The 124,652-nt window shown below is 52.1% G+C and overlaps 1 protein-coding gene and 1 long non-coding RNA gene across 8 annotated transcripts; one reads left to right on the top strand and one right to left on the bottom strand.

Annotated features, from left to right (window-relative positions):
- Nucleotides 1-8,405: 8,405 nt before the first annotated feature.
- On the bottom strand, nt 8,406-31,232 carry LOC128565717 (uncharacterized). Of its 6 annotated transcripts, XR_008374318.1 has the most exons (5): nt 30,839-31,232; nt 10,539-10,702; nt 10,377-10,439; nt 9,080-10,267; nt 8,406-8,667 (listed from the first exon to the last, which is right to left on the bottom strand). It is a non-coding gene; the product is annotated as an uncharacterized LOC128565717 (long non-coding RNA). The 6 variants fall into 6 exon arrangements; XR_008374319.1 differs by having other exon boundaries at nt 9,080-10,439; nt 10,539-10,761; XR_008374320.1 differs by lacking the exon at nt 10,377-10,439 and having other exon boundaries at nt 9,080-9,256; nt 10,496-10,702.
- Nucleotides 31,233-31,859: 627 nt separating this feature from the next.
- LMX1B (LIM homeobox transcription factor 1 beta) lies at nt 31,860-107,158 on the top strand. 2 transcript variants are annotated; one of them, XM_053564471.1, is made up of 8 exons: nt 31,860-31,998; nt 32,826-33,012; nt 101,295-101,527; nt 103,666-103,847; nt 104,041-104,118; nt 104,243-104,309; nt 106,042-106,185; nt 106,484-107,158. In XM_053564471.1, the coding sequence occupies exons 1-8, from the start codon at nt 31,860-31,862 to the stop codon at nt 106,639-106,641; spliced, it is 1,188 nt and encodes a 395-aa protein (XP_053420446.1). In that variant the 3' UTR covers nt 106,642-107,158. The 2 variants fall into 2 exon arrangements, with proteins under 2 accessions (XP_053420446.1, XP_053420437.1); XM_053564462.1 differs by having other exon boundaries at nt 106,042-106,206.
- Nucleotides 107,159-124,652: the final 17,494 nt, after the last annotated feature.

Genomic DNA, 124,652 nt, shown 5'->3' with positions numbered 1-124,652 from the left:
CACACAGCAATGCCTCTGATTTACTACCGTCCTGGGCAGAGGCTGTTCCATTGGCTTCCCCTGGTGTCTCCCACCCCAACAGCCCTCACTCCACAGGTCAGGAAACTGTTGTAAGGATTCCGAGAGCTGCTGAGTATATCTATTCTGGTTGCACACTCTGGAACTGCGGAAGCAACCACAGGATGGGGTCAGGGACCCGCTGCACCCTCTGTACATCAGACCTCAACTAAAGCTCGTCCGTCCCCTGACCCTCACAAGCCCCTGCTCTGACTGGAGGGCTGCAGTGACCTGTGAGGTCTCCTGGTATCAGTGTCATTCAGAGCCAGCGTCTGGTAGTCCCTGAAAGGCCTGGTTAGTTCCTTTCTCCCAGGTACATTTACCCCGGTAGAAAGTTGTAGGTACCTACAGGAAGGATAGGAGAGAGATTAACAGTATAAATTTTTGCTAGTGCACCAGGGTCCCTCCTCAGGGGGACCTGGTCGCACCTTTACTCAAGCTGTTCTGGGGTTATAAGCTGCCTCAAGTCTGGGAATTAACTGGAGAGGGGGTCATGGCCCTCTATTTTTATGATTTGAGTAAGACTTTTGTTCACATGACCTAGAACTTCTCTGCTGATGTAGATCTAGTAAGAATTGGGAAGGCTTCCTATCTACTTCACTCCATGAGCACAGTGTTAATTAGCAAATGCCACAGGCCTCTGCAATCGGGCCATTTTGACTGATGCTTTGACTGCTGCCCACTGTGGGAACCATGCCCACCGTGCCCTTGGCAGTTGAGTGCTGCCACCCAGGATCCAGTTGCTGTCAACTATGAGTGGCTATGGTCCCCACTCTAAGGTCTGCCCAACAGAGAAGACCAATCATGGGGCCCTCCAACAACACTAGGCCTCCCCTCACAAATTTATTTCTTCAATGTTGGTGAAAGGTATTATCTTTGCTCATTTCTGCTACTGTAAGAAAACACCAAAGACTGGGTAGTTTATAGACAATAGAAGTTTATTTCTCAGGGCTCTGGAGGCTGGGAAGTCCAAGGTCAAGGCACCGGCAGGACAGGTGTCCGGAGAGAGCTGCTCTGTGCTTCCAAGTCGTCACCTTGTTACTGTGTCCTCCTCCCACAGGGGGAGGACAAAATGACCTAAGCTAGTTCCTCCAGCCCTTTTCTCTGAGGAACACATCCATTAGGTAGAATGCTGCTTAATCACTTAATAACTTTCACAAAGACCCCACCTCTTAATGCCTCCACAATGGGAATTAAGTTTCAACATGAATTTTGGAAGGGATATAAACATTCAGCCATTGTGGGTATATCTTCTGGGCCTTCCCTGTGTGGACAAGTAGGTCTTAAATGACAAATCCACTCTAACATTCCAACCTCCCTAAGCCTCTGAATCTCTTCCTCTACATTAAACCAAGGGAGGTCAGACTCTCCGATTTGTTCACAGTGGGTCATCTTTTGGTTCGTGATTCAGCCATCTAACCAAATAAACCATTAGAGCCCTTTCTAACTCCCCAAGCTGTGGCATTAAGTGCAGAATCTCTGCTTGGAGGGCCCATATCAATAAATGCTGCCTGATGCAATTTTACGTTCCTTCTGCCACAATCTCACGCCCTTAATGTCCAGTCCCACGCACGCTCCCCAGATTCCTACTTGTGTAAATTAGAAAAATCAAGTAGTTCTTCCGGAATGCAGCCTACTTTTTTATGGGTCACACTTTGTACCTCCCTTTTAGGGACGAGCTGAGATTTGACTCTAGTTACAGGGCTAGAAACAAAGAGTGGTGGGTCTGAGGAGACTCAGCGTTCCGTGACACGGTGACTGCCTGGGGGCCAGGACTGTCTCCTCAGTCAATGCAGGGCTAATCCCCCAAGACGGAGGTGGAAAGGCCAGTACCACTGTGGGTCAGGAGGTTGACATCATGGGGGATGGGGATGTCTCTGCCACTAGAGGCGGGGAGGCCACTTTTGCTAGGAGTGGAAGCCACCTCCACTAGGGGTACAGAGATCTCTTTCACTGGCAAAGAAGACTCATCAGAGTCTTGGGGGGTGCTCAACATCCTGGCTTCATCAGAGTCTTCCCGTACATCCCCATCCCCACAAACAGAACCCCATTCCTTCCCAGGCAATGCCCTCACTTTAATAGCAAATGCCCTCCTTGAGGCTGGGAATTCAATTTGTGCTATAATTCAGCCAGTTACAGAATAAGGTTCTGCATTTGATGTTCAGCAATTTCAGCACTATGGCTATAGGAGATAGGGTTCTCCTTTAGGGCACAGCTACAAGCTCTTAGGTCATTTCGGTAGCTCCTAGAATTCATATCCCTGAGCTTATCCGTTCTTTCATCACTTCGTCCAGTGACATTAGGAGCAAGAAGCCAATGTCATTATATCACTTAGCTTTCCAAAAATATTAGGAAGTATCATCTACTTGCTGCTTGTAAGTTGTTGATTAGAAATATCCAACACAGATATTTTACGTATCTCTATAAACACATCACACCATGGACTATCGGTGTTCTCTTTAGTGCTGGAAACAGAGGCATTAGCATCTTTAAATATAATCATTAGAGTTCCCAATTTCAGAAACATCAGAGCAAATTCAGAAAATCCATCCTCAAAATGTTCCTCTAGCACCAACTCTCACTTCCAAAATGCAACTGCTCTGTGTCTTGGTCCTGATGGTGATGCACAGACTTACACAGGTGATATACACGCACACGTGCGTTCAAGTGAAATAGCAGAATCCGAATATTGGATTGGCATAATCTACGGATTATATCAACATCAATTTTCTAGTGGTGGGTATCATACCATAGTTTTGCAAGACGCAGAGAAACTGAGAAAAAGCAGGGGATCTCTCTGTATTATTTCTTACAACTGCATGTGAATCTTCAGTTATCTAAAGATAAAATGCTCAGATTCCAGTGATTAGCCAATGGGCCCATTGTTCACTAAGACTCTTCTAGTTTGTGACAATAGAAACATGTCATCTGAATACACGAAATAAGATGTACTTCTAATCTTGAGAGCTATGCTGTTCAATACAGTAGGCACTAGCCACATTGTAACTACCAATACCTAACCTATGGCCAGTCCTAATGACAGTGCTGTAGTGTAAAATACATACCAGATTTCAAACACACAGTACAAATGAAAGAACGCAAAATTATGCATTAATTTTTTATATCAACTACATGTTGATATTACTTTTTTTTGGCAGTCTTTGGCCAGGGCTGGGCTTGAACCTGCTACCTCTGGCTTATGGGGCCAGCACCTACTCCTTTGAGTCACAGGCACTGCCTGTTGATGCTACTCTTTTTAAAACTAGGATTTTACCCTTTTAGAGCCACTCAGGAAGGACCTTGCCTTACAGGTAATAAAGGTATTGAAATTCACCAGTCAGAGAACCTTAAAAACAATTCTGGGGACAGATATTCCTTCCCAGCAGTTTTTATTGCCTCAAGCTTTTACAAATTTAAATCAACTGGGTAATCCTAGGAGGGAGGACCAGGCCTCCCCAGAATAGGCTGGGGAAGTTGAGAACATGGGCTTTGTTTTGCAACATGGATGAGTTAAGCATTTTAGGTACCAAGCAGGTGCAGAGCTTCCATGATCTCATTCACCAACCTCATACCCAAGGTTCCTCAGAACTAGGGATTAAATAAGATATTGCATGCAGGGTGCCTGGAACATACATCACCACCATCATCTTCATTATTTTTCTCATCTGTGACCCTGATCCTTCATTGTCAGACCACAGAGGCAAGCCCTGGTCCCCCCCCCCACAGACCACACTCACCCCAAAAGGAGTGAGCAGCAGCTCCCAACCCAGGGCCGTGTCCCCCCAGGGCACATCTGGCAATGTCCAGAGGCATTTTTGGTTGCCTTAACTAAGGGAGGATGCCACAGCCTTCTAATGGGTAGAGGTTCAGGACACTACACAGGACACCATATGCACAGGACAGCCCCTCACAATAAAGAATTAATCAGTCCCAAATGTCAATACAAACTCCAGTTAAGAGAATGCAGAGTGTGCCTGGAACGTGACCTCAACTCCCAAGGATATTGTGCAGGACAGTGTGGTGGGGACCACACAAGGCCCGGGTGTGAATCCTTGACCCCCTTACAATGGCTGTGTATCCTGGGTGAGTGAAGATGCCCCTCTGAGCCTCAGTTGTCTCGACTATAAAATGGGAACCATAACACCCACCTCTTTAGTTTGTAGGAGGCTTAAATGAGATCATGTATGTAAAGGGTTAACTCTATTCTTTGCAGAGTCAGACCTCAAGGAATAGGGGTGCTGGGCTGGTTTGAATGGTGTTCCCCCCCCCCCCGAAAAAACTTCACATCCACCTGGAATCTCATAGTGTGACTTTATTTGGAAATAGGCTCTTTTACAAATGTAATTAATTAAGCTAAGATGAGGTTACACTGGCTTAAAGTGGGCCCGAAATCCAGCGAGGCTCGTCTTCCTAAGAGGAAGGAGGAGGCTGGGACACAAAGGAGCCACACGTGGAGAGCACCCTGTGACGATAGGCAGACACGGGAGTGACCCACATGCCGAGGAGCACCAGGGACTGGTGTGTTTAGAGCCGGCAGCTCCTAGACACCAGGAGAGGGGCATGGAGCAGAGGTCCCCCGCCAGTCTCCCTGCTCAGCCTCTTACTTCAGACTTCCAACCTCCAGAAGCTCGGAGAGTATTTCTAGCATTTTAGCCACCCAGTTTGTGGTGCAGCAGCTCTAACAGACTGAGACGGGGCTGTGGCCACACAGCGATTGTCATTATGATGACCTCTGGCAAACTGAGTGGGCATCTCGAGAGCGCACAGAGGTCGCCATGCCCTGAGACCACAAGTCTGCCCCCAGCTCACTGCTCAGAGCCCTGTCACCCAAACACCCAGGAGAGCCTGGAGCTGGGGCTCTCTCCAGATGCTTGAGGATGTCTACACCCCCAGGTGCCTGGTGTGTGTTTTAGAGCCGCAGTCTATGAAGCGCTGAGGTCCCAGAGGGACATATCTGCGACGCAGTGTCAGCACAACCTCTACCCCTCCTGGGTGTGTCGGGGTGAACAGCACACAGAGCGCACCCCAGCACCGGGATTGAGCCAGCAGCACTGAATGAGGAAAGGTAAGCCTACTTGTGGACTGTGAGAGAATACCGGGTGTGGCCACAGAGAAGGTCCCAGCGGCATCCCTGGGAAGTGGACCATCCGTGCAGCATGGAGCGAATCTGTGGCCGTATCTACAGCACGCTGCGGGGTACCCCCGGCCCAGGCAGGATGACGGCCCCACAGAAATGGCTCCGAGGAACTCCGAGGAGCTATGGCACATGGAAAGCAGAAGAGGAGGAAAATCCATTTGGGGCCAAGAGCTCCGTCTGAACTTTGTCCTTTTCTCAAGCAAAAGAAAATATTATTTCACCCTCTAAAGAGCCACACATAATAACAGGCGAAATGTCAAGACCAATGTTGATATAAACCCCCAAGGAAAACAAACATCTCCGTACCTTCACCGCCGCCTCCCCACCTCACCCTGCTCGGCTAGTTTAAACAGATCCAGCGGTGGGCAGAGGGGAGGCGGGGAAGTGGGAAGGCCTGCCTGGCTCCCAGAGCTGCGAGGGAGGCCAGGCTGCACTCAGGACCCAAACGTGGCCAGGAATGAGTAGGTGAGCCCGGCCTTGGAAGGACACACTGACCAGGCCAGAGGTTAGGAGCCTGGCCTGATTTCAAATCCCAGTGTCACTCACTGGTTGTGTGACCTGAACCCTCTGAACCTGAGTTTCCTTATTGGCAAATGAGGAGGATAGCACAGTGCAGGCAGGGCACCAGGCCCAGTGCCTGGCACTGATGGTTGCCTTCTGCCCAGCCAGGTCTCCAAGCAGGAGGTGGGGAGTCATGAAGGATAGGGGACGGACCTCTCCAGGAAGACTCTGAGTCTGTATGAACCAGCAATTCCTGAGTACCCGCTAGGCACCTCAGTCAATCCACGCAACCCATGCAACTCAACATATCATTGTTATGTTGCAAGAGAGGAAGCAGGTTCATAGAGGTAAAAGGACTTGTCCAAGGGAAGAGGCGCTGGGATTTACAGCCAGTTCTGCCTGGCTCCAAAATCCTCAGGCAAAGATGACCCCAGACTCATCCGGGACACTGGAAGCTGGATTCTCATCCCAGACTTCACAGGACCCTCTGTGGCCCAGGATGTGTATTAGGGAGGGGGCTGAGGGACCCCAAGCTTGGGTCTTGCTTGAAGCTTTAATTGACCAGTTCTGGCTACCCACCTTCTAGCCCTGCTCAGGGGACCCTCCAAATTTAATCCTGTTTTGTTTTTCTTTTCTGAATTGAAGATAATCCCCCACATATTTACTGAGCTCCTCCTCCACGCCAGACCCTGAACTGAGCCAAACACAAAGACCCAGAAAGAAATCCTAACTGCATCCTACCTTCAAGAAGCTTCCACTTCAGTAGGGAGGGTGAGGATGGGAGGATGAGGAGGAGACAGACATGACAAGATTGTTACTCCCTCACCTCGGTGCCTTTGTAAGTGCTAGTAGGAAACACAAAAGGGACTAAGTGTCCTGGCACAATCAAAGGGAGGTGGCGTTTGTGCTTGGGAAGGAATAGCAATCTGCCCACCTGGAAGGCTAGGGAGGAAGGGTGTCAGGGGCAGGAGAGGCCCCTGTGAGGCAGGAGGCGGGAGGGGAGCCACACGCGACTCGCTTTGCCATCAAGCACAGGAGATTGGCAAGAGGGCTTGATGAAATGCTGCAAGATGTCACGAGAAAGGAGGCCCGAGGGGTAGCAGGGACCCACCAGGGTTTTATGGAGGTGGATTTCATTGTGAGAGCACCAGGGAGCCACTGAAGGGGACATAACAAGATTGCATTTGCCCTTGAGAAATATCACTCTGGCCCGGGGCAATAGCTTACACATATAATCCCAGCACTCTGGGAGACTGAGGCAGATAGATTGCTTGAGCTCAGGAGTTCCACACCAGCCTGAGCAAGAGCAAAACCCCATCTCTACTAAAAAATAGAAAAACTAGCTGGGCATTGTAGTGGGCACCTGTAGTCTCAACTACTTAGGAACCTGAGGCATGAGGATTGCTTAAGCCCAAGACTTTGAGGTTGCTGTGAGCTATGATGCCACAGCACTCTACCCATGCTGACGGAGTGCGACTCTGTCTCAAGGGAAAGAAAAAAACAAAAAAAGAATGAAAGACCACTCTATGTCCAGTGGGGAGCAGAGTTTGGAGACAGAGAGGGGACAAGAGGACACAGAGGCCAGGACGAGGGCAGGGGCACGATCCACACAGGGGTGTGGACAGGACATGGTGCCTGACGTGGAAAAGGGTTAGGGTTAGGGTTGGGGTTGGGGTTGGGGTTAGGGGTTGGGGTTGAGGTTGGGGTTAGGGTTGGGGTTTAGGGTTAGGGTTAGGGTTAGGGGGAAGAGGGAGAAGGAGAGGTGGTGCCTCAGAGTGACGGGAAGACTGATGAGCAGCTCCACCGGGGCCTGGTGTTGTCCCGGGGAAGATACCAGGAGGCGGCCGGGCAGGATGGTCCCTTGGACAACCAATATGAGGACAGGAAGCAAAGGAAGAAACACTAAAAATATAGCTGGAGAAGGAGGAGCCAGAGGGCAGGTGGTGACCAGGAGAGGAAAGTGTGAAGGGTGAAAGACGAAGACAGAAGGGTGAAAACCCCCGTGAACGGCCAGGCAGCATGGAGGTTGGGGTGGTGGGACGTTTGCCTTTCAGGAGAGGGGTGGGAGCAAACAACCGAGGGTGGTGGAGGCGAGGGGTGGCCAAGGTAGGGCCAGTCTTTTAAAAGCTTGGCGGGAAATGGAAGGAGATAGAAGATGGTAGCTAGCATGAGGCTTGGGGGCAAAGGAGGTTTGTATTTCAAAATCCCAGCAATTTGGAAGAGCTGCTGGGATTCAGAAGTTCAAGTCTGAATCAGCTTAGTAGGCCTCTCAGTGGACTGAGGCCTGGGGGTGGAAGCAGGAAGGGAAGTCTTCCACATTGAGACTACAGGGGACGGAAGGGATGAGCTGGGAGGTGAACCCTGAGCGGGCCAAGGGAGACGTGTGACGTGAGGCCAGGGGTCCCCACAGGCAGGCCGAGGAATCCGGCTGGGCAGCAGAGGGGTGGAGGTGGCACTGGCTCTGGATTCAGACCGACCTGGGTTTGCATCCCACTTGCCAGCTGTGTGACCCTGAGTGCCCCCACGGTGCTGCTCCCCCATCCCTGACACTGGGACAGCCAGAGTCCCCGCCCGCCGGGAACAAATGCACCAAAGGCATTCGGGACAGGACCCAGCAAGCAGGGGACCTCGATAAATGTTAGTGAATAAGAATAATAAATAACGAGGAGCTATCGAAGGGTTTTTGAAGCCGGGAAGTGACAAGGTCAAATCTGTATTTTAGAAAGCCCCTGCTGCAGGAGGAGGTAGCCTTGGGGAGAAACTAAAAGGTCGTGCACTTGTTGAGGTATTTCTCTGAAGTCTGTGGGAAGTTTGCAGTGTCAGGTTAAAGACTTTATTGGTTCCATGTTTGGTTTGTGATTCGGCTGCTTCCTTGGGTCCTCAGGCATCGGGTGCCGGCCTGCCCTGCGGCCCTCGCTTGGCCTGGTGAGTCACGCTCAGTGTGCTGGGTCCAGCAGGGCTTCAAGTTGTTACTGCGTATTTCAGACATGAAATCAGGGATGGGAAAAGTAAATGCAGAAAAGAAATAAATAACATGGAGGGTGGATTTGGGAGGAGGAAAGGGGCCAGGGCTGAGTGAAGGGTGGTGGGCCCACCAGGAGGGCTGAGGGGGGTTCCTGGTGGAATCCCTGGGCTGTGGCTTGGGGGCAGCCGGCAGCCTCGATTCAGACACAGGCTGCCTTCCTCACAAATCCCTCATGATTTCAGTGGGTAAAGTTTCACTGGGACTGACACAACTTGAAGGAGATTCCTTGGGGCCACGGTGAGCTCAAGGGTTTAATACCAGGTGACATAAAAGAAGAGTAGTAAAAATAATGGCATCAGTGATGGGTATCATTGGGTTCTTATGTGCCAGTCCTGTGAGGACACAAACACCGCTATTACCCCCATTTCACAGACGAGGAGACTGAGGTGCAGAGAATCACTGCCCAAGGCCTTGCCTGGATCAGAGCTTCTGTCCTAGCAGAGACACCATACTCTCTCCTGCTTCAGTGACTCTGGCCTGCGTGGAGCTCTGGGAAGTGCTTCCTCCATGAAGCCTCAGGAGACTGAGTTGTTCTGCTGTTCCCTCAGGTACACAGTAGAAAGAAAACAGGGAGCAGGTGACCTCCCCGGCCAGCTCCCCACTAACCTGCTCTGTGACCTTGGCCAAGCGACTTTCCCTCCCTGAACCTTGGCTGCCTCCTCCCAGTCGCATACGGCTCAGTGACTAACCCCCAGGACTATCTTGTGGATCCCACTGGCTCCTGCCTGCCTCTGGTCTAGCACATAGTAGGCGCTCCACAGAGGCCCAAGCCCTCTTCCCAGGGCTTCCCTGTCAGGGCCGATTATCTCCATGGAGTCCACGCTGTGAAAATAAACATGAACTCAAGTGGCCCCAGTCTCCGTGGCAGCCAAGGGGAAGCTCGGTCCCCAGCCCATGTCTGTTCTAGGCAAGAACAAAAGTTTCCCTGTGAAGTTGCCCCCACCCCCACTTCCCTTCTGGAGCCAGCTGGGATGGGGGTGGGAGGGCAGCAGGGACCAGGCCTGCAGCCTGGAGAGCTCAGCTGCCTGTCAGAAGCCAGCCTCCCCACCCCACCCACCCCAACATCACTGGGGCTGAGGCAGGTGAAGGGCCTGGAAAACTGGGAGCTTCGGACAGAGAGCTGAGGCTGGGAGCAGAGTGTGAGAGAGAGAAGGTACCCAAGACGGGCCTGAGATTAGTCCAGGGTTGCAGATGCAGAGCCTCCCTGACCGCCCAAAGAGCGCCCTGACCATTCACCCATCTCATGCCTCCTGCCCACCGGCCTCTCCATCAGCCTCTAAGATCCTGGGCTTTAGGAGCTGGTGGGAAATGGAGTAGCCCCAGAAGACACAGCCAAACCAGCTTGGAACTTGGCCAAAAAGCAACAAAAAAAGAGCCGGGCGTTGTGGTGGGCACCTGTAGTCCCAGCTACTGGGGAGGCTGAGGCAAGAGAATCGCATAAGCCCAGGAGTTGGAGGTTGTCTTGCCTAAGCCCAGGAGTTGGAGGTTTCTGTGAGCTGTGTGATACCACGGAACTCTACCGAGGGCGATAAAATAAGATTCTGTTTCTACCAAAAAAAAAAAAAAAAAACTGAATTTATGAATGTTCATTGCCAATATATAAATAAAGTTGATTTTTGTATTTCAGTCTAGCATCTTAGACCTTACTAAACTCACCTATTAGTTCTAGTAGCTTTCTTGTAGATTACAGTGGATTTTCTACCTAGATGATTGTGTCACCTGCAAATAAATGCAATACTTTTTCCTTTCAAAATAAAATAGAAACCTGGACTTACCCGTGAGTGCATGTCAGACACTCCTGAGGTCTCCCTGAAACACCTGAAGTACGAGGCTCTGCAAGGAGCTAGGTCTCCTCGGTGGTGAGGCAGGTGTTCAGAACAAGCAAAATCTAGCATGTTGTCATCACAGGCTGGCTATGTCAGCATTCTGGCCATCACTGTTCTTCCACCACTGGGTGATCACAGATTCATGACGTCAGAGCTCTGAAAGTGTTAGAGGTGGAACAGGATTTGGAGCCCCTCAGAACTGGTTTCCCCGCTGTCTGGAAAAGATATGTAAACCCTTAATAATGCATTTTACTAAAGAATTAGACATCTCAATAAAAATTGGGTTTCCAAATTGGGTTTACAATGTGGGTTTTCAATTTTTAAAACTTCCAGATTCTGCAATCCTACCATTAGAAACTAATTGTTAGACAGTTATAAAATCCACAAAGTTATGGCTCAACCAATTGAGAGGTGATGAGCATGCCATTGTAATGGTATCTGTACCAAAATAATTTGGAGATCATCTGAAAAGCCAACAAAATCATGGAATGCTGTGCAGCCACTACAAACTGCTGTGCTGTGCAAATATGTTTTTGATGTGTTTATGTTCAGGTGAAGTAGGTTACAGAACAGTATTCAAGAATAACCCCATTTTGGTTTTTATAAATACGTATATATATAGAGAGAGAAAAGTGAAAGAAAAATACTTCAAAATATTTACCTACCTCTAAGAGGTACAATTAGGCATAATGTGCAACTTTTTTTTTCTGATTGTCTTTTTATCTGCACTTTCTTAATTTTCTACAGTTAAAGTTATAACAATAACCATTTAAACCACTACCATTTATTAACCACTTCCTCTGTGCCAAAGGCTTTATATTTATATATTTTTTCTCTATCTAATTCTTATACCATCTCTGAGAGACAGGTACTATTTCTTTACCAGGCAGGATTATCTCAGGTGAAAGTGATAAGAATACCCAATTGAAAATGGCTTAAGCAAAGAAATCAGAATAATTAGCACATATCAATAGAAAACCCTGATTGGCTTCAAGCAGGAGCTCAAAATTTATTCACATCCTGTGGTTTCTCTTGATTCTACCTGCTCTCGGGCAACCCCATTCCCAGCCAATCAATCCCATTTGGGAGCAAGATGGCTTTATAGGACCTGCCCTCACATCCTCAGAATTGCACGACCCCAGAAAAGAAGTGTTTCGAGCAAAAGGCCTGGAGGTTCACTCTATTGGAGCTGCTGAGCCACATGAACACCCACAGACCAATCTCTATGGTCAGGTGATGGAATGCCCTGACTGGCCTAAGCCTGGGTCCCATGAACTGCTCATAGAGTGGAGAAATTAAATCCTGGGAGAGAATTGGTTCTCCCAAAGCAAAAGCAAAATCATTGTAATAGATATTAAATGAGAAAAAAGAAACCATTCACCACAAACACTATCTCCAACCTAGTGATGAGAAACCAATGAGGAAAGCTCAGAGAAGGGAAAAAGTTTGTCCAAAGTCAAATAGATAGTAAGGGACAGGGAATTGAACCCACAAAAGACCATAAACTTATTTACAACTTGATATTGCCTCCCACGAGTACTTACATAGTGATACCTGTATCAATATTTCCTCTCTAGCACCTAAAGGAAACTTTAGAGGTACCTGAAAGGATCAGAACTGTAGAAAGCAAATGTGTGGATAATGTAACTCTGAGTGTTGAGGGGGACAAGGAAGGCTGATGGTTCTAGCTGAGTTTCCCCCTGCATTTCCCTGGGTATTTGCCAGGAAAGGACCTTGCGGTCCAGACTGAGGTACAGTGTGCAGCTTTAAAGCCTGTTAATATTATTCCTATTTTTATTTTAGCTTTACTCTTGAGTTTATAGTTATTTAATATGCTGAAGGATATCATCACTGCCAAAAAATAAATCCTACCTCTAATTAGACACTTAGGTTTAAAGGGATGTTCAGTTGGAAAAATGTTCATGAAATATTGTTAGGAATCTTTTTAAAAATGCAAACTATAAAGCTTTATATATAGTATGATCTGAAAGTTTTTTTTTTAAAGGATATCCATATGTAAGAAAAGACCAGTTCAGACAAAAGGCTGCATACCGGCTGGAATTGGTGGTTTATGCCTGTAATCCTAGCACTCTGGGAGGCTGAAGTGGGAGGACTGCTTGAGGTCAAGAGTAAGACCAGCCTGAGCAAGAGTGAGATCCTGTCTCTACCAAAAATAGAAAAAATTAGCCAGGTGTGGTGGTGTGCATCTGTAGTCCCGGCTACTCGGGAGGCTGAGGCAGGAGGATCGCTTGAGCCCAGGAGTTTGAGGTTACAGTGAGCGAAGACAATACCACCCACTCTACCCAGGGTGATGGAGCAAGACTGCCTCAAAAAAAAAAAAAAAAAAAAAAAAACCAACAAAAACCCAAAGAAAGAAACAAAAAGCCTAACTCTGAGGTTATTAAAATTACTTTTATTTTCTCATTTGTGCTTTTTATTTTCTAATTTTTCTACATGAAGTATATTATATTCATAATATAAAAGTTATTAAATGTTTTACAAGGATTTCCGAGTCTAAGAGATATGAAACATCTATAACAACCTGAAACTTTGTTTTTCTTTTCACTTTGTTTGTTTGTTTATTCAGTCAACAAACATCCCCTGATTAGGCTCTTATTCAGAATGGATCCCTTGTAGATTCCGTTGAGTTGCTCTCCATGCAGTAGGTAGATGGACAGTCCTACACCACAGTCATCTGCTCAGACGTGAATGACCCCACTAGATGTGAACTCCATGAGGACAGGACCTTCTCCGGGCCATTTCTGTCCCTAGTACCTAGTATGGTACCCAAAATAGTCAAGTGCTGTGGAAATACTTAAAACAAGTATGTGAAATCAGGGAGACATTAGCTCAAATCCCAGCTCACTGAGTCACAGTTTTCACTGCTGCAAAATACAAGGACGATACCTACCCAGTGTGGTTGTCTGAGAGCCCCATTAACAATTCTTGACAATAGTACCAGTAATAGACCCTTGATAAAGAGTAGAAATAATTTGCTTGAAATTAGGTAGCTGAGCCTCTTGCCTCCTTGCCCTGGCAGTGGAGGCCCGTTCGCTGTCTATGGCGAATGTATCCTGCTTTGTAGCCTTTCTTATTCTGCAAGCCTATCTTTCTCTTCCTCAATAAACTTTGCGTCATGCTTGCTTTGAAAACAAGAAAGAAAGAAAGAAAAATTGGGTAGATGATAATAGTGTACAAAGTCTGAGGTCAGGTCTTCCTCTACAAGCATCTGGCGCTTGATTAGAAAGAAATTTGGTTTAGAATTTAGAGAAGGGTATGCAGGTGAAGAAAAGTGGAGTTTTAAATTTAAAAATGGAAGGACCAGACACTTGAGGCAGCAAACGTTCCCTGACGGGAGCGCAAGAGAACGGGATGGAGAGAGACAATTCACACTGCTCTTTGTTTTGTTGACCTGCCTTGAAAACCAGGAAAATATTTAACACAATCATACAATAATATTAAACGCCTGTAAAAGAGATTCCAAATACCAAAAGTATAACAGAAAACATAACTTATGGCAAATTGGCAACATTACCACATGGAAAAGAATTATTCCAAGTCACTAAAACACCGTAATTTTGACAGTCTCTCACTAATAAGATATTCCCTTAAAGGCAAAACAAAAATAAATACATAAACTGCAAAAGGAAAAAATCTTATCATTGTGCTACGGTCTGAATATGTACATCTCCCCCCTCCCCAATTTCTATGTTGAATGTTGAAACCTAATTTCCAATGGGGTATTAAGAGGTGGAGCCTTTGGGGGTTATGAGGTCGTGAGGGCGCCCTCTTCCTGAATGGGATTAGTACCCTTATGAAAGAGGCTCACGGGAGCTGTTCAGAGTTTCAGTGACTTCATCCCTTTGCCCTTCCACCATGTGAGGACACAGCTAAAAAGTGCCATCTGTGAAGTGGTGCAAGCCCCCCTGGACACTGAACCTCTGCTGGCATCTTGATCTTGGACTTCACCCTCCTGAACTGTGAGCAATCAATTTCTGTTGTTCACAAATGATCCTTCTAAGGGATCTTGTTAGAGCAGCCCCAAGTGACTAAGACAGGGTGGCACTGGCATTCTGATCCAAGAGCACGGAGTGAGTGGGGCTCAGCGAATGAGTGTATCTTGCACTGGGAACTGACAAGAAAGGACATTTTCCATGGGGGCAAAATGTGCAGATGTAAGGCAGATGAGGCTAAGAAAAAACACCGTAGTCCTGAATTTGGATTACAAGAGGCAACATCAACTCATGATTTTTAAGCAATATATGAACAGACTTTATTATTATTTTTTGAGTGGTTTTAGATCTGCATAAAAACTGAGCAGAAAGTACAGAGGATTCCCCTACACCCCTTCACCTCCCCTCCTCCTTCCAGTTTCCTCTACTGTTAACATTTCCTTTTTTATTTTTTTATTTTTTGCAGCTTTTGGCCAGGGTTGGGTTCGAACCCGCCACCTCCAGCATATGGGGCCGGCACCCCACTCCTCTGAGCCACAGGCTGGAGGAATCAATGTTGATACGTTATAATGAACTAAAGTCCATAGTTTACATTAGAGTTCACTCCTGATGTACATCCATGTGTTTAGACAAATGTATAATAAATGACACATATCCGGGCAGTGCCTGTGGCTCAGTGAGTAGGGCGCCGGCCCCATATGCCGAGGGTGGCGGGTTCAAACCCAGCCCCGGCCAAACTGCAACAAAAAAAAAAAAATAGCCGGGCGTTGTGGCGGGCGCCTGTAGTTCCAGCTGCTCGGGAGGCTGAGGCAAGAGAATCGCGTAAGCCCAAGAGTTAGAGGTTGCTGTGAGCCGTGTGACGCCACGACACTCTACCGAGGGCGGTACAGTGAGACTCGGTCTCTACAAAAAATAAAAATAAATAAAAAATAAATGACAACATATCCACTATTACAGTATCGTACAGAGTTGTTTTCCCACTCTTTAAAAAATCTGTGCTCCATTCTTATAGGCCTCCCTCTGCCAAACACCTGGCCACCGCTGGTCCTTTTACCGTCTCTGTGGTGCTGCCTTTTTCTAGAATGTCATATAGCTGGAATCATCCATGAATAGCCTTTTCAGACTGGCTTCTTTCAACTGGCAATATGCATTTAAGGCTCCTCTCTGCCTTTTCACAGCTTGCTAGCCTTTTCTTTCTATTGCTGAATAATATTCTATTGTCTGGATTCCCAGTTTGTTTACCTATCGAAGGCATCTTGGTTGTTTCAAGTTTTGGCAGTCGTAACTCATGACATAGTCTACCCTTTCATAAATGTGTTCCCTAGCTTTCTCCACCAAAAATGCCCAGAAACAATAAGCAACATAATAGTAATGAACATTGCTTACACCTAGTTTATGGTCTCTAAATACCATTTCTCACTCAAAGACACCAGGGCTCTTTAGAGAAATGGCTGATTCCAAGTCTGGGGCCAGGGAAGTCTGGAGCACCTTGCTATTCCAGAAAGCAAGGAAGCCGTCAGAGTCCAGTGTGGTCAAAAACCTCAGGACCCAACCCAAAGAGCTTCTCTAGGGAGGAATGGGATCATCTGAGTATCAGTAATAACAAGAATGGCCGGGGATTGAAACATTTCGAATAGCATCAAGTCTCTATATTCATAATGATACTAAACACAACTCCTAGGATGCTAGGAAACCAACTCATTATTTGAGAACTGTTGAAGAATTAAGTCTTTACATCATCCATACCGTATATATTGATCAAGCCTATACTGTACCTCAGGGTAACTAAAGAGTTAATGAGAAAAAGTTGCCCTTTTCCACATATTCTGGCTAATAAATGAAGAACGGAGATAGAATTAGAATAGCATCATTCTGCAATCCCTAATGAAATAATGAATCTAGGCAATGAACATCAACGACTGCTAACTGCACCCAAAAAAGAGATCATAAGATATTATGGGCCTCCTGACGGAAGGACACAACACCTCCTGTGAAGTATTGTTGCCAAAAATTGAACCTGAATCTGATCAAGCCTCTAGATCTAATTACAGGAAATGCTGAGGACAGAAGTGCATGTTACAAACCCCCAGGAATACAAGCAGGAAAATCCAGACTGGGGACATGCCGCCAGACAGACAACTGGGTTTCTGCAACAAACAAGTGGGAAGGGTGGGGAGGTGGAGAAAGAGACAGGGAGAGGGAGAAACTGTAGATTAAAATAGACTTAAGAAACATATATGGGGCGGCGCCTGTGGCTCAAAGGAGTAGGGCACTGGCCCCATATGACGGAGGTGGCGGGTTCGAACCCGGTCCCAGCCAGAAAATGCAAAAAAAATTTAAAAAAAAGAAACATATATGGACATTTTAAATAAGACATGAAAAACATTTGTGAGGCAATCAGGGAAATGTAAACATTGAATAAATGTCTTTGATGATAATTTCTCCAGGAGCAATAATCATATTATGGCTATTTTAAAAAAGCTTTTCTTAACCCAGGCCAGGTGTGATGGCTCACGCCTATAATCTTAGCACTCTGGGAGGCTGAGGCAGGTGGATTGCTTGAGCTCAGGAGTTGGAGACCAGCCTGAGCAAGAGGTAGACCCCATTTCTACTAAAAATTTTAGAAAAATTAGCCAGGTGTTACAGCAGGCGCCTGTAGTCCCAGCTACTCAGGAGGCTGAGGCAGGAGGATGGCTTAAGCCCAGGAGTTTGAGGTTGTCGTGAGGTAGGCTGATGCCAGCACTCTGGCTCAGGTGACGTAGTGAGTCACTGTCTAAAAAATAAAAAATAAAAGGACTTTCTTAACTTTTAGAAATGTACACCAAAATAGAGTTGAAATAGCATAGTGTCTAGGATAGGGCATGGGGTGGGAAATAGATGAAACAGGATCAAGCATAAGTTATTTGCTGAAGCTGGGTGATGGTGCATTACTCCATTGTTAAATATGGTTGAAATTTTCCATAATAAAAAAGTTCATCAAAAATAAACATCTTGGGTGGCACCTGTGGCTCAAGGAGTAGGGCGCCGGCCCCATATGCCGGAAGTAGAGGGTTCAAACCCAGCCCTGGCCAAAAACTGCAATAAAATAAAATAAACATCTTAGAAAGCTCCTTTTCTAAAACAAAGTAACCCAGGATCTCTTGTGCCTCTGATGTTTCTATGTTGTCACCTCTCTGTATAAAATGTGGCTTTGATGGCAACTTTCTTCCCAATACTCCCTCTTCCTTTCAAGTACCTGTTGGAATTTTGGCTGACTCACCTGAACAGGGGTAAGGAGGGGCCACATGTGACGTGCCCTCCCTCTATCAGTCTGACCCTGGGAAGGGCCACCAACCACAGGGTGGAGGGAATGAAGCTGGGTTTGGGCCCCAGCCCTGCAGTCAACTTGGCAGGCATAAGGTGGGAACACCAAAAACCCAACAACCTGGACAGGCTTCTCTCTGGGCACCTGCAGTTGTTAGGGCCATGCCCAGTGAGTCAGGTAGATAGTGATGGAGGACCTGGTTTCAAATCCCAGATCTGCCCATCAGAACCTATGTGATGGGCACGTGTCTTTCCCTACCTGAACGATACCCCCATCTGTAGACTGGGGATAACACAGGTGCCCTCCTCAGAAAGCTCTTGTGTGAATTCACTGTGAGAGGGCATGTGAAACAATGAACTCAGAGCTAGCAGCAAATGCTGGTTATTTTGGGGGCTATTACTGTTATTGTTATTATTGTATAGTCAGACTATAAAGCAGAGCTTTCCCCCAAAATGATTCCTTATATTTGACTCCTTCCAGAGTATGTTGTATTATGGGGCATTTTCTCATTTCGACGTTTGACCAACAGAATGAAGTTTGAGAAAGCTACATTAGCCGGGAATGTCCTGGCCTGATGCTCATTTCGGATGGTAATTGCAGAAACCTGACAAAAAGGGAGATACAGTAAAAGGGACTAAAAGGGAGATACAGTAATTTTGTTGCAACTTTAGAAAGTCTCCTGGGAGTGTGGTCTTACACACACAGGGGTTGGATACAGTTGCAAACAAGCCATTTACAGCCTACTTTATAACACAATATAAAAGCTGTGCAGATCATGGATTTATACCTGCAAGAAGAATAAAAGTAGCCTAGTGGCCTAATGTTCAGCAAATAGGTATCTGGGACAATTATAGCACTGTACAAGAATTCATAAATCAAACAACTTTGAAGTGGAGACAGGTGCTCTAGAAAATGATGCTTACATCTCAAAACGTGGCCTAGTAACAAAGGACACAGATTCAAAAATGCAGGTGAAGTGCAGGCAATAGAAGAAAAAAATAGATAAATTGGGCTTTGTTAAAATTTATTTGGTTTATTGAAGATTAGGTGGTTGTAAGTTGTTGATTTCATTTCCTGGTTTTCTATTTGATTCCAAATGTCTATGTCTCTATTTTTGTGCCAGTACCATGCTGTCTTGACCACTACGACCTTGTAGTACAGCCTAAATTCTGGTACGGTGATACCCCCGGCTTTGTTTTTATTACTAAGAACTGCCTTAGCTATGCGGGTTTTTTTCTGGTTCCATACAAAACACAAAAGAATCATTTTTTCCAAGTCTTGAAAATAGGATGTTGATATTTTAATAGGGATGGTGTTGAATTGGTAGATTGCTCTGGGAAGTATAGACATTTTAACAATGTTGATTCTTCCTAGCCATGAGCATGGTATGTTCTTCCATTTGTCAAAGTCCTCTGCTATTTCCTTTCTTAGGGTTTCATAATTTTCTTTATTTTCTTTATAGAGGTCCTTCATCTCTTTTGTTAGGGCTTTGTTAAAATTTTAAACTTATATGCATCAAAGGACATAATCAACAGAGTGAAAAGGCAACCCATGGGATGGGAGAAAATATTTGCAAACCATATATCTGATAAAGGGTTAATATCTAGAACACATAAAGAACTGCAATGCAACAACAAGACCAGAAAACAACCCAATTCAAACTTGGTTGGATAGATAATCCTCCACAGAAGCTACACAAGTACAGATGGCGATAAATACATAAAAAGATGCTCAACTTCACTCATCATTAGGGAAACGCAAATCAAAACCACAATGAGATACCACTTCATACTCGTTAGGATGGTTTTTGTCAAAAAATAAATAAATGAATAAATAAAAACAGAGAGGCTCTGCAGTGGCTCACACCTGTTATCCTAGGACTCAGGGAGGCCAAGGCAGGAAAATCTTTGAACTCAGGAGTTTGAGACCAGTTTGGCTGGGGCCGGGTTTGAACCCGCCACCCTCAGTATATGGGGCCGGCGCCTTACTGACTAAGCCACAGGCGCCGCCCAAAAAGGAAAGAAATTCTAACACATGCTACAATATGGATGGACCTTGAGGACATCATGTTAAGTGAAATAAGCCAGTCAGAAACAGACAAATATGTTTGATTCCACCTACATGAGGTTCCTACAAGCAGCCACTTCGTAAGAAAATAGAATGATGGTTGCCAGGGACTAGGAGTGGGGTGGGCAGCAGTGGAAATAGTTTGTTTAATTGGTATAGTTTTGGTTTATTTTTACAAGATGAAAAGAGTTCTGGAGCATTTGTACAGTGGTGATGGTTGTTTAATAACATGAATGTACTTAATGTCACTGAAATGTACACATAAAAATGGTTACGATGGTAAATAATAATACCCTGTTTCCCCGAAAATAAGACAGTGTCTTATTTTGAGGTGTGCTCCCAAAGATGCGCTAGGTCTTATTTTCAGGGGACGTCTTATCTTGCCTGTAAGTAGGTCTTATTTTCGGAGGATGTCTTATTTTCGGGAAAAGGGTAACAGGAAAAATGCAGGTGAGGGTTTGAAAATAACTTCCTCCAGAAACTGCAAGAAAAAGCAATATTTATATTTATTATCTTACTTTTAACCTATTTGTTAGGTTATTGCTATAAATATCCAAAATTATAATCAAAATGATGATGATTTTACAGGTATAATACCCAACTCCATAAATTTGATATTTTAAGTAGGCATTTGACAATTTCGTTGTTTTAGGTTTAGATACTTATACTAGCCAAAAAGCAAGGGTGCTTCCTATCTCTTCTAGCATGCTCAGGGCATGGATGGAATCATCTCCAATTGCCACCATCCCCTCCACCAGCTCTCCCTGCACACCCATAGCACCCTTGGGAAGTCCTGTTTTGGAGTCTTCAACCCAAAGCTCGGGGCCCCAAATCTCTCTCCCATAAAGCCTGCCCTCCTCTCCATGGGGTGCTTCCCAAATGTAGAGAGCATTTATGGTCCGAAAACTTTGTGTTTTTTTTACACTTCCTAATAGTCTTTTACTTAAAAAGAAAGAACACTCAAAAAGAAATGGTTGAAAAAAGACTTTTATTTTCTTTTTTAGAGACAGAGTCTCACGCTATTGCCCAGGCTAAAGTGCAGTGGCTTCCCTCATCAGAGCTCACAGCAGCCTCAAACTCCAGGGCTCAAGCAGTCCTCCTGCCTCAGTCTCCTGAGGAGCTGGGACGACAGGCAGGTGCCACCATGCTTGGCTAATTCTTAAATCACTATGTTTTCTACTCCCGGCCCCAAGCAATCCTCCTGCTTTGACCTCTCAATGTGAAAACAGATTTTTAAAATTGCTTCTATACCCCACATGCTGAAAATGCACTGTTCCTTATGCAGGGTGCCCTTCAGGGCTATCACCTTCTAATCATCCCCACAGTGAGCCCCCTCTGTGGGAAGCTGGCCTGCTGGGTTTTGCCTGGAGTCTGCAGCTGGTCTGATGGGAGAGGCATCCCACACCCCTACGTTAGCACAACGTGGACCATATTATACAGCCAGGTTCACGTCCCCTCTCTGTCTCACAGATCCTTCCCACTGCTTTCTCATGGTTCGTGGGACTGCAGGGGACAGATGGAGGCATGGATACAGGCATGGATACATCTCCTCTCACCAAGAAGGAGAAACAGTTTCTTTGATTATATAACAGGTAGACCTGGGGTGGCGCCTATGGCTCAGTGTGTAGGGTGCCAGCCCCATATACCGAGGGTGGTGGGTTCGAGCCCAGCCCTGGCCAAACTGCAACAAAAAAATAGCCGGGCGTTGTGGCGGGCGCCTGTAGTCCCAGCTACTCGGGAGGCTGAGGCAGGAGAATCGCGGAAGCCCAAGAGTTGAGGTTGCTGCGAGCTGTGTGACGCCATGGCACTCTACTGAGGGCGGTAAAGTGAGACTCTGTCTCTACAAAAAACAAAAACAAAACAAGAGGTAGACCTAAGCTAGTCTGAGAAGTGAAGGAAGGCTTCTAGGAGGAGGTGACTTTTACACTGAGACAAGAGTAAGCTAGGAAAGGGGAGTAGAGACTTCTAGGCAAAAGGGATCAGTCACTCAAAGCCCAGAGGGAGGGGAGAGTCTGAGCAGCTCAAAAAGTTGAAGTGAGGCCAGTGTGTTTGGCGTATAACCTAGAGCTTAGGGGTGGGGGGCAGAGATGAGGCTCCTAGGAGGATTCTACACTTGGAGGCTTTCCCTGAGTTGGGGAAAGCGTGAATTACTGAGCTCTTCCAGGGAAAATAACTCTACTGCACAGATCGTGCTGGCTGGAGCAGAAGTGAAGGCCAAGATGCTAAGATGGAATCTTCTGGCTTTTCTGTGCACACACCCCAGGAATAGTTGCAGGGCTGTCTGGATCCCTCCAAGCTCAACAACATGCCCTGTGGCTCCTGAGGCTGCTTAGAACCACAGGTGGCAGAGTAAGGGCACTGCCTAGCCCTGCCACTCAGTGACGCTGGACAAGGCACTCCCTCCACCTCCAGCTTGTCAGTGACAGCTACTTCACAGGCTCATTTTAGGATCCCAGGAGATTGCTGATGTCAGAGGCTTCATTAATAAATGTTAGTTGTATCAGGATGGGTGATTGGTCAGCTAATGGACCCAGTATTTTGTAAGTGAAAGTTTTTTATAGTAGACCATGTAACTGAGGCCAGAATCTTGGAATGACCAGACAGCACGGAGTGGAAGTTTTGCTTTGAAGAAGTGGCTGAGCCGGTGAATAAATGTTAACTATTTCAATGTAACATTTGCATCACAGTTTTACCTATGTAATTCTAACACATAGGTACTGTTGTCGTTAAAGATCCATACTTTATTTATCTTCAGGAATATAAATAAAGCATAAATATTAGAAAAAAATAAAATAAATGTTAGTTATTATTATTACTATTATTGCAGTTATTTCTTGCAGCCCGTCTCACCTCCTGGGCACTGCTTTGCCTGCTGGCTGCTGGACTGTTTCAGGAACAGACACCAGCAAGGCACAGGGCTGGATGTTCTACTTTTTTGCATACATGTGCATCTTGCGTTCAGAAGAGCCCCTCCTTCCACGGAGGGTCCAGCGGGGTTGCTCGGGGGACACATTCCAGAAAGAATAACTCTGTGTAACATGAAACCCTGAATCTGGAAACACAACCTCTATGGGAAACTGGAGGATAAAGTCTGCTCTGAGGACCGCCCAACCTCACTCCATACAAAAGGGATATTGAAACCCATCCCTCATTGTGGCCAGAGAGATCTTCCTAAAAAACAAACCTGAACATGACACTGCCCTGTTTAAACACTCTATGGCTCCCCACTCAAGTTCCTCCTCAGGTTCAGGTCCACACCCCTCATCATGACCTACAACCCTGGGGTCAGGCTCCTGTGCATACCTACAGCCACACGGGAGTCTTGCTCCAAATCAGCCACATGGGCTTCCAATGGCTCAAGGTTATTGCTGCCCCAGGACCTTTGTCCATCCAGTGAACCCCTCCTCCCCATAGGCCACAGCCAATTCTTCTAGACACGAAAGCCCATATACTTTGTTTAACCTCTAAATAGTAATGGAAAGTAGTAATATCATCCCCATTTTCCAGATGAGGAAACTGAGGCCATAAGAACCAAAAAGTGGGGCAGTGCCTGTGGCTCAGTAAGTAGGGTGGCAGCCCCATATACTGAGGGTGGCGGGTTCGAACCTGGCCCTAGCCAAACTGCAACAACAACAACAAAATAGCCAGGCGTTGTGGCGGGCACCTATAGTCCCAGCTACTCAGGAGGCTGAGGCAAGAGAATCACCTAAGCCCAAGAGCTGGAGGTTGCTGTGAGCTGTGATGCCCTGGCACTCTACTGAAGATGACAAAGTGAAATTCTGTCTCTTAAAAAAAAACAAAAAACAAAAAAGTGGTTTCTACAACTAAGCCTCAAGCCAGGCCAGCCAAACTCTAGAATTTCTGAGCACCCAAAAGGAAGACCCTGGCTACACCTCCATGACAACAGGAGAGTAGAGGTGGCTCAGATTAGGGGGCTGAGCCATGAAGAACAGGACCAGGGTAGACAGCAAAGCCACTGAAGACATCATTCACGCATCCAGAACCCAGCTTGGCCACTCAGACACTGTGGTCTAAGGCAGAACCGTTGACCTCTCTAAGCCTCAGTTTTCTCATCTGTATAGTGGAGCTAAATAATAAAAGCTACCCCACAGGTACATGGTTGAATATTCATTAACGACATACAAAGTACCTGGCATGAGGTGGCCACTCAGTGCACAGCATGGTGCCGCCCTTCTTGATACATCTGGGGGTGCTGCTCCAGTCCTGACCAGCCTAGCCCAGGCTAGACTTGCATCACCCAGGGTTAGGCAGCCAGGGCCTGGGAACCATCCCTGCCCTGTTTTCTGTTTGGGGTTTTGCGTTTCCCAGCATTTCCTTTGGAAAATGTCCAGCTTCCTCCCTGCTGGAAGGAGGCAGGAGGGGATTGTTCACGCCTGGGCCTGGATGCCCAGGGGAGCCTCATGCGGAGATGATGAGAGTCCAGGCTTTGGAGTCTGGCCAGTTGGGTTTGAATCCGGAGTCTGACCCTTAAAAATGCGGTGTAACTCGGGGCCAGTGACTTCACCTCTGTGAGGTGCTGACTTCCTCACCTGTGAGAAAGTCTCATGATTTCTCCCTCAGAGGGTGCTGCATGCAGAGTGAGGGACTGGGATGAGAGAAGACTCTGGATATGTTTCCTCGGTGTGCAGACAGTGATTCCTTTAGACTGAAGATGAGAGAGGCCACAGGTTTACAGCAGGAGTTACCAATACAAGTGAAGCGGGTGGGTATCCTGCCTGGGGTGAAAGTGGGAAGAGCAAGTGGTGGGACAATTCATGTCCAGATTGTCAGCACCCTGTGGGAATGAGCATCCTGAATGGTCAGATCTCAGATTACTATGGAGAAAAATCCAGTTTTTCATACAAAATCTTGTGCTTAAAATAGGATAAGGAGTATATATGATTCCACTTATGTAAAATTCAAAACCAGGTAAAACTCATGTATAGTGACAGAAACTAAAATTTTTGGCTTGGTGCTCGTAGCTCAGTGGTTACAGTGCCAGCCACGTGCACACAGGGTGGTGGGTTCGAACCCGGCCCGAGCCAGCTGAACAACAATGACAACTGCAACAAAAAATAGCCAGGCATTGTGGCGGGCACCTATAGTCCCAGCTACTTGGGAGGCTGAGGCAAGAGAATCGCTTAAGACCAGGAGTTTAGGTTGCTGTGAGCTGTGATGCTACAGCACTCTACCGAGGGTGACATAGTGAGACTCTGACTCAAAAAAATAAAATAAAATAAAATAAAATAGTGGTTTCCTTGGAAGAGGGGATAAGGAATGCCTGGGAGGAGGCAAGAGGAAGGATTCTGGGAAGCCAGAAATATTCTTTCTCTAAATTTGGTACTGGGGGCATGGGGGTAACCCCTGCGTAATTTTACACTTTGTTCACTTTTTTATGTGTATGTTATACTTCAATAAAAATGCTAGAATAATTTTAAAACAAATAATTCAAGACAGTAGTGCTGGGAGGAGAAAGACACAGCATGGGTCAAAGAGAATATACCTGAGGCTGACCCTGGGCCACCAGCTGGAGACCTGAGAGAGACCGGGGCACGGGTGCCCTCAGCCACTGACGCCCTGGACTGGCTCTTCACCCTTAGGGAGCAGGTAGTTTCTGAGCTGCCCTGCTCTGCCCTGTGTCCCTGTTGAAGAGGGCTGGACGGCCATGTCTTTGTTCACTTCTACCATTCAGCCAGAGCTGCTGAACTCACTTTTAAGAGAAACAGACATTGCTGCCACTGAAGGGATAAAGCAATCCCCCCCACACACACCCTTATGTATTATTCATTTTACTTCACTAAGAATACTCAGAGGACAGTAAGGAAAAGGTAGGCCAGGTTCTGTTTCCAAAAAAAGCCTTCCTGGAATCTGAATTTTGCCATGCCCACCTGCTGGCCCTAATCACCCCACATGGCAAACCCAGAGGTGCAAACTAGATTGGCAGCACCCCAGGTACCCAGGAGCCCCGACATGAGGGTCATACTGGGCGGTGTGGGATTGCCCCAGCTTCACTCCTTTGCCTACTCCAGAGGTTTTATTTTTATTTTCACTGTGATTCTTTTCGGAGGGCGAACAGAAGACACATGCTCCTCTCACACGAGGTGGCACTAGCCAAAACGCACATCAAATGCATTTATTTGCACAGACACTCATAAAAACTTTACTAGACACCAAATAATTACAGGAAGGGGCGAATCTCCAACTGCACCCAGCCGTGGTGTTTTGAAGTGGATTTAATATAAAGATCAAATAGGATGGGTCCTAGCCCCCCGCCTTGTAGCCAGCCCCTTCCACAGCCATGGACCCTTGAGGTGGAGACCAGTGAGCTTTCTGGCTTTTGTGACTTTGTGCCCAATTCATATAAAATGTCTTTCTGGGAGTCCCTAATGTCTTGTTGGGGCTTTATGGTTACAGATATGGTCCTGGGCCTTCTCTTTGTTCTGGCTCAGGTTCTAAGCCTAGAAGCTCAAGAAATCCAAAGGTTCTTGAGGAAAGTACCTTTTAAAAACTAAATATAGTGACACCTTAAGAGCCTCACATGGTCAGTTTTGATGCAATGGTCTGAAGCCCTGAATTTTGTTGTCTTTCAAGCATCCAACTTTGAGTAGCTACTTTCAACTCCAGTCTGCAGAGCAGGGTGAGTAAGTGGAGAAGGCTGAGCTGTCTGTGCTGGGGGTGTGTGCACTGCCAGGGGTGGGATGTGTCCAGCCCACAGCTGCCTGGATCTGAGCTACACCTCCCTTAAAGGAGGGTACGAGTCTGTTTTCCTTCAGGCCCTGGATAGAGGAAGAGGAAGGAGCTGTGGGTCACCAAGTCCTGGTACCAGGGTCCCCCTTCCATCCAATTATTCACTAAATATTTATAGAGACTTTACTACGTGCTGGGCAATGTGTTTGATGCGTACATTTCATATTCCTAACAGCCCCCGTAGGGGAGAAGCCACCACTGGGACCATTTATACAGGGGGAAGCTGAGGCACACACTTTCCTGAGATGCCAGATCCTAAACAAGATCTGAGGGACCCCACAGGGCATGCTCTTAATCACTCCTAACCACTACTAGGCCACCAGGCCAGGACACTGTCCCCTTCTGAGCTCCAGTCCTCAGGCTGACAACAGTCTTTGGATCTGAGAGAGCCTAATCTCCTGATCCACTGTGGAGGAATCCCATGACTAATGACCCAGACCTTGCGCTGAAAAGTCATGGGTCTGTGGCCAGAGACCCCACCCGCCAGCTGAGGGGGGAGGCTGCAGGGAAGAGGCTGCAGAGAGGAGGCAGGGACTTTGCTGGGCCTTGGTGTCTTCCACATTGCATACCAGTAAACAGCCTCAGAGCCCACCTGCTGCCTAAAATCCTGTCTCCCTGTTGCCCCTCTCCCATCAGTCTAGAAAACCCCAGTCAGAGAGTGAGAAGCAGCTCCTAGCCCTGTATAAGAAGGATCTCAGTCAGGCTCAAGCCCTAGTCACTCCTCTCTGTGGGCCTCACTGGGGCTGAGGGCAGCCGTGAGGCCTCTGACCTGCACAGGAGGACTGCAGGCACTTTCACCCAGCTGCAACAAGGTGACCAGCTTACTCCGTGATTATCACATGCATCCATCTCTGCTAGCTGAGAAAGCGTCTGACCCTTGGCCCATGTGCCCTGTGGTCAAGCCTGGCTGGGGTCCAAGGGAGGGAGCATGGTCACTGCTGGCTGGAAAGTTCCCAGCACTCCATCTCTGGGTGTCCCCACTCCACTTCCGGAGTCTGGGTGGTTCTCCCAGGACCCCTGACCCCAGGTCACCTCCCAGGAACAGCAGCCCCCAACCCGGCCCACAGCTTGGGGTGGCTCTGGCCCAGTCTGGCAGCCTTGAATCTGAGGCTGGCTGGGGCAGCGCAGGATGGGTCGGACACTGGCAGCCCTGGCTCTCGGGGGCAGATGAATCTCAGGGCATCCTGCAGCTGCTAGCTGCTCCTTTCTGCTCCCCTCTACCGGATGGAGCTGAGCCCTGTGCTCCATCCCCTGCCCTGGTCCTTGCCTCCAGCTGGGTCTATAAACTGAGAGGAGACCCTGAGGCTCCTGGTCAGAAACCCAAAATGGTAGGCCACCCCCAACACTACTCCCCACCCCAGAGGAGGGACAGGGCTCCATGGGGCAGGGGAGGGCAGCTCACAGGGCTGCCCTTCCTGGTGGGGGCAGGGGAGGGAGCGCAAGGCCCTAAGAAGAGCAAGGGGCAGGGCTCAGTTAGAGATGGGGCTTCAGAAGGATTGGGAGGAGCGGAGACTCCCACCCTGGAGCTTCCCTTTCTATTCTTACTTCTTCCAAGCCATTCCAAGCCGACAACTCAGTCCTTCCTCAGGTAGAGAAAATCTGAAGCTGTTTCTGCCACTGATATCCAAGCCAGAGAGCATCCATCTGGGACCTGCCAGTGTGCGGTGGAGCGGCCTGAGACACCCAGGAAATCGCCAGTACCACATGGCACCCTGCTGGTCTAGGGAAGCAAAGTCCCCCTGACTGCAAGCAGGCAGGAGCAGGCGCTGGGCTAGGCCCCTGTTCTCCGATCACTCGGCTACTTCTTCAGCAAGGGAAGTGTTCCCGATGGCCTCAGGTCTGTGTGCAAGGACCTGGGACTGGCTAACACAAACGGGGAAAGCAGGCTGGAGGAGTGGGGACAGAGGGCCAGGAACAGGGCCTAGGGAGTGCGAGGGTGCCCGCATGTGTATACAGGGGATGAGGGACAGTGAGTGGGGAAGACAGGGAGAGAAGACAAAAGTGTGTGGACTGAGCAGCTGCACCCCAAACCAGAGAAGACAGCAGGGCCAGCCCCTCAGAGGACTGCCCCATGCCCACTTTTGGCAAGGACACAGCGAGAGATGCCAAGAATCTGCGTGTCCCAGGACAGACCAGCAGCTACACCCACAGGGTGGCGCTGGGGGGAGGCTGCACATCCTCCTGCGCTGAGACCTGGCCTTCCGGCAGCCCCGGGGAACATGCCCCTGGGCATGATCAGCAAGACTTGGCACTGGACGCCAGCCCGAGGTCAGGGAAGCCTCAGAGACTGAGCCGCAGGGGCCCCACTCAGCCCAAGGAGCAGTGGAGTAGAAGAGACGGGGCACAGGTAAGTTGGGGAATGAGAAGTAGGGGTGCGCTGCAGCTGGAGTTGGGGGTCTGGGATGTGTCTGCAGGGCCTGTGAATGGGGAGTATTCCGTGAGCGCCCTGATGGAGAGGGCAAGGTCTGGGCCTGGAACCGAGACTCGCCCACAGGCAGTCGCCCAGCAGTGGTTGCAGGGACACACCGCGGCCAGCAGAGGGCAGGATGCTCCCGGTCCGCCCGCCGACCCCGCGCCCGGCTCAGCGCCTCCAGCTCTGCGCTCCGGAGCCTTGCTCGTCCTGCTTCTCCCGGCAGCAGACGCGCCCCGCCCCACATGCCCGTAGAAAGCCGCCCGGCCCAAGTTTGGGGGTCAAAGCCTGGGGTTTCCAGACTGAGCAAAGAAGGGGGATCAAGGGTGTATGAAAAAACTGCACATTTATGCACCTACCCGCCCCGCGGCCAAACACACAAAGGCGCTGGAAGACCCACTGAGACACAAAGCCATACCCAACTCGGGGAGACACGCGGGCACACAGAACCATTCGAAACTTCGAGCTAGGCACAGACACGCAAAGGTGACACAAGATACACATATTCATAAAAGGATCCCAACACACAACGCAAAGCTGAGTCACACAAAGACGTGTGCCCCGCACAGAGCGACACAGAACAACAGGCAAAAACACAAGGTACAGTAGCAGGAGGGGTCCGCAGATTCACACGCCCGCACCAGGACGCGGAGGCATCAGCCGCAGATTCACACACTCCGAGCCCAGAACGCCGCAGGGTCACAAACTGTGGCGTGTGCACAGAGACACTGGCGAACACGTCCACAAGCGCCTCCCAGGCGGGAGCGCCGTCACAGTCACACGCTGATACCCACCGACACACTCGCAGGTACCGGGGTGGGGCGGGAGCCTCTAATCCTCCACAAAGCCGGGCCCCTCCGCGGGGCCCCGCCACACAGGGGGCCACTTCTGACCAAGCCTCCCGCAGGTTCCAAATCCGATCCGCCCTCTCGCCTCCAGCGGGGTCAGGGGACCCGCCCCCCATGCCCTCCGCCCCCGCCCGGCTCCGCGCCGCTGCTCAGCTCCTGGAGGGGCCAGGGCCGCCCCACAGCGGCTCGCCTGGTCAGCCCGCTCCGGCCCGGGGCCGCCGCCCCCCTGCGCCTCCGCGAGCCGCTAGTCGGTGGGGATCCAGGGGCTGCAGACACAGCCGGTGGCCTCTCGCATCGGGTGCTGGTGCCAGGCCCGGAGTCGGCAGCTCATCCTCGCCGGCCTTTCTCTCTCGATGCCGAGGCCCACTTTGCCCAGCTTAGCCAGGGCACTGTTACTGTCGGGCGCGGCCTACCGAACCCCGACCGGGTACCTCGGCCGCCAAAGGGCGCCTATCCCAGCGGCCAATCCGATGTCTTTTGAGCGGCTGACACTCGTCGACCTGGGACTTTAACTCCCCGACACTGGGGCCACCATCCCCTACCAGCGCCCCTCTCTGCAAACCCTGTAAGGCCCAGCCCTTGTCCATTACCTCCGCCCCTGCCTGCCCAGGGACCCTCTTCCCAGCCCTACTCGTCCTCTAAACTCTCCATCGCCTGCACCCAGGCCTGACCGTCCTCGTCCGCCCAATGTCCCCCATTCTCGATCTCAAGGCCCCATCCCCCTTCAGCTCACTCTTCTGCCCCATCTCTGCCAGGCTCTTAGCTTTCCAGGATCTCTCACCAAGCCCCAGGCTCATCCCCCTTCCCTGGGCCAGGGCCCCCTTTGGTAAGCCCAGGGCCAGCAGTCTTCACCTTTCACTACTCCTGTCCCTCAACCCCGGGGAGCCAGCCCTCTCCGAGGACCAAGTCGCTCTAGGCAGGCGCCGCCGCCCGGGGGACACTAACTCAGTACCAGCAACCTACCTCCGCAGACAGTCGGGGTCCCCGGGCCGCGATCCCGGCCGGCGCCGTCCCCTGGTGGAGCCGCTGCGCTCCCCGCCGTACGCGCAGTCTGGCCTCGCTCGGGGCCACTCCTCTTACCACTGGAGCTTTACAAAATATTAATAATAAAGAAGGCAAGAAAGAAAAAAGAAAAAGCCTTCGTTCCCCAACTCCCAAATCAATTTTTCAAGGGGGTGGGGCAGAGGGATCTGTGTCGAAGGCGACCTAAACTTCTGCGAAGGGCCAGCGAGGCGGCCGGCCCTGCTGGGGCACTGGGGTCCACTCTCCGGGCCAGGCGTGGCTGGGGGCGCGGGCTGGGGGCGCCGGGAGCCCTCCCGCGGAGGGGGGGGGCGACGGCGGCACTATTTGACGTGGAGTCGCCGGCTCATCCCGGCGCAGGGATACGAGGCGCACCAATGAGTTCAAATGTCAGGAAGTTTGAGGAGGGGTGAGGCGGCTCCGGGCCGGAGTATCCCTCCGCCGCCAGCCCCAGCTCTAAACCGAGCCGCTCCTCCGGCGCACCATGGCACTGGAGTAGTGCGGGGAGCGCGCCCGGAGCCCCGCGGCCCGCTGCGCCCCGCCCGGGACCCCGCTGCGTCGTCCGTGCCCCCCCCGCAGCCGGCGGGGCTGCCCCTGCACCCCCGACCCCCTCCCCCGCCCGCCGCGCCGCGCCGCCGCCGCCGCCGCCGCCGCCTCTTCCCCGCGGCTCCGTCTGCCACCGCCGCAGCAGCCGGGCTCCGGGGCTGACAAGCAGGTGACAGAGGAAGCGGCGCGCGTGGCTTCGAGAGCCCCCGAGAGCGCGGCGCGGGCTGCAGCCGCCCCGGCCCGCCCGCAGGACGCCGGGGCCCGGGGCTAGCGCGTCTCAGCTTCACACTCGCCGGGGGAAACCGCAGCCCCAGCCCCGCGAGGGCCGCGCCTCCCCGGCTCGAGGGCCGAGGCGGCGGCGAGCGGGAGGACCGGCAAGCAGCCTGGCCGGCGGTGACCGCAGCGCACCCCGCGTCCCATGGATATAGCAACAGGTCCCGAGTCGCTGGAGAGGTGCTTCCCTCGCGGGCAGACGGACTGCGCCAAGATGTTGGACGGCATCAAGATGGAGGAGCACGCCTTGCGCCCCGGGCCCGCAACCCTGGGGGTGCTGCTGGGTGAGTGCGGGTCAGAGCACCCAAGTGGTCATGGGCAGGGTCAGGGCATTGTACCGCGGTGGACACGGGCGTCCGGGTCAACGGATAAAGGAAATGGGTTTGCAGGACATGGGGGGTGGCAGAGAGTCTGGACTCCTGCGGTGATCTCCAGAGGGGCAAGAAGCTTGCCTCAGTAGGCATCCTGAGGGGACAGAGGTGTGTGAGGACATCACCCAGGAGGAGAGAGGAAAGGACAGCTCCAGTTACCACCACTATCCTCTTTCTGGGGCTAGGTTAGGGAGGTGCCACTCTGGGCGGGTGTAGGAGGCGGGCGGCAGGGGTGATGGAGGACTCAAGTAGTCACCTTGGCTAGCTTGGGAGAGGTGCCAGGTCACCTGGGGAGAGGGAGCTTCTAAGAGAAATATATCCCCTTGGGCCACCCAAACCACAGGTTTTGGGGAGATTGGGGACAGAAGACCACGAACGCCACCGTGGGGCGTGTCAGCCAGCGAGCGCCCCAGCCTCACCTCGCCTGTCTTGGTCCTAGCCGGCCACCCTGGCCTTGCTCGCCCTTATTTGTCTTAACACCGAGTGCCGAATCTCCAGAGAAGGGGAGAGCCCAGCGTCCAGCCAAGGCTCGGAGCCCGCGGCCTCTCTGCGCTAGAGCCCTCGCACCGGGACCAACTAGTTGGGGCTAGCCGGCCCTGGCAGGGCGGCCAGAGGAGCGCAGGCAGCGAGCGGCGATCCCGGGCCGCCCTTGGGGCCGGGGCTGCGGGCACCGCGCGACTGGGACGCCGGGGCTGGCCCAGGAGGCGCTGACGGCCAGGCTCTCGCCCTGTGCGCTGCAGGCTCCGACTGCCCGCATCCTGCCGTCTGCGAGGGCTGCCAGCGGCCCATCTCCGACCGCTTCCTGATGCGAGTCAACGAGTCGTCCTGGCACGAGGAGTGTTTGCAGTGCGCGGCGTGTCAGCAAGCCCTCACCACCAGCTGCTACTTCCGGGATCGGAAACTGTACTGCAAACAAGACTACCAACAGTAAGCGCCTCTCGTCCTCCTCCTTCCCCGCCACCGCCCGGCGCTCGAGCCGAGCCGGGCCGGGCGGCCCGGGCCCGCGCCCGCCTTACCCCGGGCTCTGCGCGCCGCTGGGCCGGGCAGCTCCGAGGGCTCTACCAGCTTTGCGTCTAGGGGTTTGGGGTGGACTTGACCAGTCCAGCCAGCATTGATGGTGTCCTGGGAGCCTCCGGATGACCCCCGGTTGCCATCCGTTGTCTCGGCAACCTGCGCTGGGCCGCTGAGTTGGGGTGCAGGACAAGGCCCTGCCCGAACTGGGGGATTTGATGTCTGGGTCCTGGGACAAGGCCTGGGCCCACTAGGGCCTGAATTGGGAATCAAAGATGGATTTCCAAAGGGAAGCAATGTTTTTAGAGAGCCAGGTCTGGTGGTGTGTTTCCCCAAGGGCCAGTGTGTGAGGGTTTGGGGTTCCTGAATCAGGGACGTCCAGTACTGAGCCCTGAACATCCTGAGCACTGGGAGGCCCTCTTCCAGCCAGGCTCTCTGCTGCACTTTTCATCCCTGATGGAAAGAAAAGGGTGTCCATCTTCCCCAAACCGTTCCAAGCGGGAATTTTGCATTTAAAATTTTCATTGGTCAGAGAAGCTGTCTAGGAAGAGGACCTCAAAAAGTAGCAAGCTATAATGTGGGGCTCCCAGTGAAGGTGGACAGCTGACCCAGTCAGCCCTCCCCAGAAGGCCTTCCTTCCTTGCACTGTGTATTGGGGAGGAGGATGGCCTGTTCTGTGCTGGGGCAATTTGAACCTCACAGCCAGAGATGTAGGCTGAGCCCTACCTGCTGACTTTTGTTTTTAGCTGTGGGTTTGTGTGGTAGGGCCTGGGGACAGATAAGAGTAGATGCAGGCTTTTTCCTTTGACCTGCTGGGTTTTTGTGCCTAGCAATGCAATTGAGAGGGAAGCAATGAGGAGCAACACCCACCTAAAGAGGAGTGTGGGGATCCCTTTAGCCATGCAAAAACGAGTGGGTAGCTATAAGAACTTTTTAGTGATACCCAGAAACCCTTCTTGGATGGGGCTGCAGAGTGGGTAGGCTGCTCGGGTGGTTTGGGGCTCAGTGGGGGCTAGGTGTGCCCACACCTCTGTAGAAAGCCTGGGCTGCTGGTGTTAAGTGGTGAGTGCAGCCTCCCTGCGCTGCTGAAGAATTGTTCCCAAATCCAGGGCCTGGTGGGAAGCAGAGTAGCCCGACTCTTTGGCGGAGGCCTGAAAATAGTGAGATTGATGGTCAGGTCCCTAGAGAGAGCATGGGGTTCTACCATAAAGGGCTCTAGCTGTGCTCCCTGGTTTGGGAGCTGAGCAGGAACTACTTTTTGTGCCTTGCTCTCCTTTCGGCTGAGAGCTCTTAAGGAGGAATTTGGGTTGGTTTGGGGGATCAGCTTCTTTGCTGGTTCCAGGGTGCAGCTCAGGCCTCTCCTCTGTGGAAAGCGCCCATATTTAGGCACCATACTGTTGGTTGGCTTTGCGATGTACCCTGGACTGATATGACTCTAGTTCCGGGAGAGGAAGAAGCCAACAGTCAGTTCAGCCACAGTGTAATTTAGAGCAGCACAAATAGAATAGTCTACTTTGGGGTAGCCGTGGCTGGGGGCTTTGGGTTGGCCCGGGGGAGCACCTCTGCAGAGTGTACCAATCTCCAGCCCCCTCCATCCTGCACGCCTGGCCTTGCTCTTCTTGACTGACCCCAAGCTCAAGCTCAGCTGGCTCTGGCAGTGCCACTTACCAGTGCCACTGGCTTCAACATCTCAACACGTTGGGTAGGAAGCCTGGGACAGTAGAAATGAGTCTCGATCATTTGTAGAGTTTTGCAAAATTTTTAAAATATATTGGACAGATTTTGCAACTTCTTGCATATATTTTCCTTGCTATAATCATTTATGGAGCTTCTATTTAAAGGGGGAAAAGGCTATCCCCTTGTTCTTCAGGCACAGAAGAGTAAAGTCACAAAATTTGAGCTGGATATTGCCTTAAAGAGGAGTGGCTAAACCCCATCATTTTGCAGAACAATTAAACATTTGTGATTGCTTTGCCCGAAGTATATTTGTTTTGAAAAGAAAAGTTACATTAAGAGCCTGCGGCTTTAGTGCAGTCCAGTGTGTTGGGAATGAATTTTGATACAGGGCGAATCTCAGATCCAGAGTCCTCAGTCTGGGTCCTTTGGTGCTAAGGGCTGGTGTAGGGGTTGGGGGGCATTATCCTCTCCCTCCTCCTCTCCCTGTCCTTTATTTCTTCCCATAATGCCAATTAGTTATCTGCACTAGTTGGCCTGCCCGGTGGCGTGCTGGGGGCATGATGTTGGGATGATTGTTACCCAGACAGTCCTGGGGACAGATATCTAGTGAGTCTCACCGAAGCATTTTGCATGAAGTGAAGGAGGCTAGCAGGCAGAAGTTCACTGGAAAGTAATGTACTTTGCACACAATAAAAATATTTTTTATTCACGAGTTCTTTTCCTCTTAGAGAATCACGGATGCATATTTATTTCATCTGTGTGTAAATGCTTTTCAGACAAGAATTCAGGCAAGTGGGCGCAGAAACGTGCCTTCCTGATTTTGTCAAGTCTCTGCATCAGCAATATTGGGAAATTTACAGCCCCCCCCAAAAAAAAGCATGCACAACTTTTGAAAATTGTGTCCTCACCCGTCTATGAGCTACAGGGCTCTGTCCTTAAAAAGACAGAGCCATTTTTAGAGTTTCTCTCTCCTTTCAATTTGTTCTCAAAGATCTTGGGCACCCAGAAGTGCAAAGTTATTTTACGCACCACGGGGGTGATTAATTGATATTCCGGCACATTCAGTAGCATTTGATAAAAATCCACTTATACGTCCAGATGAGCAAAGCGGAACATGGGCCTTAGTTCTGGACATCTTCACTCTTAACTTGAAAAGTCTCCTTTTTCTCCAAACATGTTTGCGGGGATCTTTCAAAAAACAAAAGCAGCTTCAATCCCTTTTCCAACAGAAAACCCTGTCCCAAACTGGGAGAAAACTTGGCCTCCACAAAATTCACAGCTCTCTCCCTCTTCTAGCAGAGAACATATTTTTTAAAAAATAGGGACATTACACACACACACACACCCCGATTTTTTTTTCCTTGGCGGCTTGGCCAAATAGAATTATGTAACTCCCTTCTTGCCGTCTGTCGCTCCTCTGGAAAGGGTTTTTATCCTGAGGAGGTGGCGAATTCCTGGAGGAGGCTCCGGAATGGGGGAGGGTCAGTGGGAGAGTCCAAAAATCTGTCACAAAATGGAGTCTAATCGCTTGTAATACAGCTCCCAGGTCTGGCGACCCGAGACTCGTTGGTGAGCGAGCGGGAGCCTTTGTGCGCGGTGCGCCGCCGAGCTCCTGCCGGGCCGAGCTCCCACCTCGCGGCCGGGTTCCGGCGCCCGTCCGCCCGTCCGCCCGCAGGGCCTGCCGAGCCGCCGCGCCGCGCTCTGGAGGCTCCACCGCCCGGCCGCCCGCCGGGGCCCTCTGGGCTCGCCTGCCCAGGTGGGATGCTCCCACCTTGGCAGAAGGGGAGCCTGCAGGCTTTGATTGAGTTCTACAAATAGCCCTCTGAGTCCTGGGTGATTTTTTTTTTTTTTTAATTTCTCCCAGCTGGCTTCTCCAGTGATCCAGCCACTCACTTCCCAGCACATTCCTTTTCTTGGAAGTGTTTACGCCGGGAAGGGCCTTCCTGGGAAGCTCACCTCTGTCCCCCCAACCCCGGGCCCTGTGGGTGTTCGGGCATGGCCGGGAGAGAGCAAAGTCAGGCTTGGGCTGTTTCTGGCAGCAGTTTCTCCCAGCCTGAAAGGCCTCCCACAGGCTTTCCTGCAGGGCACCCCTTTCCCAGTGGCTACCCCAGTCAGCACAACCCTGAATCACCCTAAGTCAGTGCCACACACACCCCTGTCCACAGCCTGGAGTAAAGAGAGTGCCTGTCCTGAAACAGGTCGTCTTGGCCTGAGGAGGAGCCAGGACTTTGCCTTACAAAAAGGCCACTGTGGTCCTCTCCCTGGGGTACAGAGGGCTGAAGGGCTCACTTGGCCAGCCCAAGTCTAGGAACCCTCTGGCCCTTCTGAGGACACCTCTCCATTTAACCCCCAGCACCTTGGCTTCAGGCAAGAGGGTAAGTGAAGGCCTTCCAGACGCTGCAGTCATCTGCTGCTGAACGGAGGCATTATTCACAGTGACTCCTGGCTCACCCTGTATTCCCCAGGCTCTGGGCTGGTATGGCCTTATTTGTTTGCTGTATTTTTCTCAAGTAGGGGGAGAGGCTGTGAGGATCTCCTCTGGGGTATGTGATTGGTGACGCTCAGCTTCCTCTGCCCTGTCCATGGAAGCCAGGCTTAGAGAACACACAGCCTGGCACCTACATGATCCCCCTCTGTAAAATGAGAACCTACCCAGCTAGGGAAAAGTATTCTTATAAGGACTTGAGATAATGTGCTCCAAAGGACTTGACATCTTGCCTGGCATGTTATTAATACTCTGGAAATTATTGTTGCTACTGTTATCACCATCAGCACGGCAGGGAATACCTTCTCTTCAGGGACACACACCAAACTGCCAGCAGGTTCCATGCCCAAGGTGCAGTTGGCATGCTGGGTTTGCCTTGAGACTCTCTATATGGGGAGGATGTGGAGGCACCCCTGGGAAGACCATTCCTTTGCCTGAGTAGGATACTGTGAGGGTCTGGGCCTCTCTCAGCCATGAAAAGAGCTTTAGACTTTGAGTCAGTCTTGGACTTCCCTCCCAGCCCCAAGACTCAGCAGCTGTGTGACCTTAGCTAAATGATTGCTCATGTCTGAGCCTGGTGGTCTTCATCAGCAAACTAAGGGTGCTGATATGACTTTGCAGGGTGATCATGAGGATTTACAGGTGGCACCTGGTGGAGCTTCAGTAATTATCCCCATTTTCCAAGGGATCCATTATCTTCTGCACCTCAAGAGAAGTGGAAACCCTTCTAGTATATGAGTGTGTATAAATAAATGCCAACTGTGCATTATCAGGATGGGTTTGGTGTGCTGCTCAGTTTCTGCTTGGGGGCAGCGGATGTTGGTCCAGCACAACAGTCTTTCCACCAGGGAGCAGTTGGCATCTCCAGGGCCTGCATGTAGTTTGGAAAAGCTTACTCAATAATATAATTTCAGATTTTAAGAACCGTTTGTTCTTATTGTTTTCGTGATTGAAACGACAGAGAATGAAGCACAACCAACATCTCCAAGAGGAAAGCCAGGGATTTGTATGTTTCTCAGAATGAAGATGCAGTTTTAAAGGTGGAGAAACACCATTGTGGGAGGTCAGAGGAACCCTCCATCATTGAGGTTTCCACCCAGAGCAGTTGGCAGTGTTTCCCCAGGAGCCTATTCTGCCCTATACCTGTGGAATTTCTAAAAAGAAGAAAAAGGGAGGAAAAAAAAAAGTTCTCCTTTGGCATCACTTAGGCTGAAGGATGGAAGATACTCTCAATGACATGAGTTATAACTTCCAATTTGCTGGACACCACAATCAAGCCTGGGAGGGGGGAGAGTCCACCCATCCAAGGAGCCACGTGTGAGCTGTCAGTTGGTAGGGGGTGCCCAAGAACCTAAGGCCCTTGGTTCTCTGGCTGACCCAGCTGGAAGTTCCTCTGGCCCTCGCTAGCCCCAGATTCTGTGCTGATGGCAGCAAAGAGCAAAACCAAAATTATATATATATTTTTGCCACCGCAGTCAGAAGTGGAGAGGTGGCAATAGTGGGGAGGGGGGTTTAAGGCTGAAAACCTTATTTGAAAAAGTTGATTCACGAAGGCAGAGGAAGCAAAGTGGCAGACGTTTGCCATTTCATCAACTGGCTGGTGTTCTCCATTCATGTCATAAATGTCTCCTGTCATTTGATGCCAAAAGCAACATGATTTGGTTCCCCGGTGGCCTATAGGGTTTTTCTCTCTCTCCCCCCCTTTTTTTGCTGTAAATGTTTATTTGTTAATAATATACTTTAAACAGCCTAGCCTTGACCTCAAGTCTCCTGAAGCATCCATCTTCTCTCAGAAAAATGTTTCAAAGTTTGTGTAATTTTGGGGGGAAGGTGTCACTGACGGGGCAGTGAAGGGCCTGTGTTTGCTTTAACTACTGCAGCAGTGTGGAGTGGTGGGGCATAAGGGGCCACTGTGTTCCGATGGCAACTTTCTTGGGTTTCAGGCCTGGCTGACAGCACTTCCTCCCTGCCCTTTACCTTTACTCCTGCTGATCAGTACAAATAAATTTCTGCGTGGGCGCTTCCTTTGTTATTCCCTGGACAATATTGTATCCATTTCTGCTCAGCCCCTTGGACCTGCCCTCCTGACCCGAAGAGGGGCTGGGGATCTGGCGGTGTGTGGGCACATTTGTGGGGGGCTTTGTCTCAACTGGGCCCCTAGCTTGGACAGGCCCTAGACGAGTGTACTGCCTGATGGCAGAGCACCTGGCTGGCCTGGCGCTTGGTGAACTGCAAGGAAGTCTTGATGAAGGAAAAACCCCATTGCTGAAGCTGGTTCCAGAAGAAACAAAGATGTTTGCTTCCTGGCCAGCCTGTGCTGTGAGAGGCTTCCCCAGGAAGTATGGGGAGGTTGCCAGCTGAGGCAGGTTCTGAGGGCTGCCCAGAGCAACAGAGGTGCCCACCAGGTCTAGCAGGAGTGAGAAGACCACCACCAAGCTGCTGGGTAGCTGAAGAAAGATGAGCAGGGTATGCTGAGATGCAGGGAACCGTGCCTCCCCCAGGCGCCTCCCGGTGAGCTTCCACAGTGATGATGGGAGGGGAGTAGCACCGCTGGGTTGGGACAAGTTGGTTGTGACTGCCATTCCCCCTTCTCCAGCCTCCTGCTTTTCCGGGGGACTTGGTGACTCTTGTCATGTGACTCCTGGATTGATGTAGTTACTGGTTTGTAGGGGTTTGGGTACTACCCCTGGACTGAGTTGCTGAGGTCAAGAGGACCAGGGTGCTCAGAGGTGACCTCATCCAAATGGAGGAGTCCTAGGTGGGACACATTTTCTACGAAGGAAGAGCAATACTGTTGGCAATTACAGACTGGGGGGGGGGGATCAACAACATCTCCAACTTCCAGTGACACAAACCAAGGGCCTTTAGGGAAGGACGGATAGCTTTTCCCGAGCCTCAGTTTCCTGTTCTGTGAAATGGGGGTAATAATTCCAATCTCACAGGATTGCTTTGAGAATAAAATGGAACAAAGCCAGAGAAGTCAGTAGACATTGGGCATTCAGTCAAAGTGTTTTCTTCCTTCCTCCAGGAAAGGAAGTGAGCTGGAGGGCAGCCCTGTCTGGCAGGAATGCATTGTCTGTCCTGCGTAGGAGGCCCAGAAGCCTGAGCCTCCTAAACAGGCCTCCTGGAGGGGGTCTTGCCATACCCTTCTGTGCCTCACCCAAGGTCTGGGATGAGCGTTTTTATTTTTTCCCTTGAAAAGGGAACGGAGCAGGTCTGGCTGCCAGAGACTGCTCTTTGGAGGCAAGGGCAGCCTGTGGATAGGCTCCCATTCCTACTGAGCACAGGGTCCCATTTTTTCCAACTGACTCTTAAGCATGGGCATCTTAGATGTGAACCTGCAGGAGCAAAGCCTTACTAACAAGAGGGGCAGGCTCTGGGTACAACTAGAAGGTAATTGTTGAGCATCTGTGAAGTTCACTGATTTTTACCACTCTAGCTTTTTGTATGGGTGAGGAAACTGAGGCTAGGGAAGTTTCCTAAGGCTCCTGCTTCTCCTAGGCAGAGTTACTCTGTAGCAGATTTTCCCCCTGGAGTAGGGGGGCGTCTAACTCCCAAAGCTGGATAGGATCCCTTACCTCAAGTCCTGACTTTCCAGAAGCCCCAGGTGCCTGCTTTGGACTGTTGAGATTCTCCCTAAAACACTCAGCCAGAATAGGTTAGGAATGAAGGTGGGTGGAAGTCACTGCCCTCTAACCGCAGAATGCCCCCTGTAGGGCCAGCCCGGACCAGAGGAGAAACCAGGTTAGAATAATTGCTTTCCCCGGGGGCAGGAGAGCTTTCCTTGCAGCCCTGGCGGGACACACGGGCGCGGGGCGGCTTTCAGTAGCCTCCACCCGCGGGCTCCTCCAGGCCCGCCTCTCAGCGGTTCGTGCTTCATTCACGCTCTCCTTTTCTGGGAGTGGGACAGCACCGTGCACAGGCTCCTGGGCTCCCAGGCTCCTCAGCCGAGCCGCGGGGGCCAGCGGCGGTTGATGAATTTCGGTGTCACCAGGGGTTTAGCCCGGATTTGGGAACCGCGCGCTCTAATACGCGCACACGGTTCTGCCCTTTCTAAAGCGCAGCCCTTTCACCCAGCCGCTGATTTATGAAGGAATCCGATCCCGGGACGGGCTGTGCTGGAGCCGGGAGCCCGGGGCCCCGCAGCAGCCTTCTGTCTCCTTGGAGTTTCGGGGACCCTTGGCGGCTTGGAGGCTCTCCTGGGCTGGGTTTAGGGCGTCCTGCCAGGCGGGGCCTCCCGCGGCCCGGGAGCCGTTCCCCTCGGAGCCGCAGCGGACTCCCGCTGGAAGGGAGCGGGGCTGGCGGGCAGAGTTCGACTTTCGTTCCGCGTTGAGCAAAGCCCCCGCCCCTCTCAACCCAGCCCTCCCGCCAACCCCCTCGGGCAGGCCCCAAAGCAGCACGTTCTGGAGGTTTATTGAGGGAACAGAAAATTGGTGTGTTGAAGGCGAGAGAATCTAAGACCTTTTTTCCCGCCTGAAAAATGTGGAAAGTCCCTCAGCTCCTGGAGGTGGCCAGGCAGCCTGAAAGCCGAGTTCCCGGCGCGGACCCTTCGGACGGACCCCAGGCTCCTCCCTCCTGCGCCCTGGCTGGAGGGCGCGGGCAGCGGGTATTTTCAGATTCGGTTTGCAGGGGGGGAATGTGGTTGTATCAACCCACAAATATTTACTCTTAACAGACTTGTATCTGTGGAGATTTAGAACAAAGACAGTTTAGGGGGATTACAAAAACCCTAAACCCCGTTTTTCTCCCGGACTTGGTGCTTTAAATGCCAATTACAGACGAAACATATCCAACAGCAACGGGGGGAAGGCGGGGTCCGAGGAGGGAGTGGGGGGCGAGTCCGGCCATTAAATGTAACTTTTCATTAGGAAAAGGATTTCGCCGGTTTTATCTTCTAATAAGATTATGTCACGAACACAAGTACCTAGGATGGTGCTGAGTGACAGGGCTCTGTCGTTTAATCAGAGGCTGCGCCGCTCAACCCGCGGGGCCCTTTGTCCCACGGAGTGAAGGACGGAAACTTGCCGTCCTAATCCCCTTATTCATGTCAAGCAGAGAAAAGACGCCAAGCACCTTACAACCGTGTCCCCTCCACCCCTTCCGAGGGCAGCGGGAGGAGGGGGGCTCCGGCCTTGTAGCCCCCTTCTTTCATTTCCAACCGCTCTTGGGCCTCTCCAGCCCACCAAAAGTTGCTGAGGGGAACGGAAAGGGGTTGCTTTGTGGGTGCCTCAATTATCAGCGTCTGGAAAATGGGGACAGACCAGAGGCTAACTTGGGGAGGGGGATTTTTTTTGCCTCCACTCACAGAGAGCGCGGACCCTGCTCTGTCCCCTCTTTCCAGGAAAGGTGGTCTTGGGGTGCGCACCCACCACCCCCTTCAAAGCGGTATTGAAGAGAAGAGAGGTCGAATGGAGACGCCAGACTGGGGCTCTCCACGGGCCAGATTTCGTTGGATCCCTGGGACTAAAGTTTCGGCGCTCACACTCCTGCATGTCTCCGGGATCGGCCATGCCGGGTTGCCCGCTCGGTCTATTTCTTCTTAGGGCGAATTCCTTTGTTCGACCCCCGCGGAAACCCACTTGGCCGCCGCGGAGCAGTGGCGCCTTTATTCTCGTCACTACTGCCGCCATCATCCTCGTCCCACCGTTTGCAGAGTTTTCCTGCAGCTCCCTGGCGGGAGACACCCAACCCGGCCTGCTGACCTGCCTGCCCTTCGACGGGGCTGCCTGCTCAGACTCGAGCACTCCAGTCTGAGCAGCGGGCGTTCGCCTCCGGGCACCGTGGGGAGCTGCGGGCGTCGGAGAAACGGCCACGCAGTTCCGGTTCGCTGCACCGGCTGGAAAAAAACAAAAGCAAAACCAACACCTAGCATGTGAATCCCGCGCGCCCCCGGGCTGTGCTTTGCGCCCTCGGGGACACCGGGCTGGTCGTCCTGTGCCGGCTCCCGGGGTTTCAGCTGGAAGGATTTGTCTCTAATGCACCCGCTCCTTGGCCTCTCCTCTTAGGTTGTGCTTCTTCGGGGTCCGGGTACGGCCTGGCAGCGCTCCGGGGACGCCTGAATGCCCGCAGTCGCCTCCCGCTCCGAGCCCAGGTTCCGGGAGCGGGGAGGATCGGGCTGAGAGCAGGGTGTCACCTCATAAAAGCGACAGGCAAGGACTGTTTTATGGAGAGGGAGAAAGGGCAGGAAGTGGTGCTTCCATTTCTGGCCGCGCGAGACTGGGAGTTCCGATGGAGGGAACCTTTTCGGGCCGGACTAGGGCTATAGCGCAGGGCAGACATTCGGATCCGCTGCCCTTACGCTTGGAACTGAGCAGGCGGGAGCCGGGAGCTCTCCTCCCGCCGGTCCTGTCCCAGAGCCCCTTCCTCAATCCCCGGCTCGGCCAACAACCCTGGCCCTTCCTCCCAGGCCTGGGCGGGGGAGAGACTTTCTCCCTAGAAACACTTGATACCAACTTTGTTTTTTTGGCAAGAAAAATAAGCCTTGTTTGGAAAGGGATGGGGGGGGTCGTCGAGCGAGCGAGGGAAGGAGCAAGCAGGCGGCAGAGCAAACTTTGCGGATTAGGTTTCAGCGCCCCCGCCCCACCCCCAGCCCCGCGGCGGTGATTTGTGTGCGGGGGTCTGTGACCCTGCGAGCATCAAACGGCCCGCGGGAACCGGCCGAGTTCAGAGGGACAGTGGGCAGAGGGGCGGCCTAAGACAACGCAGATGGTTCCTATCAGGCCGGCCGGGCCCGCGCCCTGGGCTCGCAGCGTCCGCCGTTCGGCCCAGGCTCCTCTGCGGGGAAGAAGCCGCGGGTCTTGGGGGCGCCACAGCCTGAGCGCTGCTAGGGGGCCAGAACGCAGCAGTCAACGCTCAGTGGGTCCCAGCTGAAAGGAGGCCAGGAGGCTGGTGACAGGAGGTTCCTTTACCGGGCGGTCCTGACCCCATCCGGTACAGGAGGAGCCTAACGCTCCTTGTCTGCCCAGAGTGGCCTCTGAGCCAGAGTTGGGAAGAGAGACCCTCCAGCCTCTTCCCAGTGGCAGAGTTAGTCTACCCCCACCCTGCGAGCAGCTGGTGCTCATCTAGGTCGTAGTGCCTTCTTTCCAGGGCCCTTTTTGGCCTTTTTACTCAGGAACCTGCCCTGCCCTGTCCTGCCCCGAGCCTGCTTGCCATAATGGATTTGGGAAGCCCACATCTCCCTCTGGCATCATTCATTCTTCACCCTGGTAGAATGCCCCCACTCCTTCCTGCCCACTGCAGCCCTTTTCTGCCTGGCCTGGGCTAACTGTGAGGGACTCTTCTATTTTCTCTTTCCTAGACCTAAGAAAAAGCTGAGGAGGAGGCTCATTCATATGTTGACCCAGAGCCTTGCCTTGGGACTGGGTCCCCTGCTTGGTCAAGGTGGGAGGAGCCCTTTTCCCCACCAGCCTTGGCCTCTGAGCCTGTTGCCCTTCTGTCCCTAGAGCTGAAAGTGGAGCTGGACTGTCAACTTTAGCAGACCCATGTCTCCCTACCCTGAAAAACCAGGGCCTGGCTTGGCACCTGTAGCACAGTGGTTAAGGAGCCAGCCACATACACTGACGCTGGTGGGGTTGAGGCCCAGCCAGGGCCTTCTAAACAACGATGACAACTACAACAACAACAAAAGTAGCCCGTGTTGTGGCGGGCACCTGTAGTCCCAGCTACTTGGGAGGCTGAGGCAAGAGAATCACTTAAGCCCAAGAGTCAGAGATTTCTGTGAGCTGTGATGCCACGATACTCTACCAAGGACTACATAGTGAGACTCTGACTCAAAAAAAAAAAAAAAAAAAAGAGAAAAGCCAGGGCCTGGCTTTTCTCCATTGCCTCCAAAGACCCTGACCACAATGAGGGTACAGCAGGGGACACCCACAGGACCCTTGGGCTACTTTGGAATGTCCCAGCTGAAGGGCTCATCAAGATCCTTATGAAAATGGGAAAAGCAAGGCCCAGGTACAGCCACCACGTGACCTGTTGTAGCCTAGGAGAGGCAGGAACCCCCGTTTGGAGGCTGCCAAGCCAGGGGTCTATGTGGCAACTCCACAGTTCTTTCTAGAACCCTCTCCCAGAGTCTGGCTTAATCACTGGGGAAGAAGCCATGGGTCTTGGGAGGGGCCACAGCCTGAGCGCTGCTAGGGGGTTCTCCTAGACTTAAGTCTCAGGGAGGGGGTGACAGGTGAGCCTCAACGAGGAAAATGATTGTGGGAGTTTTCTCAATAGCATGGGTACACATAGCTTGAGAATTTTATCTTCCAAATTGGGACATTGAGGCGCAAGTGAGCACAGTGACACATCCCACTGTCCCTCCATCCTTCTAGTCTCTGACTTCCAGACACTCTGGGCTTGGCCTTTCCTCTCTACAGTGGGTCATGGGGAGGCCAGAGCTACACAGGGCCAGGGGGCTGCTGGGATCTCTTGAGGCTCTGTCTCCCAGGGTCCCTGCCTCAAGGGAGCAGTGGCGGCTGGGTCATCTGCACAGAAGACACATCTGTCCTCCACATGTTGGAGGCCGAGCAGAAGACATGTGGTTTGGGTCGTGTTATCTTAATCATATTTATTAGCCAATCCTGAAGAAAAAAAAAAAAGAATCTGATATGGTTATGATTCAGAAAAGATCCCCAAATCTATAAGGCAACATATCAGGAGGGGCAACCAGCAACAGCCAGGTTCGGCCTCAGTACGTGGCTTTGGGAGTTTTATGGGTTGTTCTAGTGCAGTGGAATCTCTGTGCTGTGAAATGACACTTACTGCTTTCATTTTCCCAAGCAGAGATCTGAAGCTAAATTAATTACCCCGCCTTGACTGATAGTTGTTCTGTCGGAGTATGGTTCTAATCCTTATTAACATTCTCTAAAGTCAGGCATGAAATATGACTTTTACACCACACTCCTTGGCATATGTTTTTCTTTTCCAGGATATTTTTCAGGCTATCTCTAAGCCTTGCTGCTGTTCATTATTTTTGCCGTAGGTCTAAAGTTGCCAGCCCCAGAGCCAGTCCTATACAGAGCATAGCCACAGGGGCAGAGGAATGACACATCTCTGCTCGCAACGCAAATTGCTTCTGATTATTGAGCTTTGAGTATTTCCCTCCATCGTGTTCTTATTAAAAACTCCAGCATATTTACGCTTGATAGTGTCTTCAATTAGGTTTAAAAAAAAAAAAAAGCAGGGGGGGTTCCCCTTTCTAGAGCAGTATGTAAAGAAAATAGTTGTCATGACCACAAAATTACCATCCAAACCTGGTTCTAGTAAAACCGGCCCTGCTTTGACAAGCCCAGCAGGCTGGTGCTTTTTTCTAAGCGCTCCAGCTGCTAGGGAAACAGAGCAGAGAGGAAGCCCACAGAAGCCTCTGTTCTGCAGGGAACTTGGGGCACCTCTCAGGAGCTAACACTCTCCAAGTCTGGGAGCCTCAGAAGGAAGCCCAGCTGCATGGGGCTTTCTGACAGACGGGGCAGGCACTGGAAGAGTACATGTCTGGCAGTAGCACGACGGCTGATGCTTGTTTAGCACTTGGGGTCCATCAGGCTCAGCTCTAAGCCTTTTACATTCTTTCATGACACTATAACGAGGCACTATTATTATTTTCATTTTCAGATAAGACAACTGAGGCACAGAGAGGTTGAGAAACTTGCCAGAGGTCACACAGCTAGTAAGTGGAAGTAGAATTGGAGTCTAGGCATTGTATCATGAGAAAACTTTCAGTGGTCCATTGGTGGGGGCAGATTCTGGCTGGGTTTGGTGCCCCAGTGGTGGGGGCACCAAACCCAGCCACCTGCAGTTCAGTGTTGTCTGTTGAGTGAATGGCCCACAATGAATATACAGTGTTCAGTGCATGCTGTCTATGGTAAGGCTTTGAGGGAGATGTTTCACTGAACCTTCTTCTTGCTCTGGGAGCAGGTTTTATCAACATTATTTTTCATTTTGCCAACATCAAAGCTTGACCTGAGAGGTGCAGTGATTTCCCCAAGGTCACACAGCTTCAGATGGCAGTGGTAAGCACCACCATCTACTGGGCACATGTTACATCTAGGCAGAGGGCCAAGCCCTTGGCACCCTAGATCTTGGTGAGACTTCCTAACAGCACTATTGTTTACCCAGGTTTCTAGGTGACAGAAGTGGAGCTCAGAGGAGTGAAGCCATACACTCAGAGTCACACAGTTGGGGATTGGGGGGCTGTACAGCATGGAGCCAGCATCTTCAGGTGCCGTGATCTGCCCTTCTGACAGCCTCAGAGAACCCAGGGTTGGGGGACCACCTGTCCCAGCCTTTCTCAATGGGTCTGGCTTGGCCTGAACAATGTCCTGGCAGTAGCCAGGGCACATTTAGGCAGTGGGGGGAGAGGTGTATCTGTGACCAGTCATGTGCCAAATGGGTGTGGCATCATCCCACTCTTGTCCCATTTTACAGATGTAGAAACCAAAGCACAGAGAGGCCTTGCCCCAGGTTACATAGCTGGTGAGCAGCTGAATGGAGTCACACTTTGGTATCCTGGTTTTGGGGTAGTGCATCTCAGAAAGAAATTCTGAATCATCTTCATCAGCACTGTCAGCTTCATGCATGACCACCTCCGAGTGCCTTCTGAGTGCTTGGCAAATACTCAGAGCACTGAGTTCAGACAGGGAAGGTGGAGCTGGCTGGGGTCTGCCCTCCGGCTGAAGATAGTGGAGGTTTAGGGGCAGCACCTGTGGCTCAGTGAGTAGAGCACTGGCCCCGGCTAAACTGCAACAAAAAATAGCTGGGTGTTGTGGCAGGTGCCTGTAGTCCCAGCTACTCAGGAGGCTGAGGCAAGAGAATCGCCTAAGTCCAGGAGTTGGAGGTTGCTGTGAGCTATGACACAACAACACTCTACCTGAGGGCGATAAAATGAAACTCTGTGTCTTAAAAAAAAAAAAAAGATAGTGGAGGTTTATGTGGCAGGGGATGGGGGGCAGGCCCACCCCATGGGTGGGAGCACAGCCAGCCCTCAGAGGGCTGCCTTTACCCTGCAGTGCCTTCATGGCTCCGGACTGCCGTAGAGCAACTCAGGGCAGGCACTGTCTGCCCTTTGAAGGGATGACTGGCTGAGTGTGTCACTTTGAACTGCAAAGGGGCCTGTGGAGAGAGCTCGGCCCCCTCCCACGTGCCCCCCTCCTGCCCATCCCTCCAGCTCTGGTTCCAGTCCACAGGCCTGGAGCCAAAGGGGCGGTAGGGCAGCAGCCCCTCTGTGGGAAGTCAGCCTGATAAGTGAGCAGCGACAGACCCCTGGAGGAGGATGGAGCTGGCCACCCATTGCTTGGGCTGTCCTGCGTGGCAAGAGTTCAGGCCAATCACCAAGGCACCATCCTCCTACAGACCTGCCCTTGTGGCTACAGGATCTCCCTGAATGTCAAAGATTTAAATTAAAATAACAGTAAGGATAGTAATAATAATAATAATTTGCAAAGGGGAGCATCTTGCTTTGGGGGCACAGGGAGTAACCTTGTACTCTACTCAGTAAGTTCTTGGGCAGGAGGGATATTAGGCAAGAGCCTGGGGCATCTGCACAGGGAATTTACTAGGTGCTCAGCTTCCTAGCCAGGTGCTGGTGAGGCCAAGCCAGGAAGGGGCAGGCCCACCCTGGGATAAGAGAGGTCCCAGGATAATGGGCTGGGGGGTCAGGGCAGAGCTGAGTGGACATCGCACCAGTCCCTGTGCCTGCACATGTTGGCCTCTTCTTGGATTTTGTGACATCAGGACTGATTCCTTGGCAAGCCAAGAACTTAACCAGATTGTTCACTAGTTCTTTGGAACCTCGTAGTTCAGATTTCAAATCTAGCCTTTGCCACTTATTGTCTGTGATTAGGTTAGATGCTTTAATAAACTCTCCATGCCTCAGTTTCCTCAACCTGGAACTATGGAGGACTAAACACCTGTTTCAGGGTAATTCTGAGATTTCAAGGAGAGAGCAGATGCCAAGTCCTCTTAGGTGTGTTTTTAATCAAAATCATATATCGATGCTCCCGCAGTCCTTGGTGTTGGGCCTCAGATGGTGTCTTGCTGGGGTCTCAGCTAGAACAGAACATAGTAGTTGCTCAGTTAATACTGAGAGAAAATAGAAGGAAGTAGATCAGGAGCTAGACTGACTGGGCTGGGCTCCAGGCTCGAACTCTTTCTAGCACTGTGACCCTTGGCAAGTTCTTTCACTTCTCTGAGCTTTGCTGTTCCCTTTTTGGCAAAATGAGCATAGAGAACCTACTTTATAGGGTTGTCAGGAGAGTTAATTGAGATAATGTGTACAAAGCCATACTTGTCAATGTGAGCTTTGTTAGGGAATAGTTAATAACACAAGAAGGCTGAGAGATGGGAGCTGGAGCTGGGAGGATTTGGGGAGGGTATTCCACGTGGTCACAGGAATATCAGGGGTTAAATCAGTGAGTCTGACCAAGGGGCTATGTGGGGCTACTGGAACATAAGGCTGCAGAGCAGGGCTAGTAGCTATGTTATGGGGTTTTAATTTTACCCTGTGGGCAGGAGGGAGCCATTGAAGGTTATGGGAAGAGGCAAGAACTGGAAAGGCCAGTTATGGAGATAACACAGGTGGCACATACATGGGATTAGACTGGCAGGAAGCTGCTGCCACCTTGTTGGCAAGGATGGTAGCAGGGAGGGGAGAGGGACAGGTTTGTTTAGGTGGTAGTTCTGGGGGTGAGAGGAAAGGCCAGAACAAAGGAAGAGTCACAGAGGCCTTGGTACTCAGCTGTCTGGCTAAGGCCTTGGGGTCCTGAGCACTCTAGGCCGGTCCAGCAAGAGTGACCCACATGGCCGGGTCCCTAAAAGAGCCAGCTTCACAAGTGTGTGACCTGTGCAGTCACCCAGGGCCCTGAACTGAGAAGGGCCCAGGCTTTAGTTTAATGACCTGCTGTTGCCCTCTTAAAATTCTTTATTTTTTTTAATTTATTTTTTATTTTTTATTTTTTTATTGTTGGGGATTCATTGAGGGTACAATAAGCCAGGTTACACTGATTGCAATTGTTAGGTAAAGTTCCTCTTGCAATCATGTCTTGCCCCCTTTGAATAAGGGTCCAGCATTTTCATTTCATGCTGGGCCCTGCAGGTGAGCCACCAGCTCACCTGCCATTCCCTGCACGTCTCAGATACTTGCCCTCCTCCAGGTCTTGCTCACACTATGGCAGATGCTCAGGATATATTCCCCAGCTTCCATCATTCTTTCTTCTTCTAGGAGAGTCTTCTTCCTTTGGAGGCCTGGCACCAGAGTCCCCAATTTTATGGAATCCCCCTGGCTCCATATCCCACCCTCACACCAGGCTTGAGTCTGTCCTATAGCACCTGTTAAACATGCAGATTCCCAGGTCTGTGACTGGACCCAACTCTCAAGGTGGATCCTTTGGATCAGGCACCCTGGGGGGTGCCTGTGCACATGAGGTCTGAGAACCTCTGCCTAGGTGCCCCCAAGCTTGGCACAGGGCCCAGTACTGGGTAGGTCTGTCATATCATTCTGAATGAATGAATGAGCACACAGCTCCCTGGGGCTTGGCACATTGCGTTGCATAGAGTGACAACAGTGGGTGGGGCTACAGTAAGAGTGGCTCTGGGGGACAGCTGGGAGGACACCTGGCTCATCCTGGGAACTGGCTAAGCAGGGTTCTTTTCCTTGAAACCCCAAGGTGTGGGGGCCAGACTCAGGGAGGGCAGGGCAAAATTGGTACCTTCTAGGAGGCAGGATGTGGGCAGAGGCCATGGGGTCCACCCGTGTAGCTTCCCTCCAGCCTTCCCTCCTCCAGAAGGGCTGTCTGCTCTAGATGTGGTCCCTCTGCACATGATTACATAGTACGACAGAAGATTGTCTTATTATAATTTTTGTTTCTGGAATCTTTACAGTATGCAGCTACTGAGGTAAGGACTCACATCATTGCATTAAACTCTTACAAGTCAATGAGGCAGGATCTGTTATTATCCCTACTTCAGAGATGTAGAAACTGAGGCACAGAAGGGGAAGTCTGCTGTCCAAGACCACACCCTCGAATCCCACCCGTGATGCCCTAAGGGAGCATCTGGCCCAGTAGGCACTCAGTGGATATTTGAGGAAGGCAGGAAGGAGGAAGGAAGAAGCCCAGCCCACCTGGAAGGACCCCTGCTCCAGACAGGACTAGGATGACACCAGGACCCTAAGTGAACAGGATCATTGCAGCCCGGCATGTCTGGGATGAAGAGCAGGCAGGGGAGCCCAGAGAGGCACTGGCTTTGGCAGGAGAGGGCACGAGAGGCATCCAGAAAGCTCCAAGGAGAAAGTGTGATACCAGAAAGCCTGCTTGCCCAGCAGCGATGGGAGCACCATCAAGAGGCTTTCATGGTCCAGCCCCCTGAAAATGTATCCATTTCATATAGGCATTCCAGAAATATGTGCAGCCACCTCCATCCAGGCACTGGGTGGGCAACTGGGAGGCGCTGGAGCAAGAAGAAGCAGGTCCTGCCCTCGGTGCACAGCCCTGGGTTGTTAGCCAGGGGACATCAGACACCAGGAGCAAGCTCAGCACACAGTAGGTGCTCATGGACTGTCTCTATCAAGATTTCCAGTTACCCACTACTTATGCCACTTTTGACACTCAGCGCCCTGGAGACCCAGGCTCCGGGGCCCTCCCTAATGCCATATCTGAAAGCCACTGTCTTGAGTCCTTTGACCTCTCTGAGCCTTGGGTTCCTTGTCTACAGAATGGGTACAATTGTCCCTACTCTCCAGGTTGTCATAGGGATCAATGAGAGGAAGAGATGAAGCATTTAGCACAAAGCTCATCACTGAAAAAGAAAAAAATAGAAAGCAAGGGAGAGAAGTTTCCTGCATAGCTACCTTGTTTCCCCGAAAATAAGACAGTGTCTTATTTTAAGGTGTGCTCCTAAAGATGCACTAGGTCTTATTTTCAGGGGATGTCTTATCTTTCCTGTAAGTAGGTCTTATTTTCGGGAAAACGGGGTATTGTGATTGTCATTGTTATTTTTGTTATTAATGAAAATTATAATAAGATAAACCAGAAGATAAGTCAACCCCTGCTGTGTCCTCCAAAGCCCTTTGCTCCCTTCCTGCCTACCCTCCCATGCCTCTGCCCCCCGCCTCTCCCACAGGAACCAGGGACAAGAGGTGACTTAAGTGGTCCCCACACTGCTGGAGCTGGTGCTTCACAGAGGAGAGAACCGAGGAAGAGCAGGGGTGACAAAGGCAGCCTGTGGGTGGAAGCTGTGAAGGGGGGGAGTCCAAGGTGAGAGCCACGGGAGGAAAGGGAGGTGGGAAAGCTTTTGCCAAGCAGGTGACATTTGGACGGAGTCAAGAAAGATGAGAAGGGGAGCTTTCTAGGCATGGGCATCAGTGCCAGCAAGGCCTGGAGATGTGGAAGCCTGTAGCCAGCCTCCCCTGTCCTCTCTGGCCCTGGCTGTCCTCTCAGCCCCTGCTGTGCACCAGCACAAGCACCACGGGAGCACCCTGACATGTCTGAGAGGTTCCCTTCCTGGTGACAGGTGAGGAAGCTGACTCTCAGCCCTCAGAAGCTTGCCCTAAGCCATGTGGCTGTAGAGCCTCCCCAGCAGGTGTGGCTTCAGCCCCCACCCACCCCGTCCCTCCCCCTTCCCTTGGCTTGTACACTGTTCACTGTCTTGTAACACAGGGAGCAGCACTTCTGGGGGCTCCCACAAAGGTGGGGAGGTGAGAACAGACTATTGAGACACAGGAGATCAAGAACAGCTAACCCAGAGGCGGCAGGCACAGGAGTCTTGTGAAAAACCAGTTGCAGCCAGAGGGGATGTATGGTGAGGGCAGTACTGGGGCAAAAGCATGAAGGATAACAAGCCCAGACCATACTAATAATCCTTTGCGCATGGCTGATGATACAACAGTCATGCACATGGACCTTGCAGGTTCAGAGGAACAAGTGTGTGTTTCTGAGGCTGGCGGTCCTGACCCTGGCTCCATCACATTCTTCCATTTAACCTCAGTTTCTTTACCTATAAAATGAGCATTGTTAAAACCCAAATCAAAGTTTCTAGCAAGTGAAGAAATGATAGACACTATGTTGTATTATATTATTATTATTATTATTACTACTTTGTTCAAGTCTCATAAAATTGCAGCTAAGGAAACTGGAGCTCAGAGAGGTTAGGTAAGTCCTCTGAGGCCACTCAGCTGGAAATGAGTGGTCTGGCCTTAGGCCTGACTGCCGACAGCCAACAGCACTGAGGGCTGCACCTCTTTGATGCCAGGGCTGCGGCCTCCCAGAGGAAAGGAGGCAAGAGCCCAACGTCTGATTCCAACCCTTGCAGTCTGAACCAGAGCCTGCCTGGGGGGCAGCCAGTCTTTCAGTGGTGGGCATTGGGGACAGTGAGTGATGGGAGTGACAGTCACTTCCATCAAAGGGCAGGCCGATGGCCCCTAGGATTCTCCAGGTGTCCTCCCTGCCAGAGCTCTCCCTCTGTGACCTTCTGGGCTCTGCCTGTCTAGAGGCCTCAGTCTCATGAGCTAGGGCCCCACTCCTTCATCTCTTCTCCCTTTCTGATATTTGCTGAGAGGCTACTGTGTGCCTTGTTGCAGGTACTGAGGACAAAAGGCAGACACAACACTGACCCCTAGGAGCTCACTATCCAGTGGGAGAGGAAAGCAGAGAAGCATGTGCCTGGCAGAAGCTTGGTCAAGGCTCTGATAGTGGAAGCACAGGGCATTGTGGTCTAAGGGAACAGGACTCCTACCATGGAGCATGGAGAAGGGCTTCCTGGAGGAAGAGTTGTCTAAGCTGAGAGCAGAGGAATTATCCAAGGAAAGAGAAGGGGAGTGGATTTTCGGCATAGAGATCAGCATGCACAAGGGACTAGAGGGGTCAGGTCCCAAAAGGGCTTGAAGGCCATGCTGGGAGTCTGGCCTTTACCCCAGGTGCCACTGGAAGCCTTGGAAGGGTTCTGAGCAGTGGCGTGCTGTGCAGAGTTGAGGGTGGAACACTGACTTTGCCGGCTGTGTGGATTGCAATGCAAGGCCAGGGCCAGAGGGAAGTATGGATGTGGGAGGTGTGCTGCGTGGTAATGTTCAGGTGTGTGCACCTGAGTGCACATGGTTGCACATATACATGTGCATGGGTGTCTATGTGTGTCAGGGGACTTGAGCTGCACAAGAACCCACCCTTACTCAGCAGCTGGCACAGGGCTTGGCCCATGTGGAGGACTCAGTGAATAAGTGAGGGACAAATGTCAGTGGGCACCAGACCTCTACATCTGTGTGTGTGTGCATTTAGGCATGCATATGTGTGAGTCCATCAGTGACAGTAGTGTGTGTCTGTGTGTCTCTAGAGATGTACGTGCACACGTTGTTAAATGGCAGCTGGCTGTCTAGCCATGCAGGCGCAGCAAGGGCCAGGGACACTTGGGTGAGAGGACTGGTGGCTTTGTCTGGACATGTCCAGCATGGCACAGATACCACCCATTCTTGACACCCTGTGCTGGCCAGAATCCACCAGCACAAGCTCCACTTAGCCTTAGTGCTGATGCTCTTGGGATTATCACTGCTACAAATCATCCCGGACGATTTCCAGTTGCAGTACCTGCCCTGATCAGTCTGGCTGAGCTGATCACAGGCAGCTGGTGGGTCCTGTGCTCTGGAGCCAGCAGCATCTGGAGAGGTGGGATCAACACCTCCTCAGGAATCTTGGTTCATCCTTCTGACTCGAATGCCAGTGCATGCTTCCGTGGTGGCAGGAGTAGAGACAGCACCTGTGTCCACGTGTGTGTGCGCCAGCATAGTGTGCTGCAGGTGTGTCCATGAGCCTGCATGTCATCCTCTGTTCCTATGGCCGAGTGTGCTTACCTGTCACCCTGTGAGCATGGCTCAGGGTACCCTGTATCTGTGTGTGTTGGTGCAGGTGGGCTTGCTGTGTATGCATTTCAGCGTGCGTGACATGGTTTGTCTTGGGGATGCTGTGTGCGTCTGGGTCCATTGTGAGAGAGGGTGTACACCCGTGACCATGTGGGCGCTGTGGGTGTGATATGTGGACACTAACTGGATGTGACAGGCAGAGCAGCAGTTGGTCTAGCCTGGCCTATGACATCCATGGTCAAGGCTCTGAGAGCTGGGCCCCCAGCTTTCGGCGGGATTTTCCTCCACCTTATCCAGAGGGAGAGTGGCTCTGATGATGGATGACCCACTCTGGGGCTGCCACAGCCAGGTGCCCTCTTGTTTTCTCTGTGAGGTGAAAGCAGTCGGTAGCTCCTCCCCTCCCCTCCCATCTTCCTCCTCCTCTTGCTATTCTTTGGCACTGGGCGTAGCTGTAGTTTCAGGGCCAAAGGGATGGATACCTAGGGTCCCTCTGCCAAACAGGACCCCAAAGCTGGGAGGAGGCAGACACCCCATTCCTCAGCTTCCACAGCCCCACCTGGGATCTGCTTTGGGCCTGTAGTCAGGAGCCTCCTTGATGTGCCAGGGTCCCAGGATGCCTGTGGAGAGGGAAGAGGGCTGATGTCCCTGGCAGGTGTGTCCTGACAGGTAAGCTCCAGTGGGAGTGCACCAGCTGGTTCATCCTCACATGTGTGCCTGCCCATGTCCCCCAACAGGTGTGCCCTGACAGGTGTGCCTGCCAGTTTCTCTGGGAGGAGCAAACCAAGCTCCGGGGGCTCCAGGGCCCGCCCCAGTGCCCTCCCGCCACTGAGGGCTGCCCTGCCCGCAGCTCTGCCCCCTGGGGAGCTGACCCGTCCCCACCCGACCCCCCACGTCCCAGCTTCCGGGCTCACAACGGGAGAGGAGGGAAGAGCAAAATCGCAGAGATTTGTCTTGTCTGGGGCTGACAGCGGAGCGAGTGATTGCCAGGCCCGCTTGGCAGTTTTTAATCATTTTATCTCTGTTCTCCGCTCTCCGGGGAGACAGCCAGTGCTTAGCAGTCTGCTCAGAAAGACCTCGGGGCGCGTGGCGCAGCGGCGGCTCGGAGCTCCCATTATTAGCTGTGCTCTTCGGAGCGCGCTCCGATCTCTCCCCGGGGAGCCGGTGAAAAATTAACACGGGCCGGCGGCGCGGGCGCCCGATGTAACTGTAATTACTCCATTGATATTCCTCACACAATAGCGCTGTCATCAGTCATTTACATAAACTTTCTCTCCGCGAGGACGGGCGGAGGTGCCTAATCCTATTGGGTGCTTCCACTGCATGCATTATACATGGCGGCCGGCTCCTAGGTGAGGGAGGGCGGAGGCGCCCCGCCTGGCTCCTAAGTGGGGAGGAGAGAACAATTGGGAAGGAGAATTGGAGAGGAGGAGAGAGGTAAGGGGGAGGAGGGAGGAGAGTTGGAAAGGAGAATTGGAGAGACTAGGAAAGGTGGGAGGAGGGAGGGGAGAGAGTGCGTTAAGGTAGGGAGCAGAGCCAGAGCTGTCCCAGAGAGTGGAATCCCCAGATGGAATGGAGCCTCATGGGGCCGAGGTCCCAGTTTGCTTGATGAAGGCTGAGGACTCTGGACTAGCCTGCCCCTCCATCATTTGTCTGACCTGAGGCAGGTGAACAAACAAAGCAGGGACCCACTCTACCTTACCAGGTAGGCCCTAAGCCCCACTGGGTATCTGGGCTTGTGTTGGGGACACTATAGCTGCAAAGGAGTTAAAAATGTCCCTGGAAATTACCCTGTAATGACCTAATTAAAGACTTCGGGGCCACCTACTCTGGGGTGAAAGCTAATAACACTCGTCCAACAATAATCCCAGTGGAGCCCCTGTTATTGCTGCAACCTGGCCCCCCTCCCACACCCGCTGCCTGACCCCTCCCCTGGCCCAGCAGTGACTGGGGAGAGGCAGGGGCTGAGCCCCCAGCTGGGGCAGGGGAAAGCTCAGGATGGGGCCAAGGGGAGAGGCCCAGGATAGTCAAATTTCCGTTGCTGAATATTTAATGAAGCCCACACGGTTTATTTGGTTGGCCTGTCGATTTTTATTCTTCTGTCAATAGCTTCTCATATACGGGGCTGTGATGATCTTTAGCAGGGCCTCTCCAGGGACGGCTGCCACTAAATGCAATTATGGATTTTATACCTCAATGTGTTTGATATTTCCACTGATCTAATTTGCAGCCTGGTAGTTTATTGTTTGGCATTTTAATGGCGTTCAAATGCTATGGGAAATTTGATTTCTTTTTATAATTCCTCCTTAACACAGTTAATGCGGGTGGCAGGATGGCCCAGATTTTAGAGCTCAATGTATAGAAAAAAGAAGGGGGAGAAAAGGACACCCCCTCGAAAGTATTTCAAGTTGTATCCATGAATGGAGATCTTCTTTTGTGCCCTGGGGCCCAGGTGTATGACTCTTAAGCCTAAGGTGGGACTGTCCTAGGGCCGGGGCTGAGATGTCCCCAGGGCTCAGGCCGGACAAGCAGCCCTTTCGCTCTAGTTATCCTCAGCATTATGTCCTGTCACACAGCATCTCCAAGTAGCTTTCAGGTCACTGCTGTGTCCATTCTTGGGCAGCTGCAAAGCCGAGAACGCCAGACCTTCCATTGCTACTAGTTTTTGTGACTTGTGTATGAGGGTAGGGGCTGCATCAGTCTTGGGCCTCTGGGCCTGGGGCTGAGTCTGTCACATGCCTGTCATCTGTATTACAAGTCCTTATATGGCCTTCCCACACTCACCCAATGTGTCCTCTCCCAAGTCCCAGGTTATCTCCACTTCTGCCCCTGCCTGCACCTCACTTCCCCTCCCTGGCCTCCTTGGGAAGAGTAGGTGTGGGCTATGGCCAGGGAAGGTCATAGCTGGGCAGTTTTCTGGTGCTTAGTTCCTGGAGTGTGTGCTCGTCCTGTCTTCAGGCTGGACCAACAGTCCCCAGAGCAAGCTGGAGGTCCCCTACCTCCTTGGGGCAATTCCCCAAGCCAAGCCCCCTGCTTTCCTAACGTGAGTCTACAGGCTAGGTGGCCATCCAGGGGTGGCCTTCTGTCCTTGTGTAGCAGGGTGGGGGAGTAGAGGATACTCAGAGTCTGTTCCTGGGATCTCCCTGCCATGGCAGTGCAACTTTGGCCAGACTACCAGCAATTCTGGATTATCTTTTCTTTTCTTTTTCTTTTTCTTGAGACAGAGACTCACTCAGTCGCCCTGGGGTTGAGTGCCATGGAGATATAGCTCACAGAAACCTCAAACTCTTGGGCTCAAGCAATCTAATCCTCTTGCCTCAGCCTCCTGAGTAGCTGGGACTATAGGTGCCCACCACAACTCTGGGCTAGTTCTTAGAGATGGGGTCTTGCTCTTGCTCAGGCTGGTCTCGAACTCCTAAGCTCAAGCAATCCGCTCACCTCAGGCTCCCAGAGTGTTAGGATTATAGGTGTGCGCTACCACTCCTAGCCTGTTCTGTATTTTCTAAAGCATCTTTTGGGGGAAAGGAGTTTGGAGAGGCTCAGGAAGCTCTTCCAAGTGGATTGCCTAGTAGTGAGCAGGGGGCATGATCCAAGGCAGATAGGCTGTGTCCCTCCATCCCCTGAGCACAGAGCTGTGGCAGCCCAGCACAGGGGCATGAGGAGACACCCTTTTAGGGAAGGTCTTTAGGCTCCACTCTGGGCTGCAGACCCTGGGTTCTAATCTGGAAGGTCCTCTTCCCTAGAGCACAAGGGAGCATGGAGTCCAGGAGTCTGAGGTTGTCATAACAATCCTAGACACCCTTTGCTGAACACTTCCTATGTGACAAGCAGTGTATTGAGTGTTTTGCTAACGTCATCTCATGCATCCTTAGAAAACATAGGTACCATTATCATCCCCCATTTCATGGAGGCACATAATGAGGCTCTAAGAGTTTTACATGTTTATCATCTGCCTGGGGTCATAGCTAATAGCAGGGGCAGGGTGTGAACCAGGTATATGTAACATGTAGCTTCATGGGCTTTGCTCTTAGTCCTGTGCCCTTAGTTTGGTCTTCATAGGGCGAGGCTGGACTAGTTGCGCTGTGCAGGGAGAGAAGGCCACCGCAGTGGGGTTTCCTCTCCTGCCTCCTGGTTCTCTTCAGCATCTCTGGCCCACATTTCTGTCCTTAAGCCTGTCTCACCCTTATAACACTGCAGGCTGCTCTTTGAGGGTAGGTTCTGTCTTTGGGGAATTTGACATCTGCTCTGACCTCACCATCGCTCCCAGGCTTCTGCCTGGCCAGGCTACCTTCTACTCAGCTGCAGTCAGCAGCACCAGCCCTCTCAGCCTCTTGCCCATCCACACATGGAGTCCCTGCCTCAGGCCAGGCCCTAGCAGAATGCTTCACACACAACCTGCCACCCATGGAGGAGGATGGAGGCAGTTATCTCCATTTTACAGATGAGGAAATAGCCTCAGGGCAGTGACACTCTGCCTAGGGTCCTAGCTGAGACTCCCCCACATGCTGCTTCCCCCCAGCTGGAACAACTGTACTATTCATAGCTCACCCCTGTGTTTCATGCCACCCAGTACAATGGTAATCTATGTTTACATGTGCCCCCAGCACAACTCGGAGCCAAACAGGGCAGGGATGAGTCTGTCTTGCTCACAGACTGCTGCTTCAACAGGGGCTAGCACATGCCATAACCCAGAAAGACTGCTGAGTAGGTACATGGCTGAATGGGTGAATGCATCAGCAAGTTGAGCCCCCAAATCCTGTGCTCATAACCTCTCCTTAACCACCGTTCCAATATCTCCTGGCCCCTTCAGAACAGATGGTGACCTCAGTGCCAGGTGAACAACATGGTTAATAGTCTTTTTCCCATCCACCCTTGGGTGCCAACCTCCAGGCCCTCAGCCCCAACCTGGTTCTCACTTTCCCTGGACCCTCAGCTTTCTTCATGCCTCTATGCACCCATCTACCATTCCCTCCACCAAGGACACCCTTCCCTTCTCATTATCAGGCAAACTCTGCTCATCCCTGGTCATCCCAACTCCCAAGTCCACCCCCATGCAGCCACCTCAGCCCTTGTCCCATGGCTTTGCCATTGGCCACTCCTCACACCACTGTCCTGGCTTTACCTGAGGATGGGGCTGTACCATTGTAGCACAGAGCTATGCTATAGTGGGGAGGGTATGGAGGGTCCCCTGAACAAATGAATGAAGGAGTGAATGAATGAAGGTATCAAAGTGAAAGAAATCCATCTGTTAGTCATCTCAGGTCACTCCCCTTCTCATCCTGGAGGTGTGAGACAGACTCCTCACCTCCTCCTCATTCAGAAACTCCCACCCTGGGGTGGAAAGGAAACAAATTGAAACCCTGTCAGCCCCAGGTGTGGACAGGACACTGTCAGCGATGATGGATATGCAGCCCCTCCAGGCTCACCCTGTGTCTAGGTGTTAAGTGGACTGCCCCCCTCCCTGCCTCCAGTCTGCAGTGAAATCAGACCTGAGTAATCTGATGTTCCACTTAGGAAAGAAAACAGGATTCCCAGGCCTGGGAGGAGCTGAGGCTGGGGTGGGCAGGGGACAGCCTGCTAGCATTCTATCAGCCACCAGGGGCCTGATAAGATCTTCACAGCTTGTTATCCTGGGTCGGGCTGACTTGTGTGCACAGCTGGGAGGGGAGGCTCCCCAGGTAGCTGGGGCTGCTCCTGGGTAACCTGCCTGTGGGGTGAGGAGCACTGTGTACTTTTGGAGACAGCTGTGGCAGGGGGACTGGGGTCTCAGGGCTTGGTCTGCCAGGGGAGTGCCAGCTCTCTGCCTTTGAGCCTTCAACTGCATCTTTGAATAGAGCCAGCAGAACACATGAATTGGGACAGCACTGTGCACAGACCTGGGCTCAATGTGACCCTAGCTCAGTCACTTTCCACCGTGTGTCCTTTGGCAAATCACACACCCTCTCTGCACCTCCCTTGTCTCCTCTGTAACTAGGGAGCGCAGTCCCTACTCCTGGATGGTTGACAAGGTTAGTGATAATTCTCTTGGTCCCTGACCCAGCTGAGCAGCTCAACAAATCAGGATGACCATATCATGCATCATCCAAGTTGGGACGATTTCAGAGTGAAAGGGGATGTTAATAATTATGTCAGGACCACAGGGCATCCTGCCATCTACGATCGCCTATCAATAAATGCCACAGAATGTGTCCCTGCGCTCCATTATCTTCCCCTAGTACTTGGTACCTTGTACCAGTACTTGTCACACAGGCTTCTGAGATCCTAAAAAGGAATTAACTAGAAACAATACGTGTAAACTTCACACAGCACTTGCTGCATGCTGGGCACTGTGTTTCCCCATCGAATTGTCACAATAGCTCAATGAGGTCATTTGCCCATTTTACACACAAGGAAACTGAGGCTCAGAGGGGTCACATGACTTGCAAGAGGGGGCAGAACCAAAAGCAGGTCTGGCCAGCACCCAAACTATAGTCTTGGCCTACACTACACTGCACTGCCCACTTCCCCACAAGGCAGGCCGGGCCCTCTACCCAGCAGCAGAGCGGAGAGAGAAGGCCCGGCTGATGCAGGGCCATCTGGAGGCCAGGTGGGAGTCATCTCACTCTGCCAGGTAACCGGGCCCAGTGGACTCAGGGGCCTGCACTGGCCTCCCCCAGCCCCTCCCCATGTCCTGTGCCCCTCAGCGGGGCATCGGCAGAATTGGTTTTCCAGGCTGGAGTCTCCCCCATCAGCTGAGCAGCTGTCAGGACTAAAAAATGAGATGAGGGAAGAAATCCATAAACTGCAGTTTCGAAAAACCTGTTTGTTGGGTGAGCTATTTATTGATCGACTAGAAGGCTCCTCCCTAGTCACCATTTAAGCTTAATGGCCACCGGGGAGGGGCGAGGGGAGGTTAGCCCTCCCCAGTACAAGCCCTCCCCCAGGTAACTTGTTCCCTTGCACTCGCCCTTCCCACAGTCTTAGCACAGTTATCTTTGGGGCTCACTTATTCCCTAAATCTGATGCTCTCCATTTCCCTCCTCAAAACCCATGGTCCCCTGCATTGTGGGATTATGGGGTGAAATGCTCATAGCAGTTCCCCTTGGTGAAACAGGGCAGGCAGAGAGAGTGGCTCTGCCCTCCCCCTGAACCAAATGAGAATTCTACGCTGTCACTTCCCAGCCAGGGACCAGGGCGAGTAACTGTCCTGCCCTGAGCCTGGCCTTCCTTTTCTGTAAAGGAGCCACCACTATGCAGAGTATGAGACTGAGGGCCGAAGCTGAAGGAGGTCCCTGGGTGCACCTTCCCAAGTTGGGAACTGGTGGAGACAGGCGTGTTTCCCTTGGTATTCTCTTAAGCAAGACAGGCCCTTTCAGCCTTTCCTGTGTCATGTTCAGAATCCCTGCCAAGTGCTGACAAGGATAAAGGAACTGGGGGCTTCTCCTTCCCTCCTTTTGTCAGTCTCAACCTGAGAGGCGCTTGCCTGCCCTCTCCTACACGGCCCAGAGCACAGGCATCCTGTCTGGCTGCAGTGTGATTTGTGTTCATCTGACTGGGTCACCCCCACCCAATGGAGATTCCCCGGGGAAGAACATCACTCAGACCAGGGAGCCCATCTCTCAAAAAGACCACCTCTCCCAGGCCAAGTGGCACTTTTCTCCAGGACTCTGTACTTGGAACCCCAGCACACTTTTCCCTGCCAAAGGACACAGGGAGGACTCAGACCTGCGCCCTGTCCTTGGGGAGAAACACATGGACTCCAGCAATGCCAAACCCAGGTGATCTCTACTGTGCTTGAGGACTGCCCTGGGGCCTGGCAGAGAGCAGGGCCGCCTCTAAACCAGCCGTCCCTGGGAAGTATGTAGGGGGCAAGCTGAGCACAGACTAAATTTCAAGACCTCATCCCTCTCATAAGTATCTTGCTCACTGAATGACCTGTACAACCGTATAGGGCAGCCTGGTAGGGAGCAGGATCCATGGAGGAGAAGTCAATGGTGGAGGCCCTTTAGGTCAGACATGGTGCTGGCAAGGCTGGGGGCCTAGAACACACAAGAGGAAGGGCATGGGACAGCTCCAGGAAGAGCTAGTGAGGAAGCAGGCTTGTGCTCAGAATGCTTAGATTCTGTGTAGGAGTTGACTCTAGAGCAGTGGTTCTCAACCTTTTCTCTCTTATTTTGTTGCAACGAAAATAATTTTATGGTTGGGGCTCACCACAACATGAGGAACTGTATTAAAGGGTCGCAGCATTAGGAAGGTTGAGAACCACTGCCCTAGAGCCTAAAGGGAGCCATGAGGGGTTCTCAGCAAGGGAGTCTAGTACCTCCTGCTCCATGGGTGGTGGGTAGTGGGGAGAAGCTGTGGAGGGAAGGGGGTTAGGGAAATGGCTTGCCCTGGAGGTGGAAGCCCAGCAAGGGCAGGGCCTGCTTGCTGCGCTCAGCACAGTCTCCTGTCTGGTAGGCGCTCCATAAGTGCCTCCTTAGTCAGTTATTAATCCAAGGGAGCAGGTGAGAATCTTGGCTCACTTGTCCTCATTTGAGACTAGTGATCCCTGGCTTCTTGGCCGTGTGACCAGGAGCAGAATGTCAGACTACACTCTGTTCCTATTCTCAGGGACCCTCAGTGTGCTCCACTGTGATAGGACGTGGCATGCCAAGCTGACAAGAGGGATGGCTGAGTGCCTAAAAAAGCGGGAAGGTGTGCAACCCCTCCTGCCTTCACTTATCCAGCCACCCACCACCCATCAACCTGCTACCCACCTACCTGTCCACCTGTACATCCCCCCACCTATCCACCTACCTAGCCCCCACCATCTATCTATCCATCAGTCCATCCTTCCATAATGCAATATTCAGTGAGGGTCTGTTTCATATAGATCCCAGGTGAGACCTCCAGTCCCAGCCTGCCCTCATGGGCTCATAGCTTGATAGAGAGATAGGTGAGTCAGGCAGCCAGATGCAGCCTGTTCCACTCTTGTAAGGCCAGGGCCAGGTTGCACATCTATGAGATGAACCCCTTAGCCCCTGGGTTCCTTTCTGACAGGTGAACAGAGTCTGTCTCTTAAAGACAATGTTCTCAGAACTAAATGCTTAGTCCAATCAACAAGTCTTTACTGAGTTCTTCCCCTGTGCAGACCCTACCCTACTGTTGGGACACAGCAGACAAGGTCTCTCTTGCCTACACTATGTACACGCTCCACACCTGTGCTGGCTCTGGAGCTGCTAGAATAACAGATCCTAACATTGAGAAGGTCACTGTCTAATGGGGGCTGGGGAGACACAATGTGATATGTGCTCTAATGGACCCAGAGTCAAGATTCAAGGGGTTGCTGATGGGAAGGGCTGGCACATTTTGCTTTGGTGGATCAGATAAGGTCTTATGTGAGAGGAAACAGATAAGCTCACTATTTTGAACAAATATCCTTTTAAAATTATTACAAAAGCAATACAGCACATGAGTGTAATCCTAGCTACTCAGGAGGCTGAGGCAGGAGGATTGCTAGAGCTCAAGGGGTTCAAGGAGAGTCTGGGCAACTTGGTGAAACCCTCTCCCTCCAAAAAAAACAAAATAGCAACTCATACTAGGAAAAATTCAAATAATACAGACTATATAAACAAAGAAGTAAAAGGTCCCTTCCCATCCCCTCAACTGACCCTGGACCCTAGAGATAAACTCCTTTAGGGGGTGGAGTAAATTCCTCCAGATACTGTTCTACACACTTACTCTACGTTCTATATGCATAACCTACCCCTTGACTATTAGACCTGCCACTTTTGGAGGATGGCTGGTGGGTCTGGGTGACTAAAGTGTTGTGTGGCTGCAGGAGGAAATCCTTAAGCCAGCGGCTCCTTCCAGGAAGCCACGTGGGAGGACACTTGAACCTTTGGGTTCCTGCATGGGGCTGTGTGGTGGCATAGCCAGTGCGTAAGGTTCCCAGCCTCTCAGGAAAGCCCAGGGGTTTTAGCACAGCTTCTGGCCTCACTCCACAACCCACGCTGTGTCCTTTGGGAAATCCCTGCCTCAAGAGCAGCCAGATGCAGGGACTGGATGAGTTCACAGGGACACAGACTTCTCTCCCCAGATCTCTGCCATCTGCTCCCAGCCATCCGACCCCTTGTTTCTGGGGAGCTGCCATCTCTGCTCTCCCCCTCTGCTTTCCTGACCCTGGCAGCTCCCTGGGTGACAGGAAAGGCAACTTTCCAGCATGAGGCCCTGACTGTGTGCAGTATGTATTTTTATTTTTTTTCAGCACATTGCAAAATTCATAACACCCAGTAGTAATGACTTCCTCACTGTACTGGGTGAAGGGAAGGGGAAAAAAAGACCTCAAAGAAAAATGAACCGTGGCAGGCGTGGACTCCATTTGTAACAATATGGAAATTGATTGTTGAGTCAGAGGAATATTTTGTAGTTAGCTTAGCTGTGCTCGGCACTAATAGCAGGGAACATTAGTGAACCCTGGGAGTGAGTTATGGGCGCATAAAGGAGGCTGCAAGGCTCCGGGGCCTCCCTTGAAGGCAAATCGCAGCCCCACAGATCTGCCCACCCTGGGCACTGGCTCCTTCCTGGCCTGGGAGAACCAGGCTGGGCTATGCATTTGGAGAAAAATGCAGGCACCATCTTGATAGAATGTTGGACAGGACCTGGCTCAGCAAGCTGGTAAGTCAGCAAGCTGCACTTACAGATGGATGAACGGACAGACATGGGTAGATGACTCTTTAGCTGACAATGAAGGCTGGAATCAGGGGGGTGCTAGTTGGAGTCACCAGGGATGACAAGGCTGCTTAGGATGATAAGAGTCACCAGGACTGAGGAGGTTGTGGCCTTAGGGACTGCAAGTTGGCAACAGGCAACTGGGTGGAGGGAGGCAATGGCATCCAGCTGCCTCTGCACACAGGCACTCCTCAGATGCAAAGCCCCACCTGGACAGGACACGGCTGCACCAATATTTCTCAGACCTCCTTGTGGGAGGTGTTGCTGGTTCCTCAGTGTCAGCATGATCTGAAGTCATGGTCTCCACCCACGCCCTGGCCTGCCTCCTTGCTCCCTGTCTTAGTGGGAGGTTCTTAGGTCAAAGCCACCTGCTCCTCTCTGTGCTTTTCTCTCCATCACCTCCTACATCCTGGCCCTTTGACCCCGTCACCATCACTCAAATCTGTCCCTTCTCTCTGTCAGCTTGGCCTCCCTCTCCTTCCCTGAACAACTGTGTCAGCCTCTTCTTGGCCTCTCTTCCTGACCTCCCACTTGCCATCTGCTCCCCTAACCCTAATGTCCAAGTGAACTTCTTAAGGTCAGACCTTGTCACTTCCTTGCTTAAAACTCTCCCATGCTCTCCAGAACCCTTCCAACAACTCAAGACATCTAGGAACCTCTTGGAGGCATGTCTCCTGCTTTTTCTCCCTGCATCCTCCCTGTGCCCTCCCTTGTGTGCTCTAGATCCAGGGTTCTCAAACTCCCACAGCATCAGAACACACACCCCGCCCAGGCTTATTAAGCTGTATATTGCTATGCCTGCTTCCCTAGAGTTTCTGATTCAGTAAGTGTGGGTGGGGGGGCCCAAGAATTTTCATTTCTAAGAAGATCCCATGTGATGCTGAGGCCCCTGATCTGGGTCACCTTTGTTGTAAGCACACAAAATTTGGTACTGTTCTCAAACATCAGTTTCATTTCTGCTCCAAACCTTTGCATCTACTGGGCCTGCTGTTGAGAAGGTCCTTTTTTGCCCTTCTCAGCCTGGAGAGCTCCTCTTCATTCTTTCCCATGCTCCCCTGGGCAGAGGCAGGGGCCAGGAGCCCCTCTGCTAATGGCATCTTTTTGTCCTTGTTGGTCCCCCACACTGGGAACTCCCAGGTCCACAAAGAAGGCTGGGCAGACAAGGCTTCAGATGAAGGGCTTCCTGCCCTGCCCAAGGGTCAGCAGCTCATCCTGGCACATTAAGCACAAGCTCTGGCTGCCAGGGCTGTGGGCCATTTGTAGGGACACAGATCCAGGTCAGCCTTCCTAGAGGCCAGAGAGAGCAGAAGCCTCTGGGAGGCCAAGGCCAGAGCCACAGCACTGGCCAGTCAGCTGAAAGGCAGGCAGGGGCTCCGAAGGGGCAGCTGTGTTTTGTTTTAATCATGGGTGAGATGCTGATGTGGTCCTCCCTAGGGACAGATGGGGGAGACCAATCCCACAGGCGGGGGTGGAGCTTCTGCAAACAGTAAGGGAAACCCAAGTCAGCAACCTCTCAGGAGAGGGCCAGTAGTCCTGGAAAGAGGACGTTTATTATGCCAGGAAGACAGTAGGAAAGCCCCAGCAAAGGCCAGGCAGCCTCCTAGCCCATTGGGTTTCTCGGCACTGCCCACCACTTGAGCCAGGCCCCTCACCCTTCCCATGAACTGTGTGGCCGGGGCCTCACAGGAGCCCACTAGGAACCATTGGGCAGCTAGAAGTTGTTGGCTGTAGCAAAACTTTCTGTGCATCCTTTCCGTGGGTGCCCTGGGCGGCCCTTGGCGGGCAGGGAACTGCTCTCCATATCTATTTTAAACACCAGTGTGATGGTTTATGGCCCATAGAGGGATAATTACAGAGTGTAGAACCTGGCTTTTATGGCCCCTCCTCCCTGGGGCGCACTTAGAGAACAGTATGTGTCATGTAGCCAATTTAGATAATGATTCTGATAAAGATAAACGGAATTGTTTATTATAAGTAATTGGGTCTGCTAAGGCCCAGATGAGGCAAGGATAGGAAAGGACTCTATAGGATGTGGGGACATGAGGATGGTCCTGGATGGGACTCCCAAGTGGAAGAACAGGCCTGCCTACCTCCCTTTCCCTCCCTCTCCCTCTCCCTGGGGCTGAATGGATCCTCCTTCATCTTGTATCCTGGGCAGAGGCTGCCCCTGGGCATAAATAAATCATGGGGTTTTCTGTTGAATCAGCTGAGCGGGGAGGCACCTGGAAGGAGAGACTGGAGGAGTGGGGGCTTTTGACCCCTCCAGGCCCCAAGGCAGCCTGGCCTGTCCATCCCATGTGGTCCCAGAGCCCCGAGGGCTGCCATCCTCCTCATCAGGCAGCTGGCAGGTGCAAGGGGAGGGGCAGGGTGCAAGGGGCTGGATCAGTCCAGAGCTGAAACCTCCGGGCTGTCTCAAGGGGGATAGTGGCCTCCTGTTGGGGGTCTTTGTGAAGGATAAACAAAATTAAGGCCTTTGGAGCCCACCCCGCCCCACAACACAGCACACCTGAGACCTCTAATTACATCTCAGCCCCAGGCAGGGCGTGGGAACACTGCCCCTCTAAGCCTTCTGGCCCCTCTCCCCCAGAGCCCCTCCTTTCTGAGCCTGGCCCTTCCGGGAGGAGGGGGCTCCTGAAGATCCAGAGTCAGGATTATAGGGTGCTCAGAGATTAGAGCCTCTGAGAACAGGATCCATGTCCCCGGAGTCTCTGAGAGGAGGACCCTACTCACCAGGGACAGAGCTGGAGGTTGGACTAGCTTGTGCCCACAGGGGAGAATTCTACAAACTGGTGCCCTTGAAGTGGAGACCTGCAGGCTGGGGCCTTAGGTAGAGGAGCCTACAGTCTAGTTTGAATAGGGGCCCCCACAAGACAGGGCCACTGGGACAAAAATAAAAACCACAAGGCACAGTGACTGCCCAAGGAGGTGGGGTGCCTGAGTTGGGTCAGCTTGGGAGTTCCCACAGCCAGGATCCTTGAGGTAGTGTCCCCACAACAGAGGCCCAGTGGCCCATCGGACCCAGGTATAGGGGACCTGGCTTGGCTGCCCAAGGCTGCAGCTCCCCCATTGAAATCCAAACCGGAGGAGCAGGCTGTCACCTTGCCTGTGATCCGCATGATTGAGAGGGGGTGCGGCAGGAGGGGGCTGCAGGCCCCCAGGCAGCCCCTGTGCAGAGCAGAGCCCCGCGGGGAGTCTGAGGAGAGGGGGTAGAGGTTTCTCTTTCTTCCCTGCCTGCTTATCTGATCACAGAGGAGGGAAGGTCTCCTGTTCAAAGGCAGCCTCCTTATCAGCTGGGGACTGGTTTGGAGCCTGATCACTGCACCTGGCAGGGGAGCCTTCCTGGGGGAGGGGGCAGGTCTGGGCTCCAGGGTTTGTGTGTCAGACATGGTGAGGAGGAGGCATGCAGCAGCACATGCGATGAACTACACGCCCACAGTCTCTGCACATGCAGGTTTGTGTGTGCAAGTATCTAGGCCACTTTGTGCTCACACTTGGGGGGTGACTTTGTACGTGTGGGAGGGCACAGGGAACACCTGCCCTCAGCAGGGGAAAGGAAGGGGCTCAGATCTGTGCCCGGGACTGGCACTGCTTAGCTTCGGTTTTGATGGGGGTTCCTGGCAGCCCCATCTGTGTCCTGCCACCAGTGTGAGATGCCTGGAGCCCTTGGGAACAGGGGATGAGTCAGTAAATGGTGGCACCGTTCACTCATGGGCACAGCAGGGACAGTAGGGGTGGGGAAGGGGCATAGTGCTGAGATGTGGCCCCAGAGGACATGGATGGAAAAGCAAGAGCCTGTGAGAGAGGACAGGTCCAGGCCAAACCAAGTGAGCAGGATGATGGCCAGGGGCCAGGCGGGACTGATGTGGAAACCCAGCAGAAGAGTCCAGTTGCCCAAAGGTAGGAAAGTGTTGAGATTAGGCCCAAGGTGCGGGGCCTGGGTTTTTTCAGGCAGTTGACTCCTAGCATCCACCCCAAATCCGTGCCCCTCTGAGTGGGTTTTTTTTTTTTTTTTCAAGTAGATGTTCTTTAATTCAACTTTTCATTATAGATTCATGTTCAGTTGTACAGTCCCTTGTGCCCCTTACCCAGTTTCTCCTAGTGGAGCACAGCTGGGCCGTCAGCACAGTGTGGCCCACCCCCCCCCCCCCGTTATGGGACATGTGTTCTCATGCACGTGTGTGGTTCTGTGCTGTCGTGTCACATGTAGGTTCCTGTGTCCACCATGGCCAAGGCACAGAACAGCTCCATCCTCACAAGCATCCCTCCTGCTGCCCGTTTATAACCATACCCACTCGCTCCTACCCTAGACCCCTGGGTTGTTTTGTTTTGCTTAATCTTAGTAAGTGGCACCTCTGTGCCTCCAAGCTGAAAATCAGGGCGTGATTTAGGTATTGCTCAGTTCTGCCCCCCACTGCCCTGTATCCTATTGGCCATTAAGGCCTAGATATCCACTTTCCTAATTGTTTCTGGGACTCTGCCCTTCTCCCCATCCTCCCATCTTGCCCTGGCTTGCCTCTCCACAGTACCTGGGGTCCCAGCCCCCAGGTTTGGCCTCTCAAGACCCCACTATGCTGTACCCCTCCCCTTCATACAGCATCACTGTCCTTTGGGTAAGAATGGGGACATGCTGCTAGCTTGCTTAGCTCTACCTGGATACCCTGTACCTGCCCTCCACTCTTACTCTTTTTGTGTTGGCTCCAGCCAACCTGAGCCATTCGCAGGGCTCCCGAGATGCACCATAATCCTGTTTCCCCTGGTTGGGTCACAGCACCCACCCTGCTCCTTCCTCTTGGGTAATTCCAGCCCTGCTACAGGGGTCAGCTCAAATGTCCTATCCAGGGAGCCTTCCCTGACACTGTGCCCTGGGTCGCCACCCTTTGGCTGGGGTCCCACAACCGCCTGGGCCTCCCCCAGCCCCAGCCCTGATCCCAAGTATTGTCATGGTCTGTTTACTTGCTGGTCTTCCCCAGAGATGGAAAATAACTTGAAGGCAGAGATTTTTTCTAGTTCAGCATCGCACACCTATCAGTGGTGGGGAGCAGGAACCTAGTTTGTGTGAATAATGAACAGGTGGATGGCTGGGTGAGACATAGGTGGCCTGTGCACCCACTTGGTTGCGGACAGACAGCCAGGGGCTGGAGCAGTTAGAGGGAGGAACTGCGTGCTCCTCTCTTGCCCAAACTGAAGCCACACATTCTAGCATTCCGCCTTTCTCATGCAGCCTCCGTCTTCTCCCAGTGACCTCACTGCCAAGGCCCGAGCACCTGGCTCTAAAGAAGGAAACAAATGAGCAACCATGAAGTGCCTTTTGGATGCCAGGTCCTGAGCATCCCACAGGGTGGGCCAGTGGGAAGAGTAGGCATAGATGTGTCACTAGATTCTGAGTCTGCTGCTTCCCCACTGTGTGACCTGGGGTAAGTCCTTTTATCTGCTCAAATGCAGTGTGATGCTCAGATCCTCCTCATGCAGCTACCAAGAGGAGCCAAGGCAGTTGTGGAGGGTAGGAAAATGATGAAGCCCTGTGCTTTTGACATAGAATAATCAATGTTTTGGAGGCCTGCCAAGATTCCCTGGCCTGGGCCATAGTCAGGAGGGTGTGCTCTGCTCAGCTCCAACCACTGCTTAGAGCTGGGGGCCCTGACAGCCCTGCTGTAGTGGCCTCCTTGGATGAGAGGACCTAAGCATCCTCAAAGTCCCAGACCTCCCCTCCCTCTGGATCCTGGAGAGGACAAAGTGGGGATAGTTGGGGGCAGTGGAGGAAGATGCTGGCAGGGTCAAGAGAGCTGGCCAGTGACACACAGGACACACAGTGCTTGACACAGAGGAATTCTGTCCTAAGAGGGAAGGCAGACAGATGGAAAAGGGGAGCCTTGAGGTGATTGGCATCATGGATTGGAATCCTAGCTTTGTCCCCTACTGACTGAGAGGCCCTCATGACATAAGCAGCATGGAAGGAAAGGATTTTGCTGTTTTGTTCACCTATGTGTTCTTAGCACCCCCAACAGTGCTTGGCACACAGCAGGTACTCAAAAAAGTTTTGCTGGATAAACAAATCAACCTTGGGTAAATTGCTTTACTTCTCCAATGGAAAGGGGAATATAATACTGCTGTTTCCTTTTGTTTTAGGGATAATTCACGTAACATAAAATTTTACATAACATAAAACTTACCATCTTAAAGTGTAGGATTCATGTTTTTTAGTATGTTCACAAATTTGAACGCTCCTGTTTTGGTCATTCACAGTGCTGTCTGAGCAGTGCACAGTGTGCCTGCATCCCAGCTGCTCCTTAGACATTGGTTTGTTTCTTTATGAGGCACACCTGCTTACTCCTGAAAGGGTCTGAGGCAGCTACCTGAGGAAGCGAAGACTCGATCAGATTCTTCAAAATAAATGCAGAAGGTCAAATCTCTAGAGAGTGCTGAGAAGCAAATCAAATACCCCAGGTAATATCTCACTAGAGGGTTAAGTTGTACTCCAAGCATCCGAGCATCCGAGGTGGAAGGGAAGACAGGATGAAGCAGCGAATTTACTGTCCAACTGCAGGAAGCTGGTGAGTTCATTGAAAGAATTGTTTTCTCCCTGTTATCAAATTTATTTTTTGCAAGTGCCTTATATGAGGACAGGAAAATGGGCAGGTGTCAAATCCCTAACCCTTGTCTGGTGCCTGCCCACCAAAGGCTCTCATTAAACCTTTGATGAGGTGAAATATACAAGACCTTCAGAGGCTGTCCGTACAGTCTCATGGTTTGACAAGGACAAAGGCCTCAGTAACTGCTTGGAGAAGACATTTCTGAGGGTCACGGTGCCACGGAAGGAGGAGATGTGATGCTCTGGGGACAAGGGGCAGGTAGAGCATAGAAGCCCGATGGGAGGGTGATGGTATGTTCTTCCTGCCTATCCCTTGGGTCTCCCTGCTCTTGGCAGGTTAAGAGTTGAGCTCTCTGATGTAAGTCTAAAACAGACTGTAGGTTTCTCAACCTTGGCACATTGCCGTGGAGGGTCAGGCTGGTCTCCATTATGGGAGGCTCTTCTGTGCCTTGCAGAATGTTCAGCAGCATCCCGGCCTGTACTCACAAGATGACACTAGTACCACAGTCCCCAGTTCCCTACCTGGGTGGTAGGGAGCAGGAACCTGATTTGTGTGAACGATGAACAGGTGGATGGATGGGTGGGACATAGGTGGCCTGGTGCACCCACTTGGTTGGGGACAGTCAAAACTGTCTCCAGACATTGGTGAACGCCCTCCAGGAGGACAAAATCCCTTGGTTAAGAATCACTGAGCAGGCCGGGCACAGTGGATCACGCCTGTAACCCTAGCATTCTGGGAGGCTGAGGCAGGTAGATTGCCTGAGCTCACAGGTTCAAGACCAGCCAGAGCCAGAGCAAGAACTCGTGTCTAAAAATAGGTGGGCGTTGTGACGGGTGCCTATAGTCCCAGGTACTTGGGAGGCTGAGGCAAGAGAATCACGTGGGCCCAAGAATTTGAGATTGCTATGAGCTATGAGGCCAAGGCACTCTGCCGAGAGCAACAAAGTAAAACTCTGTCTCAAAAAAAAAAGACCCACTAAGTAGGAGAGATACCATTCCCTCTGACCTTACACTTCAGCAGGGTTACATGTCATTCCCCCCAAAGCTCTCTCCATCCAAGATCTGGCTTTGTCCATCACCTGATGACAGAAGGAGTCACTGTCTTGGGAGGTGGCCACTCACCTCGCCCCTCTGCCACATTTAAGCAGCATTTGCGCAATTTTTTTAAAAATTACATTTTGTTCTGAGATTGTAAAAAAGTAAAACAAGTAGGAAATGGGCAAAATAAAAGCACTACCACATTCTTCTCTCAAAAGTAGACATCACCTATTTGACAAAGTGGACATAAGACTGTGAAGGAAAATAATGAAATAAAAAAACCCATAAATATGGTAGTGCATAAAAACACTGGAGAGTATTTTTAAAGGGTGGGTATTTGTCTGATACAACATGCAAAATGCACAAAACAGGCAAAGTGCACTTGGGAATCTGATCATACTTATATTTCTCTGCAAACAGAACTCTGCTTATAACATACAAATCTGCTACCTGGCAGCAACTTAGTCATTCTAAGGTCACCTTATCTGTGGAGGCAGGAGCTGTCTGTCTACATTCTAGGCCAAGGCAGGGATGAAGAGGGGAGAGAGGGAGATTCATAGGCTTTGGATCCCAAAAGCCTCATCAGGAAGGGTGGCTCACTATAGAACTCTTGTCACTTCCACAGGGGTATGGGTGCCCTGGTCCTGCATCTCCTGAGCCAGAGTTTTAGAAGTGGAAGGATCTTAAGCATTCCTTCATTCGATCAGTCAGGGATTCAGCAAGCCACTAGTGAGGCTGTGCTGCATGCAGACCCTTGTATGAGGCACAAAACACACAAAGATAAATAAAGGAACCTCAGCTCCCAGTTTTGTGGCAGCACCTGGGGCTGTCCATGTACTATTACGCACGTTGTTCACTGCACAAGAACACCCAGCCAAGAGGGTGAGTGGGGCACTGGAAACCAGCGTACTTTGCTCACCTGGCACTGAGCTATGTCTAGCCGGAAGAAGGGGTGCTTTCTTCATGTATCAGCAAGGTCCGGTGTGGGCTAGCAGTCCAGTGATCAGTGCTTCCAGAGAAGGATGAATAAGAAGCCCGGAGTCTTTGCTTAGGGGAAGAAGCAGTGGGATGGGAGAGATCTTCTCCAGAAAGGGGTGCAGAGACCTGAGCAAGGACAACCAAGTCAGAGATTTCTAGGTGTAAAGGGCAGAGGGAATCCTCAGCTGTGTGCAGAGGTCAGGGAGGCCTGTGCAAGGGGCTGTGATTGGGGAGAGTGGAGGCTGGATTGTGGGAATGGGGTGGGGTGGGGTGGGAGGCAGTTGGGGCTTAGAGAAAGGGAATCAAAAAGAGTCTCAAGCCAGGAAGGGACTTATCAACTCTCAATCCCTTTGGCGAGGGCATGGGGAGTAGGCTGGGAGCACACCAGCCTCAAATCAGGCCTGCCCCTCTCCCAGGCCTCCAGGCCTAGGAGCACCCTGCCTACTGACCCTCTGCCCTCCCTGCTGCCTGCCAGCCCCTCCTTCCAGTCCAAATTTCCACCTCCTGATTAGATTTGGGAAGGACTAATTAGATATAATTCATTATCCTCAAAAATGAGATCAGAAATCAGGAGCTCTCCTCAGAAGAAGGTAGCCTCGCCCCTCATCCATCATGCCTCTAAGTAACCAATTTAAAGTCAGGCGGACGCACACGGCAGCATTATTACCTTGTCATAAATAGTTAGGGGAAGGCCCACGAACAAGGCAGCTTTATAAATGGTTTTTATCACATTAGTTTGCAGTTATTTGTCATCCACTTTGCTTAAGATAAATGCCGAACAAATAATCAAATTATCAAGCCAAAACCTTGGAAAGTCATTTGCATTAATTGCAGTAGGAGAGGCCACCGTGCAAATTTGGAAAGGCCCCTGTCCCTCTCAGGCCTGGTTTGGTAGGGAGGAAGGGAGGACCCGGGCCAGACACACCCGGAGGCCCCACCTGGGATAGGGCAGGCCAGACCCAGGGCTGGGACACAGGATGAGGGGCCGTTAGGCATGCAAACACATGCACTCAGACCCAGACACACTCAGGCACACTTCTGTCTGTTGCTGGGAGCCAATGCCTTTGTCTGGTCCCATAAGGGCCCTGTCACAGGCCTGAATGGGTCCCCTTCCCCCACCAAACATGACAGCTTCAGGCAACTCTTGCCCCAGGCCTGTCTGGTTCTTGTCCTGGCCACCAGTGCCAGGCAGGTGGTGAAGAGTGTCCCAGGCCTGGGCAGAACATGTCCAGGGGCACCCGCTGACCTCCTCCCAGCTGGGCCAAGAAGGCTCCCTCCAGCAACAGCCCCTTAGTAGAGAATAGCAATTTCACGCTGTCCCCAGGAGGTCCTTCTGCACCCCAGCTGGGCCGTGCTGCGCCCCCCCTTGTCCTAGCAGGGCCAGCCATGGCTCATCCAGCCTCATCCACACACAGGTCAGGGCAGGGCCCTTGCTGGCTCTCTGGCAGCAGACAGTAGCTTTGCTTTAGAGTTTGTCCTGTGTGCAGGTGTCTGCACAAGCGTGAGAGTTTGTCCTGGGGTGGCCAAACCAATGTAAGCTTTCTGTGGTCAGTGTACAGCTGCTTGGAGCTGCCCAGGAAGTGATTTCTAAGGCCAATGTAAATAGTATAGCAATTAACAAGGATACTGGCCTAAGTCCAACCACTGTGAGATTGGGTCTGTCACTTAACCTCTATGTGCCTCAGTGTTCTCATCTGTAAGCTAGGATAGTAACCCTGAGATTCCCAGAGCCTGGAACTCAATAAACACCACAGAAGGGCTGGAGATACAGCGTGTCAGCATGATCGTAGAGGGCCAGTGTGAACTCTTGTCTGGAGTCTTTGCCTGGTTCTATTTATCTGTCCCTTTCTTCCTTCATCTAACAGCTGGGATTCCCCGAGCACCTACTGTGGCTGCAATGGCAGCTGTCAGGAAGCCAGTGCCTGCTGTGGGTCTTGGGTCGGCCTGGGACACAAGTGATAAAAGAGGCAGGTGCTGTGGAGGTGCTGTGATGGTGACCTCCAGGCCGCCGCTGGAGAGTCAGAGCAGGAGCCCCTGACTAGGCAGAGGACTCCACAGAAGACATCCCTGTAAAAGCAACATCTTAACTAAGATGTGCAGTCAGCCAGGGGAAGAAGGATGGAAAACGCCCTACCCAGGACCACTTCACAGGACAACCTCTAATGGCAGGGCACACACACCACACAGGACGGCCTCTGATGCCAACATGGACGGTCTGACACAGGGTGACCCTGAGGCCAGCTTGGACACCCTGTCAGCTTCTCTCCAAGAGTCCTGGCAGGACAGGAAGGGTTTCTGAGCAGCAGGGCAGGCCCGGCGGCTGGGAGGGGCAGCTGCTCTGGGTGTGGGGGGCATGGAGCTGAGTCCCTGTCTATTTATTGGGCAGCAGAGCACGTTTAACAGCCCCAGAGGCCATGGAGAAGCACCCTCAGAGGAGAGGTAGACAGGGAGGCCCTTCCCTCCCACCCAACTGCCCCAGCTCAGCTGGGCTACCAAGCACAGAGCCCGGGGCCCTGCAGCCCCCACCAACAGCCTGCGGTGGGGCTGTGGCCAGCCTTGAGCAGGCACCTGGGAATGCCAGGCCTTGGTGGGAGGGGCTGGCCTCCACCTCACTATCCTGGAAGCCCTGAGGGTTCCCTGCAAGGTGTGGCTGCTGCACAGGGGATGGAGGACACCTGGCCAGGCATGACCTTTGCCCCAGCCCAGGCAGGCCTAAAGTGCCCCTGGCCCAGTGCCCCCCCCATCCCCCCGCAGCCCCCAGCCACCTCAATCAGTCATCTCCCCACCCTCTGAACAGCTGGTGCTTACAGGGAAATTACCTAATGAATCAACAATGCAGGGATTGTGGAGGCGGAACTACGGCAGGAAGGGGCCTTTCTCCAGAGCTGGGCCCACCGGGCATGGAGGATACCTACTGGGCAGCAGAGCCCCTGCACCCCTCCCCCACCCATGGGCTCAGACCTCAGCACCCTGTGGGCTACAGAAAACTAGAGTCAGACAGACCTCAGTGTCACTACCAGGCCCTGCCTTGCCACTTGCCAACTGTGTGGCTTTATGCAAGTGACTTTACCTCTCTGGCTTCCACTTTCTCATCTTGCAGGTGGGGTTAATGTGGTACCTTGTGCCAGGAGGCTGTGCTCAGTGGGAGAGCCGCCTGTGTGTGGCACTTCACGTGGGGCTGGCACTAGTGACTGCTCATCCATAGTGGCCTAATAATTATCATTATTATTGTCATTACTGTACCTTTCCAGAAAACATTCACTTATGTATCGTTCCCAGTGACGCTGGCCAGGGAATTTCCCTTAAACCTCAGTTTCCTCAGCTGTAAAGTGGGGTCAGAAGCTTCTTGGTTTGAGGGTAGCGCTAGGGACTGGCTTCTGCCCCTGGAGACCTCTTGGCACCCAGCCCAGCTGGGGAGCACAGCCTGAGAATTCCACAGAACCAGTTCCCTGGCGTGGCTGTGGGAGGCTCCCACGCCCTGCCCTCCGGGGGAAGGATGTCTGCTCCCGGGGTGGGCATGGGGCCCAGGAGGTATGGGTGGGAAAGTGTGGGGCTGGGCTGGGAGCTGGTGGGCGGCCCATTGGAGCAGGCCCTGAGCTGGGCACAGAGGGCCCATTGTTGCTGGCCGGGCCATGAGAGTGGCCACCGCTGCCGAGTTTCGAGAAGTGTCTAGACAGGGCAGCCCCAGGCCCTGGCCTGGGCTTCCTCTGGGTGGGTCTATGCCACCAAGGGCAGACAGGAGGCTGGTATCCCTGGCTCCCATGAGACCTGGACAGACAGAGGAGTTTGGGGCAAAGGCAGGGCTGCCTCTTAGAAAGAACAAACAGACACCAACCAAACCCTACTGGCAAGGAGGATAGTGTTGGCAATGGTGACTCACTTGAGACCTGGAAGTCAGAAAACCATGGATTCTTAAACCTTGGCTCTGCTGCTATATGGCCTGGGGCAAGTGACTGTCTCCGAGCCTTACTAGCCTCAGCTGAACAACCTAAGTTTAAGAATTCTGGGGTCAGAGAGACTTGGGATTAGATCCCAGCTGTGCCACTTCCCACAGTTGTGTGACCTTGGGGAGGGACTCGATCTCTGTGAGGAATATTAATAATCCTACCCTTATTTCTGAAATGAGATGAAGCCCATAAGGTGTTTAGGGTAGCGTCTGGCACATAAGGGGTGTATCGTAAACACTGCTGCCATTGTTACTATCATCATCATCCAATTTGTTTTGGATGACACCGGGCTTATAGATCGTTTGCCAGGCAGTGCCTGGCACATAGCCAGCCCACAGTACTTGAGAATGGCTTTTCCAAGATGATGTGCTAGGCCCTTGCCCTCTCCTTGGCCTCGGTTTTCCCTGCCTGGGAAATGGGTTCATCCTAGACCAGGCCACCCACAGGGCAAAGGCAGCAGTCCAGGCCTTCTTGGGGAATCCCCTGGACTCTGCCTCCCAGACTGGGGCTATTTTTAGACAGGTGCGTAGGAGTTATTGCTCTTATCTCTGCCTGGTATTTTTGGTACATGCTGACTGACAGGCCTCCTCTGGCCTCCTGTGCCAGCTGCACCCATGGAGCCCATGCCTGAGACTTCTGCCAGGCTCTTTGAACTGCAGCCCAGGGGGATACCAGGTAGAGGATGCCTGTCCAGCCATCCCTCCTTTGCCTCAAGTAGCCTTTAGGCCACCCACAGCTGGCCCCAGGTCTGAGGCTGTGGGGGTCTCACATCTGTAAAGGGGAGCTGCAGCGCCACACTCCCCTCCCCCACACTCTGTGTAGTTTCCATGGCAATGAGCACAAATGCCCCAGCCCTTCACAGAGGAGCCTTGTTTGTTTTGCCCACATAACTTGGAGACCAAGTCACGGGCCCAGGTCCCCCAAACCCCCCACCCAGCCCAGCCATTTTCCCACCCAGTCAGACAGGCAGGCTCAGGGATTGCGGGGAGCAGTGCACACCTCCCCCTCTAGACCAGGCCAAGGGGCCATAGGCAAGGAGCTGAGAGGTGCGACCTCCAAGGCCCTTCTGAGTTTGAAGCCTCCCTTCCCTTGTTGATAGGATGGGAGCACGTCACTGAGAGAGTACATGGCTCATGCTAGGTGCTTAATAAATGCTCAAGGCTTTCCTGACCTTGACTAAAGTAATTCATCTTTCTGAGCCTCGGTATCCCCACTCTAAGGTGGGGATAACAGCATCTATCTCATTAGAAGCATTGAATAAAATGATGCCTGTATAGCGTGGAGAAGGCGAGAGGGACGTGCTGGTCTACTGCCAGTGTCACTGTTATTTGTATTATTATTACTATTATCCCCAGGTGGGGGTGGGGTGTTTCACCATGGCTCCCCTCCCTGGCTTCCTCCAGGTCCCAGAAGCTGCTGGTGAGCCGGTCCCGCCACAGTAATCTGATTTGGGAGGAAGGGTAGGTAGCATGGCATGGCCCATTGTTGGACCTCCCCCCTCGGAGTAGGGCTACAGCCGCAGGGGCGGGGCTGCCAGCTGTGCAGTGACATTCCACAGCCCTGCTAACCACTGCTTCTGACTCTGGTGGCTAAATTGAGTCTCGGTTTCCTTAAAATGACTATTTATTGCTTTAATGCAGTATTGAGTATTTACTGAGTGTCGGAGAAAAAGCTTGCCCAGCGTGGAGCTCGCGGCTGCCAGCCAGCGGGGCTGCTCCAGGAGGGTGCATCTGGAGAAGGGGGGCAGCCTACCCCCTCTAGCCAGAGAAACAAAGGCCCCTCCCATGCTCCCTGTGCTGGGCTGGGGGTGGGGGTGTGGGCACTGCCTCCCTGATCTGGGCCACCCCCTTCCCTGGGTGGTGTGTGTTCAGGAGGAGGAGATCCACACGACACCCCCACCCACTCAGCAGCCGTGGAGAATTGCTGGCCTTTGAGCAGAGCAGGCACCAGCTGCCCCCCACCAGTCCCTGGGTAGCCTGCCTCCTTGGAGGGCCAGCCCACGCCAGCCCCAGGCATCTCAGCTGTGTCTCCCTGCATGGAGACCCCCACACACTCCCAAGAAGGGGGGTGTGGGCCCTCCCTGAAGGCTGCATCATTGTCTCTGGGGTGAAAAGGCAGCTTTTGCTGAGAGGCTATGGTGTGCCCCTGAAATAAAGATGGGAGGAGGAATCCCTTTCCTCTCAAGTAGATGCTGTGCCAAGGTGAAATCCTCCTAACAACCTGCCACGCCTATTTTACAGATGGGAAAACTGAGGTTTGAGAGACTTGGTGAGAGGCAGAGACTGGGTCTGGACTCAGAACCCCTTCAACCCCTTCGAGGGATGGTTGCACGGTGTTAAGGCAGCTGCTGCAGGCTCCCCAGAGGAGGGGCCCATTGAATCTAGCATTGAAAGATGAAAAACATTCAACCAACAGCCTTGGAGGCCGTGGGCAGGCCAGGACACTGGACATCAGAGTCCAAAGTAGCTGAGCCGGGTGAGGGAGCTCGTTGCTCATGTGCAGCTGGAGCCTCACACCCACTTCTAGAAAGAAGGAGACAGTGAGAGAATGGGTAGGAGGTGAAGGGCAAAGAAAGGCCCAGCAGAAGGGGGGAAATGTGAAAGGTAAATTGTAAAGTAATCGCAATAATAACAGTAAAAGCAAGTGTGCCTGTGGCCTTCATTCTGTCCTGGGCACCACTCTTCACGCTTTATGTATGTTAATGCATTGGGCAGGGGTGCTCGGCAGCTGAGGAGCACGTAGAAGAAGGCCACTGTAGCAGGTCAGGGCTGCTCTTTCCTGTTGCTTGCAAGCCAAGAGATTCTGAAGACTTCTGAGCAGTTCACTTTTCATTCCCAAAGAGATAGGAGGCTAGAGAGTGGGGCGCAGAGCCAGTGTAAAGCCTGGGCAGGGCAGGCAGGGGCGGAAGCCTGCAGCAGTGCCGTGCAGGCAGAACAAGAGCGGAAGAGGTGTGGATGAAGGGTCTGAGGTCCTGGACCTCGGCCACGGGGAAACCGTGGTGTCAGTTCCAGAAAAGCTGAACTTATGGACAAATGACATATTGGTCATTTTCTTTCTTTTTTTCTATTACAAACATCACGGTTGCTTGTTGTAAAATAAATCTAGACAGAGCAGAAGTACATCAAGCAAAATGGGACAGTCTTCGTCCTTTCCCCTACCCCTTCCCCAGAGGCATTCAGTTGACTGATGGGTAACGTTCCAGGCCTTTCCTATAAGTGTCCAAGCATGTTCTGTGCACATTCACTTGGTTTTCCTTTTTACAGGATCTATATTTTCTCTAAAGTGCTCTGTGCTTGCTTGTTCCACTTAGCAGCATGGGCTGAGGACATCTCCCATGTCTGTGTCAGGGATTTACCTCTACCTTGGCAACCACAACTTAACAGTCCAGGGAATGGGTGAGCTCTGATTTATTAACCCATTCCCCCACTGACAGCCCTTTGGGTTGCTGCCAGGGCTGTGCTGTCACACACGATACGTCAGCGAGCAGCCTGGTACATATATCTTTGTGCACATGTGCTGCATGACGGGAGCTGGGGTGTAAACACATTGGGCGGTGCTGCCCTGGAGGCATCCACGGAGTGGCCCAGGAAGCAGGCGGTGGAGGGTCTGGGTCCCTGGGCAGAAAGAGGGGGGTTGGAGGAGTCGGTGCTATGGAACTAGGGATGCTGGTGGTTTGAGGGCTTTTGGCATTCAAGTGACCGTCAAAGCCATAAGGAGACAGAACCCTGAGGGTCTTGGCATTTAAGAGCAGGTGTAGCACCAGGAGCCTGAAGATATATTGGAGGGACCAAAGCAGTGTGCCTTCTTAGGGTTTCCAGAAATATGGTAAATGGCAGAGGAGGGTGTGAGCTTGGATGTCTAGCCACTGGCTGACCCATAGTAGCTGCTCAGTAAACATCGATCAGTGGAATCAATAAATGAATCAGTGAATGAGGCCCTTGGGTACAGAAGGTGTTGTGTGTTTTCTGCCAAATGGTAGTTTAGGGAGAGTGGAAGAGGCTTGGCTGACTGTGGAGGAAGTACAGAAGATGTACTGTGAGTGTAGATGGTTCCCCCGCACATGGCTGGCTGGAACGGTGAGCAGACTGAGGAACCAGAGCGGGCTGCGTGTCCTGGCAGGTCAGGAAGGGAGGGCTGCAGAACAGGTGCTGAGGAAGTGCTTCAGTGCCTGGGCTCAGGGACAAGCTCTCACTGAGGCCAGGGCTCCGTGGGGACCTCAGCAGTGGGGAAGGGCTGTCTCTGGATGGGAGGTGTCAGCTGGGTCAGGTTCTGGAGGGTTGGGAGTCCCTTCCTGAGCACTGTGCTGGGCTCTCAGCATTTGCCTTTCATTGTTCTTCCCCAGAACCCTGTGAAGATAGATTACAACCTCCCCCTTTACAGATAAGGAAATTGAGGCTCTGGGGGTAGAGTCAGGGGCCCAAATTGACAAAGCTAAGATAAATAGGCGCAGGATTTAAATCTGTATCTTTCAGACCCCAAAGAGACCCTTGCCCCCACCTCCTGTCCCCCTAACCCTCACAGCCCCCAGGATCTCCAGGGTGGTACTTAGCAGGAGATCCTGGACAAACAGGAAGGGAAGGCTGCAGGGAACTAGTTTCTTGTACCCACAGTTTTGGAGAGAGCATTTCACACTTTCCCGTCATTGTTAAGCCATCAAGAATGCTTTACTGGGTGAGGAAACTGAGTCGCAGCCAGGCTTGTTCACTGTTTAGAAATGGGCAGGGAGACGGTGACAGGCCTGGGGGCTCTGGTGGCAGCTGAGCAGTGAGCAGGAGGCCAAGGGGAAGTGAGGGGGTGGCGGGAGAATGCGGCTGGCACAGCAGAGAAGGTGGAAGTGTATCCTGGAGGCAGACTGCAGAGGAAAGGGTAGAAACAGAGCCAGTGGCCAAGTGGGGGCATTGTGGTATCTGAGAAGGGTGGGCCGAGGGAGCCAGGGGTGGTGAGGCCTGAAGCAGGGCTGGCCAAGAGGGCAGAGACGGGGATGGATAGCTCCTGTGGACTGCAGAGCGGGAGGGGACAGCTATCACTACAGGGGCCTGGCCTTACTACCAACCATTTCAGCCTGTGAGCCATCACTGGCCTCTCTGCCTGGGCTGCCCTGGCCCACCCAGCAATAACCGGTTGCCACGTTTAAGACAGCCAAGTTTTGCTAGGTTCTCCTGAGAAGGACATTTCCCTGGGGTCTACCTTATGTGTTTGTATGTCCATGTACCTGTGGGGGTGCAGCCTGCGTGGGCACCTGCAGGGCCTGTGTGGCTTCATTTTAGTGTGTCTGTGGTACCCTCGTTTTGTTCCTGAGTGTCACTGTGTCTCTGGCTCTCTTGTGCTCCTCTGGGTGTATCTGTGTGCGTCACATGTGTCTCCAGGTGCCTGTGGCTGCCTTTCCTATGTGCCTGTGTGTTTGTCTGTGTAAGCAGATGGCACTATGGTCACCTTGGGTATGTTGTGATATGTCCCTGGGTATCTCTGTACCTGGAAGCCCATGCGCCTTGGGGTGAGCTCCAGGAATCGGTAGTCTCTAGGGCAGGGCAGAAAGGAAGGTCATCAGAGCCCAAAGGGAGGTCATCAGGTAGAAGAAATAAAGCCATCTGGAGGAGGCTAAGGCAGGGCTCCTGGGCAGGGTGTTGGTGACAGCCAGGGGTGCAGCTGGACTGCCTAACTGACAGTGACTTGAGCCCGAGCCCTGGCCTGGGCCCCAGCCTGGCAGCTTTCCCAGAAACCTGGCATTAAGAAGGCCCTAACCCAAATCTGAATTTCAAAGAGTGTCTGTGGCCTGGCCTCAGCCTCCCAGAAGGTAAGCCAGCTGGGTCCCCCAGAGCAGCACCTGCCTCTGAGCCTAGGTGACAACTCTCCACAGGGAAGACACCTGAAACAGCCCAGCAGCCTCCCATGGCTAGATGTACACACCCATGACAGAGGCAACAGGTATTCCTGAGGGTGAAAGTGAAGGTGTATGCGTGTGTATGAATGTGTGTGTGTAAATGTGTGAACATGCTCAGAGGTCAGCCTGTAGATTGACTTGCACACATAATGCAGTCCTTTGGTTTAGGTGACCCACCTCAGTCTGTGTGCGGGTATATGTGACCAGCGTGAGTACAGACGGTCTCAGCTTTGCATATGCAGGCGTTTAAGTAGCAGGGTGGGACAGGTACAGATGTTGGCAGGTGTGAGTAGCTAGATGCGCTTGGGTACAGGCATGTGCACAGTGCCAACACACACGTGTACGTTGGCAGACGTTAGGTGGATGTGTGTGGGGCCTACAGACTCCTGGCATGTGCCATCTAGGTGTGCACACGTGTCCGCGTGGTGTCTGTGTAGCGTGGGTGGCAGCACAATAAGCCCTCTCTTACACACCATCAATAGGTTCTTGGAAACTGCCACATTATATGAAAGGACATATAGCAGATCCTTGAATAACATCGTTTCCTTCAACAGTGTTTCCTTATAACATTGGTAAAAAAAAAAAATGGGATTCATTATATATTGTGTCACTTAAGATGGAAGTTTCAAAAAACCTATGGATGATGTGAGGCGAGGACTTACAGGACATGGGTAAACCTGAGAGCCAGAAGCCCTGTGCACACACAGACCTAGCCTCCCTGGCCTAGCTGGCTGTCGTCACTGTGGTCACCTAGAGGGGCGTGCAGGACATACACAGCCAGGGGGCATCCAGATGGCAGAGCAGGGGCAAGGGAAGCCTCAGTCAGAACACCCCGGCATGCCCCACGCCGAGCTCATCTGCACCTTCAGCAAGAACTAGGTCCCATCCAGTAAACCCAACTCTACTTCACCACTGCTGAGCTGTGAGCTGTGAGCTGGGGGAGGGGACCCCACTCGGAAATCGGCCATAAATTTCTCAAGATGCTTTAATTTTTTAAAAGCTCCATGTAGATGCTTTGCATTGTGAAAACCCACAAATATCGGCTAAATGAGGTGCGCCAGCAGAAGGCCTGCCAGGCCCACAGCCCTCCCCTCCCGGCAGCTGGGCCCGGACTCAGCTGGGGCCCCTGGCCTGGCTAGCCCAGGCCGAGGGGCCCATCTTTGTTCCGAGCAGAGCTCAGACTGCAGAGTGGCTGGGTAAATAGTCGTCGCAGTAATCGCAGGCTGATTCCAACTAATTAAATCCTGCGCCAAGAGCCCACTCCAGCCAGGATCCCGAGAGGCCACGAAAACACAGACACCCCAGACGGGGCTCTGCTCCAGGCCGGGTCTGGCTCTCTAATCCCGTATCTTTTGAAAGATAGGCGTGCCCCGGGATGAGGGGTCAGCGGGCCTGCCCTGTGCCGCGCGGTGGAATTTTTCAATAACCAGCAGCTGGGTCGCTAGGCACACAAAGGCAGCGCAATATCCTGTGGGCTTACTTGGGGAGAGAGAGTGGGCTGCACAGAGCAGGCTCCCTCCAGGCCAGAGCAGCGACCCCCCACAGCCCAGGCCCCCAGCGGCCAAGAGGCCACTTGGCCAGGCCTTCACTCCCCTCCCACCAGAAGGGTAGCAAGAACAGGGGTCTGCAGCCTCTGCCACCCCCTCCTTCCAGACTGGGGCTTCCCAGTAAATTCATCTTCCTTATTAAAAACCAGCCTTGATGCTCCCAGGCTCCAGCTGCGGCTGTGGTGGGACCTGCTAGGGTTGGGCTATCAGGACTGCCCATGTCCCATCTTCATGTGGGGAGGCCACACTGCAAGGGGCAGAGGCCTCCAGTCCTGGAATTGGGAGAGTCACGGTCAGATCCCTTAGGCCTTTCTGTCAGAGAAGATCATGGCTGGGCCACACACTGGCTGGTGACCTTGAACAAGGCCCTCAGTTGTACCTTCTGTGAAATGGGCTCATCGGTCACAGCAGGAGGTTAGTGAGGGATTAATTGAGAGCCTGTGTATGGTAGCTCCCCCATTGCCTCGGTTTCTCCCATTGTATAATGGGGGCCAGGGGCTTCCTTCCCTAGCTCTGAGGGCAAGGTTTGTGCCCTCGAGAGGCTCACACACTGTAGAGGGCTGTCCTCAGCAGGAACCGAGCCACACATGTGAGAGTGATTAGAAGCTGCAGAGACCCAGTTGATTTTATTTTATTTTTTCCCAGAGAAACAATAGTTGCCCCCTCTCCCAAGTCTGGAATGCTTTACGCCCAGGGTCTGGGACCCCTCATTTAAATTGGCTGCGAAGGGACAGGCACCGTGAGCCCCCGGAGGAGGTTGTTAGGGATGGAAGCCGGGGCCCAGGAATTTACAATCCGTTACTTGAGAGATGTCCTGCCTCCCCCTCACCCAGTTCAAGCCTTCACAGCCCCAGCATGTGCCGTAAAGATGTCACATTGGGTGCGGGGTGCCGAGGAACAGTCCAGGCCTGGCGTTCAGGAGGGGGTCACACAGCCTGGGACTCGATCCTGGCTGCACTGCCCTGGCCAGAAAAGGTAGGACCTGCCTTCTCTGAGCCTCAGTGCCCCTTAGCGAGGTGCGAATGAGTGGAAGCATTTGTTCTCATCACATACCTTGGAAGTGAGGCAGGTGACTGCCAGGGTGTGATGAGGTGACAGGCTTGTGACACCTGGCAGTAGGGACTTGGTCAGAACTCTGCGCCCTTCACCTCCTGCTTGAGACCTACTCACAAAAAAGAGGCTCTGTTTGTCCTGTGCCAAATCACACGCTGGGTTTCTCTCTTACTTGGGGCTCTGGCACTTTGCAGCTGGGAGGCTTGGCCCCAAGACTCAGTTTTCTCATCTGTGAAATGGGAATACTCATTTCCCTGTCTTCCAGGCTCATGAGGAAATTAGATCAGTCCCAGAACTGGCTGGAGCCTGGCACACACATTCAGGAAGAGGTGCTGTTGGTGCTGGTCAGGTCCAGAGCCCAGAGTGGGTGAGAGCATCTCCCAAGGGCAAGGGCACTTGAGGGGACCTGGGAGAGGGAATGGGGAGCCACCAGCAGAGGAGCAGGGAGGGCCCAGGATGCTGGTGGCTAGGATTTGGGGGCACTAAACACACCAGCCCCACAAACACCACCAGGGAGAAGCATCAGATCTGAGAGTTGCACTGGAGCCTGTGGTGGCCAGATGCGGGGACAAGTGTGGACAGAGTGGGAGGAAAGGTGGCTGTTGGCACCATCAGGAAGGTGGAGACAGACCAGGAGACACAGTTTGGTGCCAAACAAGGTCTGTTTCTTTGGAAGTTCTGAGGAGGGTTGAGTGGGTGCAGGGAGTTATGGTGTGGGGGGGAGGAGGAAGGCCCCAGAGCCCCCTTGGCAGCCATGTCCCCATCCTGAGCACACAGATTCCTAGAGGTGGGTTTGAGGTGGTGGCTTCCCAGCCCATAGGCACTCAGCTTCTGTTCTGTGAGAATGGGCAGGGAGGGGCCATTGGGGACATAGCTGGGATCCAGCACAGAGCCCCCTCCCTCAGCGCCTCACTGCTCCGCCCCACCCACAGGCTCAGATGACTGCAGCCTGGCTGGGCCAATCAGCCATTTCAGTCTCCATTTCCTGGAGACCCCCCAGCCCAGAACCTCAAGGAAGGACATCCTTCATCTCTGAGAGGAGCATTTAGGAATCTGCTCACTCAGGGGTGGTGGGAGGGGCAAGGGTGGAGGGCGCATCCCACGGTGGAAGGGGGATCACTTGGACATGCCCTGCCAGTCAGTGAGTGTGTATGCCTGTGGCGGGGGCAAGGAGCAGTGTAAACAGCCGCTGCCCTGTCCTCTCTGCGGCTGTGGCCAGGTACACAGTCCTGTTTGGACAGCTGCCTTGTCTGTCCGTCTGTTTGGGAGATGCTGGCTGATAGATGGGGGTGGGCGGACTGTTAACCCCTAGATGCCTGCAGAACTGTGTGTTCCGTCCTCCTTCCACAGGATACAAAGCACCCGGGGGGGGGGGTCCTGACTGCTCCAACCTCTTGTAGGGGGGCATCTCTAGCTCCAAGTCAGGGACATTGCCTCAGGGGTGGTGGAGGGGCTCCAGGGCATCAATAGCCTGCCCCTAACCAGGGAGCCAAGGACAGAGAAGGGGGTCTTTCCCATTGGTGGCCAGGGGTAGAACATCTCTGTTTGTCCACCTTACCCCTACATCCGTGCCCTGCAGAATCTCCTCTACTGTTGTAAAAAGCAAGCTGCCAGGCTGTCTCAGGGCCGCCCTCTTCACAAATGCCAGCTCAGCCTGGGATCTGGGATGGGGGTGGGGGTGTCAGGGCCACAAGCATCAGGGCCCTGAAAAGTGTGAACAAGCAGAAGTGAGGCTTGGGGCCTGGCTATAGTGGAGTCAAGCTCAGATCTGTCTCCTCCTGGGCATCTGGACAGGAGCAAGGAATGGATGCTGTGACAGTGAGTCAGGTGAGACTGGTGTGACGACACGTCTGGCATCTCCCTGCGGTACCCCCTCCACCACCCTGAGTGCCTGTGTCAGCCCTGGCTGGGCCAACCACCAGGCAAGGGAGCCCCCTGGCTCCTCCCACCCACCTCACAGCCCCATCCACTTATGAGCACCCTGCTCAGATTGCTCTCTAGTATCCCACCCTCTTCTCCCACCCCTGCCAGGACCCCTGTGCCTCTTATCTGCAGGGCACCAGCCACACCTCTCTGTCCTCAGCACCCTCACTCAGTGCTACCCCACTCCTGGTCCCACTTCACACCCGAAAAGATCTTTTTAAAATGTAAATTACTCAGGCCACTCCCCACTTAGAACTTTTCAATGGCTTCCCAGGGCGCTTGAGATTAAGAAAAAAATCCCTTAAATGGCTCGAAAAGCCATCAACAGGGCACAGGTTAAATAAATTAGGGTTTGCCTCACAACCAAGCCTCAGGCAGCTGTGAAATCCGTGCTCTAAGGCCCTGGAGTCATCTCCCACCTACGTGGGGAGTGGGGGGACACGGGAACAAGGAGCAGAACAGTTGTAGAGTATATTAGTGTTTGTGTCCAAAAGTCCAAAAAAGACCAGACAAAACCCCGAAGCAGTCCTCATAACAAAAAGACAAATAGAAAGGCAAAACACTTTAGGTGGGGAGGAGTAGGTTGGCTGCACCCCACAGTGTGTTGCCCCAAGTGTCTCAGGTAGGAAGGGGGCCTAGACGGCTGTGCTTGAGTGGGGAGGATGCAGCCAACACCCCTTTGTATTTGTACATCTCAGTATTATATGGTGGAATGCATTACCTATTCAAAATAAACACAATTGTTTTTAAAATAAAACATTTTAAAGTAGATGGTCTGCAAGATGTTGCACCCTCTGGCAGGCTGCCGCACGCTCCAGCCTCCTCCTATTCCACGCACCGCTTCCTTCCCCCACACACCCTCGGGCACCTTTTATTTTGGGTTGAGCTTGTCGGTTCTCCGGGTCTTTGCACTTACTGTTTCTTCGGCTCCTGGCCTCTGCACCCGTTCTTTCCTCCCCGTCTGAACCCAAACCTCTGCTTTCTGGAGAGTAGCCTTCTCTTCCTCACACCCCACCTGCAACCCCGGTGTGAACTGGGTCAGGAGCAATTGTAGCTGCCTTCCCATCCACTCGTCTCCCAGTGGCTGGTTCTCAGCTGTCCCCAGCACCCAGCACCCACACACAGTAAGCACCACATAAGGATTTAGGGAAGAGATGAACTGGACAGAAAGGGGAGGATGCTCTGGGAATTCCAGGCCGTGGGCGTTGGGAAGTGCCCACCTGGGCTTTCATAGGACGAGAAGGATTTTGCTGGACTGGCAAGTGGTACGGAGTTCCAAGCAGAGGTCAGTGCAGAGGGCCAAGACATGGCAGCTGGACAACCTGTCTGCCAATGCCGTCCAAGCTGTGTGTCTTGGGCTGGTTACCTCCACTCTCTGCGCCTCAGTTTACTCATCAACAAAATGGAGTGTTAGCAGGGACCTCTCCGAGTTGTTGGGGCAGGGGCTGCAGATCCCTTCAGGAAGCCAGGCACACAGTTGGCGCTAGATAAATGCTGGGGGAACTGCTGCGGGCTCCCGGAAAGGGTTAATGCTGGGCGCTTTTTAATTGTCAAATGACTGCGGGCGATTAGCGCTGGCAGCTTCCTCAATAATCGCTCTTCTCTGTACCTGCTGGGAGCTTAATTAAAAAACAAAGAGGCTCAATTTAAAGGCCATTACTATGCTAATGCGACCGGGCCGGCGGTGATTAAGCGGCTCGAGCGGGCGGCGGGTGGCTGGGGCGGGGCGTGAGGCGATCAGTTACCTACTAAACGGGCGGGCGGCGAGCCCTGCCCAGTCGGCGCTGGGCCTGACCCGCCGTGGCCACCCCCACAGAACCTCTTCCCGCGCCCTACAGAGTCTCTACTGTGGGTAGGAAATGAAAGCCACCCACACCTGAAGTGGCTCCTTTAGAATTCCTCCCACCGCCCCACCCCAGCTCTGCTGGGAGCCTGCTCTCCTCTGCACTGTTCTCCTTCACCCACTTCACAGGTCACTCTGACCCGCCCCTGTGGATGGCTCAGCGGGGGGACATGTTCTGCCCACCCACTACAGCTGTGAGTCAGCCCATCCCACACAGGCCACTAGCTTGGAAGCAGGTATCAGGCTCCCAAACCTCTGGGGGCATTTGCTTCCCTGTCCCCCACCACTGGGAAACCAGGACAGGGTGGTGGCTTCCTGCCGGGCCGACCTGACCTGCAGAAGGAAAGAACTAGCTTGGGGGTGGCCCCTACTGTGAAGCTACAGGCTGTCTCCTGGAAGTGTAACATCTAGTAGGAACTACCAGGGACACAAGGGCAACTGTGGAGGGAGTGAGGAGGAGGCTTAGTCCAGATCTCCTGAGAGACTGGGTGGGGAGCCCCCCTGTGACCCCACAGCAAAGCTGGTGCTATCTCTGGCTGTGTTCAGAAGAACTAGAATGGGAGGTAAGGGAGGGAGGAGATGGCTGGTCATCCCTCTACAGGGCCCCCTGCTTCCAGGGCTGCATGGACAAACTCAGGCTCATTCAGAGGGCAACCAAACTGTGGAGAAACAGCCACAGGAATGTGGGGGGCTTAACTAAGAGAAGGAGGTGTCATCACTATCTCTGAGTCTCTCAAGGGCAGGAAAGAGCACACTTAGTCTGTGGGGGCCCAGCTGAAGCTGGACATTTGTATCCAATATATGACACCCCCAAGACTGTCTTGACCCCATGGTTTTAACTCCGAGTGTGTTTTCATCAGTTGCCTGGTACAATTTGTGGTAATGAACTTTGGTAGTTTTGTTGGTGACATTGAAAACCACCCTATTGAGCCTGGTAAAATCATCAGTACAAAGTACAATTGACAACAGTGAAACTAATGTTAAAATGTGTCACTGTCACAAATTAATGACCAAAAAGTCCTGTCAGTAAGAACCAGTACAGGCTCAAACCTGATAACAGAGCAAAGCTTTCCTGAGATTTTTTTTTTTTCAAGAAAAATAATTTATCTCAATGAAAATTATTTTAGGGAAATAATGGGGAAAGTTATAAATTATTTAACTGTATTAGAAAGAAAATTGATCAAAAAATTAAATTGCCTTAATGGAGTTTGTTCCAAAAAACACTAGCTCAGAGGAAGTTTATCAGTGTTGATACAACTCTAATTAACTGCTATGGTCTAGGTGCAGAGAGTCCAAAATTCATTCTGTCAGAATGACCCAGTCCAAAATCTCAGCTGAGTCAGCTGTTATACACTATAGGATTTGTCTTGCTGAGACTCCTCTCGCCTCAAAAGCCTCGTTCCCCATACTATCAGGGGATCCTTGGAGCTCTGACCCTGCATCTTGTTCCCACTGATTTGCCATCACCTAGCTCAGAGCCTGGTCATGGTGGATGTGGACAAATACTTTACAGAATCAAGTTTTGCATTATAGTGAAGGGCAGTTAGTTTCTGGTCTTTCAAGAGGAAACATCGTGGCACCCAGTTTGGCACAGAGCAAGTACTGAAGTGTTTGTTGGATGGATGGATGAGTGAATGTGCAGAAGGATAAATGGATGAAGGGGTATGATGGGAGTACAGGTGTACAGATGGATAGATAGGTAGATGGATGGATGGGTGGGTGGATAGTTGAGAGGATAGGTGGATGGATGGGGAACAGGTAGATAGATGTGTAGGTGGATGGAAGGGTAGATAGATGGGTGAAATGGTGAACGGGTGAGAGACAGGTGTATGGATGGGTAGTGGAAGGCTGGATGGATAGATGGGTAAATAGGTAGGTAAGTAGAAGGATAGATAGCTGGCTGAGTGACTATGTGAGTGGGTGGGTGGATGGATGATTAGATGAGAACAAGAGAGATCTGACCAACCCTCTTTACCCTGACATTCAAGGCCTCCAGCCTGACTCTTCTTTCTCACCGTGTTCCATCCTGACCCACTGTTTCCCTAACCCTGAAAATGGCCTCCATCTTCTTCACATCTTTGCTGGCCTCTCTTCCTCTACACACCCCTTCTTAGAGAAATAATGGCCATAGAATAGGACAGGAGCAGCCCATAGGGTGGCACCTGGCGCAGGGCTTACAGAGTCTTGATACCCAGCTGGCATCTTGACTAGCCTGACTTTGGACTCGGACACACCCCTTTCCATCCCAGCTCCATCACTTCCCCCATTGGATTCTTCTAAAATCCTCGAAGTTTCCTGAAAGTCTTTCCTGACCCCCAGCTCTGCCCTCCACCTGGCACTTTGCACCTCATCAGACCGGACCCTGGATCCTCCAGCTCTTCCTGGGCACTCAGGTCTGGGCTAGGCCCATTCTGGCCATGTAGGACCCCAGGGAGAAATCCAAAGACCTCTACATCTCATGATGAGGGCTTTCTCATCTTCCACCTGTATTGTCAACCACTTGGATTACAAACGCCATAGTTCCCACTTCTTTATCTTTGGCACCCCCCCAGCGCCAGCCCAGGGCATAGGCCCAAGGCTGATGGATCAAGTGCAGAGTTGTTCCAGGAGGTGGACAGCATGGAGAGGCTTCTCAAACAGGCCCAGGAAGCCAAGCAGAGAGGCTGAGAGGAGCTCTGGAGCCCCCCAGCTGTGATGCTGAGCCACTGTGTCACCGTCTCTGAGAGTGCCACTTTCTTCTCTGGTAGTGAGAGCAGAGGCACCTCCCTCTCAGGGCTCTTACTGGGGAGGAGTGCATGTGCAAATAAGGCACAGGGCCTGGTATGTAGAAAACAATCTTGGTAAGTAACAATAATAATAATAATGGCTGCTAGATTTGGCAACTAAGAGCTGGTGAGCTCAGTGAGAATGGGGGAAGGTACCTGTGATCAGTTCAAAGCAGGCAGGAGGAGAAAAAAGGCTTGACTCTTAGTAGATGCTCAATAAAATGTTAGATGGATGAGTGAATAAGTGAATTGAATCTGCCAGTGAAGGGTCAGAAAACAAGAGGGAAAACAGTCAACCGGAAGGCCACGGAATAGTACAGGGAAGCCCTTAGGGTGGCACCTGGCTCAGAACTCACAGAGTCTTGACACCCAGCTGGCATCTTGAGCCAGGACCAGTCTGGAGCCTGGTTGGAAGGGAGGTGTGGGAAGGTGGTGAGAGGGGCTTGACACGGTCTGGTCCCTAGAGAATCTCCCTAATGAGAAAGAGAATCTTAGGGAAGAAAGAGCCTGGGTCTTTCCCTCCCGTTCCCTCAGGTGTCAGAGCCTCAGAGTGGGGAACCAGTTGTCAGGGGCCGCACCACATGAACACAGCAGCTCACTCTGTAGGGGCGTGCATGTGTGTATCTCTGCCTGTCTCCATCCCAGCGGCCCCCACGGTGTCCCCAGCCTGGACCTCACCCAGGCAGCTGCCTCCTAGGCATATCCACATGGCTGACTAGAAGACAGCTCAGACCCAACATGTCCAGAGCTGCCTCCCAACCCTCTCCTGCCCCGCCAGTCTCCCTTTCATCCAATGGCAACTCTAGTCCCAACACCCTGGGCTCATCCGTGCCTCAGTCCTTTCTCTAGCACCCTCTTCTGTCCTTCAAAACACATCCTACGTGCCACTGCCTCTCAGCACCTCTGCTGCTCTCACTGGGACTGAGGGACATCATCCTTTGCTTGGTTTATCATGATCACCTCCCAGATTGCTCCCTGCCCACTGCACCCTCGCTCCCACACAGCTGCCTGGGGAGTTGGTTAAAGTGTCAGGCTGGCACCCCCCTCTGCACCAACCTGGCTCCTGCCACACATGCCGTCCCCGGCCCAGTCTACAGCCTCCCCTCTGCAGGGCCTGTTCATTTTGCTGTTCCCTCTGCCTGGAACCCTCCCCTCATGTTCCAGACACTCTCCCTCAGGTCACTGCTGGAATGTAGCTGCTCAGTAGCCTTCGGCTGACTGTCCTTTCTGAAATGGCAACCCCATTGCTCTTTCCTGCCTCAATGTTCTTCACATTTGTCACCATTTGTTGTACCCCTTATGTGATGGATGCATCTATTTGTTAAAATAGATGAATTTTATTGTTACCCTCACCTATAAGAATGGAAGCTGGAGGTGGAAGGTCATAGGCACTCTCCTTTTGCTGGCTGTTCTGTCTCTGGCCTCTGGATGGTTCCCGAGCTCCTAGCTGTGCCTGTCCTTCCCTGTCCCTCCCTGCCTGCCCCTGGCTGGTGACCTCCAGCCCCGCCGGGGCTCCCGACAGCGACAGCACAGCGCAGCACGGATCAAAGGGCCGAGGCTCCGCACAGCTGCATCTGTGGCCCGCCCGCAGGAAGCGCCGGGGCAGCGCTCCCGGCAGGACCCGCCCTGGCGCAGCGAGGCCGGGGGAGGCCCGCGCACCCGGCCACACCGCGCATTCCAGCCGCGTGATTGACGCGCGCACCGGGGCCCCCGCCTGCGGCTCCCGCCGCGCCCGCCTAGCCGCTCTTTGCCGCATCAAAGCAGATGTTTGCAGCTGGTTTGAGTTGGATCCCCCATCAACAGGCCCCTTTTGTCTCAAAATAAAAACCAGCTACCCCCGGAATGATAAGGACGCAGCAGGCACGTGGGGGAGATGTCAGGCTGGCCTGCAGGGAGGAGGCCAGGCAGCTCCCTGAGCCAAGTGACAGGCTGAGGCTAGCAGCAGCCACCCAAGAGTGTCTAGGGTCCTGTCCCCTCAGCTCCTGAGAACTGCTGCTCATCCTTCAACCAGCATTATCACAGTCCCACCAGCAGTCAGAACATTAGCCACCACACTGAGCACTGGCTGTGCTAAGTGCTCATGGCTGTGTCATCCTGGGGTCCTGTCACCAGCCTAGGAAGGAAGTAGCACAAGGAATCCACATGGTAATGTATTTACAGTGATTACCCGCAAGGTGGGAATCCCAATTTCCAAATGAGAAAACAGTTCAGAGGGTAGAGGTGGCTTCCCCAAGGTCAGGCAGCCAGTCCTTCTGTTCCAGCACCAAGTTTTTAAATCAGTAGCATGTCACCTTTTCCGGGAAGTCGTCAGCTCTTGTCCAGGTGGCCTATTGCTGCATTCTGTGCCTCTTGGCTTGCTGTGCCTGCCCCAGTGCCCATCAAGGCACATGTCACACTTGCCAGCAGCCAGGGGATGAGGTTCAGGCTAACTCTGTGCCCCAAGCATCTCTAAAGAGCCCAGCTCAGGTCAGCCTCCAGAGCCGGGTGAATTTGAGAAGGTGCAGCCAGTGGGGACAGAAGGGATATGGTTCTAGGGGCCAAGCCTCATGGTCCATGGTCCCGATGGGTGAGGTTCTGACAGAAGGTCATACCTACAAAGGGACAGACAGGGAGAGCACATACCCAACAATATCATTAAGAAGCTTCAGACTGAAATGGAAAGTGAGGAAGAGAAAGTTCCAGAGGCTGCATCAGGCCCCCTAGTGAGACTGGGGAAGAGAAGGGAGCATACACCCATGGAAATCCTTGGTCCCAGGTGCTGGGCTAAGCCTTCCCATAGGGGTTAAAACTCATTGGATTCCAAATTACCCAGTGAGGGAGGGGTCAACACCCCCATTTCACAGAAGATACATCTGAGGCTAAAAGAAGGGGTGTGAATTACCCAGGACCCCGCCACTGGTGCTGGAGTTATGGAAAGCCACACGCCTATGGGCTGGGGGCTGACAAAGCTCCTGGGGGAGCAGTGGAAGGAAGGGATACAGGACAGAGGGTCCAACTGGTCCACCTGGAATCAGATACCCAGGCCCAGTCCAATTACTTATGGTTAGGGGAGTCATTTAGTATGCACATGTGGGCACCCCTGGGTCTAAATAGGAGGCATGCCTAGAACTTCTTTAATAATAATTTAGAAAACTGGATCCCAAGTTATATAGTTATGGAGGAGGTGGGGGACAGGGAGGACAAGTTCATGTATTTTATTACCTGGAGGTGTTCTCTAACCCCTGAGGCAGAGTATTTAACATTTTCTTGTCCTACCTGGTTGTCCATTTCAATTTGCACAGGTTGTTCATTCATTCAACAAACACTGACTACTTCTTCAATCCCAGAGCTTGGAGTGGGGTGAATTAGACCTGGTGTCTGATCTGTAGGTCCCTAGGGACTTCAAACACACAAGTAGCTGGAGAGTATCTAGGACTGTGGGCATCAGGGAAGGCTTCACAGAGGAGGTGACTTTTGAATTGGGTCTTAAAGAAAAGGGGATTTCCTTAAGAAGCAAAGTAAGGGGGGTGAAGAAGATAGATCTGGGAAGCAGATGGAATTTTAAGGGCTAAGGAGACAAGAAGGGACTTACTGGAGCAACAAGAAGCCTGTCTCTAGACCCAGGTGTGTTGTGGGGTGGGTGGGGCCTCGAGTGCCACAGTTAGATCTTTGGGCTTAACAATTAGAAATTGTTGGGTGCTCTGGACATTCTGAAGCAAAGGGAGTATGTAATCTGATTTGACTTGATGAGGAGGCAAGACAGAACTTTGGGTATTTCTCCCCAAACCTGTTATCTGTATGAAATGGGAGGTGACACTGGCCACTGAGTAGGAGTGGTTAGGAAGCTGGAGAAGGGCAGAGGAGGCTAGTGAGGGAGGCGACCACTAGGGTTATCTCGAGGGCTGAGGAGGCCCACTGAGAGTGGAAAAGCACATATAGTTCTGAGAACCCAATGAAGGGCAACATAAACTATAAAGTACAGTGACGGGGTGTGGGAATGACAGTGAGGAGGAGGTAAGGCAGCTTCTACTCTAAGGATGGTGAAGGTGCTGGAAATCCTGGAGAGATGACAGTGATCATGACCCCACTTACTGATCCCATCTCATGTGCATAGCACTGTAAGTCAGCCTCTAGCATTATCCCTATTGGACACATGAGGATGCTGCGACTCAAGAGAAGGGACTTGTGCAAGATTCCAGTGGCAGGAAGGGATAGAGCCAGGTTTCCAGGTCTAGCACATGGACTCGAAGATCTGAAAATGAAGACGTGCTTGGAGAGGCTGAAGTGCCTGAGGATGTTAGGAAGCCACTTTTACTGGAGGTGAAGGAATCAGCTGTGCTCTCTGCAGTTTTCAGGGACTTAAGATAAATTAATCAGATTTGTAATCCATGTTCAAATGCGCTCCCCAAAACTGGTTTTCAGAGTTTTGTTTGTTAGCCTTATGAGATTAATAAATTGAGCATTAAACAAATAAACCAATAAAATTTCAGAGGAGATGGAGATATTTCTCATAGCCTGGGACTCTTCAAGGGAGGGATGCCCCTAAAAATGGAACTTCTTCCTCCATAATCATAACTGTTCCCAACAGGCTTCCGTGGCGTGCCTTCTTTCTGCCAGCATAGCGCTGAGGGCTTTAAATACATGTAACCCTCACAACAACCCTATGATTGGGTATGATCATTCCCATTTTATAGATGAAGAATTTGAGGCTCAGAGAGGTTAAATAAATGTCTTGCCCAAAGTCACACAGTGAGAAAGTTATAGAGCCAGGATGGAACCCTGGGGTATGCCCGCTGGTTTACACTGACAACTCACTGTATCCTCATGCTGAGAAGCAGGCAGTGTGTTGAGCCCACTATACAGATAAGTAAGCTGAGGCTTGAGAAGATGTAATCACTTGCCAGGTCACGAGTCAGCAAATGGCAGACTGGGGAATGGAACCCAGGTTTATCTGATTCCAGGGACCCTGCCTGTGGTTGGGCCTGCTTCTCAGGGTCTGTCTCCACCAATCTCTCCATTGTGAGAGGTACTGAGCAGGGGAATGGGAGCTCACAGAGAAGAGGGGACCCCATTGGTGCTCCCCAACCCCTCCTGCACCTGCCATTAGTAGCTCTTACCCCAGCATGGTAGACAAAGGCAGCCCCATAATTGGGAGCGAGTATTTCATGCATCCCCCCTGATGTTTTATTGGGTAGAGAGATGCTTGGAGACCAAACGGATGGCTCATTCCATTTATAAAGTGCATGCGGTTTGTTTTATATCCTGAGTTTTTGCAATCTAGATAACAGATGATGCCCCGAGTGGCTGGCGCTGCCTCTGTAATGGCGGCACCGGGCCTTTGGAGAAGTATTAATAATAGATTGTGTTGATGAGTTTGGAGAAAGTAGCAATCGACCCCCTGCTGCCAAGGCATTAGCGTGGCTGTTCTGAATGCAGCCAGCCTGGTAGCACTGACTGCAAATGCAGGTCACCCTATTGCCCCCCTCTACAGCCTAAGAAGGTCTCTCTGGGAGCCGCCCAGTGTGTACTGACCCTGGCCTAGGACCCTGGCCCTGCTGTGCCTGCAGAGACACAGCCAGTGACTATTTGCTCACAGGCCATAGCAGTCAGGCAGCACACCTTTGTAGGGCCCCTAGAACAGGCCGTATAGGAAGGACCAGAGGGGCAGTGGGGGGAAGAAGGCGGTAGCACCCTATGTATAAGAGGCACAGGTTCTACAAACCTGGGCTATTTTCTCAGCCCCTCAGTAGACTGGAGGGCCAGCCAGATTCCTAGGGCCGCTGTCTAAGGTGGCCATGGACAGTCGGGTAGGTTGTACCCTGAACAAGCATATCCAGCTTAAGAGCCAAATTAGAGCCAAAATCTAGCCCATGTTTTCCTTGAACAGCCATGCACTTAATAGGCTAGTGGGGTCCCCCTTGTCTGGAGTAGAGAGCCTGGTCTCAGCCTCAGCTCACACCAGAACTCACTCACCTGCTCTGCAAACACTTAACTGAGGTCACCTGGAGGATCAGATGGAGCCAGGTCCTGCATTGTGGAACCCCAGTAGATTTGGGCACATGCACTGTCACTCTGCTCTAATAGACACCAAATTATATGCTCAATATCATTGAATCCTGACAACAGCCTTCAAGCTCCCCTGACATTCCATTTTACAGCAGAGAAAACCGAGGCCAGAGGGAAGCTCAGGGGAGCAAAGGAGGCCACCTCCCCCACACTGGGGCATCAGAGAAGGCTTCCAGAGGAGGTGGCCTTGGAGCTGGGCATTGAAGGATGAGTAGGAGCCTGCTGGGTAGAATGGAGGTAGGTAGCATGAGTTAGTAGGGGTACCCTCAAGCTGAGTTCCTAGCTAGTGCCAGGACAGCAGGCAGAGATGGAATTGACCCTGTCCACCTGCCCACTAGCTCACCATGGGCGGTGCTGATGGCAGCCAAGTGAGAGAGGCAGGCAAGTGCCTCCTGTTTATGGCCATTTCTGTTCCAGAACCGATTAGTAGAGAATTGCAGCTGTAATCTGTGCCCGCCATGGCGGGCCATAAAGAGGGATGGGATGTGCACAGAGCTCCCAAGGTGGCGCCCGCAGACGTGGCCCAGGGATGCAGGGAATGAAAAATGGTTTTAATTCCCTCCCAGCAGCAATAATTTGATTCTTCATAAATTTTTCCATCAAAGTGTTGTTGAGGCTGAGTTCCCACAGAGCAGGGCACGTGACGGGGTGGGGGGTGCTGGGAGCAGTGGTCAGCAGGCATGGGCAGGGTGTTCCATCCCCCATCTCCACAAACATGGGCAGGCATGTCCAGGCCTGGCCAGCACGTGCCCATGTTTGTCTGTGGAGATGGGGGATGGAACACCCTTGTTCCATCTGGACCAGACCAAGGCTGGGAGTTGGCGGTAGCATTTACTACTCATGTGGCCCTGGACAAGCGACTCTGCCTCCTAGCACCTCAATTTCCTCATCTCTAAGATGGGGTTAGTATTCATTCTTGTCTCTTAGGGTTGTTGCAAGGATTAAATGCATCTCTGCACGTAAGGTTGTTAGCACAGCACCTGGCATCCTGCACATGCTCAGTACATATCTGTTCACAGTGGTGGTACGGAAGCTGAAACAGAGGCATTACCTAAGCCAAGGGACAGAGAAAGAACATGTTAAAAGGCTCTGCCACTATTATGGTGCTTTGGAGAAGCCATAGGCTGCTATGTGGGCCTCAGGCTAGGGAAGCAGAAGGTGGTGAGGGAAGAGGAAGGATCATGATAGGCCTTGAGCACCGGGCTCAGACGCTTGGATGTTCCCCTAAGGCAGTGGTTCTCAACCTTCCTAATGCTGCAATGTATTTTCATTGTTAAAAAGGGGTCACGACCCACAGGTTGAGAACTCCTGCCCTAAGGGAACTAGGGAGCCATGGAAGAGTCTGGAGCAGAGAGGCAACATAACCAGATGTGAGTTTTAGAAAGATCCCTGTGGCTCCTGTGTGAGTGTGTGTGTGTGTGTGTGTGTGTGTGTGTGTGTTGGGGGAGGAGGAGTTATTGAGGGGCTGGAGGGGCCAGGAACCCATGGAGGGGACCGATGGCTGCTCAGACAGGAGAAGAGGAGCCCAAGCAGGGTGGAGGGCTGGACAGGGCTGACTGGGAATTGCTTGGATATGAGGGTGAGGGATCATCAGGTTGGAGGCAGATTTGGTCCGGAGTGAGGGTGGAAGGGACTCTTCTTAGGAGGATGTCCTGGCCTGGGGGAAGGTTAAGACGGACCCTGCACACTGCCCTCTAGTGGCCACATTGTTCCTGAGCTTCTGCTCCCAGGAGAGGCTCCTCTCATCAGGATGCCCTACACTCACCCGGACACCCTTGAGGCAGAAGAATAGGGATGCAGGCCCCTCGCTGTCTGTGCCCATGTCCAGGAGGGTCAGGGTGGCAGGAGGGAGAGGCCCTCAGCACCAGAGTCCCTGGGAGGGACCCCTGAGCCCAGCCAACGCTCCCCTTTGTGCACCTGCAGGCTCTTCGCAGCCAAGTGCAGCGGCTGCATGGAGAAGATCGCCCCCACCGAGTTTGTGATGCGGGCGCTGGAGTGCGTGTACCACCTGGGCTGCTTCTGCTGCTGTGTGTGCGAGCGGCAGCTGCGCAAGGGCGACGAGTTTGTGCTCAAGGAGGGCCAGCTGCTGTGCAAGGGTGACTACGAGAAGGAGAAGGACCTGCTCAGCTCCGTGAGCCCTGACGAGTCCGACTCCGGTGAGCCCCAGCTGGAGCGGCGGGCAGGCCATGGGGAGGGGGGCTCAGCGGGGTGTGTTCAGGGGTGTCCTGTCCGGAGACGCCAGGCCCTGATCCAGGGCCTGAGCTGCACAGACACACTATGTACACACAGACACTCGTGTGCACACTCCCAAGCATAGGTAACACACCTCTGCTCACTCTCCCTACGGCCCACATATCCATACACACTGGCATGCATGTGGTCACCCATGTACGCACACGTAACATGCACCTGGAGATGCCCATGCCCAGGAGCATATGTATGTACTAACATACGTGTGACCAAGCATGCAAAAGCCATGCCCAGGTAAACACACACACATGGCCCAGCTTCTCTACATATGGCTGCCATGGTTCGTGCACATGAGCATCTTGTGGTTGCACATATGTTTACACACACCCTCTTGTTCTCTTGCCACCCCAGCACCACACCAGGGCTGCAGCGTAGGGACCTTTTGGGAAGTAGGGATCTGATGTGTCCTCCCCTCCCTGGCCCCCCAAAGCCTTCAGCAGTGGGGAGCAGCCAGTCATGAGCTATTCCATGTTTTCCCAGTCCCTGGGAACCTCTGGGAAGAGGGAAAGACCCCATTTTCCAGGGTGAAGATACATCTCTACTCTGTTCCAGACCCCAAAAGGACTATGCCAGTTTGGAGTCCTCCTGCCAGGAAGGGCAAGGCCAGCTGGGAATGAGTCGGAAGGAGGGAAAGGCCTGGTGATGGCTTTAACCCTTGTCATTCCTGGGAATAGTGGGGAAGGACTGGAGCAGGGAGCATGGAGAGGAGAGGTCCTGGTCTGCCCAGCCCTTTGTGTGACCTTGGGCCCCACCATTGCAGGATCTGCCCACACAGGAAGGGTTTGTCACTGCTAGGGACCATGGTGGAGGCAGTGGCTCTCCACCTGTCACTGCTGTCCCTGGGCAGGGTAGCACCATGGCCAGGCCCATTGGTATCTGTCTGGACTCCATGGGAAGAGCAGAGGCTGACATGGGGCCACAGTCACTTCATACCAGGCCAGGGAGAGGGAGTCCTGGCAGGAGAAGAGTGGCTCCCTCCTTGGGGGCTCATGCTCTGAGGAAGACAGGGCTGGAGGAAGGAGACTAGTCTACACGAGCAACAGCAAGAGGCCCAAGGGTGGGCGGGGTGGCTCCACCATACATCTGGGGCTGGCATCTCTGACACTTAAACAGCAGGTGTGGAAGTGGCTGTGGGTGTGTCACTGGGTGAAAGCACGTGCTTCTGTGTGCCATGCACGCCCCTCCTCATCCCTGCCCACAAGGACAGCCTGTGTGTGGGTACTCCTGGGAGCTGATGTGCTTGGGCCTTTGCGGGCCCACGTGCCAGGCTGCATGTGCGTGTGCCGGTGTGCATCTGCGTGTGTGCACACCTGCATGCTGTGCTCATGAGCACTCTCGTGAGAATGTCGGGTCCGTGTGCCCTTGCCTGTCAACTCTTCATCCCTGGAAGCTTCAAGGAAGAAACTCTTTGCAGCCTCCTCTTGAGCCACTTGTGTCTCGCTGGCACTGGGCTGGTATAGTGGGAACTGGTTCCCTTTAAGGTTGGCATGCTAGCCTGGTCTCCTATGGACTAGAAGTCAGTAAGCTAAGGCAAGCCCCAGCCAAGATGTGTCCAGGGAAGCCCAGGGCCAGAACAGTCCACAGGTCCCAGCCTTTCTCGTTAGGGGTCTGTTAGAGGCAAGAGATCTGCCGTTAGGTGTGTACCTGTGCACACTTCTGTGTGTATCTGCCTGACCGTGCATGTGCACCTGTGTATCTGTCTCCTTCTTGTGCCTGCATTGAAGCCTTCCTGAATATGCATGTGCACGTCTGAGCCTGTGGTTGTCCGCAGTGAACTTGTGTTCATTCTGTGCAGGTCCACACAGGTGGCCGGCAAAACAGGACAAGGAAGTAGGGGGTGTGATGGGAAAGGGACATGCAGGGCACAGGGACAGGAGATAAGGGACCGGGACAGGGAGGTAGACTTTATCCTGAGTCTACTGGGGAGACATGTGGGTGTCAGCAGAGGGCAAGGGGACCGGGCATCAAGTGGCCTGAGGGTACAAGGCTGGGGCCTGGGCCACCCCTCAGCCCAGCTTGATAGGCTGGGTTGTCTCCCCCACAGTGAAGAGTGAGGACGAGGATGGGGACATGAAGCCGGCCAAGGGGCAAGGCAGCCAGAGCAAGGGCAGCGGGGATGACGGGAAGGACCCCAGGAGGCCCAAGCGACCCCGGACCATCCTCACCACACAGCAGCGAAGAGCCTTCAAGGCCTCCTTTGAGGTTTCCTCCAAGCCCTGCCGGAAGGTGAGGGGCATCTGGGGCGGACACCTCACACCCCACCCCCACTGCCTTTCCAGATCCTACCCCCTCTGCACTTGCTGGGGGCAGGATGTCCCTCCATGTCCCTCCATCCACCATCACCCCCTCATGTCCCAGACCTGCCACCTCCCAGCCCTTGCCCCCATGGGCCTGACCTGTCTCCTTCTCTCCGGGCCAGGTCCGAGAGACACTGGCGGCTGAGACGGGCCTCAGTGTGCGCGTGGTCCAGGTCTGGTTTCAGAACCAAAGAGCAAAGGTGAGTGGCCACCTCCAGCCTGTGCCAGTCCCGGCCAGGGTGGGAGTAGGGGACGGACAGGAGACAGAGGTCCACCTGGGGGTGGGGCAGGGAGGCCCTGGCCTAAACTGTGCTCTCCCCACAGATGAAGAAGCTGGCCCGGCGGCACCAGCAGCAGCAGGAGCAACAGAACTCCCAGCGGCTGGGCCAGGGTAAGCTGGGGCTGGGACTGGGGACAGAGGATCCCACTGTCTCTTTTAACCAGATTCCCGGGAAACCTTCACCAAGGCCATCAAAGCCCAGGGAACTTCAGAGGCCTAGAGAAGTAGAAAAGCAGTGGGGCCAGGTGACATGGGGAGGAAGAAGACAGGAGGGGTGGTAGTTTCTGCAGTCAGAACAGTGATTTTGTGCAAGGCCTGGGTCTTAGCACTGAACACAACCCATCCCTCTCAGTTCTCACAGAGCCCTGCAGAGAAGGGTCTTGCCATTCCCATTTCACAGATGAGGAAACTGAGGTTTGGTGAGATTCAGGGACTTGCCTGGGGTCTCTCAGCCAGTAAGGCACAAAGCTGGACATCAGCCCCAGGCATGAGGCTCATCAACTGTGCTTTTAACAGAATAGCACTGCTTTGCAGCTAGAACTCAGCAGAAATCTGACAGAGTTTGTCAGGGTGCTGAGGAGTCTGCTTGGGTGGTGAGGGACCAAGCGAGGGGTCAGGCTCCCTTTCACTGGGCTTTGCTAAAAATGCTGTTTCCACATCAGGATCTTGGGCCAGGACTGGTCTCCTGGGGCCCATGGTGACATTGAGCCTCCAGGGCTGTGAAGGGAGGGTGCAGGGACAGCTGGAGGCAGAGTTGCCTGCTCTCAGGCACAGGGCACTGCTGGGCAGCCCCTTCTACTCAGGACTCAAGGCCAAGGCCAGAGCCAGACTGGATGTCGGGCTTAAGAGCCCAGCTCCTCCTTCCTCCTCCCTCTGCCCGTCCTGGGGCTGCAGTCACTGCCTCTGGTCTCCCAGCCAGCTCCTGGAATGTCTCACCCTCTAATCTTCCTAGCTACCTCCTGGACACAGCCTCCCTGAGAATGTCCCACAGTCCCCACCCACACTTTAATCCCACCACTGTCCACATGTATATGGCACACCCTGCCCTCCCCACCTCATCTCTGAGTGGTACCATAGTCCACCCTGTTGCCCAGGCCAGGAACCCAGGAGTCACCTCAGACCTTCCTGTCCCTCATGCATGGCATTGCTAAGTCAGGGTGTTTTCTTTTCTCGGGTTCCACTCACCCCGCCTGAGATCCCGGCCCCTCCCCAGACCTCCTCTGCCCACTGGCTCCAGCTGTCCCTTACCCTGCTAAGACCCAGCTGGCTCCCGAAGGCCGTCCGTGGCTGAGGTCCCTCTCTCAGCTTGTCCTCCCAGGCTGGTCTCATGTGCTGGCAGTTCCTCTAGTTTAGGCCTCTGCTGCCCTCCACCTGGCATGCCTCGCCTCTGCTGGGGCCTGCCAAGCCTCTGCTGATTCTTTAAGTCAGGGAAGGGTTGGACCCCTTCCTCCAGGAAACCTTGCCTGGGCCTCTTTGCCCTGGGTGTGGGACTTTGGTGCTCCCAGATGTGGGGTGTGCATGGGACTCACATGTAGAATCAACCATTGCCTAAATGGGGTCCCCTCTCCAGGCCCCTGAGGGAGGGGGGCACAGGGGGTGGGGTGGAGGGACCCTAGATTTTAGTAAACTGATTCTGGAAGAGGAGCAGAGACATGTCTGGGGAAGGGGCTGGGGAGTGAGGTGTCTGGACAATCTCAGCCAGCGAGGGGCCCCTGGCGAGTCCCAAGGAGGTCAGAAGGGAGTCCTGGGAGACATCTGTGGGGCTTCCAGAGAAGCTAGGCCATGAGGGGCTGCCAGGACGGGCCAGGCAGGACCAGGCAGTGATGGCATGCTCTGCCCCCAGAGGTTCTGTCCAGCCGCATGGAGGGCATGATGGCCTCCTACACGCCGCTGGCTCCGCCGCAGCAGCAGATCGTGGCCATGGAGCAGAGCCCCTATGGCAGCAGCGACCCCTTCCAGCAGGGCCTCACGCCGCCCCAAATGCCAGGTGACCACATGAACCCCTATGGTAAGCTGCCCCACCCCCCGCCTACCCCAGCACTGTCCCTACTCCCTGCCTGGCTGGGCAGGACTGGGACTGTGACAACCATCTGCCACCCTGGGCATAGGCAGGCCCAGTCAGTGCAGCCCACCTGCCTCTTCCTGACAGCCAGTCCCTCTGGGTAGGACTGGCCAGCAGGCCATCCTGTCTCTCTCTGGCCTCCAGCTGTACAGCCTGCAGGGCTGACGGGGCCCCCAGGAGTCCGAGCCAGCACTCTTGTCCTGACGCGCCTTCTGTCCCCCAGGGAATGACTCCATCTTTCACGACATCGACAGTGATACCTCCTTAACCAGCCTCAGTGACTGCTTCCTCGGATCCTCAGACGTGGGCTCCCTGCAGGCCCGCGTAGGGAACCCCATCGACCGGCTCTACTCCATGCAGAGTTCCTACTTCGCTTCCTGAGAGCCAGCCAGGCGCATGGACACTTGGGCACGGGGCCTGGGATGGGACTGCAACCCCAGCAGCTGGCCTGGCTACCCCCACCCTGTTGCCCACATAGACTCTACAGACAGCCATACGGTGCCCTCCCCTTGGCCAGCCGGGCCTGGCTAAAGTGTCCATTGGGCATAGCCAGACCGGTAGATGGACACAGCCTGGGCAGAGGCTGTGTCCTACCCACAGAGACCTTGTCACCCCCAGGGACCCAGAGCTCTCGGATGGCCACTTGCCTTCCGGCCCCACCTCGGCCTCCATCAGCGCTTTCTCCCTCCCCATCTCTTTTTTGGGAAGCTTAAATTCTCTATATTTTTTTAAACGTCCTCTCTGTGTCCAACCAACCTCCATGGTTCCCCTGCCAGCCCCAGGACGATGATGCCTGTGACCTGAGAAGCGTGTGTATCTGGCCCTGTGGTGGTGCCCACCTCCCCCTCCAGCAAGGGCCAGGCCTGCCCAGCCTGCCTGAGCTTGGAGCAGCTATAGGGAAGAGCCCCACAGGTGTGCCTGGCCCACACTTGCTCTGCCTGAGCAGGAGGCACTGGGGGGCTGGGGGTGTGGACCGAGCCCAGCCAGACCCAAAGGGAGAGGAGGCACATGCACACACGTGTACAGGCACACCCTGCACACGCACACAGGGCGCCCTGCAAGCCTGCCCTGCCTTGTCAGGGAGCAGAAAGGAGGCTGGAATGGGAACAGAGGGGAAAGGGAGAGGGAGGTTGAGCTTGAAGCACATGGACCCAGATGGGGCTGCCTGGACAGGGAGGACAGAGACAGAGACAGAGCCCCCAGAACCAGGTAACGTCAGGTCAAACAGCAAAACCCCTGGGTGAACAGGGACCGCAGACTTGACATTCTACCTGCTGCTTGGCTCCCTCCCCAGCCACTCCACCCCTCCCCACACCTCTGGTGCTCTGTCCCATGCAGCACTTGTCCTGGTCTCTCAGTGCCAGGTGACTCCTGCATCCCCCTTAGATGGTCCCTCCTACAGGGCTTCAGCTTTCCCTGTAAAGGTGTGGGGCAGACACCAGCTGCCAGAAGTGAGCTGGCCCGTCACCTCCCCTGCTGTCAATGCCCTGCCTCTGTTAATGCAGCCGAGGTCCAGCGAGTGTTTGGGCCACATGACATTGGACACTGCTCATCCTGCCCTTCTGTAACTGAATCCCCTGGCACTTACATACAAGTGACAGCTAAGGCATCTCTTCTCGGTGTGAGTGCAGGATGGAAGGGGGTATTTGCTGTTTAGGACCAGTGAAGGACTGACTTTCTTCTTGTTCCTTTCCCTCTTCCTGGATTCAGTCCAGCCTGTGGGGTGTGTCTGTGTGTACATCTCCGTGACCGCTGCTTTGCTTCCTCCCAAGTGCATCTGCTGATGTGAGGAGTCGGCCCTGAGTATCACTCTAGGTGTGTGGCCCATGGGGGCCTCTCCCTATATGACTTTGGCCCATTAACTAGTTCTCCCCCGGTGATGCATTCCAACCACATGTCCAGCCCTCTTGCAAGCCTGCGGGATGTTGCAAAAGATCTTGTCCAGTGCCCTTCCAGAAGCAGGTACCCTGTCCCCACCTCAGCTCCAGATGGCTCAGCACAAACCCCATCAAAGCAAGGGAGGGCAGCCTTCTGGGCCCTGGGACTCACTGTGCCCTGTTCAGGTGCTTGCAACCCTGCCTTTAAAGTCCAGCCAGGCCACCACCCTGTGGTCAGCCTGGTCCAACCCTGGAGTACCTGAGGTCGATGAGTGTCCCTCTCCACCTCGGGCCCGTCTGCCTAGCTCTCCCTAGAATCCTCAGAGTTCACCAACCTGCCTGTGCTTTGCTCCCTGCATTGTGGGGACCTCAGTCCCTCCAGAGCATCCTGGGTCACCTGCCTCACTCATGCTGGGCTTCTGTACTCACACCCCACCACACTCTTCCCCAGGGCAGGCCTGTCAGAGGAGAGCACATGGCTCAGTGTCACCCCTCAAGCCTGAGCACCAGCCATTCTGGGGCTCTTCCTGTTATAAGCAGACCTTCACCAAGGACCTCAGTTGATGCCCTTGGTCCTCCTGCAGCCTCAGCCCCTCTGGAACCCATGCCACTTCTGGGCCCTTGGGCAGCCACACTGGCTTCTCGAGACATGCTCCCCTTTGCACATTCAGTCTGAATCATACCAGGGACACATTGCGATCCCAAGATAGCACCCTGGGCTTTAAGGAGACCACTGTTCTCTCCTAGGCTTGTTAAGCTGGAAGAACATCAGACATGGCTCACCTGCTTCGCCTCCATTATTCCACAGCGGGAAGACCAGAGCTGGGAGGGGGCACGAGACCTGCACGTAGTCTCAGCCAGTGGCAGAGCTAGAGCTGAGACCAGGACGTGGCAGCCCAATGATCCCCATGTCGGGGCATGACTTGTCTTTAGTTAGCTTGCTGGCCACGGGGTCACCTCATCCCACTCTGGAATCTTACAATCCTCAAGTCCTGCCGGGCCTCTGCTCCCTCTTGTCATGCTGAGAGCTCCCTGGCCAGGAGCTGGCATAGGGACACTCAGACTATTAAAGCCAGAAGAGCCCTCAAAAGATACCCCATCAGCCATGCCTAGGGGCCTTCACGGGCTCCCTGACACCAATGCCCACTCTTCCCAGTTCTGGACTAGGTGTAGGGCCCAGGCGAGCAAGATGTAGGCTCTCTCTCCTAGAAGAAGAGGCAAATATGCTCCATCCCAGCCCTGTCCAGACTTTAGGGACCCATTTCTTTGAGCCTGAGGCTCACAGAAGGGAGGTGAGGCGTTTGGGATCACCCAGCAAAATCTGGCAGGGCCGAGCAGGCTCACCAGGGTCTGGAGTGAGCAAAGAGGAGCAGGTCCTTCCCTCTTCATGGGAGGAAGTACAGCCCCAGTGGGGGCTCCAAGAAGTAGCTAGGACCACCTCTGCCCCTGCCATGATAAGGGATCACTGTCATGTGGGGCTGGGGTGGGAAACCCTAGGGAACAGGGTAGTGACTGTGTGGGCTCTGGAGGAAGAGGCAGAAAGTGAGAAGTGGGCAGGAGGAGTCTGGGGGAAAGCCCAGGGAAGTCAAGGCCCAGACAGTGGAAGGAATTCACCCCAGGTAACAGAGTCAGAGGGGGACCAGAAGCCAGCACCTCACCTGCCTGCTTCCAGGAAGCCCGCCAGGTGCTCTGCTATCCTGAGGGACTCCTCTGGAAGCCACACAGAGGGTCCCATGGCCACAGGGGTCAGACAAGGGGCCAGCACAGCTTGTGGGAGAAAGGGTCATGTGCATGGGCAGGCCCGGGCGCCACACCCAGATGAGCAGGGCTGGCACAGGGTTGGGGGCAGCTTCTTCTCCTTCAGGAAGTTCTGCAGAACCTGGCAGTGAGGCAGCCTCCCCTGCCCATCTGGTTGCCCTTTTCACTTAGCACACTGGGAGTCTCAGCAAAGGAGGAGGATTGGCTGACAGCTGCCTGTCCCCAGCTCGGTGAGGGAGAGCCTGTAGCTCTGGGGCTGGCTCTGCCCCCTGGGGAAAGGGCTCCACACTCGCGCGCATGCCCACACACACACTCACACCTGACGCACACAGAGGCTCACACACCCACATTCACGGGCACAGCTGCCTGGGGCTGAGGGCAGGAGGAATCCTCCAGCATCTAGTCCTTGGGAGGCACCACTGCAGGTCAGCCCCTTCTGCGGTGCCCCAGCCCCACCCTGGGGTCCCGCCGGAGCCCGGCCTAGCCAGGTGTGGGGTCCCAGCCACTGGCCATTCCTCTGTTTTCTTTGTATAGACTCTCACTGCCCACCCGCCATCCCCAGACACATTTTATTTAATAACTTGTCATTGTTAAATTATTTATTAGCGTTTACCATATCACCACCCCACCCTGCCCTCCACTCTCACCTTCCGCCTCTTCCCACAAAAGCAGAAAATGGAAACAGCAACAAAAAAAGATGAGACATCAGTATATTTGTAAATAAACCAACCTGTACACGCCTGTGGTGCTTCTCCTTGGGGGACTGGTGGGTGGAGCAGGACGGGGCCCTGCTGGCCCTGAGCCAGTCATGCATATATGATGTTAGCAGGGACAGCCACCAGAGCCAGCAGGCCAGGGAGGACAAAGGGCTTCAGGCCCGGGTCCTGCCAGTCCCATCCTGTAACCTCACCCCTGCCATCCTTGCCCCAGCCCAGCCCTGAACTTTCTCCAGTCTTGAAACAGATGCATAGTACCCATCTCCATCTCACTGTTCATTCATTCAGCCAAGCAGTGTTTGGGAAGGGCCCCTTCAGGGCAGCCACCTGAGAACTGGGGCTTGGGGTCCCTGCCTCAAGGAGATAGTGTGATGTGATAACGGCTCAGTTGAGATACAATGAAGCCAATTACCGGAGTACCCAACCTTGCTTGGAGGAGTGGGGCATCATGGAAGGCTTCTTGGAAGAAGCTACACATTAAGCTGAAATCTGAAGTTGTCTGGGAGTGGAGCGGGTTGTTTGGGAGTACCCCAGGCTTCCATAAAAACTCAGAGGCAGGCAAAGTCTTGTGAGTCTCTTAAACTAAGCTAGCTAAGATTGAGGGGAAGGCCAGACCATCCAGCCTCTGCTGCCCAGTGGAGAATAGACCTGACTAAGGCAAACTGGATGGAAGCGGGGAGGTTAGGGTTAACGTCTATGTGAGAAGTGACAAGGCTTTGACTAGGGTGGTAATGGGAGTAAAAAAGGGCACGGATTCCAGAGATACTGGTGAGGACGGAGTCAAGGCAACAAATATCTGCGTCCCTGGGTAACAGGAGATGGAGGTGTGGGGAGGGGTGTGTGTGAGTTGACGGTCTCTGGGGCATCAAAGTGGAGATGTGCTAGGCCAGGGCCAGGCCTCAAAGGGACCAGATGCCGAGCACCCGGGTCTTTAGCAGGCAGGAGGACAGTAACTGAGGCACAAGGTGGATAAATTCACCAAGGGAGGGTGACTAGGTGGTAGAAGGAGAAACTGAGGCCAAACCCTGAGTGATCACGAGAGCTTGGGACTGGCTGTGGCCGGGGGATCTAGGGGAGATAGTGGCGCAGATAGGGAGAAGGATACGTTTCCTTGCGTCTCAAGTTTCCCTGGAGTACTTTGAGGACCATCGAGGTGTGTGCACGTGCATTTGTGTCTGGGGATCGCTTTGCCTGGGTATGTCATGCATGAAGCTGGGTGCCTGCAGGTATTGCTGTGTCACACGTGGCTGTGTCTACCAGCAAGGCTGCTCATAACTGTATATGAAGTTGGGTGTCCCTGGTGCGTGGGTATGTTGGTGAGGATTTTTGTACCTCCACACAGGCATGTCTTTATCTATGCATCCATCCGGGCCTCCTGTCCACATACTTGATGTCCTAATGTTCTTCCTTTTCCCCACCTCTTCTCCCCATCCCTGTGGCAGGGCCACCTCAAAGACACCTTTAAGCATCTGCCTGCCCATGGGCACCAGCGCCCCTAGGGGCAGGCACCTCCCTGTGCCCTCCTCTGGACTCACTTTTCACCATTCCAGCCGCTGCAGCTTCCTGGGGTCCAGAGATGTTGAGGACCTCCAGCTCATCTGTCTCCTCACCGACACCTCAGCAACCTGACACAGGACCCATGTTTCAGAAGAAAAACCCGAGGCTCAGAAGGAGGACAAGACCATCTCAATATAACAAAGCTAATCAACCAGGGATAGTGGAACCAGGGTTCAAAGCCAGGTTTGGCCACAAACCCATGTCCCTGCCACCATCCCAGGCTGCCTCCCCAAGCCCACACTCTCTGTCCCTGCAATCTGGTCCTTCAAGGTCATGCACAGGGACTCTGTGCCCAAGGAAACCCCTGCCTTCAGAGTGCCTCACTGGGGCTCAGAGTAATTGCGTCACTTAGCCCAGGCTGCACAGCACACAGACAAAATTAAATTGTGTCTATGGGTCCAAGTCTCAAGCCAGGGTTCAGGTGACAGGGGGCCTCTAAGCTCCACCCTGGCCAGCAGCCGGCTGCCAACTCTCTTGCCTACAGCAACTGTTTAAAATGCTGTCACTAAAATATGTGTGAGGGGTGAAGGGGAGGGGACTGTGCTAATCCTCTCCACTATCACCTGCTTGTCTTCTTCTCAAGCCCAGAAGGTACAGGCATGGGATGGGGGAGAAAATATCCCTGGGGACAAGAGAGGTAATGAGGGGAGAACCCCTCTGAGCCCCCCCTTTCTAGGGAGAGATTTAAACAGGACAAACTTAGCCAAATGCTCACTGCCACTCACAGGCTTCGACTCTCTGACTTGACTCATGACTACTGCTCTTATCCCATTGCACAGATGAGAAAGCTGAGGCTTAGAGGAAGTAATGTGCTCCAGGGTAATTCTGTTCAGAAACTTGAGGCTGGGGAAGGTTTAGGCCACGGATCCTGCAGGAGCTTAGATGGGGGAGGTCTCAGGAGAGGAGCATGACTGAGCCCACCCACAAAACTGGTCTTCAAGAGGTCTGAAGCCCAGGGAGAGAGGCAGGGCCCCCAGTACTGCCTCCGGAATCCCTCCCTAGGCCAGTCCTACAGCCTTTCTTAAGAAGCTCAGGAGCCCTGGATTGAGAAGGTGAGGTGGGTCCAGCAGCTGCACAAAACGGGACTCAGCCTGGACAGATGGGCACTTAGACTGATGATCCGAAAGGCACGGGAGGATGGCCAGGAGGAAGGTCACCCGCTGGGCCGAGCCTGTGCACCTAGTTTCACTTACTCCTCGCAGCCCTGTGAGACAAATTATGTCCCTTTGCCAGATGAGGACACTGCCCCTGTTCCTCCCATGACTTGCGGTCTTGCAGGTCCCACTGCTCTGCCCTAGACACTTTCTTTGGCTTCTGAGTGTCCCAGATCTTGACCCCAGGCACTCATGGACAGGGGAACTCTGTTCATGCCTTTGACTTCAGAGCAACCACGGGAGTTCAGCTGGAAAGTGGAGACAGACCTCGGCTGCTCATCCCTTGCTTGGCAGACCCTCAGAAGACCCAGGCCCACCTGGGTGGAGCCTAAGAAAAAGGAGTTTGGAGAAAGAAAGGGCTCCAAGCGGGGAGGGCTGGTCACTGTGCCTGGGAAACCAGAGACAGCTTCGTGGAGGAGCAAACACTTGGGCTGGGCCTCCAAAGATGAGTCAGAGTGGGGCACCAGGAGATGGGAGGGTTGACCAGGAGAACAGGTAGAGCAAAGGCCCAAGGTGGGATGGCATGCAGGAGGCCGGAAGGCAGGGCCCACCCAGGGTCCAGGGGGAATTCAGAGTAGGAAGCCCAGAGACACTGGGAGGTAAGATTGGTAGTGCCAGGGTCAGTTAGGGTAGCAAGGGACACTGGACACATCCTGTTATTTGATTAAGCTGGAAATAAAGTCAGGACAATATGAGAATTGAATACAGAGAAGTATAAGCATTCTCAAGCATACCTATTCATGGCCTTAAGAGGAATAATAAAACAAAAACCTCTCTACCCGCTCCCTAGATAACGAAAATGTACATTTTAATCCCTTAGAGTCCTTGGTGTCCCCCACCATGGTCTCAAGAGCCTCTGTTTCTTCATTTGTAAAACTCTGACTCAAATAGCATCAGCAGCAGTGATATAGTAAATTCTAAGCATAGAATCTGGTAGGAATGAGCTCAGGGGCAGGCGGCCCGCGGTGAACCTTCCCTCTGTGGCGGAACATCCAGGTGGCTTTCTATGGCCAGGGTTGCACTTTCAATCCTTCCTCCTTATCAAATCCTAGGGCGCTTTGCACACGAGTTCCAGGGAAACTCATTTGAATTTAGCTACTAAACCTGCAGTCACCCATCAGGCCGCGAGGTGGCGGTCGGGAGTCAGGTGAACGCGAGAGGCCGCGGGGGCGGCGGAAGCCCCTGATTGCGCTGCAGAAGGCGGGAGGGAAGACACCTGCTCCCCAGAGGCGTCAGCGCGCCCCGCAGTGCGTGGGCGCGGTTCCCCTACCATACAGTGCATGCCCCACGGCGCCCCTGAGAAGTGGACGTGAGCATTTCCATTTTACAGGACAGGAGAGCGGGCTCAGAGATGTAAAATAACCTGTTTGAGGTCACACAGCTAGGAGGTCGCAAGCTGGGGTTTGAACCAGGGCTGGGACAGAGACAGAACATAGGAAGAAAAAAGGGGAGATGGGCGGGGGATTTAAGAAGTAGCACCCTCTTCTTGGGCATCAGCCACTCAGCGCCTCGTTACACTGCTCTCACTGACGCCTCTTGCCAGCCCGCGAAGGGTACTTCACCACCCATTTCACAGATACACCAGTGCCATGAGCCCCAGGGGGGCCCAGGGGCGAAGTAGAGGGCGACGGGGCTGGCAGCCCCCACACGGCCTAGCAGACCTTTCCCGGGGAGGAAGGTCGGCGTCAGAGCAGCCCCACCCTCCCCAGAACGCCCGCTGGACACATGCGGGGGGCTCTTCTACCAGGGCGAGGCCCGTGTCTACTTTGGGATGCGCTGTCCGCCCTGGATGCTTCCAGAGCAGGGGGCCACAGGGCACGAGTGGGATCCCCTGCCCCAGGGTCAGCATTTCATTCTGACCATTCCAGGTACTGAGCCCCACCGGGCCCTGTGGGGCGGGAGGCAACTGATCTGACAATGGCGACGCGCTGCACACTCTTCAGGCCAGGGAAGCTTCCCGGGAGCTTTCTCCTGTGACGCCAGCCTTCCTTTCCCCCTTCTCCGAGGCTGAGAGACAGCAGACATGTGACCACAAGGGCTGTACCAGAGGAGCATGGGGAGAGGGCGGCGGGAGATTGGCCCTGCTAGGCAGCTGGGGCACCTTCTAGCGTCACCAGTTGTAGGGATGCGCTCAGCCATGCGCCTCACCGCAGCGGGGGGCTCTGGAGCCGTGGCCAGGTCGTGGGCAGGCGGTGAGTGGAAAGGAGGGCAGAGAGGCTGTCGTTTATCAAGGCATTAAAGTGCTAACTAATAAATGGCCAATAAAGCCCTTTATGGATTAAGCTAGTTTGAGTCTCTCTCACGTGTCACCAAGGAGTGATGACTAAAAGCCCACCTCATCTCACAGAGTTATTGGATGAATAAATGAAGTAGTATTTCCCCAAAATAAAAAGCTGGTTCTCAGCAGAGCACAATAGTGACCTCTGTACCTCCCCTCAATTCTGCAGTACCACATATCGCCCCACTTCATTTATATGAGTGAGTATGGTCTGTGAAAACTCTACCTGTGTGTGCACAGATTTTGAGCTGGTATTTAAGAGACGTCATTTGGAGACTGCATCCAAAGGTATATTGTCAGAGATTTCTTGAGAACAAATGACAATGATGATTGCTGGCATAAAATACCCAATGGACAGCATATGTCATCACTGTGAGAGAGGTTCTTGCCATCCCAGCTGTTGTGGCCTTGAGCACCTGCCTGATGAGTGTCCCTCTTGTTCCCCCCACACAGAGTGGGGACATAGCTCTGGTTCACTCACAGCGGGAAGTTGGAGGCTGTGCTGCAGGGACAGGCAGTGGGTCCTTCATACACTACAGAGTTCAATCGAAAAATAATTATTGGTGTTGAGTTACTAATAAGCAAATAATCAGGTTATACCCATCCAAAAATGTCCACACGCAGAGTGATGGTGACAAGGGCAGAAAACTGGAATCACGCTCTACAAAAACAAAGTGAAGCTGCAATTCTGCAAGAAGGCAACTTAGTGCAATTGATCATTTTGCTTACCAAATACCTGCCAACGCTTAGTAATAGTGATATAAGGACGCTAATAGTATTTACCGGGATCAGTGCCTTCAGGTATTATCCCATTTAATTGTCACTCAGAAGTTTTGTTCTTGTCCTCATTCCATAGATGAAGAACCTGAAGCTCTGAGGAGGGGTGAAGGAGCTTGTTCAAGGTCACAGAGCTAGTGAGTGGCAGTTCCCAAGAACAGGCTATCAGTGTAAGCAAGGAACTCTGCCTAAAAGGAAATCCAGGACAGACACAGACAGAAAAAGTGCCAAAGTTTCTGCAATGCTGCCCTTCTGAGGGGTGGGGTAGGCTTCACCAGCCCAGGCTAAGGAAAGCCTTAGAGTGGCCTGAAAGACAGATGGAGAGGCCTCTTCCCAGGGGAACCAGAGTGAGGACTCAGCTACAGGGCTGAGCGGTATTGCCCATCCTAAGCTGCTGCCTGGGCAATGGCCAGCAGAGTGGTTTAGACATGACAAAATAAGAGAAGCCAGAAGAGAAGGAGACCGGTGGCCAGAGAGCCACCCTTCCTCTCTTGGCCTGGCCCAGCCATGCCATGGGCACAATCTGAGCCCCTCCCACCACTGTCTTGTGCTGTACAGAGTGGGGAAAACAGAGCACAGAGTAGTCAGCGACCTCCTAAAATCACAAGGCCAGTTAGCACAGATAGAAAGGTACTTTATAGAGTTGGAAGGGAAGGAAGGAGAGCAAGTTCATTTTCACAGATAAAAGGTTCCCCAGGAAAAGGCACTGGGTAGATTAGCCTGGAAAGTTGGTGAACGTTAGGCAGGTCAGGAGAAGAGGCAGGAAGGTGTAGGGATAATGGGGAGGCCAGATATAGGAGCAGATGAGGAGCTGGGGCTGAGAGGCTGGACAAGGGCAGACTGGGACCCCTGGGAGCCCAGCCATACGTCTTGGTATCCAAATCACTGGTGAAGATGGGAACCTGTCCCAGTGGTGATTCCTTAAAGCCAAGGCTCTGCTCAGGTGAGATTTCTGACTGCTGAGCATGAAAATACTAAGACAAACTACTGTGATTTTTTCCCCTTGGAGTTTTTGCTTTATATATAGTTGGCTGCTTTGTCGTTTGGTACAACAAAGTTCATGATTGCGTTATCTTCCTAAGGGATGTGTGTTTCTTCATTAAATATTTTCCTTTGTCCTTTTTAATGTTTTTGGCCTTGAATTCCATTTTGATGATGACATTGGTATTCCTATATTCTTTTTTGTGTACCTTGACCTACCATACCTTTGTCTTTGTCCAGCCCTTTTTTTTTACTATCAAGATTTACTCTTTTTTAGTGGTTTCTTGTTTTTTGAAAAAGCATCAAGTAACTGGAGTTCATTTTTTATTTTCACTATGTTATATTTGATATGTACACAAAGAAAATAGATAACTGATGTAAGTTATAAAGCACAATAAAATGAACACCCATGAATCCAACACTAAACATAAGAACCAGAATATTGCCAAAACCATGGAGTCTTCCTGTGTATTTCACCCCATCCCAACTCCCTACCTCATCCCTGATGATAATCACTACCTTATATTATGTGTTTATCATTGCTTTGCTTTTTAAAAATGAATCCCCAATTCTCTAAAATTATAGAGTGCTCAGTTTTACTTGTTTTGAGATTTCTATGTAGATAATCATATCATTTGGAAATAATAGTTTTATTTCTTTCTACTCATTATGTCTTTTCTTTCATTTGTCTTTACCAGTTTGGCTAAAACTTCCAATGAAATGTTGATTAGAAGGCTATCAGTTGGTGGCTCAGTGAGTAGGGTGCCGGCCCCATATGCTGAGGGTGGCAGGTTCAAACCCAGCCCCGGCCAAACTGCAACAACAACAAAAAAATAGCCGGGCGTTGTGGTGGGCGCCTGTAGTCCCAGCTGCTTGGGAGGCTGAGGCAAGAGAATCATGTAAGCCCAAGAGTTAGAGGTTGCTGTGAGCCGTGTGACGTCATAGCACTCTACCCGAGGGCGGTACAGTGAGACTCTGTCACTATGAAAAAAAAAAAAAAGGCTATCAGTTGGGATCCTTGTCTTGTCACTTTTTTTTCTCTTTTAACTTTTAATTTTGCAAGTTAAGAAAATTCCATTGTATTCCTAACATAAAAACTTTAATCATAAAAGGCTATTGATTTTTATTAAATGCTTTTTCTGCATAGAATTTCTTCTTTAACCTGTTAATGTCATTGTATATATGTATACATTATATATAATAATAATAGATGATGTATTTTATATACTTATATTCTCGAATTGTTGGATTTAGGATTTTATTTATACCCCTTTGTTCAAGTTTGTTAATTATGTAGATTAAACCTATATCTTTCTTAATTTTTACTTTGTTTGAAATATCAATAGTTGGAAGAGATGAGTTAAAATCTTCCATAATAATCATGGATTTATTGATTTTTCTCTGAAGTTCTAGCCCTTCTTGCTTTCCATATTTTGAGGCTGAATTTTTATGTCTCACATTTTATTGGTTTGAATTTTTATGTCTTCTATGTGCACTAAAACTTTTTTTTTTTTTGAGACAGACCCTCAAGCTGTTGCCCTGGGTAGAGTTCTGTGGCATCACAGCTCACAGCAACCTCCAACTCCTGGGCTTAAGCAATTCTCTTGCCTCAGCCTCCCAAGTAGCTGGGGCTACAGGCGCCTACCACAACACCTGGCTAATTTTTGGTTGTAGTTGTCATTGTTGTTTGGCAGGCCTCAGGCTGGATTTGAACCTGCTAGCTCTGATGTATGTGGCTGGCGCCTTAGCCGCTTGAGCTACAGGCGCTGAGCCTGTGCACTAAAACTTTTATCATTATTAGGAACCTTATCTCTGACGATGTTTAAATTAATGACTTTTTTTTAATGTTTTTATTTTTGTTGTTGTTGTTGCAGTTGGTGCTGGTTCAAACCCACCACCTCCGGCATATGGGGCTGGCGCCCTACTCCTTGAGCCACAGGTGTCGCCCCTTAATGATGTTTTTGATTCTAATAAAGCCGGTCTAATTTATTCTAATTGGTATATTTCTGATATGCCTTTGTTTTTTACACAGTCTTACTCTGTCACCCTGGGTAGAGTGCCATGGCATCATCATAGCTCACAGTAACCTCAAACTCATAGGCTCAAGTAATCCTCTTGCCTCAGCCTCCTGAGTAGCTGGGATTACAGGCACCCACCACTATGCCCAGTTAGTTTTTTTCTATTTTTGGTAGAGACCAGGTCTCACTCTTGCTCAGGCTGGTCTGGAACGCCTGAGCTCAAGCAATCCACCCACCTCAGCCTCCCAGAGTTCTAGGATTACAGGTGTGAGCCACCACACCAAGCCTTGACATATCTCTTTAAGTGACTTTATTTTCAGCTTTTCAGTATCCTTGTATTTTAGGAGGAGCTCCTATAGACTTCATATAGATGGATTTTAAAATATATGTGTATATATATAATCTCTTAACTAGAGAGGTTAGCATATCTACATTTCTTTTTTTTATGAAATTGTAACTATGTACATTGAGGCACTTATGGGTTTCAGTGTACTGATTTGATATACAATGTGAAATACTTATTTGAACTAAGTAACACATCCATCACAATTATACTCTTTTCTTAATAGTTTTGAAATGTACCATTGCATCATGCATATTAGGTGAGGTCCCTCCAAATACTCTCTCTCCTCCCACCTTCCCCCTTTCCTCCCCACTCTCTCCTCTTCCCTTCTACTTTCTGGACTATAGTTACATTTTATCATTCATATGAATGTGTAGGTGATTATATATTGATTTCATAGTAGTATTGAGTACATTGGATACTTTTTTCCATTCTTGAGATACTTTACTAAGAAGAATATCTTCCAGCTCCATCCAGGTAAACATAAGAGATGTGAAGTCTCCATCCTTTTTATGGCTGCATAGTATTCCATGGTGTACATATACCATAATTTGTTAATCCATTCATGGGTCAATGGGCACTTGGGTTGTTTCCATGTCTTGGCTATTATGAACTGGGCTGCAATAAACATTCTGGTGCAAATGTCTTTGTTGTAAAGTAATTTTTGATCATCTGGGTATATACACTGAACCCCCTATATACCTAGTAGAGGAACTGCAGGATCAAATGATAGGTCTACTTTTAATTCCTTGAGTATTCTCCAAACTTATTTCCAAAAAGGTTGTATTAGCTTGCATTCCCACCAGCAGCGTAGAAGTGTTCCCATCTCTCCACATCCACGCCAACATCTGTAGTTTTGGGATTTTGTGATGTGGGCTAATCTTACTGGAGTTAGATGATATCTCAAAGTGGTTTTGATTTGCATTTCTCTGATGATTAAGGATGATGAGCATTTTTTCATGTGTTTGTAGGCCATGTACCTGTATTCCTCAGAGAAGTTTCTGTTCAAGTCTCTTCCCCACATAGAAATGGGGTTATTTGTTCTTTTCTTATTGATTAGTTTGAGTTCTCTGTGGATTCTAGTTATCAGACTTTTGTCAGAAGCATAACCTGCAAAAATCTCCCATTCTGAAGGTTTTCTGTTTGCTTTACTTACTGTGCCCTTGGCTGTGCAAAAGCCTTTTAGTTTAATCAGATGCCAGTAATGTATTTTTGGTGTTGCTTCAATTGCCTGGGGGGGGGGGTCCTCCTCATAAACTATTCTCCCAGCTGATTTCTTCAAGTGTATTCCCTGCACTCTCTTCTAGTATTTTTATAGTTTCATGTCTTAAGTTTAAATCTTTTGTCCAGTGAGAATCAATTTTTGCTAATGGTGAAAAGTGGGGATCCAGTTTCAGTCTTCTACAGGTCACCATCAGTTTACCCAGCACCATTTGTTAAATAGGGAGTCTTTTCCCCCACTGAATATTTTTGATAGGCTTATCAAAGATCAAATGATAAATAGCTGGGTTCATCTCTTGGTTCTCTATCCTATTCCATAAATCTACCTCTCCACATCTACATTTCTTAAAGATTAGTGATAAATTTGGATCTGTATCTCCTTCCTTCCCTCCCTCCCTCCCTCCTTCCCTCCTTCCCTCCTTCCTTCCTTCCTTCCTTCCTTCCTTCCTTCCTTCCTTCCTTCCTTTCTTCCTTCCTTCCTTCCTTTCTTTCGTTCATTCGTTCGTTTTTTGAGACAGAGCTTCAAGCTGTCACCCTAGGTAGAGTGCCATGGCATCACAGCTCACAGCAACCTTTAACTCCTGGGCTTAAGTGTTCTCTTGCCTCAGCCTCCCAAGTAGCTGAGACTATAGGTGCCCCCTACAATGCCCGGCTATTTTTTGGTTGTAGTTGTCATTGTTGTTTAGCAGGCCCAGGCTGGATTCGAGCCCACCAGCTCGGGTGTATGTGGCTGGCGCCTTAGCTGCTTGAGTTACAAGCACTGAGCCTGTGCTTTCTTTTTAACTCACTCATCTTTTCTATGGTTTCTGTTTCTCCTTTTACTTTGTAAAATATTTATGGTTTTCTTTCTTTTAATCCATTTCTTTCCCTGTACAGATTTGGTAATTGCTCACTCCCTTGCTATTCTTTTAGTAATTACTCTAGAAATTTTATCTTGCAAACTTAAAAAATTCTAAAGTTAATGATTATCAGGCTGGGCATGGTGGCTCACACCTATAGCATTCTGGGAGGCAAAGGTGGGTGGATTACTTGAGCTCAGGAGTTCCAGACCAGCCTGAGCAAGAGCAAGACCCCATCTCTACTAAAAATAGAAAAAAAACTAGCCAGGCATTGTGCCAGATGCCTGTAGTCCCAGCTGCTCCGGAAGCTGATGCCAAAGGATTGCTTGAGTCCAGGAATTTGAGGTTGCTGCCACGGCATTCTAGCTTGGGGCAACAGAGTGAGACTCTGTCTCAAAAATATAATAAAGTTAATGATTATCCTCTCCTTCTGAATAATATAAGGACCTTAAACAACATTAATCACCCCTTCCAACTTGACTATGATAGCCAGCATTTGAGTTTTGCCCTTTTATCCACAAAGTAAACATTATTATTACTATTGACATTAATTTTATACAGACAACCTTTGTTTAGATTTGTCTACATATTTACCAACTTCTTTTGTCACCATTTCTTCTTGTATATCATTGAGGATCATTTTATTCTACTTTCCTTTAATAAAAGCCTAACAGTGGTAAATTCCCTCAGTTTTGGTCCATGTGAAGATGACTTTTATTTTGTTCTCATTTTTAAAAGATAGTTACGCTTAGCATACAAATCTAGGTTAATATTATAATTATTTTATCTCAGCACTTTAAAGACATTTTCTTATTTCTTATGGATTTTCACTGGGGCTGCGGATTAGTCTGCTGAAGTTTAAATGTTATTCTTTTGCATCTAACTGTTGCTGTTCGCTGGTCAATTCTAAGGTCTTCTCTTTACTTTTGATCTTCTGCAAGTTTATTACAATGCTCCTAGGTGTGAATTCACATCTAAGTTTTGAAAAGTTCTAGCCTTTATCTTTCCAAATATTCCCTGGCCTTTGCTGTCTCTATTCTTTCCTTATAGGTCTCAGTTGTACAGAAGACCTTCTCATCCTTCCCTCCCTCTTAACCTCCTTTCATATTTTATATCTCCTTTTCTCTCTGTGTTGCATTCTGGGCATTTTCTGCAGAACTGTTTTTTACTTCATAATTATCTCTTCAGCTGCATCCAGTCTGCTATTTATCTGATGAGATTTTTATATCATCAGTTATAATTCTCATTTATACAAGTTCTATTTTGCTGGCCATTTTTGATAGGTTGTTATTGTACATTCATTGTTTTTTTCTCTTTTTTGGCCGGGACTTGGTTTGAACCCCACCACCTCCTGCATATGGGGCCTGTGCCCTACGCCTTTGAGCCACAGGAGCCACCCTGCACATTCATTTTTGTATGTGTGACTACATCTTGCATTTCTTTAAACATTTTGCACATAATTATTTAATTTTCTGTATTTGGTCATTCCAGTAACTAAAGCATTAAAGGGATGTGTCTCAGCGTATTGTTTTACTGCTGACTCTCACTCATAGTGTCTTATTTCCTTGTAGTTTGCTAACTACTGATTGTGAGCTCATATTTTGTTGAACTTGATCTATAGAAATCCTGAGGTCCTGAATTGGAAATACATTTCTACTGGGAATATTTGCATTTGCTTCTGCCAAGAGCCAAGTCCTATTAACTTGGGATTACTTTACCCACCATCTCTAGATGGTGGCTCAATGTAGGAGCCTCAAGTTCAGTTCTCTCACCTTACCTCTGCCCCAGACTTACTTTACCTATCACAGTGCTTATTTCAACATCTAGCCTGACTTTCCTGTTTGCCTGTTAGTTACCACCCTATGCTTCAGTTTCAGTTCCCCATTGCCTTGCCATGTGTTTCTTGGCAGATGACATTTAGTCCTTGGAGATTTCTCTTACTTTCTAGCAAGCCCAGCAATGCATTAAAAACAATGGTTTGCTTTGTTTTATTTTGCTCTTGTAATTCACACAAAATATGTTTGTATTTTAGGGGGAGGGCCTTTCAGAGCACTGGTTTACCACCTTACCAAAAGTAGTAATCCCAGGGTGCAGTTTTGATCCTTATTTTATAGATGAGGAAACTGAGCCTTTAGAAATTGAGAAAAATAAATGTCTCTCACAAGACCACACAGCTGACCAGCGGGAGAGTTGGGACTAGAACCCCAGCTATCTGACTCCAGAGCCTAAGCATTTAACCAGAGGTTTGCTGCTCCCCTAATGAGAAGAAACGTACTTATAGGCTAGCATCCTCTGCCAATGCTCTGCATCGATCCCACAGCTTGTGCTGGGGAAGCAATAAGGAGGCCAGTCTGGCCCAGAGTGGGCAGGCCCCAGGCATCCAGCACCAGCTCAGCCAGAGCCTGTACAGGGCACTCAGCCTGAACTCCCACCCTGGGAAGGAGCCAGCAGGCGCTTCCTGCACTTGGGTTACCATGACAACCAGTCACCCTGTGCCATGAGATGCAAAAGTCACAGGAAGGAGTGGAACATTCCAGAATCTGAGTCCTCATTACAGGTGGATCTTTTGCAGCCTTGGGGATGGTGTGAGGGAGGCTCAGAGGAAAGAGAATTTATGTGAAGGAGTAATGTTCAAACTAGGCACAATGCCAATTGCTAGCCCCTTTCTCCTTGCCTAAATCCCAGTTATGAAGGGCCCAGAGTCCCAGGACCAAAGAAGTCCAGAAAGTGGCTGGGGTCTGCCTGCTGCTGGGTCCTGCACAATACCAGATCCCCCTTTTCATTCAACAACAGTCCCTTGTTGTTTACTCTGGCCAGGACCTCAGGATCCTCTGAGAGATGAGGGTCCCTGCCCTTGGTGAATTACCAGTCTA

The sequence above is a fragment of the Nycticebus coucang genome, chromosome 2 (genome assembly GCF_027406575.1).
Source record: "Nycticebus coucang isolate mNycCou1 chromosome 2, mNycCou1.pri, whole genome shotgun sequence".
Taxonomy (NCBI): domain Eukaryota; kingdom Metazoa; phylum Chordata; class Mammalia; order Primates; family Lorisidae; genus Nycticebus; species Nycticebus coucang.
The sequence above is the reverse complement of the archived record's forward strand: the minus strand, read 5'-3'. Positions and strand labels throughout refer to the sequence as shown.

What these genes read in the sequence shown, in the direction of transcription:
- LMX1B (XM_053564462.1), top strand. Translation starts at nt 31,860, where the DNA reads ATGGATATAGCAACAGGTCCCGAGTCGCTGGAGAGGTGCTTCCCTCGC. An exon ending in CCCTGACGAGTCCGACTCCG is followed by an intron (nt 101,528 to 103,665) that starts GTGAGCCCCAGC and finishes TCTCCCCCACAG; the next exon opens with TGAAGAGTGAGGACGAGGAT. An exon ending in TGACCACATGAACCCCTATG is followed by an intron (nt 106,207 to 106,483) that starts GTAAGCTGCCCC and finishes TCTGTCCCCCAG; the next exon opens with GGAATGACTCCATCTTTCAC.